The 136258-nt window shown below is 43.0% G+C and overlaps 1 protein-coding gene and 4 long non-coding RNA genes across 8 annotated transcripts, besides 13 other annotated features; 3 read left to right on the forward strand and 2 right to left on the reverse strand.

Moving 5' to 3' along the window:
• Positions 2513 to 2562: an enhancer, noted in NCBI's record as "active region_2699". NCBI's record gives its function as "activates an Ori minimal core promoter by ATAC-STARR-seq in GM12878 lymphoblastoid cells {active_cell/tissue: GM12878}" and the evidence as "EXISTENCE:reporter gene assay evidence [ECO:0000049][PMID:35858748]".
• Positions 13480 to 13979: an enhancer, noted in NCBI's record as "H3K27ac hESC enhancer chr1:229333469-229333968 (GRCh37/hg19 assembly coordinates)". NCBI's record gives its function as "activates a minimal SCP1, AML or CMV promoter by ChIP-STARR-seq in naive H9 embryonic stem cells {active_cell/tissue: H9 hESC(naive)}" and the evidence as "EXISTENCE:reporter gene assay evidence [ECO:0000049][PMID:30033119]".
• Positions 18946 to 19583: an enhancer, noted in NCBI's record as "OCT4-NANOG-H3K27ac-H3K4me1 hESC enhancer chr1:229338935-229339572 (GRCh37/hg19 assembly coordinates)". NCBI's record gives its function as "activates a minimal SCP1, AML or CMV promoter by ChIP-STARR-seq in primed H9 embryonic stem cells {active_cell/tissue: H9 hESC(primed)}" and the evidence as "EXISTENCE:reporter gene assay evidence [ECO:0000049][PMID:30033119]".
• Positions 21386 to 21993: an enhancer, noted in NCBI's record as "H3K27ac-H3K4me1 hESC enhancer chr1:229341375-229341982 (GRCh37/hg19 assembly coordinates)". NCBI's record gives its function as "activates a minimal SCP1, AML or CMV promoter by ChIP-STARR-seq in primed H9 embryonic stem cells {active_cell/tissue: H9 hESC(primed)}" and the evidence as "EXISTENCE:reporter gene assay evidence [ECO:0000049][PMID:30033119]".
• Positions 36698 to 37199: an enhancer, noted in NCBI's record as "H3K4me1 hESC enhancer chr1:229356687-229357188 (GRCh37/hg19 assembly coordinates)". NCBI's record gives its function as "activates a minimal SCP1, AML or CMV promoter by ChIP-STARR-seq in naive and primed H9 embryonic stem cells {active_cell/tissue: H9 hESC(naive and primed)}" and the evidence as "EXISTENCE:reporter gene assay evidence [ECO:0000049][PMID:30033119]".
• Positions 37200 to 37699: an enhancer, noted in NCBI's record as "H3K4me1 hESC enhancer chr1:229357189-229357688 (GRCh37/hg19 assembly coordinates)". NCBI's record gives its function as "activates a minimal SCP1, AML or CMV promoter by ChIP-STARR-seq in naive and primed H9 embryonic stem cells {active_cell/tissue: H9 hESC(naive and primed)}" and the evidence as "EXISTENCE:reporter gene assay evidence [ECO:0000049][PMID:30033119]".
• Positions 40648 to 41221: an enhancer, noted in NCBI's record as "H3K4me1 hESC enhancer chr1:229360637-229361210 (GRCh37/hg19 assembly coordinates)". NCBI's record gives its function as "activates a minimal SCP1, AML or CMV promoter by ChIP-STARR-seq in primed H9 embryonic stem cells {active_cell/tissue: H9 hESC(primed)}" and the evidence as "EXISTENCE:reporter gene assay evidence [ECO:0000049][PMID:30033119]".
• Positions 43812 to 44537: an enhancer, noted in NCBI's record as "H3K27ac hESC enhancer chr1:229363801-229364526 (GRCh37/hg19 assembly coordinates)". NCBI's record gives its function as "activates a minimal SCP1, AML or CMV promoter by ChIP-STARR-seq in primed H9 embryonic stem cells {active_cell/tissue: H9 hESC(primed)}" and the evidence as "EXISTENCE:reporter gene assay evidence [ECO:0000049][PMID:30033119]".
• Positions 56440 to 56734: a silencer, noted in NCBI's record as "tiled region #11146; K562 Repressive non-DNase unmatched - State 22:ReprW". NCBI's record gives its function as "represses a minimal TATA promoter and a strong SV40 promoter by Sharpr-MPRA in K562 cells {active_cell/tissue: K562}" and the evidence as "EXISTENCE:reporter gene assay evidence [ECO:0000049][PMID:27701403]".
• LOC102723935 (uncharacterized) lies at positions 58448 to 72456 on the reverse strand. The gene is made up of 3 exons (XR_426935.4): positions 72045 to 72456; positions 59282 to 59350; positions 58448 to 58783 (listed from the first exon to the last, which is right to left on the reverse strand). It is a non-coding gene; the product is annotated as an uncharacterized LOC102723935 (long non-coding RNA).
• Positions 65394 to 67568, forward strand: TMEM78 (transmembrane protein 78). The gene has a single exon (NR_172940.1). It is a non-coding gene; the product is annotated as a transmembrane protein 78 (long non-coding RNA).
• Positions 68656 to 69530: an enhancer, noted in NCBI's record as "NANOG-H3K27ac-H3K4me1 hESC enhancer chr1:229388645-229389519 (GRCh37/hg19 assembly coordinates)". NCBI's record gives its function as "activates a minimal SCP1, AML or CMV promoter by ChIP-STARR-seq in primed H9 embryonic stem cells {active_cell/tissue: H9 hESC(primed)}" and the evidence as "EXISTENCE:reporter gene assay evidence [ECO:0000049][PMID:30033119]".
• Positions 69108 to 74038, forward strand: LOC124904540 (uncharacterized). Its single transcript, XR_007066924.1, has 2 exons — positions 69108 to 69240; positions 73837 to 74038. It is a non-coding gene; the product is annotated as an uncharacterized LOC124904540 (long non-coding RNA).
• Positions 69531 to 70404: an enhancer, noted in NCBI's record as "NANOG-H3K27ac hESC enhancer chr1:229389520-229390393 (GRCh37/hg19 assembly coordinates)". NCBI's record gives its function as "activates a minimal SCP1, AML or CMV promoter by ChIP-STARR-seq in primed H9 embryonic stem cells {active_cell/tissue: H9 hESC(primed)}" and the evidence as "EXISTENCE:reporter gene assay evidence [ECO:0000049][PMID:30033119]".
• On the reverse strand, positions 72650 to 86912 carry RAB4A-AS1 (RAB4A antisense RNA 1). Of its 2 annotated transcripts, NR_149312.1 has the most exons (3): positions 86734 to 86912; positions 83712 to 85385; positions 72650 to 74878 (listed from the first exon to the last, which is right to left on the reverse strand). It is a non-coding gene; the product is annotated as an RAB4A antisense RNA 1 (long non-coding RNA). The 2 variants fall into 2 exon arrangements; NR_149313.1 differs by lacking the exon at positions 83712 to 85385.
• Positions 86681 to 87210: a silencer, noted in NCBI's record as "silent region_1925". NCBI's record gives its function as "represses an Ori minimal core promoter by ATAC-STARR-seq in GM12878 lymphoblastoid cells {active_cell/tissue: GM12878}" and the evidence as "EXISTENCE:reporter gene assay evidence [ECO:0000049][PMID:35858748]".
• Positions 86869 to 121652, forward strand: RAB4A (RAB4A, member RAS oncogene family). 3 transcript variants are annotated; one of them, NR_073545.2, is made up of 8 exons: positions 86869 to 87128; positions 102244 to 102324; positions 104487 to 104601; positions 111606 to 111668; positions 113278 to 113394; positions 114735 to 114830; positions 118620 to 118747; positions 119564 to 121652. NR_073545.2 is itself a non-coding variant. In NM_004578.4 (8 exons), the coding sequence occupies exons 1-7, from the start codon at positions 87098 to 87100 to the stop codon at positions 118733 to 118735; spliced, it is 657 nt and encodes a 218-aa protein (NP_004569.2). In that variant the 5' UTR covers positions 86869 to 87097; the 3' UTR covers positions 118736 to 118747; positions 119564 to 121652. The 3 variants fall into 3 exon arrangements, 2 of the variants coding, with proteins under 2 accessions (NP_004569.2, NP_001258927.1); NM_004578.4 differs by having other exon boundaries at positions 113240 to 113394; NM_001271998.2 differs by lacking the exons at positions 102244 to 102324; positions 104487 to 104601.
• Positions 87251 to 87410: a silencer, noted in NCBI's record as "silent region_1926". NCBI's record gives its function as "represses an Ori minimal core promoter by ATAC-STARR-seq in GM12878 lymphoblastoid cells {active_cell/tissue: GM12878}" and the evidence as "EXISTENCE:reporter gene assay evidence [ECO:0000049][PMID:35858748]".
• Positions 121653 to 136258: the final 14606 nt, after the last annotated feature.

Raw genomic sequence — 136258 nt, forward strand, 5'->3', positions numbered from 1 at the left:
TGCTAGAGCCCGGTGCCTTCCTGTCTGCAGCCTGGAGGCGGCTTTGACTGGCTCACTGAGTCTCCCAGCCCTTGGCACAGAACAGGCCCTTCGTCAACAATGAACCTTCTCATTGACTCTTAAGAAGCTGTGACTTTATTCTGTAGGTAATGGAAATTCAGTGGACACTTCTAAGAAGATTAACCCTGGGAGCTAAGTGATGAGAACTTATGAACACAAAGAAGGAAACAAAAGTCACTGGGGTCTACAGGGTGGAGGGTGGAAGGTGGGAGGAAGGAGAGGAGAAGACAAGATAACTGTTGGGTACTGGGCTTGATACCTGGGTGATGAAATAATATGGACAACAAACCCCTGTGACACATCTCTACCTATGTGACATGTCTTTACCTATGTTACCTATTTAACAAATAAAAGTTAAAAAAAAAGAAAATTACAGAACACTGCTGGAAGAAATATTTAAATATTTAAAAAGATTAACACAATCAAATCTGTGTCATAGGAAAAACAAGTTTGGCAGTGGGGGTGGGAGGGGCTAGATTCAAAGGGAGAAAAGCTAGAGGCAGGGAGACGGACAGTTATTACATTTCTGCATGGGTTCAGTTTGTCAGCGGGCTCATGAGCTGCTAGCTCCAGAAGATGCCTGAGACCCCACGTAGTCCAATTTCTTCACCTACAGCTGAGAAAACTGAGGTGGGGAGAAGAGAAGACACAGCACGTTCTAGCAAAAAGTCAACAAAGACATGTAGCAAAACCAGACCTTTGCTACCCAACCTCAAGGCACATACGCCACAGTGGAGGATCAAGGCAGAGACATAGGCAGCAGAAGAAAGATCCAGAACATAACAGGACCTAATTACTTCCAACATGAGTGACAAAGACCATAAACCCCAAAGGAATTGCAGCGAGGGAAGCATCAGCACAAGCTGAGAGACACGGAGTGGAATTTGTACTGGAAAATGCATGTCCAGGAATTGTGAGTAGGCGTTGGGGGACCCCTCAGGAGTCCACCCAACTGACGGAAGAGAGTTAACATGGGATACATGTGGTTGGACACATGGGATGCAGCAGGGGTAGCTCACGGAGGGCACTGAACCTCAAACTAATGAATCTGGACCAGACTTAATTGGCAAAATATAGTCAGTGCAACTGCACCGGACCAATCTGGCTCAACTTTTTTTTTTTTTTTTTTGAGACAGATTTTTGCTCTGTCGCCAGGATGGAGTGCAATGGCGCAATCTCGGCTCACTGCAACCTCCACCTCCTAGGTTCAAGCGATTCCCCTGCCTCGCCTCCCGAGTAGCTGGGATTACAGGCATGCGCCACCACGCCTAGCTAATTTTTGTATTTTTAGTAGAGATGGGGTTTCATCATGTTGGCCAGGCTGGTCTCAAACTCCTGACCTCAGGTGATCCACCCATCTCAGCCTCCCAAAGTGCTGGGATTACAGGCGTGAGCCACCACACCCCACCCAGCTCAACTTTTATGTAACAAAGTTATGACTTGTTTTTCAGTCATCATGGACTCCCAGGTTGAAGGTCACATGACCTGAGCCTGCCCAGGAGATCTAAGTGTGCAACCACAGTGGGGACCTACGTGCTGGGACGGAGGAGCAGGGACTGAGTTAAGAAGCAGACACTGGATGGTAGGATCCGGGATCCAATCAGATGGAGCTCCGGCATCATCCCATGGCAGGAAGCAGTCAAACCATGCCTCCCGGCATCACCTCATTGCAAGATCCATTTAGACCACACCTCATTACCCTGCGCTTATAAAACACAAACCAAACCCCAGCTTGGGGAGACAGACTTGAGCATTTCCTACTGTCTCTTTGCCAGTTGAGTCGCAATAAAGCTTTTTCTTTTCTCAAAAGCTGGCACAATGGTATTGGCCTCTATGCGCATTGGGCGTCAAGCCACTGATTGCTAGGTTACAAGTGTTCTTGAATATAAGAACAGCTGGATTAAATTTGTATCTTAGGAAGATTTCATCAGTCAGCCTTCAGTATGATTTAGAGAGGAGAGTAGAGTTGGAATGACAGTTTTGAAGCTCATGTAAAAAGTCAGTGTATCTATCATTGTGCATTGAATAATCCCATAACTTAGTGGCTTAAAACAATAATCAGTGACTTGTATCTCTCAAAGTTTCTGTGGATCAGGAAGTCAGGAATGGCTTGGCAAGGGTAGTCCTGGCTCAGTCATGAGCTGGAGGCTTCAAGCAAATGTCAGCCCCTGACCGCAAGTAACTTACCCGCCTCGGCCTCCCAAAGTGCTGGGGTTACAGGCATGAGCCACCACGCCCGGCCTCCCTGCTTTATTATCTCCATTTTGTAACTGACAGACACTAATCCAAAAACCTCAGAGCTGAGGAAGCACAACCTTCAGACCAACTCTCAGAAGCAGGGCGGAATGAGAAAGACACAGAACAGTACAATGTTTGAATCATGATGAAGCCTTTCAACAGCATCATCCAGGCTCATCCTTCACTAAACCTCCCTACCTGCCTCCTGCCCCATCCCTTCATTTAGAGCTGGGTTCCTGCTGTGGGCAAACATCTACTAGGGCCTGTATGGGAGTAAAGCAGACCTCAGTTAGGGAGGCCAGCAGCAGAAAAACTCGACTTTCACTTTGGGTTTCTGTTTGACTCTTGAAAGCCACATCACCAGGCCTCTTATGCAGCTAGGAGCTATGAAGGTGCAGGGAAAGAGCAAGATCAGGGAGGGCAGCTCACAGAAAGCCTGTGCCTACCCACGTAACTGAATTCTGCCACTTCATGGATACTGTGAAAGAACGCTCCACTTAAAGAGAGTCACTACACAGATACCCTAACCTGTAAAACACAATAACTGGGAACCAATCAGCAAAAAGGTTTTTGTATTTTTTATTGACGTATCACAGTTGTACATATTTATGGGGTGTATGTGATATTTTGATACCTGTATACAATGTGTAATGATCAAATCAGAGTAATTGGAATACCCCTCACCTCAAACATTTCTTTGTGTTGGGAACATTATATTTTTTTCTTCTAGTTTTTCTTTTGAAATATACAATAAGTTATATTGTTTTATTTTGTTTTTGTTTTTTGTTTTCATTTTTGTTTTTTGAAACAAGGTATCACTCTGTCACCCACGCTAGAGTGCAGTGGTACAATCAGGGTTCACTGCATCCTCAACCTCCTGGGCTCAAGCGATCCTCCCACTCCAGTCTCTCAAGTAGCTAGGACTATAGGCATGTGCCACCACACCCAGCTAGTTTTTCTGGAGACAAGTTTTCCCCATGTTGCCCAGGCTGGTCTTGAATTCCTTGCTTCAAGTAATTCACCCACCTCAGCGTCCCCAAGTGCTGGGATTACAGGCATGAGCCACCATGCTTGGCTTACAATAAACTACTGTTAAGTATAACTTCTCTGCTGTACTATTGAATACGAGAACTTATTTCTTCTATCCGACTGTATTTTTGTACCCCTTAACCTACTTCTCTTCATCCCTACAGCCCCCTTCTCTTCCCAGCCTCTGATAACCACCATTCCATTTCCAAAAAGTCTTTAAGGGGATGAAAATAAAAGGTGGGAAAAGATGAGCCCAAACTGGAAAACTGGGATAACAATCTCAACCTTTAACAAAATAGAATTCAAGTTAAAAAGAATCATAGGTTACTGGCAAAAAGAATCATACAGCCAAAAGATATAATCACCTAAATTCAAAACCATATATCCTCAAAATACATGAAGCAAGGGTAAATCAACAGTTGTGGGTGAAGACTTAGCACACCTTTCTCAAACACTAATGGCTTGAGCAGATAAAAATTATAAACAAAGATATAGAGTATGCTTGAACTATGAGTTATATACAGGACTCAATGTCTAACAAAGAGAAGATACACATTCTTTTCAGGCATACATAGGATGTTTCTAAAAACTGACTATGTACCTCAATGATCAATTCTAAAGAATCAATATTATATATATATATATCTCCCATGTATTCTCTGACCACATAACAATAAAATTAGAAATCAATATCAAAAAAGTATCTTTTTGAAATACCATATCCAACTAACCCTTAAATAACATGGGAGTTAGGAACATTGACCCCCCGCTCAGTCAAAAATTCACATACAACTTTTGACTCCCTCCAAAAGCTTTACTAATAGCCTACAGTTGACAGGAACATCACCGATAACACAAATAGTTGATTAACACATACTGTGTATGTTATATGTATTATATACATTATTCTTACAATAAAGAAAGCTAGAGCAAAGCAAATATTATTAAGAAAATTCTAAGAAAGAGAAAATACATTTTCTATTGATTAAGTGGAAGCAGATCATCATCAAAGTCTTCATCCTCATCGTCTTCACATTGAGTAGCTGGGGAGGAGGAGGAAGAGGAAGAGTTGGTCTTGCTGTCTCAGGGGTGGCAGAGGCAGAAGAAACCTCCAGTAGAAGTGGACCCGTGCAATTCAAATCTTTGTTGTTTAAGGGTCAACTATGTCTGGAAACCAATTAACATGCTAACAAATATATTTACATTAAAATAAACTAATAGGAAAATTATAAAATAAATAACAATGAAAACACTGCCAAGCAAAACCTGGGGTGCCAGGCCCAGATGGTTACCTAGGTAATCTCTACCAAAATTTCAAAGAATAAATAATATGCTACATAATCTTACTGACTCTAATAGCGTATTAAGAAAAATTACAACCAATTAGTATTCAGCTCAGGAAGGCAAGAATGGTTCCATGGAAAACATTTGTCAATGTAGTTAACATTGCTAGAATAAGGGAGAACAATTCTATGATTATCTCAATTTCTACAGAAGAGACACTCGGTAAAGTTTAATAACTATGTATTAAGGTGGGGGAAATCTCTTAACAAATTGAAGAAACCAAAGATAGAAAGGGAATGCCTTAACTTAGAAAAGGTTATACATCAGAAAACTTACAGCAAATACTCTGCTAAGGGAGAAGCTTGACCCTCACTCCCTTTAATTGTGAAAGCAAGACCATGCTCTTCCGTCCAGGACTGCCCTTTAACATAGTCCTGAAGGGCTCAGCCAACAGTGCAAGAAATAAAAAGGAAAGAGCAGAAGAGTGGGAGGGGAAAAGATAAAAATATCATAATTTGCAGACTGTAGGATCATCTATAATAAAAAAACAAATGGAGTTTATAAAGATCATTGAAGACCAGAAAAACTTAAAAAAAATCATTTGTAGCATTTCCCTTTACCATCAAAAGTCAATAAGAGAATGATAATAAGATGGTGACTCACAATAGTGACAAAAATTATCTTGTATCCAGGAATTTAATTATGGAATACTTAAGACCTAGGCGGGGTGTGGTGGCTCATGCCTGTAATCCCAGCACTTTGGGAGGCTGAGGTGGGCAGATCATTTGTGGCCAGGATTTCAAAACTATCCTGGCCAACATGGTGAAACCCCATCTCTACTAAAAGTACAAAATTAGCCAGGCATGGTGATGTATGCCTGTAGTCCCAGCTACTCAGGAGGCTGAGGCAGGAGAATCGCTTGAACCTGGGAGGCAGAGGTTGCAGTGAGCTGAGATTGCGCCACTGCATTGCAGCCTGGGTGACAGAGCGAAACTCCATCTCAAAAAAACAAAAACAAAGAAAACTTAAGGCCTGTATGGAGAACAAATTTAAACTCTTTTAAAGGACATTGTTTTAAAGATCTGAATAGAGGAACATTTCACACTCTCAGCTGGGTTAGTGTAATAGTATAAAGATATCTATTCTTCCTCAAACTGATGTATAAATTTAATGCTGCACCAATCAAAATTAATGCCAAACTTCTTGAGGAATTTGATAAGCTCACTCTAAAATGTATATGGAAGAATAATGTCCATATATAGCTATCTATTTTGAAAAAGAAGAGCAGAGAGAGGCTTGACCTACTAGATATTACCACTTTCCCTAAAACCACACTAATTAATAGCATGACAATGGCTCTGCAGCAACAGCCACAGTACTGAGCTCAGACACAGGCCCAGGTGTGATTGGGGCTATGATAAAAGCAGCTCCACAATCACTGAGGGAAGAACAGACTATCTAGGATGGGGTTGGGAAAACTCACTTGCTACGTGGCAAAAAATAAAAGCAGATGTCTAAAGCCATGTATAACAGTGGAATCCAGATGGGATCCCACCCAAATGTGGAAGGCTGGATTACAAGTTTAATAGAAGATGATGTAAGAGAATAACTTTGTGACTTAGGAGTGAAGAGGAACAACTTAAAAAGAATCCCCAAAACAGAATGAAACAGAAATTAAATACTGATTAATAACATTGGAATTTAGCAGTTCTTTTCAACCAAGAACCCCAGGACAGAGTTAATATTTTGTACTTATTTAACAAACATTCATATATACTATGCATCAAGCTTTACTATGTGTTCCTGGGTGCTTTAAAATATCAACCGATTCAATATTCTTAGCAACCCCATGAGGTGGGTACCATAAGGTGCTGAGATGCACAGAGGTTAATCTGCCTAGGGTCCCATAGGTAACAGGCACAGCCAGAATTCAAACTCAGGTCTTTAGAGCCAAGTTCTGAACCACTGACCTACAGGGCCATGCCACAGAGTGGTGACAGATTGGGACAAGATATGTGCTATATCCAAAACAAAGAAGGACACAAATTTAGAATGTACAAAGAACTTCTGTAAATCAACAGCGTAAAACAGAGAAGCCCAATAGAAAAAAAAGGGTGCCAAGTGTATGAACAGGCAATTTACAGGAGAGGAGATACAAAGGACTGCTGACAAGCCTTCAGAAGAGAAATTTAAACTCATTATTATCAGAAAAATAAAAATAAAACAACAAAACATCACATTACACCTACGAGATTGGCAACAAGTCAAAAGCTGGGCATGAGGCTCCAGGAGGCTAATTGCATTGCTGGGGCAGGGATGGAGTGGACGGGTGCAGCCACTCTGGGGAGCAACTTGGTGGTTGTTATTCCATCTGGGTATACTCATACTTCATGACTCAGCAATCCAGCTCATTCATATGTATATTTATGTATGCAGGTATTCAGGAGCTGGATATATATGTAAATCTTCCAGGGAAGTTCTCACAGATGTCCTAGAGGGGAATGAATGTGTGAATGTTCTCATCCCAGTTTGGTCCTGGTACTGGGGAGTTGAGGGGGACCTAGATACCTGTTTCTAGGTGAAGCAACGTATACCATGTGGTGGGTACTCACTGTGGAATCCTATGCAGTGGTGTGAAACCACACACTGGGTGTACACACAAAAACACAGACAGAGAAACATTGTGCTGAGTAAAAAAGGAAACAGAATTACATCTATAGCACATTACTATTTATGTAAATTGAAAAGCACACACACAAAATCACAGTATGTGTTTTATAAAATATATTTATTGTCTTTTTTTTTTTTTTTGAGCTAGGGTCTTGCTCCGTCTCCCAGGCTAAAGTACAATCATGGTTCACTGCAGCCTTGACTTCCTGGGCTAAAGTGATCCTCCCACCTCAACCTCCCCAAGTACTTGGAACTACAGCCACATGCCACCATGCCTGGCTAATTTTTAAAAGATTTTTTTAGAGATAGTATCTTGCTGTGTTGCCCAGGCTGGTCTCAAACTCCTGGCTTCAAGCGATCCTCCCTCCTCAGCTTCTCCAAGTACTGAGATTACAGGTGTGAGCCACCGATCCTGGCCTATAAACTATATCAATATTTGTACTGATGTAAAGTTTATGCATAAACTATATTGTTTTTAAACTAAATGTTTGTTTACAAATGAAAAGATGGATACAGACATAGATCCAACATGAGGAATGGTTGCCCATGAAGGAAAGAAAATGAGAGTGGAAACACCTCTAAAAAGGAATGAATAAATTAAAATTAGAAACCAGGGTGGAATCTTGTGCAGAACAATGATGATTAATGTGCCCTGAGCCAAGAAGTATGATTAACTCAGCCCTCCATGTCATGTCTGAGTCAAAAAAAGTGTCCACAATTATGAAACACAATGATTAGGAAATGATCTTTTTTTTTTTTTTTACACAATGGTGTCATCTATCATAGCGTCTCTTTAAACCACAATGTTTCCTTATCTCTTTAGACTATTTTGTTTTTTAAAAAGTAAGTTTCCAATTAAACTATTAAATAATGCATCTGTCATACAGGGCTACACCCATATGCCTTTAATATATATATAATATATATACATAAATCAGACATGTTTTCTATCTTTGTCCTAAACAGGTACTTTGGTCTAATTTTTAGAGGAATTGGTCTCCAAACAAGTCCCTCAGAACTAGTCATGACAATCTACTGGAGATGGAAAGAGATCTTAGAAATTCAATCCTACCTAGTGAAGAAATTAAGTTCTAGCTGTTTCCTGTGTGACTGCTGCTGCTCTTCCTTTCTCTACACATCAGCTGTGCATGGCCCCCAGGTTGGGCGCCATGCACAGCTATCCTGGGGGTCTGGATGGTGGTGGCCTGTGGCTCTCATTTTTTCACTCCTTCACTCCTTCCACTGCTGCTGTGTGAGGCAGTTACCTGTGTCCATTTAGACTGTCTAGTTTTAACCAGATTCATGCTTACAAAACAGGCATAAAAGATTCCTGCAAAGAAACTGCAGAGGGAAAATAAAGTTAACCAAGAAAGCCAGCTGATCCAGCAGAAAGGAGCAATGGTGGCCTTTTCCCTACTCCTGACACAAGCTCTTCAACAGCCATGATAACAGATAAAACAATGGCAATCGAATCAGACCAGGCGAACATTCAGCCACAAACACTGAAACCATCAAGAAGATGTAAAGACTGGATTTATAGCCACTATCAATCTCTCTTATGTGTGTGTTGTGCCGTGACAGTGGCTAATGATAGCATAAACCATCCAGACATTGACAGGCTAAACGAGAACATGCATAAAAGGACAGACCTTTACAGGTTCTTCAGCAATGGTTAAAGTGAGGAAATGTTTAATTAATCCACCACTTTGAAAGCTCACTGCACTTAACAACAAATTTAAAAACTTCTTTCACATCTTCTCACTTCATAACAGTAGACTAAAAACATCACTTAACATTTGGGAAATGCACAATTTTTTCCCTACTAGGGAATTAGATTTCCTTGCTAGAGAAAAAAAAAATGGCTGAAATAAAATACGAAAAACAACTTAGCAACAGACTAAAATGTAATCCTTTGTTAATAGCTACTATTGAAAGACACATGTTCAAATGTTGGTGAGCATTTGAAGAAGCAAGCATTAGAATACGTTGTGTAGCCAGAGAGGTTTATTATACAAGAGGAAAGTAAGGATGTCCCCAACAGGTCTAGGCTTATAGCATTTGTTAGGTTCTGTATGGATGGTGAAATATAGCTTTTTCGTTCTGCATTTTTAGTAGAGATGGGGTTTCACCATGTTGGCCAGGCTGGTCTTGAACTCCTGACCTCAAGTGATCCACCCGCTTCGGCCTCCCAAAGTGCTGGGATTACAGGCATGAGCCACTGCGCCCGGCCGATGGTGAAATATATCTTTTTTTTTTTTTTTTGAGACGGAGTCTCGCTTTGTTCCTCAGGCTGGAGTGCAGTGGCGCAATCTCGGCTCACTGCAAGCTCTGCCTCCCGGGTTCACGCCATTCTCCTGCCTCAGCCTCCCAAGTAGCTGGGACTACAGGCGTCCGCCACCACGCCCAGCTAATTTTTTGTAGCTTTAGTAGAGACGGGGTTTCACCATTTTAGCCAGGATGGTCTCGATCCCCTGACCTCGTGATCTGCCCGCCTTGGCCTCCCAAAGTGCTGGGATTACAGGCGGGAGCCACCGCGCCCGGCAGAAATATATCTTAAAATCTCCTTTTTTGTGAACCACTAAAAGATGCCCCGGAGAAGATGCACTCAACATTAAATAACAATTTGAATAAAAATAGTGCCTCACAAGAAGACTGCAAGGTGCAGCCACAGAGGGAGTTGCTGCTTTCACTCGAACTTTCTTCTTTAAGTACAAGAAATTATGGGATTAGGTTTACAAATAAACTCCTCCCTTGAAATTCATTTGCAGAAAAGTTACTGTGGCATACAAGTTGACCACAATGCAACAAGTGCTGCCGAATGTCACCAATGTGGTTAGTTTTATTTAAAAAAAAAAAAAAAAAAAAAAAAAAGATCTCGGCCGGGCACTGGGACTCATGCCTGTAATCCCAACACTTTGGGAGGCCGAGGCGGGCGGATCACGAGATCAGGAGATGGAGACCATCTGGCTAACGCGGTGAAACCCCGTCTCTACTAAAAAAAAAAAATACAAAACATTAGCTGGGCGTGGTGGCAGGCGCCTGTGGTCCCAGCTACTCGGGAGGCTGAGGCAGGAGAATGGCATGAACCCGGGAGGCCGAGCTTGCAGTGAGCCGAGAAGGCGCCACTGCACTCCAGCCTGGGAGACAGAGCGAGACTCCGTCTCAAAAAATAAATAAATAAATAAATAAATAAATAAATAATCTCTAAACTTTCATTCCAGATAGTCATGAAATTTTTATAGCACAAGGGTTGCCTCGTGGCCAAATACTTAAAAACCTCATCAAAACCAATCATTTCTATTGTACAAGATGTTCCAAGTTGGCTGATAACGTTTCATGATGACACGTGGCATTCAACAATCTGCTTCCCAGCGGATATTATTAAGACATCTCAATAAATTTTTACAACATTCACAGTCTTCAAGGTAAAGGTAAAGTTTTAACAGGAGTGAGAGAATAAGCCTTTTAGAAAGAAAGGTGTGTACTGGAGAAGGCATTTTTAAAACATGTGTTTAAAAATGTTTCCATCATTATATAACTTCATTCCTAAAAACCGTTAAGTGTGACACCAACAATAACCCTCATTTCTACAGGCTTTAAAAACTTAGTAGCACCAGGAAAATAAAAAGACAACCCAAAGAATGGGAAAAATATCTGTAAATCATTTATTTGATAAGGGACTTGTATCTAGAAAATACTAAGAACTCTTACAACCCAATAATTAAAAAGATGAACAATCCAATTAAATATGGGCAAAGGATTTAAATAGATATTTTTCCACAGAATATATAAATGACCAATAAGGTCATGAAAACATGTTCAACATCATTATTCATTAGGAAATGCAAATCAAAACCACGATGATATAACACACACCTACTAGGATGACTATAATAAAAAAAAACAAGTATTGAAGAAGTGAAAAAACTGGGAGGCTCATACATTGCTAGCAGGAAAGTAAAATGATACAGCCACTTTGAAAAAGTCTGGTGGTTCCTCAAAAGAATAAACATAGAGTTTCCATACAACCCAGCAATTCCACTCATAGGTATATGTACAAAGAAATGAAAACATACAACCATGTAAAAGATTGCACATGAAGGTTTATAGCAGCATTATTCATAATGGCCCAAAGTGGAAACACTCCAAATGCCCATCAGCTGATAATGGATAAATAAAACATAGTATATCCATACAATGAAATATGAATTGGCCCTACAGATGAAGAGAGTACTCACATATGATACAACACAGATGAACCTTGAAAACATTATGCTAATGAAAGAAGCCAGTCACAAAAGACCACATGTTATTCCATTTATATGAAATATCTGGAATAGGTAAGTCCATAGAGACAGAAAGTGCATTAGTGGTTGTTTAGGGGAGCTGGGGACAGGGGGAATGTGAGACGTAAATGCTAAGGGTGAGGGTTTCTTTCTGGGGTGATGAAATGTTTTAAAACTGATTATAGTGATGGTCACAAAACTCAGTAAATATACTAAAAGCCACTGAATTGTACATTTTAAATGGGTGAATTGTATCATTTGTGAACTATATCTCGAAAAGCTTCTACCAAAAAAATCCTTAAAAACAGAACTTTCCAACCTGTTTTTAAAATTTCCAAACAATGTATACATAAAGACAATTCAATTAATTTGTAAGAACTTCACTGATGAATGCAAAGAAGGTAGAGACTTAGTTACTGAGTCTCACCAAAGATCCTAGCACCATTAGTAGATACAACTGAAAAATGAGGCCGAGTGAGGTGGCTCACATCTGTAATTCCAGTGCTCTGAGAGGCAGAGGTGGGAGGATTGCTTGTCACCAGAAGTTTGAGACCAGCCTGGGCAACATAGTTACCCCATCTCTACAAAAAATACAAAAACTAGCCAAGCATGGTGGCACACACCTGTAGTCCCAACTATTCCATAGGCTGAGCAGGAGGACCCCTTGAGCCCAGGAGATCCAAGCTGCAGTGAGCCATGTTGTGCTACTGCACTCCAGCCTGGGCGACCAAGGAGACCTTGACTTGAAAAAGACAAAACAGGCTGGGCACCGTGGCTCATACCTGTAATCTCAGCACTTTGAGAGGCTGAGGCAGGAGGATCGCTTGAGCCCAGGAGTTCAAGATCAGCCAGGGCAACATAGCAAGACCCTGTCTCTACAAAGAAAATACAAAAATTAGCCAGGTACAGTGATATGGGCGTGTAGTTCCAGCTATTCAGGAGGCTGAGGTGGGAGAATTGTGTGAGCCTGGGAGGTCAAGGCTGCAGTGAGCTGTGATGCCACTGTGCTCTAGCAAGACTGTCTCAAATTAAAAAAGAAAAGAAAAAGAAAAAAGAAAAATTAGTAATGAGGCTTAGTGAAGGCTTAGTACATCCCATCAACCATGTGTGGCTTCTACTTGGATCCAGTGTATCTTCTTTAAGGGTGGCAACCGTTAAACCCAAATATTCAAATAACTAGACTTAATCCAGGCCTTTGAATCACCACATTACCCAGAGTTGAGTCAGGATTTTAGAAGAAAATAAAAGCTATCCAAACACACTTCTTCACTGAGAGGAAACAATTTCTGGACTCTTTCATAAATAAATTATATTTTAAAATATTGTTTATTGCATCATTTTAATTTCTGTTTTGTGTATATTTTATCATAGAAAATATACTAACACGGTTGTGTATAAACACAATAAATCATACATCTCCTTTGGGGATGCATGTCCCAAACCTTTTTGCTGATACAATCCGAGGCTGTGGAGACCTAGGTTTAGAGGAAGAAGCTGAAGTTGGGAAGTTGGGAACTTCCATCTTTTCCCTTACTTCCTGTATGATTCAGAGTAATGGGTGCAAATGTGAGGGGGCTGAGCCACACTCAGGCCACCCTGAGAAGGAGTTTGCAGTGAGGATTGAGGGAGCCCGGGCCTGGAATACAAGCAGTGGCTGGGGCAGACTGGACTCAGGCCTCACTCTTATGGCCCTCGCAGCTCCATGCCTGCTGTCTGTCATGGTCTGCTTAGGGATGCAGAGAGCTGGACGGCTGGTGTAGCTGACGGCCTGTCATCTCTTGAGCAGAACCTGTTAGGCCGTCCAGCCTGCAGTGGGGCACACCTCTGGTTCAGGTATAGCCACCCCTGTATACAAACACACATACACACGCACACACACACATACTACCTGGAGCTGCTTCCTTCACAGAGCGGGGAGTGAGCTGGAAGCTGGGGTCAGGCGGTGTCAGTTGGAGAAGGTGGCTCCCACAGCAGGCATTGTGCTTGACAGGTTTCCTACAATAGACAAAAACCATCTGAGGGCTGGCAGGGACCCTGAAACAGGCCATGTTCTCCATCTCTGATTTCTACAATTTGGGGATATCACTGCCCACCCTTTCTGGAGCCGTGTGGTCCCATGAGCTTGAGGCAGAAGGCCTGGAGTCTCGTGCCAGCTCCACTCAAGGAGCTCGGGCTCTCAGCACCTGCAGCTCCTCATGAGCAGAGCACATGGACGCGTCACCAGTCATTACGACGATTAAGGGAAAGAGTCATTAAGTGGATCTGAATATTCCTGATATTGCAATACAGACCAGTAGAGCCAATAAACTCCACGGCCTGTGTTCTTCCTAACAAGCCCCTTTTGTTCAGGATTCAGGGCCTCAATGGAAAAGCATCCAGAAATATCCCATGCCTCCTCAGATCGGTGATACCTCAAATGTTACCTTAAAAACTACGTGACAGGTATTCCTGACACCCGAAGGACAGGTACGGCATAGAACTTCAGATTCTCAGAGCTCAAAGGACGCTTGGCCTAATCCTAACTCTCCATTTTATGTATAAGGAAATTGGGGTCCCTGGGGAGAAGCAACTTGCCCAAGGACACTTACAGCTGCATGGACATGAAAGATAGTCCTCGTGATACAAGCCAGTGTTCCCAAAGTGCCCTGCCATTAAACATTATTGGAAAATAACGAAAGAAAACAGCCCTTGCCACATACCACACATTATCTAAAGCAATGTTTCCAAACTGCAAGTCATAACATTTTCTTGAGAAATCACTTTTGTAGATTGAAACTAGGATTTTATTAACAAAAATATAACATGGAATAGAAAACACCAAAGTGAGTACAGTCAGTCCTCCACATCTGCAGGTCACACGTCCGTGGATTCAACCAAATAGAGGTCAAAAGTATTGGGAGAATAAACTGTGTCTATACTGAACATGTACAGATGTTTTTTCTTGTCATTATTCCCTAAACAATACAGTATAACAATGATTTCCACAGCATTTACATTACATTAGGTATCATAAGTAATCTGGAGGCAATTCAAAGCATACAGATGGATGCTCATAGGTTACATGCTTCTACTACACCATTTTATAACAGGGACTTGAGCATCCATGGATTTTGGTATCCTCAAGGGATCCTAGAACCAAATCCCCATGGATACCAAGGAACAACGATACATCATTGAGGATAAGTATTTTTTCCAGAAACTTTTGTTTTGCTTTTACATGCACATATACATACAAATGGCATGTACACACACACACACACACACACACACACAGACACACATACACAGGCACGGATATGCCTATCAATACTGGGTATATATGTATTGATTTACACTGTAAGATCCATTTCTTACTATCGTAGTCTTCAAAAAAGCATGCAAGCTTTCTTAAATTTAGTCCCCAGTTATCTTGGGACTAAATCTGCAATAAGCGTCATCAATGGAAAGAGAGGTTCTTTATGCATACACAAAAGGGGTGCTGTCCAGGTGCCGACCTGGGGGTGGAAGCAGACACTGGAATTACCTGGGCAATTTCTGCCACAGGTGAGTTTATCAGAAACTAACGTGGAAGACTACAGGTACCTGCAAAACCAGACGGTCCACTTTTTAGCCTCAGGCCACCATTGCTGCCTCACCTGAGGACATAGCAGTAGTGCCAAGCAAGGACTGGTCCAGCCAGGACCATCCCAGCTCAGGTCCCCTTGGCCTGGCATCCTCTCCTGGGGACTCAGCCTCCCAAGGATCACGAGGATATTAGGTCCTAGGTTCCCTGCACCTGCCAATGGTAGGAAGATTCCTGGGCGTTCGTCAGGGGGCCCACTTTCTCCATGTGATAGAGGACAGGTTCATGGTGTTAGGTTTCAGTTCCTGGAAACAGGATATCCTCCCTTCCCTTCTCTGGCCTGCCTGGGTGCAGTGGGCTGTGGACAACAAGGATGGTCAGCAATTTTGTGGGTCTTACACACCTCAAGGGAGCTTCTGCAAAGGGATTTGGTAGAAATATTTCTTGAAGTAAACGGGCCGCTGGCAAGGGCTTGACAGTTAACCTGGGAATTTATGCACCGATGTTACAATCCCAGAGTACAAACCTGGGAGAGCCTGGCTAGACCCTCTCAGCCACAAGTCAGCAAACGTGTCTGTAAAGGGTCAGAGAGTAAATGTGGAGGCTTTGCAGGCTATATGATCCCTGTCACAACTATTCAACTCTGCTACTGTAAAGCGAAAACAACATAAACAGGAAGTAAGCACACAGGCAGCAGTGTGCCGATCAAACCGCACCCACAGCCACAGGCAGTGGGCCAGAGGTGACCCACTAGCCACAGCCGGCCGACCCTGCTCCAGTACAATCCCTTCTTTTTATAGCTTCAGAAGTTGAGACCAAGGAGAGGAAAAGGCAGTCAAGCCCCCCAAGTACTCACTGCTGGGCACGAGTTTCTGTTACACGGAGCCTCAGGCAAGAGAACCCTTTTGCTAAGTAATTTTGTGCTTCCTGAGAAATGGAATTCCTGGCCCCCTCTTGCCCTGGGCAGCAACTCAAAGTGAAGTTAAATTGCCGGGACCTGGAGTTTGTCACCCTGAGTTCAGATTCTGGCTTTGTCACAAGTCGCCTAACATTTCTAAACTTCAGTTTCCTTTTCTGTAGAAAATGAACAATAAAAACGACTTCAGCCGTGATTGTACTCAAGTATGGAGCAGTAAAGAAAAGCAAGGTCAAGTATGGAAAGCCAAGCATATAGTAAGTGAATGTCAGTCATTGTTTTCTTTCTTTTTTTGAAACAGAGTCTTGCTCTATCACCCAGGCTGGAGTGCAGCGGCGCGATCTCAGCTCACTGCAACCTCCATTTCCCAGGTTCAAGCAATTCTCCTGCCTCAGTCTCCCGAGTAGCTGGGATTACAGGTGCCCGCCACCACTCCCAGTTAATTTTTGTATTTTTAGTAGAGATGGGGTTTCACCATGTTGGCCAGGCTGGTCTTGAACTCCTGACCTCAAAAGATCCACCCGTCTCAGTCTCCCAAAGTGCTGGGATTACAGGAGTGAGCCACCGAGCCCGGCCCAGTCATTGTCTTCAATACCTCAAAGTTAAATGCTCATGCCTGTTTTCAAGCACCCCAATAATCTACCCCACCCTACCAACACTTCAAAAGAGTCAAAGCTAACACATGTGAACTTACTTTGAAAACTGTAAAACACCATGTGAGACAGCATCATGTCCTAATCTTTAATACACTCTTTCTGTTCAGATGTCTCCTTCCATGAATATACCACACCCATTCCCTCCTACATTCATTTGTCATGCATTTAGTGAGCACTTTGGAGCCAGAAACCTCTAGGCAGGTTGGAGTGTGCAGGATCTAGTCATATTGCTCCGCTCACCACTTGCAAAGACATTATCAATTCCCTTACATACTCAAGTCCTATCTCTCCTCCAGATTCAAGCATTAGTTTTTCCAGGCTGCTGCATTTTGCCTTCTACTGTCTATTGCTATTCTTACCCTTCTGATATTTTCTGTATTACGAGGGCTGGTACCCTGAAACTTGCATGTCTTATACTTTTTCTTTTTTTTTTTTTTTTTTTTTTTTTTTTTCTTATTTTTAGTAGAGACCGGGTCTTGCCATGTTCCCCAGGCTGGTCTTGAACTCCTGGCCTTCAGCAATTGCATGTCTTTTACTTTCTTTACAGGAAGGTTCTAGTCTAGCTTCTGCCATTGAGAGGCACTGGCAGGTAGCTGATATTTGGAAGATGAAAGCAAAGGATAAAGCATTATTCTTCTCTAACAGCAGTGGTTAGGTGTGTGATCAGATGGCAGACACAGGGTTTGTAGTGTCTAGGAGAGCTCCAGTGAGTTACCTGCCTTAATTCAGCAGATAGCCGACTTCCTAGAGGTAGCATCCTACAATTCTAGCACTTTCTAATTTCCTCAAATCCAACAGCTATTCTTGACTTTTGTTCCTCCAACATTTCCAACAATTTTGTAATTGCATCATTCTTTATATTAAACCTTTTTTCTACTAAAATAAAGAGTGGTTATACTATTAATAATTATGAGTGCCCTTTTTTTTCAGGAATAAAACTTGCTATAAGCAAACAACTGCCTTTATGATTCTATTCCATTAGTGTCAGGCTTCTTAGCTCCCAAATTACGTTGTAAAGTCACTGAGCCCAGGGACGGTGTCTTATATTCCACGTCCACAGCATCAAGTCTAGGGCTGGGCATGTAGCTGATTAAATAACATGAGGCATCCAGGTGCCCAAGTCTGTCACCTGTCATTCAAAAAATATTCAGTGATCTCTTTCTTAGGTCAGGCTCCCAGGAAACAGACACTCAGGATGGAGGTTTGCCTGCAGAAAGCTGACTGAGGATCAACACCAGCGGAGGACGAGAAGGAAGCAAGGGTGGGCAGAGGAAGGAGTTCAGCTTTGATGCAGCCACAACAAAAGCCACAAATGTCCCCACAAGAAGACCTGGAACTAAGATGGCCATTTAGAGGTGTCCCTTCCCACTTATTGGCAAGGTGATATTTATCCCCCGTCGACCAGCCATTGAATGTGGGCTGCCCCCAGGAAGGAGAGAGGGCCTTAAGTGAGGCTCTTGACCACTAAGGGCAACTCCTAGAAAGAGCTTCAGTTAAAAGCCTTGAGCCAGAGCTGTCAGCTACACAGAGTTCCATTAGCTGTGGGAATCAATGTTCAGTCCTAAAGGAGGGTGCTGCATGGCATACCGCAGAATCCACTAGAATCCCATCTAGGCATCAGGCACTATATAATAACTAGTAGGTTGAATTATACGAAATTGCTCGTGTTCAACTGGTTTTACCTCCAAAATAGGCAATCGTATATGATTTGATCTAATAACATTACTAAAGTCTGCTATATCTTACAAAATACTTTCATACAAATGGCTGTACTTGATCCTCATGTCAACCATGTAGGATGGGTGTTCTTATCAACAGTTTGTTATATCTGAGAAACCTAAGGCCCAAAGAGGCCTGGGGCCTTGCCCAGTCATACATCTGGTAACTTTGGAGCTTGTTTTAGACACAAATTCTGACTTCAAATCCAGCAGCCTTTTTCTCACATAATACATGGAGGAAAAAACGTCTGTGGCCTTGAATTTCTTTCTCTCATAAGTCTTACTGCCACATGACCTCAAAATGAACCAACCATGCATCATATCTCCCTTTTTCGTAGTTCTAACCAGACCCTCTCAGCCAAAGAAGATTCCATTCCCAGCTGGAAATGCTGTCTCGGAGCAGGAATGAAGAGCCTCTCTCATTGGAATTGCCCATGAGGACAAATGCACCCCCCACTTCCGCTATCTGTAGAATCTACAGTGCTCTTTGCACCTCTGTTATGCCCAGGGGAGGCCCATTTCCCTGAGGAGGAGAAGAGACTTCAAACTGCAAAAGCCTGGATCACAGCTGCTTTGAGAGGTGAATATATACATAACTTCCCATCACTAAGCAAATGAGCAATCTGCTTCTGGTCCTGGTCTTTCTCAGCTCCTGCTCCAACAGACTATGTCCTGCAGCGACACTAGAAAAACCACAACAGGTGGAGCAGGATTCTTGGGGAAACCCAACTGCAAAATGCATGAGCTGCATTGTTCATCTCAGGTGTTGTCAACTGCCCCAGGGTGGAATACACACAACCCCCATCTGGGTAGAGCAGAAAGCACACAAGGGTCTTTGGAAGCAGTTGGTTGCTAGAGGCCGGATAAAGCATTGTTCTGGAGTGCACTGTCTCCTCCAGGCCAATGAGAAGCAGTTTTTACACATGCCAGTAGCTTGGGGTTGGGTCTCAGAGGCCAACAACGAATAAGCCTTTACCTCCATGATGTCATTGCTTCCAATGTGGAATCTCATTGGCTGAAGGGCTTGTCACTCACTCACCAATGCTTTACAGGGATGGAATTCTGTGGAGTCCAAGGTTTTCTCACATAATGGGAGGCTCCCTTAATCCCTGGTTGAATTTGGCTGCTGTTTTTCTCTCCTACAGCTCAGTTCTGAATTATACACACAGCTTGTGGGTATCTTGGGGTTTTGTGCATTTTACTTTTACCAGCATATAAAAGCCCCTCAATTAGTAGTCTTGCCAAAACAGTAAATATTTTCTGGACATTAATGCTGCATAACTTTCAGAGATTCCTGCTGTTGTTTTTATTACCCCCATTTTGTCCGTGAGAAAGGACAGCCTGGAGCAGAAAAACTTCCCAGTCGCATTGATTCTAGGGTGAGAACTGTGAGCCTCAGGATACAGATTTTAAAAGCAGAAAGCAAAAAAAGGAGGCACACAGGTCTAAGCTGTGGCTCTTCCAGTATTTTCTGGGCTGCTGATCCAACGACTCCCACTTCACGTTGTGCATTAACTCTGCGGCCTGCTGCCCCACCCAGGCCTGTGCCCCCGACAGGGGCCTGTGTGCAGGACAGTATTGCAGGAGAAGCGTGTTTTAGGGCCAGTTGCATGATCTGGAGCAAGTTAGCATGCCTGTGTGAACTCCAGCTTCCACACTGTAAAATGAGCCTAACAGGGTCTCCCTGACAAAGCGGTTGCCAGGACTAGAGGAGGTCACTTGCCTGAGTCCCAAGCACAAAGTTGGTGCTCAATAAACAGCAACTGGCTTCAGGGTGGTGTCTGTCCCAGACAAATGCTCTTCAGGGGTGCTGAGGGTTCCTCCAGTCCATAACAGGACAGCAGAGAGTGCCTGCAGGAGACTGTGGCGAGGTGGCTTCCTGGTGCTGGCCTCGGGCAGAGCGGAGGACCACTTATCCAAGAACACAGACTCAGAATTGCCCATGTGAACGTCATAAGTTTCTCCAGGACAGTGGGGCCCCACCAGCGTGGGGGTCACACTTCTTACAAAGGTTGTATGTGGAACACACTGTTTTCCATCCAAGCAATGTGCCAGCCAGAACTTCACTGAGTCAGCGGCCTGGGGAACTGGAGACATTTCTCTTCTCTGGCACATATGGGGGCTCCCTACACTTGAGAGAAGTGGGAAAGGAGTAAAGAAAAAAATTCCTGGACTTTTATAACCAAAAAATATACTTCTGTTTAGTGTGGCATTAGGTCTGGACACCAGAAAACCCACCAGGGATATGTGTGCTGGATGTGTACCTTTCATTTAACTTGAGGACAAAACGAGGCAACGTCATTCCAGAGAAGCAGTGCAGAGATAAGCCCCAGCCAGGGCCTTTTGGGAGAGGAAGGAGTGGGTGGAGGGGGGGCACTGCCTGGTGGGTGACGAAGGGGCTCCATGATCAAACACTGCAGTTCTCCCACTCTCTCTGCCTTTCCCCTCCCTCTGAGCCCCTTACCCAGTCACCAGTACAACTCCCCTGCCAGCCCCCCACCAGCTTATGCCACTCAAAGGAACAAAACAATGCTCACAGAGTCAGCTCAGATCACACAGTCAGCTCGGAAACAGGAAAGCCTGCTAGCTTTTTGCCCAGGGTGAAGGAGAAACGAAGTAGAGAGTGCAGCCTGGGCCCCACTGCTCCATATTCACCACCCGTCAGTGCTCAGGGGGCTGAAATGTGCAAATACAGCACCTCTCAGGCCGGGCGGGTACAAACCATAAGGACAAAGTGACGGCATGTCGCACTCAGCCTCTGAAACTCAGCTGAAAATTCTAGAATGCTCTCTTTAACACAATCATCTGAATGCTACGAAGGAGCTTTGGTAAGGTTCCCAAGTCCTATAATTAGTCATGCTTTGCTGCAAGGCTGTTTTCAATTTACAGCGCTGCTCACACTCAAGCATGCCCTCACATTTGGCACGTGTATATCTGAGTACCTTCTGCCTCTATAAATGTGTCTCTTAGAGGCTTACTACTTGAGAAGCTTAACTCCTTGCTCAGTGGAGACACAGAAATGCTGGCAGCCGGCTTAGGGGCTCTCCTCCACCGTAAGAGCCCCGTTTACTCCCCACTGTCCTGAGCACACAGGCTCTGTCATAGCCGTCACCCAAGCAATGAAGTAGTGCCTCTTTTTTTTCCCACAGATGAGGATTCTGATAGCTGGAGAAGAACTTTCAAGACAACACAAATGCTCAGTGCTGGAATTGCGATTTCAGCTTGGGCCTGTCTGGCTTCTTTTCTGCTACATTACCTCAAATCCAGAGATGGAGCAACGGTTGCTCCTTAACGCTCTATCACCCAGCCTCCCTGGGGAGCACAAATCCTGTTTCCAAGCCAGGCTGGGACTGGATGGAGAGCCACTCAGGGCTCTCCCACTTTGCAGCAATTATGGGTAAACCATGACTTGCGAACAGCTCCCCTTCCACACTTCTGTCACTGTTGCTGACATGTGAGTGGCGGCCATGCACCAACCAGAGGGCCAGCTGGGCGAGCTGCAGTCGCTGGTGCGTCCCCTGGCCTCTGCATCAGCAGCAGGAGAGAGCCCTTTAGATGGTCTGAACCAAGTGTCCCCTTCCCTCCTCCTTATCGTCTTTGGCTGAATTTCCCCAAGGTCTTCACTCACCTCAACCCCCAACCCTAAGCATCCCCTCCTGGCACACTCCTGCAGTGGCCAATATGCTCAGACCCTTCGCCAAGTCTTGAGCCTGGCTCTGAATTCCATAACTCAAAAGGTAGGTGGACAGCCCTCCTCAGCATTCTGTGGTTGACATAAGTGCCCACCAGGCCCTCCACCTTGATGAGCTGAAGAAGGAAGCCAGTGAGATGCTTCCTACACCAAGAGATGGGGCATGAGAGGCTCTCACAGTGCAGGCCTGGCAGCAGTGCAGATTTCTTACAGGGCATCTGCCCCTCTTCTCTCTGGACCCTGAGCAGCTCTCACTGGAACCATTGCCAGGAACAGCCAGGGTTTATCATTTCAAACAACCAACCTTCACCCCTTCACTGAGCATCAATCACAGACTCAATGCTGCATAGGAGGTACACTGACCCTCAGCTGGCCTGTTAACCTGAATTTAAGAGAACATGTAGGCCAAGGCAGGAGAATTGCGTGAGGCCAGGAGTTCGAAACCAGCCTGGGCAACATAGCAAGACTCTCATCTCTACAAAAAATCTAGAAAATCGGCCAGGCGTGGTGGCATATGCCTGTAGTGTCAGCTACTCAGAAGGCTGAGGCAGTAGAATCACTTGAATCCAGGAGTTCAAGATGACAGAGAGCTATGATTGTACCACTACACTCCGGCCTGGGTGATGGAGCAAGACTCTGTCTCTAAAAGAGTGAGAGCGAGAGAAAGAGAGAGAGAGAGAGGGAGGATGCAAATCACTAAGCGCATGTGGACAGGAGCTCTGCAGCCCACCAGGTGAACTTCCAAGGTAGACTGGCTGAATGAGCAGCAAGTCTCCTCAGACACTCAGCTGTGGCCCTGCTCCTCCCTCTAGGCAGACATTAGTTTCTGCTGCAGAGAATAACAACACACAGTGCAAGATCACCACGTTACAGCTTTTCCCAGGGCAGAATGTTGCATGCTGGGTGCCACAGAAGAACAGCCTTTCCCTCCCATCTATCAGAGCATGAATATCAAACATTGATCTTGTCCTCTCCTTGACCAGGATAATTCAATTCTGTTCTCAATGTTGGCTCCACTTCAGCCTCTGGAAGGAACTTCATCATGGACTGTCGGATCCAGCCAGCAGGCACTGGAAGTGCCAAGGATCTAGGTCATGATGTTTTTTCTATGGAGATGCTGCAGCAATTAATTCCTGGTCAGACCCCTACTAAAACCACAGGAAATCACTGCCATCTTCAGTGTACTGGACTGTGAATGGCACTCATGTAAAGGTATTTTGCTGAATTCTATATGGTTCTACACATAATAATTCTAATTTATTACACTCTCAATTCCCCAGCAGCAGAGGTGGCACACACTTGCCGAGTGTCAATGCAATGCTGATGGTTGCCCAGTGACAATGCAAATTAAGGATGAACTCCAGCCTTCTAAAGATTCTACCATGTCATCTACAAGTCCTTCCTAAAGAGTTTTCCTTAAATGAGCAAGACTCTTCAACCACTTTCCAAGTCTCTTGATTGTGGCCAAAAGACAAATTCCAGGAAGCCAAGGTGGGAAGATTGCTTGACGTCAGGAGTTTGAGGCTGCAGTGAGCTATAATTGTGCCACTGCACTCCAGCCTGGGCAACAGAGAAAGACCCCATCTCGAAAAAATGAAAAGAAAAGAAAATAAAATTAAGTGAAGAAAGGAGCTCTGGCTTCCATTCTCACCTCTAATTGGAAACAACGAAGAGAGTTTCCATAATGAGTCTGGGTCATTTCCCCTCCTTGTGGCGCATAGGTCTAGCAAGGAACCAGTTGGGCAGGATAGCTTATCAGACCTAACTCCCTTGTCCCCAGCTCTCTTACCTGACTGGAGCACCCTGCCTGCAGTTGGACATAGTGAAGTCACCAAGTCTAGGAATTATCTAGACACAGGGAGTTCTAAGTAATTTATTTATTTAACAAACATTTACCTAACACTTACTAAGTTCCAGGTCTCATCTAAGCACTTTACATGTGCTAGTTCCTTGAGCCTCAAAAGAGTCTTATTAGGTAGAGCCTATCATAGTCTTCATTTTAAAAATAATGGATCTCCTGTCACCACTCCTTTTCAATATCATACTGGAAGTCCTAGTTAATGCAACAAGAAAAAAAAGGAAATAAAAAGTATAAGAATAAGAAGAAAGAAATAAAACTGGTTTTGCTTGCAGATGACGTGATGTCTGTGTAGAAAATCTGAAAGAACAGAAACAACAAAAATCTGAAACTAAAACCCAACTATAGCAAGGTTGCAAGATACAAGATTAATATACAAAAGTCAATTGCTTTCCTATGACTCAGCAATAAACAAGTGGAATTTGATATTAAAAACATAATACTGTTTATAGTACTGTGAAGCAAGTTTACTGTGCAATGATTATTTGCCCAAGTCCAGTGAGACAGAACACTCATGCATGCAAGTTACACAAAACAGGTTTATTACTCACAGATAGGCAGTAAGGGACAACAGAAGCCTAGGATTCATGACAAGCCAGTCCCCCAAAGCTCAGAAAAGCTGCCCAGGGTAGATGAAGACTCGACTGCACGTGACCCCACTTGCACCACAGCCAAGGAACCCCAGAAAGCAGCCTACCTTGGGTTTTATCCTCCCCAAGGGAACACAACATGCTAGACTAAGGCACTGAAGGACATCCTGCTCTTAGGGGGAACAGGAACGAAGCCTGACTGTTCCAACCAGCTCCTCCTCATCTTGGCATGTTGTACTCCCAGCATAAGAACTCCCAGCATTGAGAACTCCAAACAAGAAAGGGGGAAGAACTGGGTCAGTCTGAGGCCATGTGAAAAACTTCCCAGCAATTAGCACCCTCCAAAATGTAACACTTAGGTACAAATCTAACAAAATATGTGCAAGATCTATCTGAGGAAAACTACAAAAAAAAAAAATGGAAAAGTGAGGCCAAGCTCGGTGGCTCATGCGTGTAATCCCAGCACTTTGGGAGACCAAGGCAGGCAGATCATGAGGTCAGAGGATCAAGACCATCCTGGCTAACATGGTGAAACCCCATCTCTACTAAAAATACAAAAATACTAGCTGGGCGTGGTGGCGGGCACCTGTAGTCCCAGATACTCAGAAGGCTGAGGCAGGAGAACAGCATGAACCCAGGAGGTGGAGCTTGCAGTGAGCCAAGATAGCGCCACTGCACTCCAGCCTGAGCAACACAGCGAGACTCCTTCTCAAGAAAAAAAAATGGAAAAATAAGGCAACGAGAGGTTGAGTCACTTGCCTAAGTTCACACAGCTTCTATCAGGGAAGGGGTGGGTGGGTAGGATATGAAACTACAGAGCCTGACTCTGACATCCGTGGTTATAACCCCATACCATGCTGCCTTGCTGGTGAGGTTTATAGGTATTTATGCTGTCCATGAAACAAAAAAGTCAAGCTTTTAAAGAATTAGTTTTATTATATTGAGAGGTATTGCTGAGAACAACAGACCAAGGCCTGTCAGACTGGCCCATCAGACTGCTCCGGTACAGTATTTCGGCCCACTGCTTATATACAGGTCCTGGGGGTTCAGGACATGCAAAATTGCATCAGATTTGCTCAGAAGTTACATTGAAGCAAAATCACATCAAAGTCTGGGTGTAAAAGTACATCTGGTTACAAATTACAGAAGCGTAACCACTAGCCTCGTCACTCCTTATCTTATGTGGAGGAAAAGGCAAGGACTAGGGTCATTTATCTTTTAAGGAATGTAGTGATTCAGGCAAGAGGGGTGGGGGACTGTGTGCTCTATCCTGTTTTGTCTTTAAAGAATCTTTCCAGAGAACTGAACCTCGTCACAGAGCCAGGGGCTTTGAGAAATTCTGCTGGCAAGCAGAAACTAGCAAACATGGCTTCTTACGCTTGCTACTTTGTCTCACCATGCCCAAGGCACCAAGGACTTAGACTCTACCCTGCTCTCCAGTGATTCTAAGCCATCAGGTATGAGAGCTGGGAAGGATGGCTGGATTGGTTCATCAAGCTCAGCATTCGCATTTAATTGATGAGGAAGCTGAGGCCTTCAGAAAGGAACTTCCCCGAGGTCACTACATAGCCACAGATCCAGTTTAGATCCTAGAAAGAGCACATATGCTTGCAGAACACCTGCAATGCTGATGAAACCCTTGTACTGGTGAGGTGGGCTTGGCTATAGTGCACTGACCACCAGTTCTGGAACCTCAATGGCTTAACACAACAAGAGTCTACTTCTTGGGTCAGGCACAGTGGCTCACGCCTGTAATCCCAGCACTTTGGGCAGCCAAGGTGAGCAGATCACCTGAGGTCAGGAGTTCAAGACCAGCCTGGTCAACATGGTGAAACCCCATCTCTACTAAAAATACAATAATTAGCAGGGTGTGGTGATGGGCACCTGTAATCCCAGCTATTTGGGAGGCTGAGGCAGGAGAATCGCTTGAACCCAGGAGGTGGAGGTTGCAGTGAGCCGAGGTAGTGCCATTGCACTCCAGCCTGGGTGACAGAGCAAGACTCTGTCTCAAAAAATAAATAAATAAATAAATAAATAAATATTTTTTGATCGAGTATAATCCAAGTCCAAATGTAGGCAGAGTGCAGAGAAGAGCTCCTCCACACACGGCACAGCCTGGGTTCCTCTGCCCTCCACCATCTCAACACATGGTCCCTGTTGCTCCAGATGAAGGAATGGAGCCTGGGAATGGGTTCAACCCTGTGGATTCTCTGCCCACATCCAACTGGCCAGAGCCCAGTCACATGGTCTCACCTTACTGCAAGGGAGGCTGGGAAATGTAGGCTAGGAAGAGTAAACTGAAATGAGAATTGGCAAACACTTAACAGTCTGCCCTTTATATACATTATCTCATTAAACCTTTGTAGCACTGTAGGGGAGCATTATCCCCACTTGTATAGTTGAGAAAACTGAAGCTCAGGGTGATTAAATAAACTGCCCCATCTTCACCATATTAGTGGATAGTGGAGTCACAATTAAAATTGAAGTCTTGGGACTGGGTGTGGTGGCTCATACCTGTAATTCCAGCACTTTGGGAGGCCGAGGCAAGTGGATCACTTGAGACCAGGAGTTCCAGTCCAGCCTGGCCAACATGGCGAAACCTTATCTCTACTGAAAATACAAAAATTAGCCAGGCACAGTGGCAGGCACCTATAATCCCAGATACTCAGGAGGCTGAGGTAGGAGAATCACTTGAACCCAGGAGGTTCAAGTTCAGAACCTCTGAACCCAGGAGGCAGAGGTTGCAATAAGCCAAGATCACACCACTGCACTCCGGCCTGGGTGACAGAACCAGACTCCGTCTCAATACATACATACATACATACATACATACATTTGAAGTATTTAGGTCTCCACAACTCTCTGTTCTTCGTACCACACCAAATGTGCTCTACATGAATTTCTTGACTCCTATCTTAGTATTCTTTTCACTACTCCATTCTACTATGTGAGAGTAAAGATAGACAGATGTATCCTCCCCAGCTTGTAGCCAAGGATGTTGCTATTCTCTCAAATGCTATAAGTGAGGGTATAAATTAGCAAAATGTCTTTAGAGAGAAGCTTGTTAATATCTATGAAAATTATAAATGTGCATATTTTTGAACTAGCAATTATATTTCCAGGAAATTCTCCTACAGATAAATTTTCAAAAGTGTAAAATGACATTTTGCATAAAAATATTGATTGAAGTATTGTCTGTAACAGCAAAAGAACTGAAAAAAAAAAGTCTGAAAAGAGGAGACTCCTAAAATAAATGCTGAAACATCCATTTAGTAAAATACAACAAAAACAATGCCCCCTTAAAAATAATGTGAGATGGCCAGGGACAGTGGCTCATGCCTGTAATCCCAGCACTTTGGGAGGCCGAGGCGGTCAAATCACAAGGTCAGGAGATCAAGACCATCCTGGCTGACATGGTGAAACCCCATCTCTACTAAAAAAAATTTTAAAAATAGTGGGGCATGGTGGCAGGCACCTGTAGTCCCAGCTACTCAGGAGGCTGAGGCAGGAGAATGGTGTGAACCCAGGAGGTGGAGCTTGCAGTGAGCCAAGATCAGGCCACTGCACTCCAGCCTGAGTGACAGAGCGAGACTCCGTCTCGAAAAATAATAATAATAATAATAATGTGAGCTGTCTCTACATGCCAACAGGGAAAATGTATGCTGCATGTGGATAAGTGGAAAAAAGCAATTATATATGACATTATTTCATTTGTGCAAAAAAAAGGAAGTATATGCATATATATGCATACAAAGTATTTGAAAGCATTCCCAAGAAAGCATTAAAAAGTAGACAATTCTGAAGAGTAGGATCAGGAGAAATTCTTACTTAATAACTTTTTTTTTTTTGAGACAGGGTCTTGCTTTGTCACTCAGGCTGGAGTGTAGCAGCGTGATCATGGCTCACTGCAGCCTCGACCTCAGGGGCTCAAGTGATTCTCCTGCCTCAGCTTCCCAAGTAGCTAAGACCACAGGTGCATGTCACCATGCCCAGTTAACTTTTTTTTTTTTAAGTAAAGATGAAGTCTCACTATCTTGCCCAGGCTGCTCTTGAACTCCTGAGCCCAAGCAGTCTTCCCACTTCGGCCTCCCAAAGTGCTGGGATTATGGGTGTGAGCCACTGCACCCAACCACTTAATAACTTTTGACTATTAATGTTTATGATAAGCACAAATTACTTCTATAAATGAAAGCACTATTTTAAAAATATGCTATTGTTGCCAGCTCTGTAACTGCATGCAATGTTCTGATTCAACCTGATATCTGACAATGTCTTGCAGGTATAATCTGAATATATATAAATTAAATATATAATTTAAATACATATATTTAAATTCACTCTGCTGATTGCCAAATGCAGAAGTGCCTAAGTCTCCTCCTTTGGTGAGTCTGGAATGGCTGTAAAGGACAGGCCTTGGTGGAGGTGAATTAACACATTTCCACATCAGCTACGTAGGAGCTCACCCAACTGCTCTGCAGATTAGCTGCCGCTGGCTCACACTTTCTCCTTGGACATCTTCAGGACAGCCCCAAAGCTACCAGAAACACTCGGAACTTGACTTAAAAAGAGCCTTGAAGCCCACGTCAGCTTCACAACGGCCCAAACCTATGCCAGAGCTTTCTGGAGCAATAACTACATTAAAGGGGATTGATGTATATACACTCACACACATATCTGCATGTATTCATGTGCTATATGCTGGGCACTACACTAAGACATTTAACTACAGTATTGAGGAATTATAGACAGGTTAGCATTGCCTAATTATAGAGAGATCTGGAAACTAGCTGGTGAGCCCTGTTTTGATGACAGTGGAAGCCTATGGCTAGGGAAGTGATATGGTGTGATGAGAGTACCCTTTGGGGAAGCTTGATTCTGGCTGTGGCCTGCAGTGAGCTGTGGGCAAGGAGGAAAGAAGGAATCTATTGGTTCTGACAATGAGAAACTGATCCCATGGTTTAAGAAAGTCATCAAATGTGTTCTCCTCTGCCAAGGCCCCAGGCCAACAGGCATATAAAAAGTATAATAATTCAGACTATACGAAATGCAATAATTCATTAAATAGGAAGAAATAGATCTCTAATATAAGTAACGGACTATAATGAATAGGTTCTTGTGTTATTTTATAATTCAACTGGTAAAAAAAGAATGCATCACTGAACTCACTGGAAAAATATTTAAATTTTGTGCTGATTTGACACAAAATAATGGCATTGATGAAAATAACATAAAACTCCTAACACATCATACAACTAGAGAGATATCCATGACAAATTGGTTAATAAGTTCTGCCAAAATAAAAAGTACTCAACATTAGCCACTGCACAAGAAAACTCAAACTGACCAGTATAAAGAATTTACTGTATGAATAAATATTAAAACAGAAAAAATTAATTTCTAATGATTCAAATGCTCACTCAGTGTGCTTATTTCACAAATAAGAAATTCAGTAAGGTGACTGCTTTTAAAATTAATATGGAGAAATAATTAATTCAATATCCTTCAATGAATGCAAATCGCAACCAGTTAGAAGATAAAGAGTAATTCACAATTTAAAAAAAGAAGGAAAAAATACTTAGAAATAAACTCAACAAGAAAATATTAAGATCTATATGAAATAAAAACTTTAAAATGTTACTATTGGGGCCACGTGCAGTGGCTCACGCCTGTAATCCCAGCACTTTGAGAGGCCGAGGCAGGCGGATCACCTGAGGTCAGGAGTTCAGGACCAGCCTGGCCAACATGGTGAAACCCCGTCTCTACTAAAAATACAAAAATTAGCCTGGCATGATTGTGGGTGCCTGTAATCCCAGCTACTTGGGAGGCTGAGGCAGAAGAATCGCTTGAACCTGGGAGGTGGAGGTTGTAGTGAGCCAAGATTGTGCCATTGCACTCCAGTCTGGGTGACAGACGGAGACTCTGTCTCAAAATAAATAAATAAATAAATATAAAAAGTTACTACTGGACACATAAAAAAAATCCTGAGCAAATAATAAGACATATCATATTCATAGAGTGGAAAACACCATAAATGTCATTTCTCCCTAACTTACTCCATAAGTTAATAGCCCATAAATAAACTATCCCTATAAAATAATGAGATTTTTTAACTAGATAAGCTGATACTAAAAATCATATGTAGAAATAAACAAGCAAAGTAGTCAGGAAATTTCTGAAAAAGAAGAGTAATAATGGGTCATCCCGGACAAACATTGACATTATACAACTGATCATTGAAATGGTATTCATGAGAAACACACAGGCAGATAAATGGAACAGAATAAAAAGCCCATAAATAAACACAAGCATAAGAGATAATTTAGTATATGAAAAGGGTAGCACTTCAAATCAGTGCATAAAAGATGGTGTTAGAACAATTGGATAACCATTGAGGGGTAAAAATGAAGTTGAATTCACACCTCACATCTTACACCAGGATAAATTTAATACGGATTTAAATTTTTAATATAAAAAATTAAATCAGAAGTGTTAGAAGACTTGATGGGATATTTTTAAAATAATCTTGCTATAAAAAAAATCTAAGTGCAAAACACAACAGAAGCCACAAAAAAAAGACTGATCCAATCAACTATATACATTTTTTTTTAAGTTTGTAGGGCAAACCAACATAAGTAAATCTAAAAGACAAATGACAAACTAGAAAATACATTTGCATTCACGTCATTAACAGAGAGCTAATTTGGCCTAATACATAAAAAGTAAAGTAAACAAAAAGAAAAAAAAAAAAAAAAACTAGAACCCAATAGAACAAATAGGAATGGATATGGGGGAAAAACAGTTCCTTCAAAAGAAAATGAAAATAGATTTTAAACATAAGAAAGAATGTTGAAATCCACTTGTAATAAGAGGAATGAAAGTTAAAATTTCAATGGGACTCCTCTTTTTTTACCTGCAAGATTGCAAACATAAAAAATGATTATTATGGTGGCAAGGGTTTGTAAAATGTGAACACATAGATTGTTGATGGACGTGTCAGTTAGTACCTCCATGGTGGACAATCTGGCAATATTCATCAAAACTACCAAGCTCCCCCTGTAATCTCAGCACTTTGGGGGGCCGAGACAGGTGGATCACCTGAGGTCAGGAGTTCGAGACCAGCCTGACCAACGTGGTGAAACCCCGTCTCTACCAAATCTACAAAAATTAGCTGGGAGTGATGGTGAGCCCCTGTAATCTCAGCTACTCAGGAGGCTGAGGCAGGAGAACCACTTGAACCCAGGAAGCAGAGGTTACAGTGAGCTGAGATGGTGCCACTACATTCCAGCCTGGGTGACAGAGCGAGACTGTGTCTCAAAAAAAAAAAGACCAAAGCTCATATCCTCCTGCACCCAATAGTTCTACTTCTAGGAATGTAACCTGCAGTTATACTCGTATGTACGTTACAAAGGGAAAAGTTTGGAAATGACCTAAATGACCATTAATCAATTAACTAAATTATAGCTGTATATACACCATGGATACCATGCAGTCACAGAAGAACAAGATCCCTCATGATAGGGAATGATCTCCAAGAGATATTTTTAAATTGATGAAAGAAGCAAAGTACTAAACGGTATCTAAAATACACTAGAATCTTTTTTAAAAAAATGAAGAAAAATATATGCCTTAATAGAGACTATCTCTGGAAAGACACAGAAGAAATGAGAAGCATTGGTTGCCTCTGGGAGAAGTCATGACTGGGAGGCAGGAATGGCAGGCGCACTATTCCTTGGGTCCTCTTGGATAACATTGATTTTTCTTTTTTTTTTTTTTTTTTTGAGATGGAGTATCACTCTGTCGCCCAGGCGGGAGTGCAGCGGCACGATCTTGGCTCACTGCAGCCTCCGCCTCCCAGGTTCAAGTGATTCTTCTGCCTCAGCCTCCCGAGTAGGTGGGACTACAGGCATGTGCCACCATGCCTGGCTAATTTTTGTACTTTTAGAAGAGATGGGGTTTCACCATATTGGCCAGGCTGGTCTCGAACTCCTGACCTCAGGTGAGCCGCCCGCCTCGGCCTCCCAACGTGCTGGGATTACAGGTATGAGCCACCGACCCCAGCCTGATTTTTCAACTATACAAGTGCATTATCTACCCAACAAGTAAGTGTTAGAGAAAAATAAACAAATAAGAAAGAAGTAAATGCAGTCCCTTCTGGAGAAGAGAGGAGGAAGAATTGAGACTTTGCATGGAGCCAGAAGAGGAAGCCTGGAGGTGACAGTGAAGAGGCGTCCCCCACCCAGCCACAGACAGTGACCACCAGGGAACAAAAAGAGGAAGGCTGTAGCTGTTCTGGAAACCTGATGATTCCAAAGGTGAGATGGGAGGGACCTGAGAGTGGATTTCCAACTATTTCTCTCGTGAGGCCTTGAGATAAAAGCTTTGAGTTATTTTATTAGTAGTACTATTATTACTATTATTATTGGGACCCACAGTTTGATTTTTATCTGCAGAAAAATACATTCTCTGATAGTCAGGAATTCCCTCCCCAACCTCGCCATCTGGAGCCAAACTTTCTAAACGCTATTTCCCATTCACTTCTTCCCTTCAAGAAGGCTTTATGACAAGTCAAGGCTCTGTTTCCCATTCTCCTAGTCAACTGTGAGATCCAGACCTGGGCTGAGCTCCATAAAACAAGGGGGGCTCTATCTGTTCTTGTACTTAATCTTATTCTCCATGCCCTGCAAAGTGCCTGGTACACACATGGCATTCATAAAATGCTGGTTGAACAAACAGAAGAATAACTTCAAATACCTTGCGTGCTCCTCTCTCCCACCTCATTCCCATCTTTCCCTTTACTTCGTACTCTTTATGTGAATGCCCTGATTCCTGGGTCTTTCCTTGCCAAACACATCATTTAGGGATGGTTATACCAGGTCGGCAGCAGCAGCGGCATCACCATCGTCACCTCCACCACCTCTGGATCACTCCCTTGTTGTCAGTAACATTACTTTGGATTCCTGGGAAGATCGAATGACTACCAGACCATCTCTGAGGACACCATGCCTGCTGTGTCAGTGAAGAGACCCAGGGAAGAGCAGGGGACTTTAGCAAACATGGGACTGTCACTGGGTCTAAGTAGGTGACTTAATCCTAAACCGGACTCAGTTCCTGCCTCAGCAGGGTTGACTCAGCATCGAGTCTGCACGGGACAAGCATGACCAAGACCAGCCAGGAACAACTGTCATCCTACCACTCGCCGAGACTGTGTACAAACAGTCCACTGCCTGGAGGAGGCAGTGGAGATGCTACTTCCTGAAGTCACATCTACCGACCATCTGACTCAGAATTCCCTGAGGCGCTTGTGGAAAATGCAGATCCTCAGGCTTCACCCCATACCTCCTGGAGCGGACTGCCACAGTGGAACCCCTGTGTCTGTGTTTTAAACTCCCGGGAAATTCTAACACAGACAGCTGGGAAATACACCCCAAGAAACATGTCCCTAAGAAGTCCATATCTTTTGTCATTTTTTATTTTGAGATAATTTTAAACTTTAGAGAAGAGATTCAGGAATAGTACAAAGGACTCCCGTATCCCCTTCACTCACCAATTATTGACATTTTGCCGAATTTGCTTCCTCTCTCTCCAAATACATATACATATTATTATATATATATAGTCTTATATATATATATTATATATATATAGTCAACATGAAATAATCAAAGGGATCAGAATCCAGTTTTAAAGAGTTTATTCAAGCGCAAAGCTGAGAATGGCCATTCAGGTAACTGAACAAAACAGAAATAGACCCCACAGAAACGGGGTGAGCTCTCTGAAGTTAAAAGCTGTCTTGCTTATATAGGCAAAACAAAGTTTAGTAGGACTATGACATTTTCCATACAAGGCTGGATTTATGAGTTACAACAATTTAATTAGTTACAGTTTGTTTTCTTTTCTGTATAGCTTGTTTTCCTTTCCAATTTAAAAGAGCATATAGCATCCTGTCTTTGACAATGTAACAGCATACAGTCTTTGTATGAGAGAGGAGAGGGAGAAGTTAATCTATAATGAAGATTAACAGTTAAGTTACTTCTACAGAAAGAGAAGCAGCACCCGAAACAGCAAGGTCAACTATCATTTACTGAGCCAGGCACTAAGTTTGTTAAGTGTTTTCTTTCTTTCTCCTTCCTTCATTAGTTCCTTCCTTCATCCTTTCTTCCTTCCTTCTCTCTCTCTCTTTCTTTCTACTTTTTTTTTTCTACTTTCTTTCTTTTTTTTAACTTTTTTGAGACAGGGTCTTACTCTGTTATGCAGGCTGGAGTGCAGTGGCTCCATCTGAGCTCATTGCAACCTCTGCCTCCCAGGCTCAAGCGATCCTCCCACCTCAGCCTCACGAGTAGCTGGGACTACAGGCTAAGTGTTTTCTGTACATTCTGTCATCTAGCCTTCAAAACCAAAATCACAGAGGCTATTATAAATAAATTTTTTAAAGCCCCAGACAATAACAAGTGTCGACAAAGGTGTGGAGAAAACTGGAAACCTTGTGTGTTGTTAGTGAAAATATAAAATAGTGCAGTCACTGTAGAAAACAGTATGTTAGTTCTTTAAAAAATTAAACATAGAATTACTCCATCAAGTTTGGATATCCTGAGTAGACATCCAAAGGAATTGAAAACAGGGACTTGAACACGTATTTGTACACTCATGTTTATAGCAGCATTATTCACAACAACCAAAAGGGGAAACAACCACATGTCCATCAGCAGATAAATGGATAAATAAAATTGTTATGTCCATACAATGGAATATTATTCAGCCTTTAAAAAGGACATTCTGATACATGCTACAACCTGGGTGAGTGTTAAAAACGTTATGTTAAGTGAAATAAGCTAGTCACAAAATAATAAATACTGTAAGATTCCACTTACATGAGGTACCTAGAGTAGTCAAATTCATAGAGATTCAAAGTAGAATGGTGGTTGTCAGGGACTGGGGAGAGTGGGAAATGAGGTGTTACCATTTAATGGGTACAGAGTTTCAGTTTTGGAAGACGAAGAGTTCTGTGGATGGATGATGATGATGGTTTACAATAATGTGAATGTACTTAATCCTACCGAACGGTGCACTTAGTGTGAAAATAGAAAATTTTGTGTTATAAAAATTTTGCCTTAACAAAACAAATCCCACAAGTGAGGTGCTATTATTTTGCAGCTGTAGCAACCAAGGCACAAAGATTGTGGTGCAAGTGAGAAGCAGAAAAAGCATTCTCACTGGGCAGCTGGACTTTAAAATCTGGGCCCTATCTATTATCATATACCTTATGCTATCAATCATCAGCCGTCTACCATCCACCATCTACCATTCACTGTATTCCATATGCCATTCATCATATACCACATATACCACCTGCCATATGCCATATACCATCTGCCATCCATTATCTACCATTCATCATATACCATATATCATCTCCCATCTACCATCCACCATCCATCATACACCACCCACCATATGCCATCTGTCATCTACCATCCACTATTATCCACCATATTCCATATACCATTCATCATATATCATCTACCATCTACCATCCACCATCCACCATCTACCATTCACCATGTACTATCTACCATCCACCATCTACCATATTCCATATGCCATTCATCATATACCACCTATCATCCACCATCTACCATCTGCCATCTACCATCCACCATCCTCCACCATTTACCATGCACCATCTACCATATTCCATATACCATTTACCACATACCATGTATCATCCATCATCTACCATCTACCATCTACCATCCACCATCCACCATCATGCACCATTTACGATGCACCATCTGCCATCTACCACATACCACTGCCATCTGCCATCCACCATCCATCACATACCACCCACCATCTACCATCTACCATCAATTGTCTATCATCAACCATCTATCATGTACTATCCACCATTCTTCATCTACCATCTGTCATATGCCATTCACCATCCACCATCTACCATATACCATGTACCATCCAGCATATACCATCTACTCTCTGTCATCCACCATCTACCATATACTATCAACCATCTAATATCTACCATCCACTATCTACCATATACCATCTACCATCTGCTACATACCATATGCCATCTGCTTGGTAGAAACTTCCCCTTCGGGCACTGATGAAAGCTAAGTGACCTAAAAGAGTTGGCGTGGCCTTTCCAAGGTAGCTGGTTACAATCAGAGACTAACCCTCTACCCTAATCAGTTGTAATATGGCCACAAATTAGTAGTTGTCTAACTCTATCTACAATATGAAAGGGAATTTGAACCCAGAACTTACAAAACCAAAGTAAAGTCTAAGAGTTCTTCAATTGATTCGATTCTCTGATTTCCCAGATTTCAGTGAGGAGGCAGCTGCCAGCCCTGTCATTTCCAAATTGGTTTTCCCATTGGATACATCCACCCAAGGCCCATCTGGTAGTTACTGAAATGTGTCACAGGGGCAAACAACCAAAGGAAAATAATCATCAGAAAGCAACAGAAACACAAGTGTTTCAACCCTGATGAAATAGTCTTCCCAAGGCTATTTATACTGCGTCATCTTCAAAAGGTCACCAGGCACTGGATGACTTCATCTATTTACCTTGATTGAGCACAAAGTCCATGTCCTGCTTGTGGCAGTGGCTGCCGTCCCTGCCCCACACTCACCCCCACGACAGCCATGTTCCTGCTCATGCCCACCCTCCTCCACCCCACACTCACCTAGAGGAGGAAGGGGCCAGGGAAGCCTGCCACATCTGTCAAGACAACCTCCCATGCAGGGTCACAGCAGCAGGTAGCTAGTTTAAATTGTGGTATTTACAACCAAATGAAAGAGGTAAGGAGTCAAGTGGAGATCACTGGAAAGTAAACACTGCAAAACCTCCAAAACCAGAAGCCCAGAGGCACATTTTCTTTGGCAATAGGCCAACTATTTGTTCCTTTGGCAAGTGTGGGGTTTATTTAACTAGAAAAAGAGAGCCTGATTTAATTGTGTGCATGCATGTGTGTGTACATACACACACGGAAGGGGGGTGGTAACGGGGCTCCTCCAGCTAGTCAGAGTTTCTGCTCTCTTATGTCAGAAAACAGGCCAACACTCTGAAGTCAAAGTCAATTACTGAACATGGGTGTGCTCTTCCTCTTTATTTGCATTTCTGGAAAGGAAGGGGAGAAGGGGTATAAGTAATCATTGTTAAATGTCTGCTCTGACTGGATAGACGCTAGGCCAGTGGATGTTTACAGCAACAGCCCTCTGTTAGAAACACATTTCTATTGCAGCCCCGTACACACATACACACACACACATGCATACACACACATTTACACATATAGTTCATGAAAATGATATTAACTATTACTACATGTGAGGCACTCTGCTATTTTCTATTCTATTTCTTATGTCTTTTTTTTTTTTTTTTCATTTTTTAGAGACAGGTTTTTGCTCCATCTCCCAGACTAGTGTGCAATGGTGTGATCATAGCTCACTGCAAACTCAAACTCCCGGGCTCAAGCGATCCTCCTGTCTCAGCCTCCCAAATAGGTAGGACTACATGTGTGCACTATGCACCACTACACTCAATTAATTTTTTTATTTTTTATCTTTTTTTTTTTTTGTAGCTACAGAGTCTCGCTATGTTATCCAGGCTGGTCTCAAACTCCTGGCCTCAAGAGATCTTCCCACCTCAGCCTCCCAAAGTGCTGGTGTTGCAGGTGTGCACCACTACATCCAGCCTATATCTATTTTTTTTAATTGAGATGAAGTCTCACTCTGTCACATAGACTGGAGTACAGTGGCACAATCTCAGCTCACTGCAATCTCTGCCTCCTGGGTTCAAGCAATTCTCCCAGTCAGCCTCTCAAGTAGCTGGGATTACAGGCACGTACCACCACGCCTGGCTAATTTTTTGTGTTTTTAGCAGAGACAGGGTTTCACCATGTTGGCCAGGCTACTCTCCCAACTCCTGACCTCAAGGGATCTGCCCCCTCGGCTTCCCAAAGTGCTGGGATTACAGGTGTGAGCCACCACGCCCAGCCAAATTTTTTAATTGAAGTCTAACATATATACTAAAGTTCATGAATCCCAAGTGTAGAGGTTGATGGATTTTTAAGGGCATTTTATTGTATAACCAACTTTATTAAGATATGATTTATAGGCCAGGCGCAGTGGCTCATGCCTGTAATCCTAGCACTTTGGGAGGCCAAGGTGGGCGGATCACAAGGTCAAGAGATCGAGATCATCCTGGCCTACATGGTGAAACCCCGTCTCTACTAAAAATACAAAAAATTAGCCAGGCATGGTGGCACATGCCTGTAATCCCAGCTACTTGGGAGGCTGAGGCAGAATTGCTTGAACCCAGGAGGCAGAGGTTGCAGTACGCAGAGATTGTGCCACTGCACTACAGAGTGGTGACAGAGCGAGACTCTGTCTCAAAAATATGTATATGTGATTTATATACCACAAAATTCACCCACTTAAAGTGTACACAGCTCAGTAGATTTTCGTACGTTTCCAGAGTTGTACAATTATTATCACAATCTAATTTAGAACATTTACCTCACCCCATAAAGAAACTTTATACCCAATATCTATTCTAATTTTTTTAATGTCAGTCATAATGAAATGAAATCTATTTCATTCATGGGTCAGAATTGAGAATTGTAAAATCAATGTAGCTGTTTCAATAAAATGTCTCATTTATTCCTCACAAGACCTCAAAAGCAGGTGTTAACTATGCCCAGGTCACAGAACCGAGAGGCAGAGAGACGCACAACATGTCCAAGGTCACACACTCGTAAGCAACAGAACTGAAAGTCCAAGCTGGTCCTCCAGGCACCCTTTGGAGTTCTTCCAGTGGCATTGAGACAGCAAGAGCCGCTGTCTGTCCCCTGAAGGGTGAATGCTGCAGTCACAAAAGCAGGCCGGCCCCACACATATCTTTGCAGTGCTGGGAGCCACCGCTCGTGGTCAGCAAGGTGATCTCACTGCACAAAACTGATTACAATCAGAAATGCTGCCAGACAACCTGGGCTCAGAGCTCAGCAATGAAATTCATAACTGGGCTGAGCTGGGGTGATGCTTAGCACAGCAGGATTCGGAAGATGACTTTGAGAAGCAAACTAATAACAAAAGGCCTTCAGGAAGAATGCTGCCTCGAATTCTTTTAACCTGGAACAGATGACCATATTTCAGAAGCTGCAAACCATCACATGCATATATGGATATTTTTATAGCATTAAACTATTGTTGTCAAGTGAAAATTAGAGCAATTTCAGTGACATGCATCAAAAAATCCTACAGAACAATTAATTGTACAGCATGTTATAATGAAGTGCAGATGAAAAGTTCATGTTTTCTCTCATATCCCAACCCCTCAACGGGTGGAAAGGGGTGTGTGTGTGTGCGCGCGCATGTCTGTGTGTGTTTGTGTGTAGTGTGTTTGCATATATGTATGTTTATGTATATATGGGCATGTTTGTGTGTGAGTGTGTGTAGTGTGTGTTTATGTATATGTGTTTGGTTTGTAGGTATAAGTATGTATATGCATATATTTGTATGTATGTATTTGTATGTTTTGTGTATATGTTGTATGTGTCTTTGTGCATATGCGTGTTTGTGTATATTTGTGTGCATGCTTGTATTGTGTTTGTGTATGTTTGTCTGTGTAGTATGTGTTTGTGTGTGTTTGAGTATATGAGTGTGTTTATGTTTATATGTGTGTTTGAGTGTGTGTGAGATTCTGTGTGTGTGTGTGTGTGTGCTGCAACAGCAGCCGGGGAAAGGGTTAGGATGCATGGAATGGTGAAGGTGCTGGCCAGCCTTCCACTGCACATGCTATTTAATAAGCATATCTGACTCATCCACCACTTGGCTTGTTGGGTGGTAGAGGAGAGTGGAGGTCATTAGGAGAGGAAAGTATATTAGAAATGAGTGTTTTCCTTTCCAATCTAGCCCTATCCTGTTTCTAGATACCTCTAAGTTATTAAAGCAGGTTCCCTTTAGAGATCTGTTTCCTATTCTATAAGTAGAATTTATGTATTTGTTCAACAAGCATTGCCTGAGCACCTTCAGCTGGGACAGACAGCACAAAACTGTTTCATTTTCTCCCAGAAACTCCCTATTGGTTGGCGTCTAGGATCCTGTCTGAGATGTTCATGAACATACATTACCAACTTGGATGCTGGGGAAGAACGGAGTTTGGTCCATGCCCAAGAGCCATGCCAAAGAACCAGAAGCCCTACTCCCAATCTGAACACGCCTGTGCTTTGGGCTCAGATAAACTGACATCGCTCTAACTCCCAATCAAAGCCAGGGTTGGGGCCCCATGGAATAGCAGGGGCGGTGGGTGCAGAGCAGTGGAGCGAGCATCTGATGGGGCAGGGTGCGCACCTCGCCAAAGCTGGGTGTGGCTTTGTCACCCACCATTCTAGGTTAGGCTTGACGTTTCATGGACAATTCACAGCAATGGGGGCTCGCTCTGTAAGATGCAGTGCAGGGTTAAGGGGTGCGGATTGATCCCAAAAGAGAACAGAGCTGGTCTTGATAGAGGTTGGACCGCCTTAGAGCACAGGATGCTGGCACTGAAAAGCAGTGACAGGGCTGGGGTGCAGTTCAGGGCAGCTGGGCCCGGCCAGCAGCAGCTCATGGCTGGCGTCCTCAGCAGCCTCTGATCCCAGTGATGGCGTGACCAGGTCTCCCCTAGGAAATGGGTTCTTTTGAACTTTTCAGAGGTATGAAGGAAAGCCTCCCTTTTTATGAGTTCTGCTGCAGGCAGAGGAAGTGGCTGTGTGCAGAGGAGAGCAATTAGAGGCAAAGGTCGGCAAACTGCTCACCAGGCAGGGCATGCTGCAGCCTGTCGGGGATGGATGGGGTGTGGGCCAAGGCTCTAGTGCCCTCCTGCTGTGGGATCTGGGTGCGGGGAGGAGCTCCTGGACAAAGGCAGGAAGCCACTTCAAGGTATCCCCATTTGGGATGAATCCACTTTGACCCCACTTGCCACAGTACTCTGGAAGACAGTGGCTTGGTCCAGCTCCCCATTCATCCAGTGTTGTTAGGAATGTCTAAGCAGGCCAGGCACGGTGGCTGACGCCTATAATCCCAGCACTTTGGGAGGTCAAGGTGGGCAGATCACCTGAGGTCAGGAGTTCGAGACCAGCCTGACCAACATGGAGAAACCCCAACTCTACTAAAAATACAAAAAATTAGCCAGGCATGGTGGCACATGCCTGTAATCCCAGCTACTCGGGAGGCTGAGGCAGGAGAATTGCTTGAACCCGGGAGGCAGAGGTTGCGGTGAGCTGAGATGACGCCATTGCACTCCAGTCTGGGCAACCAGAGCAAAACTCTGCACCAAAAAAAAAAAAAGAAAAAAGAAAAGAAAAAGAAAAGAAAAGAAAGAAACTTCTAAGTAGCCCATATCTAATCTGGTGGTGGGAGATAGTTAGTTCTTTTTTTCCCCAGCAATTCTGCGTCCCAAAGTGCCCTATCACATCCTAGAGCCACACAGCTCTCCTGCGGGGATCTAGACCAAGATTAACACATGACGTGCTGCATCCCACAAGGTGGACACCCCTTCCAGTGTGCCCAGGATTGAGTGGCTTCCTGGGATGCAGGACTTTCAGGGCTAAAGCCAGAACAAACTGGTCCCCTACCCACATGACCCTTATCCCTCCAGAAAGAGACCCAGGCCTTCAAAGGAAACAAACTAAGCTACCCCTGTGGACAGAAGGCACCTAGACCAGCCCCCCAGTTGGAAGACAGACCCAGCATCATTTGAAGATTAGAGGTGTGGAACCTTCCAGACTAGTCCCCAACCAAACCACTGGTGCCAATCCAGGCCTGAATGGTCCCCTAAGCCAGGCTGAGCCGAGCCTGGGCACTGAGCTGTACCCTCCTCTGAGCCAGCTGAGGTTGTGTCCCCATCCCACCCACCCACCCTCTCTGGGATCCCAGGTCCCTAGAGCAACTCTTGTCACATCTGACCAGGTAGGTGCCTGGGTATGGTGAGGATGCACACCATCCAGGGTGATGCCCACATGGCACTGCCAGTTCTGTGCATCGGGCTATGAAGAACACTCTCGTGGGGTTTATTTTTGCTGACATCTCTTAGCCCTGGTAGGGTGGAGTGGGGTTGGGGATGGGTGCAGTGTGAGCAAATTGTGGCTAATTTTGCTTCTGCTGACCAAGAGACTAGATGAGGTTTATAGAATGCACGTAAAAAGCTGAGGGAAGTGGAATGGGGTTTCCACTGGCCTTCTTTTCACCCTGTGGGTGGCTCAGCCTCCCCTCTGTATATCCCAGCCCTATGCCTACAGAGGCTCCCTTGTACCCACAGGCGTTGGTCTCAGGCCTGGATACAGGGAAATGAAGAGCATGGAGAAAAAGTGAGCAGGAAGGGAGAAGAAAAGGAGGTGGATGGGTAAGGAGAGAAAAGACAGGGCCCCAAACTTGCCTCAGTGCCCTGAGTAAAGATGCTTACCAATTCCTAAATACCGCAGTGGCTAAGAGCTCTACATCTATCAGCCACATGCTGACTCCTCCAACAACTCTAGAAGCCAGGCTGGCTTCTGTCCCATTTTTACATAAAAAGAAACTGCCTCAGAGAAGCTGAGCAATTTACCCACAGTAACACAGCAGTCAGTCTCATCACAGGGAGGCGTGACTGCAAAGCTCTCAGCAGCGATAATATACAGCTTTCTGTCTTTTAAACTTCTATTTGTAGAAGTACACGGTGAATCTCCATGCCAAGGAAGCTTTCTATCATCCTAACTGAAAGACCTACAGGCACCGAACTCATTAACAGAAGTACCTGGGGAGTCAGAACCCCTCGCCTGAGTGCTGGGAACGGCTGATGCGCGCCCCCTGCCGGCTGTTCCGAAAACAATCAAATAACGTGAGGCTGGCAGCCTGGACCGGGATGCTTCACAAAGAAACGAGAAAACGGCAGCCATGCTGAGACTGTTCTGGATTTGGAATATGCAATTCTGGAGACAAGAGAGAAAAGAGAGGAGTAATTCAAAACGGCTAGTTCCCTAGAGGAATGTTTGAGAGAGTGGTTGTAAAATGCAAATGGCCTTTCAGCTTGAAAATTTGCAGTGGCAGGTAGATTCACACAACCTGAATTCAGAATACAAAGAAAAGGCAAGAAATGAGATGTAATCCTTGACTAAAAATAAAAACAATCACAAAAGCCATACATAGATATATAGAAAATGTTGACAAAAACAATATTTGAGTGCTTACTATGAGCCAAGTACCATTCTAAGAGCTTTGCCTTTATTATCTCATCTAAGCTTCATAGCAATTCTATGAAATAATACTGATTTATCAGATGTGGAAAATAGGGCATACAGATGTAAAGCAACTTGTATAAGGCCAAACAGCTAGAAAGTAGCAGTACTTTACAGGGATAGATACAGTAAACAAAAGGCAGGTGGAAGAGGGATTACAGGTTGCTCTTATCCAGAGTGGTTGCAGCCAGGTGCAGTAGCATGTGCCTGTAACCCCAGCTACTTGAGAGGCTGAGACAGGAGGACCTTTTGAGCTCAGGAGTTTGAATCCAGCCTGGGCAATATAGCTAGACGCCCTCCCCCTTCCCACCCCCCCGCCGCCGCCATATCTAAAAAATAAAAAATGTCAGGCGTGGTGGCTCACACCTGTAATCCCTACACTTTGGAAGGCCGAGACTGGAGAATTACTTGAGCCCAAGAATTCAAGACCAGCCTGGGCAACATAGCAAGACCTCTCCCCACCCCTATATGTACAAAAAAATTTTTAAAAATTAGCCAGGCATGGTGGTGCTCCTGTAGCCCCAGCTTCAGGAGACTGAGGGGGGAGAATCACTTGAGACCAGGAGGTTGAGGCTGCAGTGATCACGCCACTGCATTCAGCCTTGGTGACAGAGTGAGACCCTGTCTCAAAAATAAATAAATAAATAAATAAATAAATAAATAAATAAAAATGCTTGAGACCAGAAATGTTTCCAATTCGGGAATTTTTTGGAATATATAAGATATATTCCAAAGTCAACATTTTTAAAAAGATATATAATGAGGTATCTTGAAGATGAACCCCAAATCTTAAGACAAAATTCATTTATGTTTTATATATAAACCCTTATAAACACAGCTTCCAAGTAATTTTATGCAATATTTTTAATAATGTTGTGCATGACAAAGTCTTGAATGTGTTTTGACTGTGATCTGTCACGTGAAGTTAAGTGTGGAATTTTCTACTTGTGGCATCATATTGCTGCTCAAAAAGCTTTGGATTTTAAAGCATTTTTGATTTTGGATTTTCGGATTAGGGATACTCCACCTGCCTAGACTGCGGGAACAAATATGCCGGCTTCCCACGCGTGGGAAGTGATAGTGTTTTCCAGGAGTGATGAGGTATTTGAGCTGCCTGTTGCTCCTTCCTTATTCCCATTCCCCTTGTAACCAAAACAAACAAACAAACCAGCTAGGCATGTGTAAGCCCGAAGGCTAAGGTTGCTCATGTCTGGCCACAGTAAAGAAGAAGCCCAACCAGCTCCCCCTCCCAGAACTGGAATTTCTGTCCCCTGTACCATGAAAACATCTCACCTCCTGAGCTGAGTAGCCACAGAGACAAAGAGGGTAAGGAAGGGAAAGAACCTTAGGCTTGGGGCTGTTTCCTATACCTGTGGTTTTTAAAAGGAATCTGGCATTCCTAGGCAGACAAGAATGCAAACTGGCCAAGGTACAGAGACACCTGAATCCTGTTCCTCAGACCCAGAGAGACGCTGGGAGGTCATATTTCCTGCTTTGTTTTCTGCTGTAAGATTCCGCTGTAACTCCTTGCCTAACAGAAGTGGGTGAGTGAAGGCAGCAACGTTTCCTACAGCGGACCTCCGTGTGACTCCAGCTCCTCCCTAAAACATAAAGCCTGCTAGAGCATGGGGCTGAAGAGAGTGAAGAGAAATCACTGCGTGGCTTTGGGTGTCAGTGGCAGGTGTTCTTACTGTATAGAGGGGAGCTGAAGACTCCCTGGACGCAAGTCTCCACCCCAGTTAGAGGGAGGAGTTGGTAAACTGGGGGAGGCGGCAGAGAAAAAGTTTCAACCTCAACACTGAAAAACAGCCTGGGGATCTTGGCAGGGTTTTAGCCCTCACATCTGCCTTCGAATGAGGGACTTCCAGCTGACCTCTGACAGTGTCCTCCAGTATTATGCAAGGGCAGAGTTAAGCTTTTGGCAGCAGGCAGGAGCACAGAAGTGCCAGGGACATTCTGTTAACAAAGCACAAAGGGTAGAAGGAAGGAACAAGCCATTCTTGTCCACTGTGCAGACTGAGCTCCATTGTGTTGATCCAACATGACAGAATTTGTTTCATTAAAGACTCCCTCCTCACCACCACTGTCAAAGCCAAATCCCTCCAAAAGCCAGAACCCAAGCCCCAATGTGCTGCAAGGATTCTGCAGCTCTGCAGTCAGTGGGTGAAGCCCAAAGCTCCAGCGAAAACCCAACTGCCCAGATCTGCAAGCTGTGGGGAGGGCAGGCCATTTGGCCGTAACCCACCCACTCAAGGGATCGCTCCTTTCCACTTGTCTGGGCAGAGTGGGAAGGAGAGCCTCCAGAAACCGGCGGGGAGGAAGTTTGCTGGGGCTCCACTGTGTCACTGATTTATGGAAGCCTTTCAGGGCCAGAATGACACCATCCGCCTACCTCCTGCTAATTCATATTCTCAGAGCTTTAAATCATGGTGACAGCCCCACCAGGCGCTCTGATCAGTTGAGGGCTTCCAGGGCCCTGCGGGCCAGAGCACCCCACAGCCGCACTGCAGGTTACACCCCCACCTGCCCCAAATACATCCCAACTCCTGCTGCTCTCGGGCCCTCTGCTCAATCCGATAATCCACGGAGAAATGACCTTCCTTTCACTGATGTAGAAGCTCTCTCAACTGAAAAAATTGCAGAAGTTAGAAAAAAATAATTGACATTATGACTCACCCCTACCTCCTACTATTGCTAAGCTTCGAAGTAAACACCTGCTACTGTAAACTGAATAAATGCTAAATCACTAAGATCTTTTGTTAAACAAATTCTGCCACACCACTGCTGTCTTGCTGGGCTGGAGGAATTTTCTGATCGCCCAAAGCATCTTGAGTGCTGTTATTTCCAACCTACCTTTAAATGTGAGACCAAACCTTTGAAGTATACTGCCTCTTGCAAAAAAATAAAAATAAAAACCACACACACTAAAAAGCCTGATTATTTCTGAGGAACACCACAGTAGTTCACTCTCTGTGTGGTAGCTATAGTCAAAAGCACAAAAAACAGAGCAGGTAGAAGCAGAAATTAGGCGGGAAATAAAGACCAAGCTGGCGAGAAATTGGAGAAAGGCTTTCCAAAGCAATGTGACAAGGAAAAGGGAAACTTGAGAAAGATATTTTTCTCTGAGATCAGAGCTGTGCTCCACAGCCAAAGTTAAGGTGAGCCCTGCAATTGTCAGCCAGTAAGCATCTATTATGCTCCCAGTACACACCTGGCCTTGTATTTGGAATTAGAGGTCACCTCCGAGTTTACCTAAGCTCTTCTAGAAAAACAGATCCACCATTATACATTTAAATTATCCAGTCTGCTATGTGGCTTTTCCTGTCCTGCTTCTTGTGACGTAAGGGATTCTGTCTTTGAAACAAGGGGGCCAGAGATGTACTGTGATCCATAAATTCAACTCGGGATCAAACAAGATACTCAGGACCCTGGGATCTTGGCCAGGACGTGCCCTAACTTGCTTCATGTACAATGGGCTGTCATGTCACTGTTCTCTCAAAAACTCCAGACGGGAAGTAAGGGTTGTGACTAATTTCAAAGGGCACAGCGGGGAGCCACACTGCCTGGAAAGCAGGCTGCAGGCATTGCCTCCCGGGGAGTTTGATTCTGAGTTTTATTCTAACATGATCAAAGCAGTAGTTGGGGTGGGGAGCATTCTGAAAAGGAGGCATCAGATTAGGACTATCTGAATTTAAATTCTATTTCTACTTGGGAAAATATGCATTTAAATCATTGACAGCTTCAAAATTCTAATGATTCTGTGAACTATTGGAATTAGTAAGAGACTCATCAAACCAAGAGTAATTAAATGACCAGCTGTGGGCAGTGTGGGACTTCAGACAAAGCAGAGAGAGGTCTGTGTGAGGAGGCACAAGCTTGGCCCTCTGTGGGGCGGGGTGGGTGGTGATTTTGGTCAGGAAAATACACCAGCAGCAAAGGCACCACTGCCAGTCCACACGTGGGCTCTTAGTCTTGAGCCCCTCCACATTGATTTCTTTCCCTTACTGTACCTATGTTAAGGCACGGAAGTTTTCACCATGGGCATGTTTAGGTGAAGCCCGCTGTCCACAATGACCTGGGCAGGTGGGAGGCTCTCCAGGGACCCTTCTCTATTTGCCTAGGCATTTGGCTCTCTCCTGCCTCTATCACAGGTAGACCGGCCTCTTAGACTAAGCCACTGGACAGCTTGGGGAAAATGGGGCCTCTCTGATGGCTTTTTTCTTTAGGATAAGTTTCAAGTGCTCTAACAGAGACTCACAAGAATCGTGGCTTAAACAAGATAGATGTCTATTGCTCTGTCTCCCAGTCGTCCAGGCAAATAGTAAGTCAAGGCTGGAATGGCAGCTGCACAGGATCTAAGACCCTGGTTCCTCTTTTCCAGTTGCTCTGCCATCTCTACGGTGCTGCCCTTGTTGGCATTCTCCAAACTGGCTTCCCCGTCCCCACAATGTTCTAGGCAACAGGATGGAGGATGGGATAGAAAAAGATCACACCCCTTCCTGTTAAGGATATGATCTAGAAGTTACATCCAATGATTTCACTCACAGTCTTTTGGCCAGAACTGAGTGTGTTACCACACCCAGAGACAGGGGCATCTAGGAAATAGAGTCTTGATCCTAGGCCACCCAAATGCAAATCCTATCACTATCAAAGGAGGAATGGATGGATATTGGGGCTCCACCAGGCAGTAACCACTACCCATAGCACCTCACTTAAAACAACACATCACATCATTTTCAAGCAGTGTACAAAGAATGGCCCAAGATAATGATAGTATTGAAAAACCACCTTTGCAAAAATTATAACAGTGAGAAAATTATGACAGTGAAAGAGATCTGATCTAACCAATCCCCATCTTGTCTTTAACCTCCAAACTGCCTTGGTCATTCCTGGGCTTGGGCCAAGCTAACTTGGGGAGTTACAAACTTTAGTTTACAGTTTAAATGATAATAGTCCTTCCCCAAAACTGAACTGCCTTTGTAAAATGAATAAAGGACCACCCGGTTAGGAGGATGAGAGAAGCCTGAATTCTGCTAAGATGTAGGTGTGAACAATTACCAGCCATTATTCTGTAGGTCACAAGATTTGCAACTTCCCCAGTTACTCCTGAGGATAACATCCCTCTTTTTTTTTTTTTTTTTTTTTTGAGACGGAGTCTTGCTCTGTCGCCCAGGCTGAAGTGCAGTGGCGGGATCTCGGCTCACTGCAAGCTCCGCCTCCCGGGTTCACGCCATTCTCCTGCCTCAGCCTCCCAAGTAGCTGGGACTACAGGCGCCCGCCACTACGCCCGGCTAATTTTTTGTATTTTTAGTAGAGACGGGGTTTCACCGTTTTAGCCGGGATGGTCTCGATCTCCTGACCTCGTGATCCGCCCACCTCGGCCTCCCAAAGTGCTGGGATTACAGGCGTGAGCCACCGCGCCCGGCACATCCCTCTTAAAGAACCTAAAATTGGTCTTTGGAGATGTCCTTTCAGGATTTTGCATTTCTCATGACCAGATGACCGGACCTTGACTCTTGGCCCAACCAGTCCTGCGGACCCACCCAGAAGCAGACTTAGTGCACAAGGACCATTTTCCACATCCCTATGATTGCATCCCCAACCAATCAGCCGCATCTGTTCCCCTCGCCCCCTGCCAGCCAAGTAACCCTTGAAAAACCTAGCCTCAGAATTTTCCGGGAGGTCGACTTGAGTAATATCTTCATCTCCCACATGGTGTGGCCAGCCTCATGTCAATTAAACTCTTTCTTTATTGCAATGCCATGGTGTCATTGAATTGGTTTTGTCTGTGCCGTCGGCAGGAAGAACCCATCAGGTGATTACAATATCATTATCAGAAACAAGAGGAATGGGGAGGGGAGCCAGCAACTGAAATTGGATGATTCATTTCAGAATGCTAAATGGACCTCTGAAGGGACATTGGCTTGGAGATCTGGCACTTTAGCTCAGGGGAGAAGTCAGATTTGGAAACCAAGGTGGCAGGCATGATGGGAGAGAGCAGGGATGCCCTCCAACAGTGAGAGGATGTGGCTTATCTGGGACTGTCACAGTACTGTGGCTATTATCTGAAACTGTCTCCCCAAAGACACTGTAAATCCTGCTCTCCAGTAGTATTCCATGTTCTGAATGGCACTAGTGTTTAACCTTGGGTGAAAACGTGTTCCTTTTTCCTATCAAGTCCGTATTTGAAGACTTGATTGGCAATGACTGCTCCTAACTAGGCAAGCTGGCACCTTCTTGATGTCAGTCCCTTTTAGCGAATGTGTACACACTGGTAGGGGGCAGAGGGGAAAAGACAGGAAAAAGAAAAGTGCTGAGAATTCCAGGTCACCCACTGCAGCACAAGCTGGCTACCTTTTCTCTGGCAGTTGTTGTTAAGAGCATTTTCCAGCACCCTGAAGTTTTCATCCCCCATTGTTCAGCCACCCATTTCTAAAGAGTTAGCATAATAAGTGGGATCAGGGGTTAGGTGGACTGGGCACCAGCACCTTAACCCTGGGGGTAGAGATAGATTTCTGGCTTTTAGGAGTGAAGTTGATTTTAGAGTATAAAATGCTGCCCCCACCCCATTCCAGGGCTGCTGGGTGTAAAAGGAAAAGAAATCTTGGGACCCCAAAATCACTAAGCCAAAGGGAAAAGTCAAGCTGGGAGCTGCTTAGGGCAAACCTGCCTCCCATTCTACTCCTGAAAATGATAGCTACTAAGATCTTTTTTAAAAGCTACAAACCTCCCTCACAAGGCATTTCCTTACGGACAAAGGACAGACAGAACTCGAAGTCATCCCTCTGCTCACTGAGATAAATGCATATCTGATTGCCTCCTTTGGAAAGGCTAATCAGAAACTCAAAAGAATGCAACCATTTTGTCTCTTATCTACCTATAACCTGGAAGCCCCCTCCTCACTTCGAGTTGTCCGGCCTTCCCGTACAGAACCAATGACGGAGTGGGAAGATGATCTTCCCCTGGAATTTGGACATCCAGTGGCCAAACTCCTCTTCGACTGCCCCGCAGCCGAATACCTCTCAGTGCTCAGACATTCTCCTCTTTCTCTGCCGTGCCTTTCTGCCATTCGTCTGCTTGTCTCCTTGTCTCCTTGTCTGCTTCTGGAGCCTGGGGTTTGGGGTTTATATGGGTACAGGATGGCCAAAAGGCAACCTTTTGGGTGTGAAAACAGGAATCCCTGTCCTCCTTTAGGGTCACGGGTATCTGGGCTTCAGGGTGGGGGCCTTTGCCGGAGAACCGCCCTCTTCTACCCAGTGTTTCCCTGTCTCCTGTCCGTATCACCAGCAGATGGTGCCTACTTTTTTAAAGCCATCATCTTATCTTCTAGCTGTACCTATTTTTTTAAATATATGTTTTATTTCAACAGCTTTTGGGATACAAGTGGTTTTTGGTTACATGGATGAATTGTCTAGTGGTGAAGTCTGAGATTTTGCTACACTCTTCACCCGAGTGACCCCAGTAGTGTACATTGTATCTAATATGTAGTTTTTTTATCCTTTATCCCCTCCCACCCTGTATCTATTTTTAATTGCTTTGTGAACTAAGGCAAATGTGATAAAGAGGCATCTGATGTACCTGCTTCTAGCATACAAGAAAACATATTTCTTGAGCATGCTGTTACATGCTTGACACTTTATATACACTATTTCATTTAACATCCCAACAATCCTAAAACCTGGGTTTTGTTATTGAAGAACCCAAGGCTCTGAGAGTTAACTAACTTGCCCAAGGTCACACAGTTAGCAAGTTGTGTGGGCAGGATATAAGCCCAGTCTGGCTGCAAAGCTATGTTCTTTACACTGTAACTTACTCCTGAAGGAAGGAGGCTTAAAAATAATCCATGCAGAATTTGTATCAGCTTGATATGTGTGCCTTATTATTATTATTATTATTATTATTTTGAGACGGAGTCTTACTCTGTTGCCCAGGCTGGAGTGCAGGGGCGTAATCTCGGCTCACTGCAACCTCCACCTCCTGGGTTCAAGCCATTCTCCTGTCTCAGCCTCCTGAGTAGCTGGGATTATGGGCGCCCACCACCATGCCTGGCTAATTTTTGTATTTTTAGTAGAGACAAGGTTTCACCGGGTTGGCCAGGCTGGTCTTGAACTCCTGACCTCAGGCGATCTGCCCACCTTGGCCTCCCAAAGTGCTGGGATTACAGGCATGAGCCACCACACCTGGATTGCCATATTATTTTAATAGAATAGGATAGGACAAAACTTAGAAGGTATTGGATACCATTTTCCCTGTTGAAGGAGTATTGGTAAGACACCGTCAAAGAGAAATGCACCGCGTACACACGAAGAGGAACCATTTGTAGGTGGTACATAAAAGGGTAAAAAATAGGCCGGGCGCGGTGGCTCACGCCTGTAATCCCAGCACTTTGGGAGGCCGAGGTGGGCAGATCACAAGGTCAGGAGTTTGAGACCAGCCTGGCCAACATGGTGAAACCCTGGCTCTACTACAAATACAAAAATTAGCTGGACGTGGTGGTGCATGCCTGTAGTTCCAGCTACTCAGGAGGCTAAGGCGGGAGAATCGCTTGAATTGGGGAGGCGGAGGTTGCAGTGAGCTGAGATCGCACCACTGCACTCCAGCTTGGAGGAAAGAGTGAGACTCCTTCTCAAAACAAAAAAAAAAAAAGGTTAAAAAATAATTATAAAAGGAATATACCCAGAGTTTTTTTATTAGAAAGTGTTGTATAAAATCTTGAAAGTAGAATAGTTCTATAAAATGTATTATCTATAGATCAGTAAGAGAAGATATAAAAAGACATATTTTTAAAACTAAACAAAATGAAAATGGAAAAGCAACATTAATATTATATGTGGTGTCAAATTAGCTTATTAAAAGAAATATAAAATCTAAAATCATATTAACTTATTAAAAGAAATATAAAACCTAACAGAAAAACTAAAATTAGAGGACAGAAATACCATATGTCAGTGGAGTTTAAAGCAACTGGAGCTGTGATACACCGCTGATTGGAGTGTAAATTTTTTTGTTGTTTCCTTGAGAAACTATTTGACGTTACCTACTCAAACTAAACATACACCTATACTCTGACCCAATAATCCCACCCCTAGGTAAATACTCAAAACAAAATGAATGCATGTGTCCACGGAAGGACACACACCTGCGCATTCACACCAAGTGTATTTACAATAGTCAAAAACCAAAATAAGTCAATTACCTGTTAACCATAGGTAGATATTTTCGGTCTCTTGGCTTTTAAAGCCTTCCATGATTTCCTATTGTTTTCTGACCAATTTTATTTCTTGTTCCTATTACCTAAAAGCTCACAGTTCCAAACAGGTGAGATTCCTTGGTCCCCACTGGATGTGACAAGGAAATATGTTAGGGACTCTGCACATTCGGGCAGCTGGGTCAAAGGATGGACAAACCTTGAGGGTTAGAGAATTAATTGCCCTGGGAAGGTCTCTGCAGGTTTATCTGCCTGGAGCGAGGTGTTTACCTTTCAAAGAGTAATAAAACCTGGATCCATTCACTTTGGTTTTGAATGGCCAAAACAATCCAGGGATTGTTAAGTGCTGTGACTTAAGAAAGGAAGCAGCCAATTCACAAAAGAGTGAATAAACATATACAAATGTCCAAGCTCACCAATACAGAAAAAAAAAAAAAACACAGCTCAATAACATTTTTCATTTATCAGTCTGGCAAAGAGTTTCAAAATTTTTTAACAGCCAGTGGTGGAAAGGCGCAGGTGAGCCTTCTCACACACGGGGATGGAAGTTACTTTGGAAATAAGTTAAACGCTTTAACTCACACACACCCATTGTTCGTTTTTGGAATTATCCAAAGGAAATATAGTGGATCCATGCAAAGACAGCAATTTCAAGAGGCTCATCACAGGGTTATTTTTGATAGAAAAACCTAACAGTCCAACAATAGGATGCTGGTTAAATAAGGTATGATATACCCATCCATTCTGAAATGCTGTAAAAAAAAAAAAAAAAAAAGTATTTAATGGCATGAAAAATGTTCACAACCCATTGTTTAATGAAGAACAAATTATAAACAATATGCAAAGTGTGTGAATATATAGGTACTGTACATGTGCACACATATGTGTAATGTCAAAGACAGAATTACAACAAATTTTGTTATAGATCTCATTGACTTTTATTGGCGATGAATCAGGGCAGCCTCCATTCTACAAAATAGAATGAGAGCTTCCACCAGGCAATGGCAGAACCGTGGGTTTTGTAAGGTAGAAACAAGGAATAGAACAGTAGGAAAAAACTGATTAGTTAACATCAGGTTACTTCAGGTTGCTTTTGTAATAAGGGTTAAAGCAGAGGGGACTTCCTTATATACTGCTGACTCAGGAAGGCTGGAATCTCCTGTTTGCAGGAAAACTTGGTCTGTTTTGGAAATCTATCTGCTTCTTTAAAGTTTTAGTCTGATTATGTGGCATTTAGCATGAGCAACTTCATTTTGATTTGGTCTGGTCTATTGGAGCCTAGTGCAGGAACTCAGTCTAAGACAATGGCCTCTCATAATTTTTGTTTAATGATAGAAAAACACTGGAAGCCTATATTACCAAACTGGTGGGAATATGGGATATTTAAATTTTCTTCCTTCTGCTTATCTATGTTTTCTAAGTTTTCAAAAATGAATACTCATTACTGCTGGATTAAGAAAAAGAATAAACATTATTATATTTAATAACACAAAGGAGCAAACTGAGAACTGGATGCAGCTTGGTAGTTGCCCGGGCAGGACACTGTCCCAAGCTAAGCTCCTCCCCAACATCCCTCAGGCCCAGAGCCAGCCCTTCCTCCTCCCGAGCGCCCTGCCCTGGGATTCTCAGACCTTGAAAGCCACAAGTCTTGAAAGTCTCTGAAGGAAGAGACAGGGAGCAAATGGAGTTTCTGATGCTTCTCCCAGGCAGGTGGGATCATGATGCAGGATTTTTCTTGGCCCCTTTGTGGGACTCACAATGGTGGATCCCCATCTACTTGGCCCACTGTACTCAGCCCCTTGCAAGAGGGAGCACATGAGCAAGCAAGTGCAGGATCCAGCTGGCCGCTCCAGGCACTAGCAGGAGCAAGCTCCATGCAGGGCCCATGGCCAGACCAGGCATGAGTAAATGAGTGTGGGATCCAGCTGGCTGCTCTGGGTGCCAGCAGGAGCAAGCTCCATGTGGGGCCTGTGGCAGCGCCTAGGTGGGGGCACCCACAACCCCAAAACCCCAGAGGGAGTGTTACAGTGCTCTCTTAGTTCCCCCATCTGCAGACAGTTATGTGTTAGCAGCTCAGTTGGCCATTTGTCTTGCCACACGGGGCAGCTGCTCTTCACCAGCAAGGGCAAAGGGCCAGTGTGATGGACTTTCTGGGTACCCACACTTGGTGGGTCCCAAGCTCTTGTCTGGTGTCCAAGAAGAATGAGATCACATGGATGAACTGAAGGATGGTGAAGGCGGAGAATTTTATTAAGCAATGAAAACGACTCTCAGTGGAGAGGGGAGCTGGAAAAGGGATGGGAAGGGCAGGTCACCTTCCACAAAGTCAGATTGTCTCTTCCCAGAATTCAAGCCATCTCTCTCCAAAGTCAAGCCGTCTCTCTTGAAGTCTGGCCATCTCCCCCAAAGTTCAGCCATCTGTCTCTACCAACTGAGTCTGGAGTCTTTATAGGCACAGGATGGGAGTGGGGTGGGCCGTAGGTAGTTTTGGAAAAGGCAACATTCAACTGGTAAAAAGACATTATTCATAAAGAACCAATCAGGAGAGAGTGGGCAAATGAGAATAGTTCTCACTTTGGGCTGGGCACAGTGGCTTATGCCGATAATCCCAGCACTTTGGGAAACCAAAGTGGGTGGATCACCTGAGGTCAGCTGTTTGAGATGAGCCTGGCCAACATGGTGAAACCTCATCTCTACTAAAAATACAAAAATTAGCCAGGCTTGATGGGGCACACCTGTAGTCCCAGCTATTTAGGAGGCTGAGACAGGAGAATCGCTTGAACCCAGGAGGCAGAGGTTGCAGTGAGCGGAGGTGGTGCCATTGCACTCCAGCCTGGGAAACAGTACGAGACTGCCTCAAAAAAAAAAAAAAAAAAAAAAAAAGTTATCACTTTGGGCTGTGGGTTTCAGGCTACTTTGGCTTGAAGGTGGGGTTTCACCTGGGACCCATCCCTGTCTGCTTAGAATTTCTCTGCCTCCTGTTTCTATCAATGAGATCTTACCAATATCTCTGAACCCATGATGTTCCCTCCATATGCTCGTCAGGTGCTAACCTACAGTATTAATACTTCAGTCCACTGTGGGTTAAATAGGTATATGTGAGCTGGGTGAGACCTGACCGCAATTGTTTCTAGGAGAGTACATTCCAGGATCCAAACAGTTGGCTTAATTAGACACTTTCAGCACCTAACATACAGGTAATTGAGAATTGCCTTTACACAGCTTTCAGTACATTGAAATTGTTTAATCACAGCCAGCAATGAGGATTCCTCAAAGAAGAGCTGTTCTCAAAGTTTCCATTGTGAAGAGCCCCTTTTTGCTATTGTCCTGAAGTAGCAATCCCATGATGGAAACAGAGAGCCAAAAAAAAAGATCGTGGCTACATTATAATGGACTTGGTGAGCATGCACTGACCTTACTTGCTCTTTAGGGTGAGTGGACATAGGGGCCCATCAACCCTGCTCCAGCCAGCACCTGGTCAGAGTCACTAACTACAACAATGACACCATGGGGACCCCTGGGGCTGCTGTCTGTGGGGCTTTGTATCTTGGCCAGTAAAGCCATCCTAAGGTCAGGGCCAAAACCAGAAGCAGAGGGGGCCCGGCCTCAGCTAACAATACTGTGGGGAAGTTCAGCGAGGCTGTCAGCCCCCTCCAGCCCCCAGTCACTCTTGAAGGGTTGTGACAGTCACCCCCTGCTGCTGGCTCTGAAACTACCCTCCCACCCACCCCCCTCAACTGACTCCTTTAGGGACTGCTTACCCACATAAAAACAAAGAAATTTTTCTTTTTTCCCCAAAGTAGGTAAATATGGATGTGAAAAGTGGGCAGTGGTCCAAAAGGAAAAATGATGAACGACTAGAGGCCTGTGCTTAGAGCTGTCCACCCACTGCAAGTGTTTGGCAGGGCCCTGGAGTCTAGGCACTTCCATTTTGTTTCCCAAGTGACCATGATTGGTCAATACCTAGGATATCTTTTCTTTAAATGCTTGATAATGAACATACCTGTACCTACCCATCATCATCCTTAGAAAACACCACTTTACCAAAAGAGAGAAGGGGGTGATTATTCGTCCCCTAAAGAAGGAACTCCTGAAGCCCCCTTTAAGTATTAACTTGTCTCCTATACCTGGTTTTGAGTGGTTTATTGAGATAAGATCCCAGGCCAAATCAGGGCCCTGAACAGTCCCCTAGACTAGGGGGCCCAACAAACTATGGCCCAAGGGCCTTTTTATAAATAAAGTTTTATTGAAACGCAGACACTCCCATTTGTTAACTATTGTCTATGGCTGCTTTTGTGCCACAGTAGCAGATGCGAGGAGTTGTGAAAAAGGTCACATGACCTGCAAAGTTGATAAGGTTTGGCTCCATGTCCCCACCCACATCCCATCTCAAGTTGTGATCCTTAGTGTTGAAGGAGGGAGGTGACTGGACAATGGGAGCGGACTTCCCACTTGCTATTCTCGTGATAGCATTCTCATTAGACCTGGTGGTTTGAAAGTGTGCAGCACCTCCCACCCCCACCTCCTGCTCTGCCATGTGAAGATGTGCCTGCCTCCCCTTCGCCTTCCGCCGTGATTGTAAGCTTCCTGAGGCCTCCCTAGTCATGCCTTCTGTTCAGCCTGCAGAACTGTGACTCAAGTAAACCTCTTTCCTTCATTAATTACCCAGTCTCGGGTATGTCTTTATAACAGTGTGAGAACAGACTAATACAAAAGGTAAAAATATTTTCTGTCTTGCTCTTTACAGACAAAGGTCACCAATCCTTGCTCTAGACAGCGGCAGGCTGCTAGGGCCTATCTGTTGCCCTGATGTAGGCCCCAGTAGTTTCCCTAACATTCACATCACCAAAGCTGTCTGCTGCTTTTTGAGGAGAGGTATGGAGAGGTTAGGAATGTGGGAGAGGGGGACTTATTGGAGGAACAAGTGAGACAGAGATGAAGGCAATTTAAAGTCTTCAGAAAAAGAGAAGGGTAAGATGACAACAAGAATGAAAAGAAAAGAAAGAGAGAAAGCATCTCAAAAAATGCATAAATTTATAAGCATATATAATTAGATATAAAAAATTACGATTCTAACATAAAGTTTTAGCTAATGCTTAAATCAGAACACATCTGTTACAGGCCAACAGGCATATAAAAATTAGAATAACAATAGTAAGTCACCTTGGATTTCTATAGGTCTTTTCTTCCAGTAAGTTCAAAGCCTTTCCTTCTAATCTCTCATCTACTTATATAAAATTTATGAGAACTGTTCTCATTTAACAGATGAGAAAACAGGATAAACTACAACAAAATTGGATTTGAGGTTTCTTAACTTCAGATGACCATATGATTTTTCATCTAATAACCAGTGCTCCTTTTGTGAGCAAATAGGGGAGGGTGCAATTAATAATTACACTTGGACAACAGGTGGAAGCCAAAACTGTCCCAGGCACACATTAATTCTCACTTTAATAATCTGTGTTCCACAGAGAAAATAGAATTAGGAAAGTTCATTTGTATGATTTTCAGCAAGTCAAATATCCACAAACTTACTTCGTGGGAGTTTAGAATGTAAGAAACAGAGAAATGAGGTTGTTGTATAGAAATTTCACAAGCCTAGCCAGGCATGGTGGCATGCACCTGTAGTCCCAGCTATTTGGTAGACTGAGGCAAGAGAACTGCTTGAGTTAGGAATCTTGAGGCTGCAGTGAGCTATGATTGTGCCACTGCACTCCAGCGTGGATGACAGAGCAAGACCCCATCTCTAAAAAGAAAAAGAAAAAAAGAAACTTCACAAGCTCAGAATTCTAGGAAGCAGCTGAGCTGCCCACCTCTAGTCCTGGGGCCTCAAAGCTATTAGCTTATCAACTTGTCATTAGGGCCAAAGCAGGAAGAGTTCTGAGGAGGAAAGGGAAGGGAGGTGGGAAGCAATACCTATAGCCAAAGGTGCTCTGAAAGCCACAGAGAATCTGGCCTAAATGGGGAGACCAGGCCCAGATCTCAAAGCCTGTGTTCTTCCATGAAAAGGTGGAACAGTGGAAACTGATTATTCAAATACCTCTCATGCTTTGGCAGAGAGAGGAAGGAGGGAGACAGGAGGGGAGGGTTATCATTAGCCTTTGTTGGCTATTCATCTTTCTGTCATACAGGAGACAGCTTATAAATGTTGGATGAATGAATGATTGATTGAATGTATTTCCCTGCGCAAACTTAAATTGACTTATTAGCTTCAAATATTGGAATAGCATTTGTAGACACAAACCAAGATTTCAGACGGCTCCACTACTTGTACTGGATTCCTCCACTTCAGTCCAGATCCCTCTCCCAAGTCCTGTAAAATTAGAATAACATAATATGTGTATAATTATATTACAGTGTTGATGCGATGATTTAAAGAGTTAACATATATAGGGTGCGTAGGATAATACCTGCCCTACTGTAACCATCATATAGGTGGATATGATGATAATGGTGGTGGTAGTAAAGGTGGTGGTTAAGGCAGAGGGGAGGTGGTGATGGTGGTAATGAAGGTGGTGAAGGCGATGGTTGTAATTGTATTGGCAGTGGTAGTGGTGATAAAATCCAAGCACCATAAAACAATTTCAAAAAGTCTAACATACATGCAATTGGAGTCCCAGGAAGAATAAAAAACGAAGAATAGGTTGAAGCTCAGTAATTCCAGGGGGAGAAAAAAGAAATAGGACAGGAGAAATATCTGAGACATAGTACTCAAGAATTTTCTAACATTAGACAAAAACAACAAAACCATAGGTCCTAGTTCAGAAAACCCTAAGTAGGATCAACACAAAGAAAAATACACCCGAACATTAGAGTCAAAGTGCTGAGAACTCAAAGATAAAGAGAAATCTTCCAGGCAGCCAGAAAAAAATTACTTATATAGGATAAAAAGGGATAATAATTATAGTTGCCTTATTGGCAGAAATCATGGAAGCCAGTAGGCAATGGAGAGAGAGCTTTACAAGACTGTAAGAGAAAATCCTGTCAACCTAGAATTCTATACCAAGCAAAAATGTCTTTTAAAAATGAAGGCAAAATAAAGATTTTTTTCAAACAATCAAAAGCTGAGATAATGTATTGCTGTCATGCTCTACAGAAATGTTCAATTGTAGCAGGACGAGCCGCAGACAAAACCTGTCAGACACCAAGTTGTAGAAGGAAGGGCTTTATTCAGCTGGGAGCATTGGCAAGCTACTGCCTTAAAATCCGAGCTTCTCGAGTGCACAATTTCTGTCCCTTTTAAGGGCTCACAACACTAAAGATTTCACATGAAAGGGTCATGATTGATTGAGCAATCTAGGGGATACGTGACAGGGGTTTCATACACTGGTAGTCAGAGAGAAACAGAACAGAGCAGGGAGTTTCACAATGTTCTTTTATACAATACCTGAAATCTATGGGTAACATCGGGTTCTAAGTCATGAGTTGATTTTTAACTACTAGGTTTAGGCCAGGCAGGCCCAGGCCTGGTTTTGGGACTGGCGCTGGGCTGCCTGTCTTTGATTTCACTTCCTTGTTTTTTTTCTTTTTTCTTAAAACAGGTACTGAGTATAAAACAATATAAAACAATATGAGAGGGTCTCTCTCCTCCCTCACAATAAAGTTCTTCAGGGAGAAGAAAAATGATACCAAGTAGAATGTGGGATCTCAAAAAGAAGAAAAAAGGAAGAAAAAGAGTGCCCAATGTGATAAATACATAGGTAAATGAAAAAAAAAAAAAAGACAACATCGTGTTCTTCCAGATATAATTTTTTGTTACCTAAAGCAGGGATCATAAACTACAGCCCACAGGATAAATCCTGCCTGCTGCCTATTTTTGTAAATAAAAATATTTTGGAACACAGCCATGCTCACTTATTTCCGTCTTATCTATGGCTGCTTTTGTGCTATAAGAGTAAGGTTAAGTAGTTGCAATAGAGACTGTATAGAGTGAAAAATATTTACTATCTAGCTCAGAAAGTTTGCCAACCTCTGGTCTAAATGTATTGTGGGGGCTGAGTGCGGTGGCTCATGCCTGTAATGCCAACACTTTGGGAGGCCAAGGCGGGTGGATCACCTGAGGTCAGGAATTCGAGACCAGCCTGGCCAACATGGTGAAACCCCCTCTCTACTAAAAATACAAAAATTAGCCTGGCGTGGTGGCGCATGCCTGTAATCTCAGCTAATGAGGAGGCTGAGGCAGGAAAATTGATTGAACCCGGGAGGCAGAGGTTGCAGTGAGCTGAGATTGTACCACTGTACTCCAGCCTGTGCAACAGAGTAAGACTCCATCTCAAAAAAATAAAATAAAAAATCAATGTATTGTGGGATTTATGATGCATGTAGACATATGACAACAACAGCACAAAGAAGGAAAGCAGAAATGGAGGTGTACCCCTGCACAGTTCTTACGCTATACAGGAAGAAAGACTGGGGTAAGTTAAAGATGTATATGTAGACCCTAGAGTAACCAGTAAAAAATAGAAATAGAACAAAGAGGCATAGCTAATAAGCTAAGAGCTGAGATAAAGTATAATTAGAAAAAATACTCAATTATTCCAAAAGAAGGCACGAGAAAAGAAAGAAGATGGGACAAACATGGGGTTGGGGTACAAATGCAGGATAGTAGATGGAACCCAGTTGTATCAAGAATTACATCAAATAAATGGTCTAAACATTCCAATTAAAAAGCAACAATTAGGTTGGCACAGAGGCACGTACCTGTAGTCCCAAATACTCAGGAGGCTAAGGCAGGAGGAGCCACTGAGCCCAGGAGTTTGAGGCTGCAGTGAGCTATTACCACACCACTGCACTTCAGCCTGTGTGACAGAGTGAGACTCTGTCAAAAAAAAAAAATTAAAAATTAAAGTAAAAAGCAGAATTGTCAGGTTAGCGTCAAAAAACAAAAAAGCAAGACTCAGTCTATGCTGTCTATAAGAAACCCACTTTAAATATAAAGACATAAATAGTTTAAAAGTGAAAGGCTGGGAAAAGATATGCCATACACACACTAATTGAAAAAAGCTAAAGAGGCTGTATTTATAGCAGACAGAGTAGTATTCAGGACAGAGAATATTACCAGGGATAAAGATGAACATCCTATTATGACGAGCAGGTCAATTCTTCAAGAAGACATAGCAAGATTAAATGTGTGTGCCCCTTATAACAGAGCATTAAAACACAGGAAGGAAAAACTAGTAGAAAGAGAAAATAGACAAATTCAAAATTATAATGGGAGATTCCAACATCTCTCTCTTATTAATTGATGGAATAAGTACACAGAAAATCAGAAAGGATATAGAAGATTTCAATAACATTAGCAACCAACTTAACCTAATTGACATATATAGAACACTTCATCCAACAATGGCAAAATGCAAATTCTTTTCAGGTGCTCATGGGACATTCACCAAAACAGACTACATTCTGGCCTGTAAACTAGATCTCAATAAATTTAAAATGATTAAATTCATACAAAGTATATTTTCTGATCTCAATAGAATTACATTAAAAATTAATAGGCCAGACGTGGTGGTTCACTCCTGTAATCTCAGCGCTTTGGGAGGCTGAGGCGGGTGGATTGCATGAGGCCAAGAGTTTGACATGGCAAAACCCTGCCTCTCCTAAAAAAATAGAGAAATTAGCCAGCCATGATGGTACATGCCTGGCTAATTTTTGTATTTTTTTTTTTTTAGTAGAGATGTGCCTGGCTAATTTTTGTACTTTTTTTAGTAATCCCAGCTATTCAGGAGGCTGAGGCATGAGAATCACTTGAACCCAAGAGGCAGAGGTTACAGTGAGCTGAGAACGTGCCATTGCACTCCAGCATGGGCAACAGAGCAAGACTCTGTCTCAAAACCAAAGAAAATTAATAACAGAAAAAAAAACTGATACTAGCCAGGGTTATCTAGAGTTTGGAGAAACAGCATTGCTGACAGGAAAATTAGCATAAGCTTTCTGAAGGCTAATTTGGCTCTATGTACCAGGAATTTAAGATGCACATCCCTCTAATCCAGCTATTCTATGTCTAGACATTTATGCTAAGAAAATAGCCATGGATGTGGGTAAAGATTTCAGTACCAGATTGTTCAAGACAAACCTAGTGGTCGGGCATGGTGGCTCGTGCCTGTAATCCCAGCACTTTGGAAGGCTGAGGTGGGTGGATTGCTTGAGCCCAGTAGTTTGAGACCAGCCTGGGCAACATGGTGAAACCCCGTCTCTACTAAAATAATAATAATACAAAACTTAGTTGAGTGTGGCGGTGTGTGCCTGTAGTCCCTGCTACTCAGGAGGCTGAGGGGGGAGGATCACTTGAACCCCAGAAGTGGAGGTTGCAGTGAGCCAAAATCACACCACTGCACTCCAGCCTGGGTGACAGAGTGAGACCCTGTCTCAAGAAAAAAAAAAAAAAAGACAAATCTATTGCTAGTAGCAAAAAGAAAATTTTTTTTGAAATATCTTAAATGTCCAATAATAGTAGATTAAATGTTTTGATATGTTCAAATAGAATACTATGTCATGATTTAAAATATCTTTATGGAAAAAATATTAGCATGGAAAAACATTCACCATAAAGTGTTCATGTGAAAGAAGTAGATTATGAAACAATACATACACTATATCCCAATAATGTGTGTGTGTGTGTGTGTGTGTGTGTGTGTGTAGAAGGCTAAAAAGCATATATTTCTGTTTTAGTCTGTGCTGCTGTAACAAAATATCACAGACTGGGTAATTTATCAACAATAGAAGTGTATTTGTCACAGTTGTGGAGACTGGGAAGCCCAAGATCAAGGCACCAGCATGTCTGATGTCTGCTGAGGGCTGCTCTCTGCTTCTGTGATGGCACCCTGTTGCTGAGGGAGAAGACAAACCCTGAGTCTTCACTTGGTGGAAGAGAAGAAGGGGCTGAACTGGCTCCCTCAAGTCCTTTTATGAGGCATTAATCCAATCATGCGAGCAGAGTCCTCACGGTCTAATCACCTCCTAAAGACCTCACCTCTTTCTTAATACTGTTACATTGGGGATTATCTTTCAACTCGAATTTTGGTTTTGTTTGTTTGTTTGTGACAGAGTCTCGTTCTGTCACCCAGGCTGGAGTGCAGTGGTGCAATCTCAGCTCACTGCAACCTCCGCCTCCCAGGTTCAAACGATTCTTGTGCCTCAGCCTCCTGAGTAGCTGGGATTACAGGCATGCACCGCCACGCCTGGCTAATTTTTTGTATTTTTAGTAGAGTTGGGGTTTCACCATGTTGGCCAGGCTGGTCTAGAACTCCTGAGCTCAGGCAATCCACCTGCCTCAGCCTCACAAAGTGCTGGGATTACAGGGGTGAGCCACCGCGCCCGGCCTCAGCATGAATTTTGGAAAAGACACAAACATTCAAGCCAAAGCAATATCCTTATGTTAATTCCAGTTATCTCTGACCATGGAATAATGGATAACTATAATTTTATTCTTTGTGCTTCTCTGTACAATCCAATTTCTCTCTACAATAAATATGTATTGCTTTCAGAATCAATGAAAATAAGTTGCATTTAAGAAAAAATTTTTCTCTTCTTCCCAGTTTGAAATACATTTTCTTTAAATTCAAGTCTACTGCCACATTAGGCAGGTTTTGTTTCTTTTTTGTTTGTTTAAATGAAACAAGTAACTGTTCAGCAAGTGGCTAAGAATAACCTCTCCAGGCAGTGGTAAGAAGTAGGAAGTAGGGAAAGAGAGAAAAGAGCTACTCAGGGTCAAAAGAGGCACCGACAGGGTTGGGGGTGGAGTTCAGAATGCCAGGTTAGCTGCCAAGGTACAGAGAGAGAAAGACAGAAACAGAGAGAAAAGGAGGGAGAGAGAGAGACAGAGCAGAGAGGGAGGGAGAGAAGAGAGCACACGTGTGTGCTTTGACCAGCAGGCCAGGATGGGGCTGTTTTCCTCTCCTGTGTCTGCCCCCACCTTGCAGGATCATTTGGAGTCATTGCAGGGCTAGCTTAGCTCTGCCTGAGTCACCCCCAACAGGTAAACTTCTACCAGCAGAGTCTCTCCTTTCGGTTAAAGAGTTGCTTATAGATCTCGTGGTTTTTCAGTTAACATCCTCAGGATCCCCACTTCAGCTCCCACCTTCTTTCCCAGGTCTGGCCTCCCTAGTCCCAGTTTTGGCTCCATCATCCTATTTCCTTCACTCCTTTCCTCCAGCTTCTTCCCAGCTTCTTCCCTTCGTGCATCTGCACCTCAGCTTCCCAGTGCTCTGTGTTCACTTTGCTCATCGCTCGGGCTTCAGCATCTCCCACTATGTTGGTTGATAATTCCCCACCAGAGAGCCACACACCCCTGAGGAAGAAGGGAGAAGCCAGAGGTTTCTGGAAAATCCAGGAGGCGGAGCAGGCTGGAATGGAAGGTAGAGACAACCATGAAAGTTGAACACGTCATCTGTGCAGGACCGTTCATACTGACATGTGGCTTGACACCAGAAATCTGGGTATTGTAATATCATGTTGGAAAGGAGTTTGTGTGCCTCAAACAACTACTCTAGAGATGTTTTACAATGACAATGATAGAGTAGAGGAATCTTCTAATTCCTACCAAATCAGAAGGGAATTCCTCCTTCCTGCCTGCCTGCCTGCCTTCCTTTCTTTCTCTACTTCCTTTTCTTTCTTTCTTTCCTTCCTTCCTCTCTCTCTTTCTCTCTTTCTTCCTTTCTTTCCTTCTTTCTTTCTTTCTCTCTCTCTCTCCCCTTCCTTCCTTCCTTCCTTCCTGAGACAAGGTCTTGCTCTGTCTCCCAGGCTAGAATGCGATGGTGCAATCATGATTCACTGCAGCCTCAACATCCCAGGCTCAAGTGATCCTCCCACCTCAGCCTCCTGAGTAGCTGGGACTACAGGGGCTTGCCACCACGCCCAGCTAATTTGCGTGTGTGTGTGTGTGTGTGTGTGTATGTGGTAGAGATGGGGTCTCACTATGTTGCCCAGCTGGTCTCAAACTCCTGGTCATAAGCAATCCTCCACCTCGGCCTCCCAAAGTGTTGGGATTACACGTGTGAGCCACCATGCCCAGTCTCTATTTCTTAATAGTGTCAGCAACTGAAAGATATAGAAAAGGAAGTCTGTTTGGTGTGTCTGTTGCCTCCCCAAAATCTTCAGCCTTTGTAGGACAGTGCATCCCACTGGGCAAAACCAGAGAATATTCTTTTGTGAGCCCGTAAGTAATTGTCTGCAATAGACATGCAGGGGCCTCTACTGTCATCTCTTATGCAACTGAACTTCCTAAAAACTGTGGTGTTTATCTCTTCTGTTGCTCAGCACTGCTGGGACTGGGACTGCAAAAAACAAAAAAGCACCCAGGTTTACTGCCCTTAAAAAACTGACTGCTAGAGGAGATGAGCATATACATGACAGGATGTGATAAGATATTAAGCAGAATGTGATCAGAATCATAGGAAGTATATACAAAAGATGGGAACACTAATAGAGGTGACTACAACCACCTGCTTTGTAGAGGAGATGACATTCAAGCTGAGTTTTAAAGGATGAGTAGGAGTTGGCCAGAAATGGAGAGGGAGAATAAACCATGGGGAAGTAGTACACAGGCATGGCATGTTTAGAGCATTTTTGGAGCAGGGTAACCAGAATATACTGGAGGTTGCTAGTAGAGGAGATTGGAAAAGAAAGGGTCAGATTATTAATGGATTTACGTATTATGCAAAGAAGTTTATATTTGACCCTTTTTTTGACAATCTGGCATTTAGCCTTATCATAAAATAAAGATCTCTCAATGCTTCACATAGAAACTTCATCTGATCTCTTGAGGATCAAAAAATGGCTTTCTGGGTTTTTTTTCTTTCTCTCTCTCTTTTGTTTTTAATATCTCACATATACTTTAACCACCATAAATTCAAGTTTTCTCTTACTCAGACATGAGTTGCTTAACAATGGAATAATTCATTTCTTTATTTCTCAACATTGCCCTTTTGAAGGTTTTAGGTTTTAGGTTTTCTAAAACTCTGAATACTTTTGGCTATCATTATCCAGGGAAAGCCTGAAGACACTCCAAAGCACAAGGACAAAAGAGACCTTGTTAGATCTAATTAAGCGCTCCAGCACCAGGGGCACGGGGAGCAAGAGAAAAATACAGAGTCAGAAACTGAGCCGAGTTCTATGGTGGTACAGAGTGAGGCCTGCTTCACTGTGGGCTGGGGCTGGGGCAGGGAGGCCTTCATCTTGCTCTAAGCTGTGCAAAGTACCTCCCACGAGGCTAAGTATAGAGCTACTCAATAAAAATTATGCAATGTGGCTGGGCACGGTGGCTCACATCTGTAGTCCTAGCACTTTGGGAGGCTGAGGCAGGTGGATTGCCTGAGCTCAGGAGTTCGAGACCAGCTTGGGCAACACGGTGAAACCTCGTCTCTACTAAAATACAAAAAATTAGCTGTGCATGGCAGCATGTGCTTATAATCCCAGCTACTGGGGAGGCTGAGGCAGGAGAATCGCTTGAACCTGGGAGGCGGACGTTGCAGTGGGGCAAGATGGCGCCATTGCACTCCAGCCTGGGTGACAACGCGAGACTCCATCTCAAAAAAAAAAAATGCAATGCTTAATAAACTCTCTCTTATCCTGATCCTCCTTCCTCTCCTCCTCCTCCTCCCACCACCACGTCTCTCCTCATTCCAGGTGGCTTTAAATATCAACTGTATAATAAAGCCTCCAACGTGTATTTCCCCAACCTTGACCTCTCTTGACTCATACATCCATCTGCCAACTCAACATCCCTCTGTGATAGTTAACAAGCAGCTTATGCTCTACAAATCTTGATTTCTGCATCCTTCACGTGGCAGACGACATTGACCAAAGATGGGCACAATACCTCCTATCCCACATGTTCTTCTACAATGTGACATCGACACCCTCCCATCCAGGGCCAGGGTCCGTGTCTCCTTCCTTTGAACTCGGACCAATCTTCGTGACTCCTTCAAGCAATAAAGGACAGCAGAAATGAGACTATGGGAGTTCTGAGGCAAAGGCATGAAAATGTCACCTGCTTCATATCTTGTTTTCTTGGGAGGCCACTTTTGGAGCCCAGCCGCCATGCCATGAGGGAGTGAACCCCAACACGAGGAGGTGCAGGAGTTCTGGCTGACATCGCAGCTGACGGCCCAGCTGACAGCCAGCATCCACAGCCAGACGTGTGAGTAACAAGCCTCAGATGGCTCCAGCCAACCTTTGAGCTGCCCTAACTAATCTCACCTGCAGCCGTCCCCATCGAACCCTGCCCAGGCTGCAACTGGTGAGCAAATCAAATGATTGCTGATGTTTCATGCCACTAAGTGCAGGATGGTTGGTTTGTTTGTCACTCAGCAGTAGATAACTGAAACGCATCTGCCGAAAACCTTCTCTGATTATAGAGCCATTATCTACTCCACTGCTCAGGAAAAACCCCACTCTTCATCTCCCAGCAAATCCAGTGGATTCTGCCTTCAATTATATCCAGAATCCAGCCATTTCCTGTCACCTCCCTCCCCATCCCCCGCAAGCCTCTATCATCTTTCAGGATGGGCAACAGCCCCTAATGGCTCCCCACGTCTGGACTTTGTCCCTTACAGCCTAGTCTCCATGAGTCTTTAGCATCCTAGTGCCTCTTGTTAGTAACTGTCTTGTGCCCTATCCCTTAATCGCATCAGGTCTCACTCAGAATTTAAAAATAGAAAAATGCTTTCAGTGGCCTACAAGACCCCATATTCTGCCCTACACAGCCTGGTTCACTCCCCATTCCATTGATCTCCCTGCCCCGGCTGCTGTCCCTGCAGGCCCCATCAGTATGCTCCCATCTCAGGGTCTTTGTCTTCTGGAGGGCTCTTCCCCCAGATACCACAACCTTTGCTCCCTCCCTTCCCCTTCGGTCTGGGTACAAATGTCTCCTTATGGAAGAATCCTGCAGGCACCCTACTGAAAGCAGAACTATGGCTTCCCCCGCCCTCTCGCCCTCCAGGCAGGCCCAACCCCCCTCACCATTCGTTTTTTTCACTTACTTATCACCGCTGATGTGCTATATATTTACTTATTTGCCACATCTGTCTCCTCCCACATGCAAGTATTGCTCCATGAGGTCAGGAACTCTGCTTTCTTTACTGCTGCATCCCCGGGAACCCTAACAGCACCTGGAATTAATGAGCATGCAATGTGTACTTGCCGAGCAGATGTGAATGAATTACTTTGAAACTGACGCCAAAGGGCACCATCAACACAGAGGTGAGTGAGTCAGAATAGTCCCGCCTTTGTTCCCGCTCCCTTAGGATAGTTTCTCTTTACTTGACTTCTTTAAAAGAAAATCCATCAACAAGTTAATCACAAGGAAAATACTGACGGATTTTCCTCATTGCCAGACATTTAGAAAATATTCTGCATCTTTCTTCAGCCTCTAGGCTTCCTGACATTCCTTGAAGATGTTAGATCTAAACAAGCACCTGAGACAACTACTTCACTGAACTAAACACATGTAAATATAATCTTGATGACGCTGCCTTAGAGGTAGAATTATGTACCTCGAAGTCACTGAGACTTTCTGCTACTCTAGAAACCACTTCCTGTGTTAAGTGCAAAATAGGCATGATTTTATCTGTGTTCAGAAAGAAAAGTCAGAAAATTAAATTACAGTGATAGCTTATCTTATGCACAGGGCATTTTTCTTTTAACAACTAGAAGCTTTAAAAATCGAATATGTAATTTATATACCTTATAGAAAGATTTTAAAACATACATTAAAAAGTAAATAAAAATAATTTAAAATCCCAGAGGCTGGGTGCAGTGGCTCACGCCTATAATCCCAGCACTTTGGGAGGCCCAGGCAGGCACTTGGGGCCAGGAGTTCGAGACCAGCCTGGCCAACACGGTGAAACCCCCTCTCTACTAAACATACAAAAATTAACCAGGCGTGGTGGCACACGCCTGTCGTCCCAGCTACTTGGAAGGCTGAGGCAAGAGAATCTCTTGAACCCCAAAGGCGGAGATTGCAGTGAGCCAAGAATGTGCCACTGCACTCTAGCTTGGGTGACAGAGCAAGATGCCATCTCAAAATAAATACATAAATAAATACATAAATAAATAAATAAGTTTAATCTAATCCCAGAGATAACAGTTATTACTTGATGCATATTCTTTTACCACTTTGTCGATGTATCCATCTACATATTTATATTTTTTCTTATTAAAATGGAGCCATACCAAAACAACTGCTTGAAGTCTGTTTGAAGTCAGCTTTGCCCTTTAAGATTTCGAAGGTAGGCCAGGCGTGGTGGCTCACACTTGTAATCCCAGCACTTTGGGAGGCCGAGATGGGCGGATCACCTGAGGTCGTTAGTTCAAGACCAGCCTAGCCAACATGGTGAAACCCTGTCTCTACTAAAAATACAAAAATTAGCCAGGCGTGGTGGCATATGCCTGTAATCCCAGCTATTCGGGGAAACTGAGGCAGGAGAATGGCTTGAACCCAGGAGGTGGAAGTTGCAGTGAGCCAAGATAGTGCCACTGCACTCCAGCCTGGGCAACAGAGTGAGACTCCATCTTAAAAAAAAAAAAAAATTTCAAAGAGGTAGAACCTTTACAAGTCTTCAACATTGTCTGTAGGGAGAAGATCTCAACACGCAGCTCAGGACATCCAGCTCCTGGTCCCTATTCAGCACAACATTAAATGACAAGACCTTGGGTAGAAATACTTTCATTCTCAGAGTGTCAATTTCCCTGCCTGTTCAAATGAGACAGGTTAACTACAAAAGCTAGGCACAGATCAACTCTGTGGCTTCTCCCCTTGGGTGCCAAAATGTTAAAGCTTTGAAAATGGCAGAGTATTTTCAGGTGTGGCATCACACTGCCACCCCTAGGCTCATGAGAGATATCCTAAAAAGACTGAAGCCTCAAGAAGCCCTAGATCCTAGCTACATTTATTCAAAAGCTGGATAATTTACATGCTAGGGGGAATTCTTACAGAAAATGCCATTCATTCATTCATTCACTCACTCAACAAATATACAGTGAACACCTATCCTATGAAAAGCTAGATTTATAAAAAGGTTAGAAAGGCATGACTGATATTTGCCTTCAAGAAACAGTCTAGGGGTAGTAAGTATATAGGTGAGTACATGAGAAATTATGACACAGCCTGGTGGTTGCCGTGGAATATGTGAAGGAGCACTGGAAAGTCATAGTTCAGGAAAAGATCATGGAAGAAATGACACCCTGAGTCTTGAAGAAGGAATAGGATATCAGAGCACAATGATTAGAGAAGGTTGGAGGAGGAGGACAAGATGGGAAGAAAGGACCTTTAAGGTAGAAAAAGCTTCCTACACAAAACCCACAGCATGTCTGGAAATGATGAGTGGTTCTGAAGCAACAGAAAGGAGCGTGCCTGGCAGTAGACAAGAAGGGGCAGAAAGCGGGGTGGCCAGGCCTGGAGGGATGCCAGCTTCAGAGTCAGAAGAATCCGGGCTCCCCTAAACTCAACCATTCACTTGGGGGTGTGGGGGAGATGAGGCAGGTGCTGAATCGGCCAGATTTCAGCTCTGAGCTTCTCCTTATCTCTAAAATGGAATCATAAAATCCACTCCTTGCAGAGTTCTTCTAAGAATTAGGAAGAAAGTGTGAAAAGTGTCTGCCATGTAGAAGACATTCCATGTGATGATAAGGTTATTGTTATTAAAAGTAAGTTGGAGTCAGATCATGGTGTGCTAAAGAAGTTTTTTATCCTATGGACAGTGGGGGTCACAGAAGGATTCAAACAGGGAATTACACAATTTGATTCACGTTTGACAGAGCTCTCTGTGGATCCAATTGGTACTTAACCTTGGAGCCCCTTGAAATTCTATCTAGAATATTCTGTGTAAATGCATATGTGTACTTTACTCAGGAAGAGTCCCTAGTTTTCATTAGGCCACAGTGAGCCTGTGACTCCATACAGGTTGAGAATCACTGACAAGAGAAAAAATACATTGGGCATGGTGAGGTGGGCAGGAAGGGGAGGTGGAAAGAATGAGGAGATGCCATATTGTAAAAATACTCACCAGACCTGTGAAGACGACCACATGGAGAGGAACTGCAGCCTCCTGCCGACAGCCAGGTGGGTGAGCCATCTGGGAAGTGGGTCCTCCAGCCCCAGTCTAAACCTCAGGTGACTGTAGTCTCACAAGAGACTCCAAGTGAGAAGCACCCAATTAAGTTGCCCTTGACTCCTGATCCACGGAGACCGTGTGAAAGAATAAGCTAATCATTTGAAGCTACTAAGTTTTGGGGTTCATTATAGAGCAATAGACAACTGATACATTCCTTTAAGTGTTACCACAACTCCATTTCTGGGCATCACTGCCTTTGGCTCATTTGAGAGTCAAGTTTTCATGAGAAGCTTCTTTGTAACATTTCCACTCACAGACCCTGGCAAACTGACTTCAGAGTCTAGCTTTTTTTTTTTTTTTTTTGAGATGGAGTCTCGCTCTGTTGCCCAGGCTGGAGTGCAATGGCGCGATCTTGGCTCACTGCAATCTCTGCCTCCCAGGTTCAAGTGATTCTTCTGCTTCAGCCACCCAAGAAGCTAGGATTACAGGCACCCACCACCACACCTGGCTAATTTTTTTTTTTTTTTTTGTATTTCTAGTAGAGATGGGATTTCACCATGTTGGCCAGGTCAAACTCCTGACCTCAGGTGATCCACCCACCTCAGCCTCCCAAAGTGCTGAGATTACAGGCATGAGCCACTGTGCCCAGCCAGAGCCTAGCTTGTAATCACTCCGCTCTACTACCTCCCACCTTCCTTTCTTTGTGTAATAAGATTGCAGTACACAGTGCTGTACAATAAACAAAATATTTTTATACACATAGTCACACTTCATCCTCACAGGGATCCTGAGGCAGGAGAACAGTTACTTTTGTATTTCTCCATTTTGCAGTTTATAAAACTGAGGCTCAGAAAAATTGAACTTCTTTGCCCAAGGTCATTCAGGTACTAAGTGGTAGCTGGGACTCAAAGCAGTTCTTCCAACTCAAATCCCCATTTCTTTCTGTATTCGTCTGCTTGGGCTGCCATCACAAAGCAGCATAAACCGGGAGGCTTAAGCAACAAACATATCTCATCTCACAGTTCTGGACGCTGAAGTCCAAAATCAAGGCATCAGCAGGATTAGAACTTTCTGAGGGGTTGAGAGAGACTCTATTCCATGTCCCGCTCCTGGCTTCTGGGGGCTGCTGGCAATCCTTGCGCATTCCTCGGTCTGCAGGTGCATCAGTCCAGTGTCTGTCTCCATTGTCACATGGCATTCTCTCCTTGTGTGTCTCTCTCCTCCTCTTTTTTTGTTTTGTTTTGTTTTGTTTTTGTTTTGTTTTTTTGAGTCAGGGTCTCCCTTGTTGCCCAGACTGGAGTGCATTGATATGATCATAGCTCACTGCAGCCTCGGACTCCTGGGCTCAAGCCATCCTCCCACTAGCCTTCCAAGTAGGTGAGACTACAGCTGCGTGCCACCATGTCTGGCTAATTTTTAAATTTTTAGTAGAGATGGGGTCTCGATATGTTGCCCAGCAAATCCTGGGCTCAAGCGATCCTCCCGCCTCAGCCTCCCAAATCGCTGGGATTACAGGTGTGAGCCACTGCACCCAGCCTCTCCTCCTCTTATAAGAACACAGTCATACTGGATTAAGGGCTTGCCCTAATGACCTCACCTTAGTTTCATAGTTACATCTGCAAAGACCCTTTTTCCAAATAAGTCTGCATTCACAGGTATTGGGGCTTAGGACTTTAACGTATCTTTTGGTGGGGGATACAGTACAACCCACAGCATTTTCATAACTCATATTTTCCCTTAACAGACAATCTTTAGAGCATCGTTGGACTGTGCCTAAACTGCAAATTCTTGGAATCACCCTGCTGGTGCTGGCCTTGTCACAAAGCACAGCCTGGGAAAGGAGCATTCCAGAAGAGTATGTCAGTGAACCCACCAGGGGGCACTATGTGACCAGAAAATAACCCCAAAACACCAGCGGTTGCATTAAATTCCATTCTGTTAATGAATATTGTTTCTTAACTTTATTTCTTAAATCAGCAACTTCACATTTGATAAAGAGTCAAGGATTTCCTGATACTCGAATCACAGATTTCTGAGCAGCTTTAAAACTCATTGTTCCCCTATATGTAGCAGTGGATTGCTAGTAGCCCTACCAGGTCCTTGAATTGCTCTGGAATGCCAGGTGGAGCTAAATTGAGGGGTCAGGAACTCCTCATTGGATGTGAGATTCAAGTGAGACCATATATCTAAAAATAAGTTGAAGAGCAGGATAGCCAATCTCTGCAGGATTGGGGTCAATCTATCTCTGGGAAGTAATGTTCAACTCTAAGCAAAGCTGCACAAGAAGAGAAATCTGCATTCGGCACTGCTTCCTGGCTGGCCCCACTGCTCCTCCCTTCCTTCCTGTTCAGACACATGTCCCACAAACTTGCCCCCAAACCCCATTGCCTACCAGGTCCCAAAGAGGCCCCAAGTTCCAAAGCCACTTCCCCCACAAGCACAATTTCCAGTTTCCTTAAAGTCAGCAGTAAGGAAAGGCCTCTCCTTAACTGAAACAAAACGTGAAATTCTTTTGGGCAAATCAAGAAGGGATCTGGAAGGAAAACCCACAGGGCAGCCTCAGTATCAGCAGTCCCTGAGTCCCGCCCCTGGGTGGTGAATCTGTTCCTTGGGATTCTGGCATTTCGCCTTAACACAGAAGGCGCTCTTCTGGGCTGATTAAAAGGCTCGGCATATTCTCTCCATGGTTATCCTTACTGTGTGCTTATAGGTGGTGCCAGCACTCATTCATTCATTCCACAGATGTTTGTTGGGCACCTAAAATGTGCCTGACACTGGGACAGATGCTACAGGAGAAAAAAAAAAAAAGAAAGCTCAAGTCTCTCCCCTCAAAGATTTTACATTATCAGCTCAGAGAGCTCCAAACTCCTTGCCCAGCCAATACCCAACAATTCCTACAGAATGGGGGCAGGGGGAGTAAATTTTTAAAAGAAACTGAACAGATAATGTTTTAAGGAGGAAATCAACCATCTCAACAGAGAGGATCGAGGAAAAGTTCTGAGTCGAGCTCCTCCCTAAGAAAGGAGGGAGAGGGCCGGGTGCAGTGGCTCACGCCTGTAATCCCAGCACTTTGGGAGGCTGAGATGGGAGGATCGCCTGAGGTCAGGAGTTCGAGACCAGCCTGGCCAACGTGGTGAAACCCTGTCTCTACTAAAAATGCAAAAATTAGCTGGGCGTGGTGGTGGGTGCCTGTAATCCCAGCTACTCGGGAGGCTGAGGTAGGAGAATTGCTTGAAGCCAGGAGACAGAGGTTGCAGTGAGCCGAGATCGCACCACTGCACTCCAGCCTGGGCAACAGAGCAAGACTCCATCGCAAAAAAAAAAAAAAAAGAAAAGAAAGAAAGAAAGGAGAGAGAATGCAGGAGGGAGAGTGAGACTCGGGAAAGAACAGGGGAAGTTGACAACCACCCTTTTTCTACCAGCTCTCATTTAGCCCATAGTATGTTTCTAACCCATAGATATTTCTAACTGAGAAATATCTCCGAGCAACATGTCCTCACTGCTCAGACATAAGGATTTTCTCACTCACTGCATTTAATGCTGTATTCAATCTCTGCTGTTCTCTGTTCCATTTTCCACAAGTGGCAGTGCCTTTAGGAACAAAACCATTCCTCAACCCCCAGCAGGATTTCTCCAAATGTGGGACCACCTGCATTAGAAATACCTGGGGTCGGCCGGGCGCAGCACTCATGCCTGTAATCCCAGCACTTTGGGAGGCCGAGTTGGGTGGGGAGGGGGGGTGGTGGATCACCTGAGATCAGGAGTTCGAGACCAGCCTGGCCAACATGGTGAAACCCCACATCTACTAAAAATACAAAAATTAGCCTGGCATGGTGGTACGCTCCTGTAATCCCAGCTACTCAGGAGGCTGAGGCGGGAGAATCACTTAAACCCGGGAGACGGAGATCACAGTGAGCTGAGATCGTGCCACTGCACTCCAGCTTGGGTAACAGAGCAAGACTCCATTTCAAAAAAGAGAAATAATTAAAACAAAAAATGAAAGCAGAGATAGGAGCAACACTTGCTGGGAACACCAAAAATGGCCAGTAAGGCACCAGAAGCCAGGAGACAGGCCTGGAACAGAATTTCCCTCAGCATTCAGAGGGTAGCAACCCTGCTGACACCTTGACCTTGGACTTCCGGCCTCCAGAACTGTGAGACAATAAATTTCTGTTGTCCAAGCCACTTGGTCTGTGGTACTTTGTTACAGCGGCCCCAGTCATCTAATCCAGGAAGGTGACATGGTGCGACACCAGAGTTTGATTGCATGCCTGCTGACCTGGCTGCTAGTCCACACAATTTCAGGGAAAGGAAGAGAAAGTCTAATGACTCTGACCTAAATCTCTCTCTCTCCTGTAAAGTCACAGGGAACATCAATAAAGCCAGGAAGCTTTTTCTATTAGGCCTCATTAGTCTTCCATTAAAGGGCACATTTCACCAAGCTGATAGATGGAAATGGTATTGGCTACTGTCTGGTGGAACACAAATGAAGATGTTTGAAAGGGCAAGAAAGACAGGCTGCTGAGAGGTCTAGAGGTGGAGCGTATGGTGGGTGGTCTGTGCAGTGGGGAAACCCCCACCTTAGTTTCCTGGAGTAGGTTACATCTTCCCATGTGAAAGCCAATAATCCGTTACCAAAACGTCTCAAAATGAGTCCACAAAGGGCTGGAAAAAGGCATAAAGGAACTCTTGGGGGTGACAGAAAAGTTCCATACTGGGACGAGGTTGAAGTTGTCGCATGACCGTGTACATTTGTCAAAACTCATTGTACACTTAAAATTGGTGAATTTTGTTGTATGTAAAATTATACCCCAGTAAAGCTGATTAAAATGTTAAAATTAACCATAAAAGAAAATTTCAGTTGGTGGTGTTCAGGGATTATTTTATTTTATTTTATTTTATTTTTGAGACGGTGTCTCACTCTGTTCCTCAGGCTGGAGTGCAGTGGCGCAATCTTGGCTCATCGCAACCTCTGCCTCCTGGGTTCAAGCAATTCCCCTGCCTCAGCCTCCCAAGTAGCTGGGATCATAGGCATCTGCCACCATGCCCAGCTAATTTTTGTAGTTTTAGTAGAGACGGGGTTTCACTATGTTAGCCAGGCTGGTCTCGAACTCCTGACCTCGTGATCTGCCTGCCTCGGCCTCTCAAAGTGCTGGGATTACAGGCGTGAGCCACGGAGAATTTTTTTTTAAGCAGTTCTTGTGAAAACTATCTTTTAAATAAGAAACCAGGCTGAAAACAGGCCATTTAATTTGAAACACAGTATCGAAAATAAATAAGTAAATAAAAGATAATTCTATGGTACTTTTATCAGAATATGGAGGAAACACATAAATATAATTAAAAAGAAAAGAGGAACCAGAAAATCCTCTTTTTCTGAATACAAAACAAGAATTTAAATGACTCGAATGAATAATCCCTGGGTATCAATGCTGTTAAATGCAGAAATAAGCAGAGATGCATCACATTAGAACTGATGGAAGATTTGCTGGTAACTTTCAAATGAGAAGATGAAGGTAGGAAATTATCGTATCACTGAACTCAAGAACTCTATCCACAACTCTAGCCTTGGCTTAATGTTGTAGACTGTTATTTGCAGCATATTCCTGTTAGATAAACAAAATCTCTGTGCTTTGGAGGATGACAGACTCAAAGATTTGAGTTTCATATTAGAGAACTGGATGATAACTTCAGGACTATTTTCTATCTTAAAGCTAACCTGAGCTTATGCTGAATTTATAGAAGTGCTCTGGGAATGTTTTCTACCACAAACCCTTTCTCATCTGTGTCTCCATACTTATTTGGCATCACAGTGCAATAAAGAGCCCTGGTTTGGATGTCACCCTTGACTATAATATAAAGATAAGAAGAGCAACCTTGTCAGGTGGTGTAAGGATCAAGGGAAGTGACATAAAGCACCCAGAACAGGGCCTGGCTCAACAGAGCGCTGTTTTCCTTAGGCATTAAATAATTCAATGCCTTTTGAAATCATAGCTCTGTGTTTTGGGCTTTTTATATTGCATTTTTAAAAGGAGAGGTGTCAGTTTGGTTTGGTTTGAGATAGCAATTCCAACATTGATACATACTAGCTGTGGAAACTGGACAAAATATGTAATCCATTTGGGCCTTTGTTTCTTCATCTGTAAAATGGGATAATACCTCCCTTATAAACCTGTTGTAAGAATTAGGTTTTCTAATACATGTAAAGCACTTAGCACTATACCTAGTGTTTATCAAGTACTCAATAAATTATACTAGTATTAGACGATACTTTAGTTTTATTATAGCCTTCCCACAATCACTTGGTAGCATATAAGAGATCCACTATTTTTTTTTTTTTTTTGAGATGGAATCTCTCTCTGTCACCCAGGCTGGAGTACAGTGGTGTGGTCTTGGCTCACTGCAGCCTCTACCTCCGGGGTCAAAAGATTCTCCTGCCTCAGCCTCCCAAATAGCTGGGATTGCAGGCATGCACCACCACATCCAGCTAATTTTTGTAGTTTTAATAGAGACAGGGTTTTACTATGTTGACCAGGCTGGTCTCAAATTCCTGACCTCAAGTGATCCGCCTGCCTCGGCCTCCCAAAGTGCTGGGATTATAGGTCTGAGCACAGAGCCCGGCCAGAGACCCCCACTTTTAAATTTCCCATAAATCAACATATTTACAATTAAGTTCATTACATTAAATCCATAGAGAGCTGCTGAGTTTTGTTCCATTCATTCACTCATTCAACATCTTCCGAGTGATTGAGGGTTTACTATGTGCCAAATACTATTTTAGGCATGGGGATGGAGCAGGGAACAAGGCCAAAGCATTTCCTGCCCTTATAGAACTTATAATCTAGAGAGGGAGCACACAATAAACTAATAAAGGATATGTATTTTAAGTGATGTTAAATGCTATGGAGTGGGGCATAGAACAAAATAGGGGGCAAATGAAGTGCTGGGGGGATGAAATGGAGAGGGGTTGCTATTTCATATAAGAAAAGAAAAGCCCTCCTCATGAGGTGCCCTGTGAGCAGAACACATGTGGGCTGTGAGGGCCATGTAGACATCTGGGACAAGAGCATTCCAGGAAGAGGAAAAAAGCACATGCAAAGGCCCTGAGGCCAAAGGCTGCTTGATGTGTATAAGAACCAGCAAGAAGGCCTGTAGGATCAGAGTCAAGAGAATGAGGGGTTGGGGGAGCAGACCATGGATGACTTTATAGGCCATTGTGAGTGAGATGAGGCTTTGAGCAGAGGGTGGCCTGATGGGACCTATAGTCCCCTCCTCCCCCCAACACTGGCTGTTTTTTTGTTGCTGTTTTGTTTTGTTTTGTTTGAGATAGAGTCTCGCTCTGTCGCACAGGCTGGAGTGCAGTGACATGATCTCGGGTCCCTGCAAACTCTGTCTCCCGGGTTCAAGCGATTCTCCTGCCTTAGCCTCCCAGGTAGCTGGAACTACAGGCGCCCCCACCACGCCCGGCTAATTTTTGTATTTTTAGTAGAGGTTGGGGGGTTACACCATGTTGGCCAGGCTGGTCTCGAACTCCTGACCTCAAATGATCCACCCACCTTGGCCTCCCAAAGTCCTAGGATTACAGGCAACACTGGCTGTTTTAAAGGAGAATTGTCATTTATTTTTGGTTTTGTTTGTTTACATTTTAATAGGATTGCTCTAGCAGCTGTGTTGAGAAAAGACAACACAGGGAGACAAGCATAGAAGCAGGAAGGGGAGGTAGCTGCAAAAGGCAGGAGAGAGGTGAGGCGGGCTGGTCCAGGAGGTGGCCAGGATTCGGGGGTGAGGCAGTGGGAGTAGCAAAAGCAGATTCTGGATGCTCTTGACAGTAGAGCCTGTAGGACTTGCTGATGGATCAAATGTGGGTGTGAGAAGTCAGGCAGGACTCCCAAGGTTTGGCCCTGGTGTGATGTTTAATATTAAGTGTCAACTTGATTGAAGGATTCACAGTATTGTTCCTAGGTGTGTCGTGAGGGTGTTCCCAAAGGAGATTAACATTTGAGTCAGTGGACCGGAAGAGGCTGACCCACCCTCAATCTGGGTGGGCCCCATCTAATCGGCTACCAGAGCGGCTAGAATAAAGCAGACTTGCTGAGTCTTCTGGCCTTCATCTTTCTGCCGTACTGGATGCTTCCTGCCCTTGAACATCAGCCTCCCAGTTCTTCAGCTTTCGGACTCTTAGACTTACACCAGTGGTTTGCCAGGGCCTCTTGGGCCTTTGCCCACAGATGGAAGGCTACACTGTCGGCTTCCCTATTTTTGAGGTTTTGGGACTTGGACTGATCCACCACTGGCTTCCTTGCACCTCAGCTTGCAGACAGCCAATCATGGGACTTTAGCTTGTGATCGTGTGAGTCAATTCTCCTCAATAAACTCCCTTTCATATATACATGTATCCTATTAGTTCTGTCCCTCTAGAGAACCCCGACCCTGACTAATACACCTGGCAAACTGCCATTTACTGAGATACAAAAGATTGCAGAAGGCACTGGTTTGGTCAAGAAATCTGGATGTTTGGTTTGTTTGTTTGTTTGTTTATTTTGAGACGGAATCTGCTCTGTCGCCCGGGCTGGAGTGCAGTGGCATGATCTCGGCTCACTGCAACCTCTGCCTCCCAGGTTCCAGCGATTCTCCTGCCTCGGCCTCCTGAGTAGATGAGACTACATGTGCGCGCCACCATGCCTGGCTAATTTTTTGTATTTTTTAGTAGAGACAGGGTTTCACCATATTGTCCAGCCTGGTCTTGAACTCCTGATCTTGTGATTCACCCGCCTTGGCCTCCCAAAGTGCTGGGATTACAGCCGTGAGCCACCGTGCCCGGCCTTGGTTTTTATTTCGTTAGTATTAAGAAACCTAATAGGCATTCATTCAAGTGGACGTATCAAGTAAGCAATTGTACATAGAAGCCTAGGCAAGCTAGAAATTAAGGAATCATCAGCTTTAGATCATATTGAAAGCCTTAAGACCAGATGAAATGAATGAGCAAGTAAGTGACTGCAGAGAAAGACTGCCACAGACTGAGCTCTGGAGTCAGACAGGAGGAAGAAGCAGCACTCCCTGAGCTGGGGGTTGTGCAGAGCTGTACAGAGAGAGAGAGAGTGCCAGAGGTTTGCAGAGGGTTCCCTTCAAGTCTTTACTGAGCAGTGCAGGCAAGTGAAGAAATACCTGCATTTCAAATTCCTACTGTGGTAGGCACTCCTACCCCATGCCAGATAAAGAATCACCAGCGAATATTAGAGAAAACAATCCCCAGCACTCACGCACGGCCCAGAGGAACTCCGAATTCCGCCAATCATGGTGAAAACCTTCACAACTCAAGGATTTGTTGAGTAGAATGCTGCTCAGGGCCCACCCCCTAAAAAAAGTGTAAAAACATGACCTGAAGCATCAAGCTCTTTCCAAGGAACTTACCTGCACCCCAGAACAAAGCTCAAAAATATTCATAAAAATAAACATTATATGTATCTCAAAGTAAACTTCTCAATGTCTGGCATTCAATAAAAAATTATCTGGCTTGTAAAGTAGGAAAATATTACCTACAATGAAGAGAAAAGCCAATCAATATAAACAATCTCAGAAATTACTTAGGTGATAAAGTTAGTAGAAATGACACATGTTCCATATGCTTGAGCACTAAACACGGAAACCAGAGGACCCAGATGCAGGTCCAGACACCGAGTGAAACTTCTGCAGGTGAAATGGCAATGCCTGAGACGAAAAATACGCTGGATGGAATTGACAGCAGATTAGATACTATAGGAAAGATGAGTGAATTTAAAGACACAGCAATGGAAATTACACGAAAATGAAAAACAGAAAGAAAAAAGACTGACAAAAAATGAACAAAGCCTGAGTTAGCTGTGAAACAAATTCAAGTGATCTAATATTTGTGTAGTAGAATCGCCAAAGGAAAGGAGAGGCAGGGGCAGAAAAAAATATTTGAAGAAATAATGGCTGAAAAAACTCCAAATCTGATAGCAACTATAAACTCAAAGACCAGAGAAGTTCAGTGAAACTCAAGGACAAGAACTTTAAAGAAAATCAACACCAAGGCACATCATAATCAAATTGCTTCAGACTAGTGATACAGATGAAATCTTAAAACCAAGCAGAGATAAAAGACACGTTGCATAAAAGAAATAAAGATAAGAATGGCAGTTCACTCCTTATCGGAAACAAAATGAGCCAGAAAACACTGAAACAGTATCTTCATGTTAGAAAAAAAAAATTGAAAACCCTAAAAATCGAAATTGAGCAAAAATAGCTTCAAACACAGAAGTGAAATAAAGACTTTTTTGGACATATAAAAGCTGAAAGAATTAGTCACCAGGAGATCTACACTTCAAGATCTGTCAAGGAAAGCCCTTCAGACAAAAGGGAAATGAGACCATGGAAATCTAATCTATACAAGAGAATAAGGAGTCTTAGATATGGTAACTATGTGAGTAAATATAAAACACTTTTTTCTTATTGTTTAAATCTATTGAAAAGAATTGGCTGAAAATGCAGTATATATGTACAAAGTATTGAATAGTATTCAGTCTTAAACAGGAAGGAAATTCTGACACATTCTACAATGTTACAGATGAATCTTGAGGACATTATGCTAAGTGAAATACGACAGTGAGGAAAAGACAAATACTGTATGACTCCATTTATATGAGGTACTGTACCTAGAGAAGCCAATTCCTAGACAGGAAGTAAAATGGTGGTTGCCAGGCACTGTGGGGAGAAGTGAATGGGGAGTTGTTGTTAAACAGGTACAGAGTTTCAGGTTTGCAACATGAAGCGTTCTAGAGATGGATGGTGGTGATGGTTGCACAACAATGGGAATATATTTAATGCCACTGTACATTTCAAGATGGCTGAGTTGCTACATTTTATGTCTATTTTACCACAATTAAAAGGAAAAGAGAGACAGAGAATTAGTAGCTTATTAAGTAAAAACAATAACAATGTATGTGGGTGTACAACATATGTAGAAGTACAACATCCCCAGCACAGATGCTGGGGGAGGATGGAAGCAAATGGTTGTCAGTTTCTTATACTCTGTATAAAGTAGTGTATTATCACTTGGAGGTGGACTGTGATGAAGACCTATACTATCAACCCCAAAACCACCACTAAACCTCACAAGAAGTTATTCTTCCTAAGTGACAAATGAGATAAAACAATCACAAAAATGCCTCTGTCCACTGAAAAGGCCTAGAAATAGCGGTCCCCTGGAGCAGCAAGCACAAGCGTACATATATATTAAAAATTGTCAAAATGTACACTTTAAATATGTGCAGGCCAGGTGCGGTGGCTCACGCCTGTAATCCCAGCACTTTGGGAGGCTGCCCAGCACTTTGGGAGGCTGAGGCAGGCGGATTACCTGAGGTCAGGAGTTTGAGACCAGCACAGCCAACAAGGCGAAACCCCGTCTCTACTAAAAATACAAAAATTAGCCAGGTGTGGTGGCGCGTGGCTGTAATCCCAGCTACTCAGAAGTCTGAGGCAGGAGAATCACTTGAACCCGGGAGGCAGAGGTCATAGTGAGCTGAGATCACGCCACTGCATTCCAGCCTGTGCAACAAAGCAAGACTACATCTCAAAAAATAAAATAAAATAAATACATACGTATGTGCAGTTATGCCTATACTTCAATAAAATTGTTTCAAATAAAAGCACGATGAGCTGCCTGGACAGGTGAAAATTCCAGTGGTAGTCATAATGTCTTTCCATAGACTTTCTCTTCTCCTTTCTTTCAGGGACATAACAATATTGCATTTCCTGTCCTCTTTGAAATTAAGTGTTGCCACATGACTTGCTTTGGCCCATGAAATGTAAATAGAAGTTCTTATAGCAATTCCTGGTAAGTGCTTCTCTAACTAATGCACAATCAGTCCTAATGCATAGCCACTCCTACCTGAGTGATTGTGGAGATGCATTTAGATAAAACACACTCGGTCAGCCTGGGTCTAGGAGGGCCCATGAGCAAGTCTCTGCTCGTGGGAGTGGACAGGTAGTCTGAGCGAGGAACTTTGCTGCGTAAGTCATAAATGGGTTGAGAGATCTGCATTACTGCAGTTAATCTAGCCCATTCTGACTGAATATTCCCTAGCAACAGAGGTATCTGATCATGGACATAGTTTTGACAGTGGAAGGTAAAGTGGCCCAGTGACCTCTGAGGTGTCTACTTTCTTGAAGATGTGAGTTATATGTCATAGTCTCCACCAGCCTGGGTGTGGAATTGAGCTTCCATTTTCAAGTCTCCACTTGTATGTCTGGAATTTGGCTCCTTCTCAAGGTAACACCCAGGGATTGCTGAGTTCCCAAGTGCTCAGACACAAGTCCACTCATTTTCTTCAATTCCAGTTACCAAAGAAAGTCACCATTCCACCGAGGCTGTGACCAGTGCCCTCCACCAGGCCTAGCTCCAAGAATCTCATGCATCAAGCCCCAGGGCTCCTCACGTTGGGCATTAAATGTAAGGTCATGCCACATTCTTTAACATTGTCAGGAAGCAGGAAGGAAAGTACCAGATACTTGAAGGACCCACTGACCTGGAAAAAAGTGGGATCTAGTTTCAGCTTGAAAAAATCCTTCTTCATAATTACATTTCCCTTAGGCAAATCTCTAACATGCCTAGGCTTTTGTATATCTGTTTTTACTGCGTCACAAACCTCCCCCAAAGAGAAGGGAGACGATAACTGGAGAAAACCACAAATTAATCTTCCAATATTTTTTTCTTCCATATAATCAGCAGTGCCTCAGAATCAAAGCAGTCTCTAAAAATATTTTGAAGAAATTTATTTTCTTGGATCTTCAAAGATCCAAAGTTACTGAGATGCAAAGAATCTTCCACAGTATCATCCAAGGATACTGAAGGGCTCCTTCAAACCTCGCCCTTGTATATTTCTTCTTCCAGTTGTGATACTGCAGTTACATTTGCAAACCAAATGATCCCTTTGGGTGGTTTTTCCAAAACAAATCGTCTTTCCCAAAGGCCTACCTAAGTCTTCATTTTCCACAAAGTAGAAAACTGCCCACAGCTTTGAAATGGCAGCATAATTTGTATTTCTACCACCTTGTCCAGGTTTCAGGGATCTCTGGTCCAGTTTCAGTCAATAATGCTAACTATCACTGCAGCTCACTGACTTCTTTCTTGTACATAGCAGTTTTTCGCAGGAAGAAAACAAATCTAACGAATAGGAATAACTTCAGGTGATGCTGTTTTCTTCCCGCTTCCTGGGATCACTGTCTTTCCTCTGAAATGGTTTTAATCAGAACCAATCTGTTATACTCAGGAGCCTAAATCAAACACGACATGCAGAGAGACAAACAAGAAAGCAACAAATGATCTGAGCCACTGAACAAGAAATATATATAAAACAGTTTTAGGAATTACAGCTGTCACAACTTTTCACCATGGGGCCTTCTCTGTGATTTAGAAAAAACTGCATTTATTTGTTATTAGGATCGGAGACAAGAGAAAAATACCGACCCAAATAGCCACTGGGGAAGAGGGAAGCTCTGATGCCAATTTATGTGGAGGATGGAGCCAAACTGACTCACACACACACACACAAAAGTATGTACTGGCATTTTCCACACAGTCCAGGTCACTTGGGAGCTTAGCCAAGGATATTTTGAGCATTCGACTACCTATTGTGAACAAGGTTGGGAACTATGAGGCGCTATGTGGCCCTGATCAAGCTCAGATGGGCCAAATCCTCAACCAAAATTCTCTTTCCCATAAATGTTTATCTCTACATTTCCCACAGAAGGGGATTCTAACTCAGTTTTGCTTCTGAAACCAAACTATCCAAGGCCAGGTGAGATGACTCATGCCTGTAATCCCAGCAATTTGGGAGGCCAAGGAGGGAGGATGCTTGAACTCAGGAGTTCAAGACCAGCCTGGGCAACATAACAAGACCCCATCTCTACAAAAAATTTAAAAATTGGCGCGGTGTGGTCGTGTGAGCCCCTAGCCCCAGCTACTCAGGAGGCTGAGGCAGGAGAATCGGTTGGGCTGGGCTGACAGTGCCAGACCCTGTTAAAAAATAAAAATTAAAAAAACTCCTAAATTTGGAAACACATCCCCAGCTGAGGGCCGGGAGATACTTCTCAACCGTAATCCAGAACCCTCTAAAATGGGATGTGGAGAGGCTGCAGCCTGTAGTCTTGCGATGACCTTTTAGCACCTGGGCATCTTGCGCTTCTGTCATTCCGCCCACACCCGCTCAGCTCCATCCAAGAGGGCCCGGCAGTTTGGAGTGAAAGCTTAGCTTCCCAACGGGTAAATGAACCTGCCTCCCATTCACAGGGCGGCCTCTGGCTGGACACCTGGGGCCTACTGCCTCCTTGTTACACATTAACCAAGTTCTGGCCTCCATCGTAACAGCGTCAGGGAAGTTTTTTCCTGGCTGACAGCCGCAGATGATGACCGAAGACAACGTCTTAACTGAGACGGGCCAATTTGGCAAATGGACTGCTTTCCTCCCCAGTGCGGGCACCTTCCTCCTCTGTCCGGCAACTGGACCCCACTGTCCCCAGCCCTCTGTCACCCCCAAACCTGCCCACCGCCCGCCTCTACCCGACCCTCCCTCAGGGAAATCGGGACTCAGCCCCCAACGCCCCCACCTGCCGCTCTGCCCACCTCAGCGCACACCGCCAGAGCGCCCAGCCCGCGCACGTGCTTCCGGCGCGCGCCGAAGTCCTCACGCGCCCCGCCCCGGCCTCCCCGTGCGCACGCGCGAACGCGGGGTGGGCCGGGCCTCGCGTAGCCCATCTCCTCTTCCTCCTCGCGGTCGCGGCCGGACGGAGGGTGGAGGGCCCTGCGCCTGCGCGGAGCTGGAGTCCGGCTGGGCCGCAGCCGCTGGGAGACCGGCGGTTGCCGTGGGGACCGGTCGGGCCCCTCCCTCCTCCGGTCCCCCGCCCCAGGTCCTTCCCCACCGAGACGCGCCGGCGGACCGCGGGCGAGTGCAGCCGGTGACCCGGCGAGAGGCGGCGCCGCTCCCAAGATGTCGCAGACGGCCATGTCCGAAACCTACGGTACGAGGCCCGGGCTGGCGGGGCGCGCGGGTCGGGCCGCGGGGGGCGTCGGTGGCGCGGGGCCGGGCCTGGGCTGCGGGGGTCTTGAGGGTGGCGGTGGCGCCGGCCGGAGCCGGGGGACGGATCTCGGAGGTGTCTGGGCTTGGGACCGGGATGGGGGACGCGGGCCGCTGGGGGCTCGGGTGGGGTAGCGGGTGCGCGGGGCGCGGGGGCGCTGTGCACAGCGCATTGGCGTGATCCGCCTTTTCAAGTTTCCTCTTGCTCTTTCTCTGCTCTTGCACTCTTAGCGCTTTTCCCCTCTCAGTCTAATGTAAATAACTGAAGGTTTGAAAAGCCAGCTTGATGTTCGGTTTCAGCTGCGATATTATCCCCAGCGAGCCTGTGAAGGGCTTAGGGCGACGCCTGTGTTCCTCAAATACTTCAGTTTGACCTTTCCTGGTTTGGAATTCCTTGCTTTACATTGGGATTACAGTGAGGAGTTATTAATAGGCTAATTCATTCATCTCTTCCTCCGGAGACCTCTTGCTTCGTTTATTTCTCCCTCCCTCTCAGTGTTTTTTAGCCTTTTCTGGGTTGCATTTTGGCTATTTATAAACATGTCTTGTCTCCTTCTTAAGACCGTAAGCACCTTGGAAGCAAAGCCCTGGCTGTTTAATCTTTGTTTCCCCTGCAGCACCCAGACCTGGAGGTGCTTGACAAATACTGTTTTGAATAAGCGAAAGCTTTCCCAGTGCATATGCTGTGTGCTTTTTTTTTTTTCTCCCCTTTTTTGGCCTTGCGTGGTAAGAATAAACAACTTGTACTTTGTATCAGAGTTGAATATTAATAGATGTTTACCAGTCCCTAATCACTCTTTCAGATGTATGTATTCTCAGATTAAGACTTTGATTTGGAGTTTTACAGTCCCAGAGAGAGGCTCAAGTTCAAAATTACATACCTCAAGCCAAATTAGTCCTGTCTCCATCTGTCCTGGCATGCTGCTTCCTTCTCTGCAACAAATACTGTGGAATGGCATTAGGGAAGCGAGCACCGTGCTGGGAGGGCTGTACATCCTGCAGAAACACAGCAGACACGGCTCTGGTCTCATGGAGCGTAGTCTATTGAGGGAATGCAGTATTAATCCAATTGTGATACTAATGAGTGAATAATTAAAAACCAGGCAAGAGTTCTGAAGGAGTGTGGTCCGTGAAAGTGTGTTAGAAAGAAAGATGACCCAGACAGGGGTGTCAGGGAGGCATTAACCAGGCAGCACGCAGAACATCTCAGGCCTGTGGGAAGGGTAACTCAAGAAGGGTGTGTTTTGAGTACCACGCTGGAGAGGTGGATGAGGAGGCAGAGAGGAGAGGGTCTTGAGGAAGGCGTCAGTTTGTCTTGTAAGAAAAAATGGGAACTTTTGGAAGGGCTTCCATGCTGGGGTCACAGTGCATTTGGTCCACCTTCAGTGAGTGACTCCTGTGACTGGTACTGCCCTGTTCTTGGTGACAAAGGGGCATGACATCTGTTCCTAGAAGGCGTAGGAAATCCTCCAGTAAGTCGATGCCTTCATCAGGACAAGTGTTTGCAAATGTTTCTGCAAATGGCAGTGGTCTGGTTCTTCCTGTAGAGAACCACAGTCAGAAATGTTGTAAGGAAAACATGGTCTTTAGCAATTTTTGGTTACATCTTTGCACTTCTTTATTTTCAAGTGCTCTTTAGCCCAGGCTTAGTTTCTTTAACCTGAGTAAGGAGCACGGAGCACTAGGGGAAGGGTGGAATGTCCAAATAAGAAAAGCAAGTGGGGGTCATGAATCAGTAAGAAAGGATTGGAAGAGTTCAGGAGATAGAGCTTTTATGTTTCATTTTTCGTATACGCATGATAACAACTGATAAAATAGAGCTTATCTTTGGCATCTCCACTTCAGACACAGTTAACTGAACTTTTGAGCTTCACAGATTGATTACATTCTGATCATAAGGCTTTGACCATTAGTATTCTTATTTCATGGTAACTTCCAAGTATGTTTTTACTTTGCAACTCTGAATTGAATCTTTTCTTCTAATAGAGGAAATTAATCGAAAACTAGTAGAAACTAATAAATAGAAAATGAGGCCAGAGGTGATGGCTCACGCCTGTAATCCCAGCACTTTGGAAGGCCGAGTTGGGCGGATCACTTGAGCTCAGGAGTTCAATACCAGCCTGGCCAACATGGCGAAACCCCAGCCCTATTAAAAATACAAAAAATTACCTGGGCATGGTGGTACGCTTGTAGTCCCGGCTACTTGGGAGGCTGAGGCATGAGAATTGCTTGAACCCAGGAGGTGAAGTTTACAGTGAGCCAAGATTGTGCCACTGCACTCCATCCTGGGCAACAGAGTGAGACTCTGTCTCAAAAAAAGAAAATGAGTTTTAGAAGGAGCAAGCAGGACAGTTGAAGTTTGCCAAGCTGAAGTAAAAGTCACCTAGAACCAAGTCCTAGGCTGTCACTTTGACGTATCAGTGGCCATATTTATACAGCATTGTTCCTTAAAAGTGAAACAGTCAGGCTCTCTTCTGGACATTTGCCTCTGAGCTGGTGAAGGAATGTTTGCCTAACCTTTAAACTCCTTTGTACTCTGTGCTTATTTGCTCTTCTGTAAAAGGAGGCTCTGTGTAGCTTGACAGAGAGATGAGGAATGAAATGTACTGGGTTTTTGTTTCCCTTTTTTTTTTTTTTTTTTTTTGAGACAGGACCTCGCTCTGTCACCCATGCTGGAGTGCAGTGACACAATCACGGCTCACTGCCACCTCCATCTCCCCATCTCAAGTGATCCTCCCACTTCAGCCTCCTGAGTAGCTGGGACCACAGGTGCATGCCACCACACCTGGCTAATTTTTTTTTTTTTTTTAATTTTTTTTGTAGAGACGAGGTCTCTGTCTGTTGCTCAGTCTCATCCCGAACTCCTGGGCTCAAGTGATCCTCGTGCCTCCACCTCCCAAAATGTTGAGATCACAGGCATGAGCCACTGTGCCCTGCTGAAATGTACTGTTTATGAGCTACCTCTCATTAATGTGTTCATTTAATATGCTTTTTAACATATTAAAACAGTATTTCACCTTCCATAGACTGAGTAGTGTTGAACATTTTTGTTGCTTTGAAGTCACCACATGAATACTGTACTTTATGTAATATCGTGAAACAAATTGAAATCTTAGGTTTTGGATGAAACCCTTAGTCTGAATATGAAACAGTTCTACCAAATGCCATTAGATACACTACATTCTTAAAGCCCTGGCCAGTTAGTATGGCTTGGGACTTCCCAAGGAACTCTGCTTCAGCCATCTGAGACCTGGGAGATTACAAATTGGCTGAAAGTAATTTTGATGCTAAGCAGCGATGTTCAGAAAGGAGCTGAAAAGTATATGTAGTGGGAAAATGCCAGGAATTTCTTTTGAAATTAAGTGCTGGGGCAGTTCGAGAGTGAGGAAAAATCTAATACAAAATCTCTACATATATTAGAGTTTATGCCGTCTACAATGGGAATAACAAATGAAACAGAAGAATACAATTCAAATTGCTGGTTCTATGCTCATTTTTATTAAAATATACTCTTAATGTTTTTATTTTGTGCTTCATTTTGAAAACAGCACAGTATTACAGTATTTGCCATATAATTTTGAGAATTATCAGAATATTTTCCTTAAAAATGTATCATTTTAGGCTGTTCAGGTTGAATTGTGTTCCCCAAAATATCTGTTTAAGTCCTAACCCCTAGTACCTGTGAATGTGACCGCATTTGGAAATAAGGTCTTTGCAGATGTAATCAAGTTAAGATGAGGTCATCGTACTGAATTATGGTGAGCCCTAATTCAGTGACTGGTGTCATTATAAGATGAGGGAAACTTAGACACAAATGCATTCAGAGAGAAAGAGATGTGAGGATGGAGGCCAAGATTGGAGGGATGCATCTACCAGCCAAGGAGTGCCAAGGGGTGGCTGGCAACCACCAGAAGCTAGAGAGAGGCAAGGAGGGATCCTTCCCTTGAGCCTTCAGAGAGACCTTGACCCTGTCAGCACTCTGAATTTGAATGCCCGGCCTCCAGAACTGTGAGACAATAAACTTCTGTTGTTTTAAGCTTCCCAGTTTGTGGTTCTTTGTGATGGCAGCCCTAAGAAACTAAAATATAGGCTTTGCTCATCAAAATACGATTCATGAGAAATTTAGGATGACAAGGCAAGATGAAGTGAAGAAGATATCCTTGGTAAAGGAAATAGCATTTCTTTTCCTTTTTTTTTTTTTTTTTTTTCTTTGAGATAGAGTCTCTCACTGTTGCCCAGGCTGGAGTGCAGTGGCACAATCTCGGCTCACTGCAACCTCCACCTCCCGGGTTCAAGCGATTCTCCTGCCTCAGCCTCCCAAGTAACTGGGACTACAGGCGCCCGCCACCACACCTAGCTAATTTTTTTTTTGTATTTTTAGTAGAGGCGGGGTTTCACTATGTTGGTCAGGCTGGCCTCCAAACTCCTGACCTCATGATCCCGCCCTTCTCAGCCTCCCAGAGTGCTGGGTTTACAGGCGTGAGCCACCGTGCCCGTGTATAAATAGCATTTCAAAGTCACCTGGTTCCAATAAAGTATGAAATAACTTGCTCTTAGGGAAATCACCCCAATTGCCCTTTACCTTAATTTCATGAAAGATGGAACAGGTAAACATGTCAACAAAGGAATCCTGTAACACCAAAACAAAGGACATTTCTTCAAGTTGAATAAATATATGATTATACATGTTTGTCATTTTCTTTTTCTCATTCACTGAAAGCTGGTGAACATTTCAAGTACCAAAGTTTGGGAAACATTGCACCAGTGGCTTATCAAACTAATGTGCACACGAGTCCCCTGGTGTATTAAAATGTAGATCCTGACTTGGAGGGTGAGGGAGATCGGCATCTGACCAGCTCCCGGGCCGTGCAGGTGCTGTTGGTCCAGGGAGGCATGTAATGACTCCATGCTCGAGAACTTTGAAAGCATGGTTTTTTGAAAAAACAAAATATTCTTTCTCATGGTCATTTGAACTGTAAAGTATTCCAATCCATGCCTGTGACTTTACTGCTGATGCTCTGATGACTGTAACATCTATATTTCTAGTCACATCCTTCACTCAAACTACAGATCTTTTTTTCAGCTACCTAACTACACCTGGGTGGCCTACAGGCATCTGAATGCAGTACGTCCCAAACCCAACAAATTATTCACGCCTATGCCCCATCTTCTATTTTTCCTGTGTTTGCCTAGAAGATAAAGTTAGAGTCCATTTTTAATTCTTCCCCATCCTTACCTCCTGGATCTATTGGGTTTCAGAGTCTTTTGAGCTGACTTCTTAACATGGTTTAAGTTACTGTTTACCCTGAAAGATGCAAAGGAAAGTTAAATTAGGGCCAGTTTACATGATTAAAAGGTAAGCAAATTGGGTTTCATTCCAAAGTTCTTCGTCGTAGTGACTTGAGCAGCTGTGCTGACTATCTTACAGCTTGCCACACAGCATCTGCACCACTGTCCCTAGGCAGCTTCCACAGCACCTGGAACCTGGGTTCATGAGGATACAAGAGCCTCCTGGGCCAGGATGGGAGTAGTTTTCCACTTTAGAAGAACTATATATCTATATATAATATAGATATATATAATATATATAGTTTATATATAAATTATTTACAATTTATATATAATTATTTATAATTTATATATAATTATTTATATTTATATAAATTATTATTATATCAGTGGAAAGTAACAAAGAGTTGGCCTGCTAAGTAACTGCCTTCCTCAAATCAGCCTCCTCAGTGTGTGTGATCCCAACGAATGGGTCAGGAAAATCAAAGACCCAATCACGAACCTGGAGCAATTGTTGGGAGTCTGTGCTGCAAATGTTAAATTTACAAGCGTCAGGATTCCGCTGTGCCGACAACGTTTAATTCAGGCTTAGGTAAACCGCGGCTCCTACAGGCACACTGCAGAGTCCCATGATTAGCTTTTGCTGCCTGTTCCACCTCCTTTACTTCTTATTCTTCCCGCTCCTCTACAGGTCGTGTGCTCTTCTGCTGCCCAAACCTTCCACCTCTCCTAACCAGCATTTCATCAAGGTTCCCACTGTTCAATTCCTCCCTGACCATTGTACCAAAACTTTTTGTCCTTTAAAGTACATGTCATCTTATATTCTGTCCTCTGCCAGCTCCTCGTTGCTGTTATCTGATGACCCTGGGGATAGTCCTTTTTCAACAAGGTCATCTATCATATGGTCTTGCTCTTTGCTCTAACTCCTGACTGATCCTAGGTCACTGCATTGTCCTTGCAGAGGTCAATCAACAACTCCGCTCCACAGTTCCTTGACTTTAGTCAAGATGAAGTCAGGTCTCTTCTACCACCTCTTCAGGTACTCACTTCCCTGACTGCTCCCTGGACTTTGTCACCTATCCCATTCTGACCACTCCAACTCCATCCAGTCTTCACTGTAAGAGCTTCAGGCTGCTGGTCCATCTCCTCCCTTTCTTCTTTTTTTCTGAGACAGAGTCTCACTCTGTTGCCCAGTCTGGAGTGCAGTGGCATTATCTCAGCTCACTGCAACCTCCACCTCCTAGGTTCAAGTGATTCTCGTGCCTCAGCCTCCTGAGTCGCTGGGATTACAAGTGTGCGCCACCACGCCTGGCTCATTTTTGTATTTTTAGTAGAGACGGGGTTTCACCATGTTGGCCAGGCTGGTCTCGATCTCCTAACCTCAAGTGATCCACCCACCTTGGCCTCCCAAAATGCTGGGATTACAGGCATGATCCACCATGCCTGGCCCCTTTCTTCTTTTCAGGCAATGAGCTGCTCTCTCTTCAGATAAGACTCATGGCTTTTCCTTCCACCTCGTCCTTCTTTTTCTTTCAACTACACACACTTTGCACAGCTCCAGCCCTGGCTACCCAGCCATCTGCCTTGCCTGCTGTGCAGACAGAGCTCCTTTTAGATTGAGATCATTGCAGATGTATGGTCTCTGCTTCCAGCTGGGTACTCAGTAATACTTAGCAATCATTTTTCTTATCCTGGCCACCTCTCTCTCCACATCAGCTATTTTAAACCTTCACACATCTCCTCAAGCCCATTCTCTCACTCCTAGTAGATGACCACCAGTAGATGTAAGGAAAAGATGCCATGTCTGCAAACTTGCTTACCTCATCCTTAACCCTTTCCATGTTGTCTCAGAAGGTCTCTGTTGTTTAAAACTAACCCCAGCCTTCTACTTTGGACCCCATCTCTAAAGCTTCAAGTCCCCACTTCACCCATCATGTCTGTTCCCCTCCTTTTCCCTTTCCACTGGTAGCTTCCTGACTTTGCGCCTTCCTCCTTTAACCACCTCTGTCTCTCCTTTCCCTCACAGCTAAACTGCTTATAAGAGCTGTCAGTACTTTTTGTCAACAGTTTTACTTCCTTCATTCTTCAACTGACTGTAATTAGGATTTTGCCCCCACCTGAAATGATGTTGGTTTCACCAGAGATGCTGATGATCAGTCAGTGGACACTTGGCAGCCTTTATCTTACTTAGCTTCTCTTTTCATATTCGGCCCTTATAAGAACTGCTTCCCCAAATCTCCACTGTGTTGGCTTACAGGTATTTTCAACTTAATCTCTGAATTGGCAACTTATTATTTTACCTTAAAGCCTATTCCTTCTCAGAACCTTCAGCATCTCTTATCTCAGTTTTCGTAATCACAGACCCTAAGCCTTTAATTCCTAAAGAAGGAAACCTTCTTTAAATGACTCCATTCTACCCAAATTCTAGTGCTATACCACAGCACTTAGCCTTTTCTGCCAGGAAGTAGGACACATGAAATGCATCATACAGTCAGAGGCCATACATCCGTGCTTCCTTTCTGACATTTGGAAATCTTGAAAGCAAGACGATTGCTTGGGGAAAAAACTAGGAAGGCAGAGGTCATCGTGTCTGCTGAATATGGCTTAATTTTCTTGAACACTCAAGGTCATCATTGACTATTGACTGCTGCACAGAATGTGCTGTGCTATTACGGCCACTTTCTAGCTCATCCCCTGCTGTCCCCATCTGCCTTTGTGCCTGTAGTTCACAGTCCTACTTTAGTATATACCTTTGATCTACTGCAGTTTGGGGCATTAGGTAATAGAGGCTGCTTGAAGTGAATGTAAAACAAGTCAGTCAATTCCAAATGAGGTGTCTCCTGTAGAGTTAATCTTTTTTGGCTTTATGTTTGCTATTTCAGTGGCTAGGAGACCTTTTTTTCCTGGTCTTTATTTTGTCTGTGTTCCTGAATGGCTGACATTTGCTCAAGATTGAATTCTAATTATTTGATACCTTTCCTATTATCTCATTTGACTTTTCTCATACGGAAAGTTAAAAGTACATTAGTAGGATGTATCTGTTTTAGATTTTCTGTTTTGGGGTGTGGTCTTTCCCTTCAATCTTAATTCATTCTGGAGAAAACCCTTATCAGGTGAATATAATTATAAACTGAGTGAGAAAAATTTATTGTGAATTTGAGCCCTCAAGTTAACGTTCACTATAATAAACACCGAATCTAATTTAAGTGGGCACAATTATTTAACCAGTTGACACTTAGTTATATAACCTACATAGGCATTTTGCCTTCATTAATTACTCTGTAATATGGCTATTCACCTGTTCCTGTTAAGCCTTTCTGTAGTTGTTAAGCACTATACACTTAACATATAAAACATACACATGGTATGCTATATATATGTCATCCACTGTTAAGCAAGGAAAAAGAAAAAACCACAGATTAAAAATACAAAATAAACCCATAAAACTAGTACAGATTCTGCCATATTCTGATATGGAGTCATGATGAGTGAGATCATCATTGCTGCAAACCAGCAAACATTGAACACTCTGAGAGAACATGATGCATTCCTGCCAGAATGATTTCTGTGAGATCCAGGTAATTCAGCACTAACTGAAACTCCTCATGAAGTTGGATTCTCATCATCTACCAAGGAATAATTCATTATCTCCTTATAGTTTTATCTGCGTTATCTAAATACATGTATCACCACACAGAAAAAGAATTGATGGACAGCTCAGCTGCTTATCTGCTGCTCCTTCCTTGTGGTATTGTTTCCTTCTTGAATCCTTTGCTAGTTCTTCCAGTTTGGGGACTGTGCATAGTAAACGTACAGAGTCATTGTCTGATAATATCACGTATTTTTTTTTCCGTTAAGCTTTCTATTTTGAGATCATTGCAGATTCATATAGTTTTAAGAAAAAATACGGAGTTCTCATGCACCTTTTTCCTAGTTTTCTCCAATGGGAAAAACTTACAAAACTGTTGCAGAATATCACAACTAGGATATTGATGTTGACACAGATACAGGACACTTCCGTCACCACAAGATCTCTCCTGTTGCCCTTTTATAGGCACAGACTTCCTTCCTATCACCACATTTTCCTTAGCCTTTGGCAACCACTATTCTCCATTTCTATGATTTTGTCATTTTAAGAATATTATATAAATGGAATCTTGCAGTTGCAATTTTTTCGGATTGACTTTTTCACTCAGTATAATTCTCTGGAGATACATTCCAGGTTATTGCATGTATTGACAGTTTAATCCTTGTTATTTCCGAGTAGCATTTCTTGTTATGAGTGTACCAAAGATTGTCTAACAATTTACCTGTTAAAGAACATCTGGGTTGTTTCCAATTTTGGGCTATACCAATACAACTGCCATAAACATTCATATACAGGGTTTTATATGACTCAAAGTCTTCATTTCTCCGAGATGAATGTCTAGGAGTGCAGTTTCTGAGTCATATGGTAGTTAAATGTTTAGTTTTATAAGAAACTGCCAACCATACTGTTAACATTTTACTTAATGTTAAAATCTCGAGCTGTAATGGTGAGTTTGTCTGTTTGGCCTTTTAATTCTGTTAGTTTTTGCTTGACATATTTTACAGCTGTTTGGCATATACACGTTCAAGATACCTATATCTTATTGGTGGGTTTACCCTTATGTATTAATAGTTATGTAATGACCCTTTCTGTCTCTGGTTATTTTCTTTGTTCTGAAGTCTATTTTATCTGATATTAATACAGCCAGCCCTGTTTTTCTTTGATTAATGTTTGTATGATACATCCTTTTCCATTCTTTCAGCAGTCCATATCATTATAACTGAAGTGAGTTTCTTGTAGACGGTGTATGATTAGGTCATGCTTTTTAAGTCAGTCTTCCAATCTTTGTCATTTAATTGATGTATTTATTCCATTTACATTATTGTAATTATTGATATTGTATGACTCAGGTTTGCCATTTTATTTCTCAGTTTTCTTTTCCAGCCTGCCTTGACTGGCCATTTTAAAGAATTCTGTTTGATTTACCAAGAGTGCTGTGGAATGTATCTCTGCTCATAGCTTTTTCAGTGGTCACTCTGTGTATTACTTCATATATACATAACTTATCATAGTTATATATATATATATATATATATATATATATCATAGTTTACTGTTGTCATCTTTTTATCCTGTCTTGTTTTAATTGTCTTAAATATTTCCTTTACATATTTTAGAATCATATAGATAATACTATTTTTCTTAAACAGTTAAACATAATGAAGAAAACTCAAGATAAGAAGGAAAGCCTATTGTATTTGCCCATGTTTTTGCTTTCCATGTTCTTTCTTCCACTCAGATGTTCCAAGATTCCTTCCTTTATCATTTTCTTCCTGTTTAGAGAAATTCCTATAGCTATTCTTTTGCAGGCAGATGTCCTGGTGATAAATTCTGTTAATTTTTTTTTAAATCAGAGAATGTCTTCATTTACCCTTTATTCCAGAAAAATAGTTTCACAGGACATAGGGCTCTGGGTTGAAAGGTTTTCTTTCTTTGAGCACTTGAAAAATACAGTCACTCTCTTATGGCCTCCCTGGCTTCAGATGAGAAATCTGCTGTTATTCGAATTGTATTTCCCTTGTAGATATGGTATCATTTTTCTCTGGCTACCTTTAAGACTTTTTATTTGTCTTCAGTTTTCAGAAGTTTAATTATGATGTATCTTGTCATGGACTTCTTTGAGTTTATCCTGTTTGAGTTCATTCAGCTTTTCAAATCTGTAGATTTATGTCTCTCACCAAATTTAAGTTTTCAGTGCTGTTTCTTAGAGTGCTTTTTTCAACCACTTTCTCTTTGTCCTCTCCTTCCAGGACTCCAGTGACATGAATGTTAGATCTTTTTCATTGTCTGCAGGTCCTTGAGGCTCTGTTTATTTATTTCAACCTTTTATTCTTTGTTGTTCAGATTGGATACTTTATCATTTTGTCATCTAGTTCACTGATTCTTTCCTGTCACTTCCATTCTGCTGTCAAGCCCATCCACTGAACTTTTATTTTGGTAGTTTTATTTTTCAGTTTTAAAATTTCTATTTGGTTCTTCTGTGTATCTTCTAGTTCTTTGCTGAGACTTCTAGTTCTTTGCTGATGATTTCTAATTTTTTCATTTGTTTCAAGCATGCTTGTGTTACTTGTTGGATATGATGACTGCTTTAAAATCTTTGTCAGATAATTCTAACATTTGTCATCTTGACATAGGAATATGTCTGTTACCTTTTTTCGTTCAGTTTGAGGTCTTCCTGGTTCTTGGTATGATGAGGAGTTTTCAACTGAAACGTGGATATTTTTATATTATGTTATAGGACCTTAGATCTTTATTTAAATCTTTTAATTGTTTTCCTCTCTTGGACACTACCTTATCACTGCCATCATGTCTAGATTCTGGAATCTAGAAGTTCAGATTCCCCACTTGCTTCCATTGACACATGAGAGGAATTCATCTTGTTACTGCTGCTGGGTAAGGATTAGAATGTTCTCGTCCCTCTTTCCCTGGTGACCTCCACTGACACTGTGCCAGGGGCACACAAGAGCTCATTACACAGCCAGCAGAGATGAAAGCCCTAGCTCCCTACTTGGTCTTCTCTGACACCATCTTTGTGGGGATATTGATATGCCCGGTTGTAGCCTTGCAAGGGTGGAAGTTTAGGCTCCCCATTCGGCCTTTGCTGGCATGGGTACAGGTTGGACCATAGTTTTTGCTGTGGTGCTTGGCTAGAATAGAGTCATTATTGTGTAAGAGTTTTCCTCTCTCTTGCTTGGCTGCCCCTTTTTTGGTCCCATGGCTACAGAGAGCAGGCTTTTGCTAGGACTTTTTTTGTCTGCATCCATTGGCATTTCTGGGTTGCCAGCTTGTTCTGCTCCAAGCCTAGGATACAAGAGGCAAAAAGAACCCAGGGAACTTCCTTCCAAATCATTCCTTGGGCCCTGAAATCCCGGGTACACTGAAATCTCTGGTACACTGGCCTTCTTTTGCTCCACTCTTTCAGAGTCTTTTTTTTTTTTTTGAGACGGAGTTTCATTCTTGCTGCCCAGGCTGGAATGCAGTGGCACAATCTTGCTTCACTGCAACCTCTGCCTCCCAGGTTCAAGCAATTCTCCTGCCTCAGCCTCCCAAGTAGCTGGGATTACAGGTGCTCACTACCACGCCTGGCTAATTTTTTTATTATTATTATTTTTAATAGAGACATGGTTTCATCATGTTGGCCAAGCTGGTCTCAAACTCCTGACCTCAAGATGATCCACCTACCTTGGCCTCCCAAAGTGCAGGAATTACAGGCATGAGCCACTGCGCCCGGCCTCAGAGTCTTTGATATTTCTTTTCTAGGGTGGTTTTTTTTGTTGTTGGTGTTGTTTGGTTTTTTTTTTTTTTTTTTTTTTTTGGACTGAGTTTTGTTCTGTCGCCCAGGCTGGAGTGCAGTGGTGCAATCTTGGCCCATTGCAACCTCCACCTCCCAGGTTCCAGCAATTCTCCTGCCTCAGCCTCCTGAGTAGCTGGGATTACAGGCACCCACCACCACGCCTGGCTCATTGTTGTATTTTTAGTAGAGACGGGGGTTTCGCTGTTGGCCGGGCTGGTCTCGAACTCCTGACTGAGGTGATCCATCCGCCTCAGTCTCCCAAAGTGCTGGGATTTACAGGCATGAGCCACCACACCCATCCTTTTCTAGGGTTTTTAGTTGTTCTTAGTGAGAAAAATAGGAAAAAGTTCTTCTACTCCATTGTCTTGGAAGTGGAAGTCCACCTGGGCTTTAAGGGTAATTTTTTTGCACATCAAATGCAACAATGATGGGTTGTTGTTGCCCCTCTTCTCAGCCCTGTGAAGATAGTACCCCGTTGCTTTCGGACCTTTGGAATCAAGACACCTAGTTTCTTTACAAGCCTTCTTTCCTTTCTTTCTTATTGCTTTTACAGTCTTCATGTGTATTCTGCAGTTTCACAATTATGTATTTATGTGTAGATTTATCCTTATTTATTCTTCTCATGGTTCAGAGTTATTTTTTATTTGAACAATCCTTTAATTTTAATTCTATAAAATTCTCAGCCATTATTTATTTTAACATGGGCTCTCTACCCTCATTCTCTTATTTTTTTAATTTCAAAATTCCTGTTAGATCCATGTTAGATCGTTTCCTTCAATCCTCCATGTCTCTTGAGTTCTTTTATATGTTCTGTCCTCAGCTCTCAGTACTGCCTACTGGTAATCTCCAGGTTTTATTCTGATTCACTAATTCTCTCCTCAGTTTTGTCCATTTTACTCTTTAACCTATCCATTGAATAATTAGTTTACAGACAGAGTGCTCTGTCACCCAAGCTGGGGTGTGGTGGCACGATTCTAACTCACTGCAGCCTTGAACCCCTGGACTCAGGTGATACACCCTCCTCAGTGTCGCAAGTGGCTGGGACTACAGGTGTGTGCCACCATACCCGGCTAAGTTTTTATTTTTATTTTTTTTAGGAACAGAATTTTCATATGTTGCCCAGGCTGGTCTTGAACTCCTGGGCTCAAACAATCCTCCCTCCTTAACCTCCCAAAGTGCTCATATTACAGTTGTGAGCCAACGCGCTCAGCCTGGAACTTTTTAATGCTAACAAAATTCTAATAGCATTATTTTTAGTTTGATTGCCTGTAACCATGTGAATATTATGAGAGGTTGAATAGGCTTCATCTCTCAGTGGTGATTAACATAGTTCTTAAGAAACGTGACAGAGCTAGGCCAAGCATCAGTAAAGGAACACACTCTTGGAGCTTAATTGAGGAGGGAGTGCTTGATCTGATCTGGAAAAGAGTGTGGAGGTGACACTTTCAAAGCTACAAACAGGGGAGCCAGGAATACAGAGCAGAGCCTTTGAGGCCACAGAAGGAGTCAGGCAGCAGTGGGGATTAGCAGTGGTGGGTCAGGAGCAAGGGTAAGGAGTGGACTTAGCAGCTGAGTCAAACGGGGAGGAGGGAGTTGGTGTTCTGGTACTCCCGAGCTCCTAAGCTCCTAAGCTATGCAGAATTACAGTTCTTTGGTAACAGAAAAAACAAAGTGAATTAACATGGGTAATATGAAGTTACTGATACTACATCATGCTAATTAAAAATTTCCATTTGGAAATCCTTTATTTCCATTTTATAAAAAATAATATCCCAAATTAAATATATTACTATGTGTAAAGAAGAAGTTATTCAGTTTGTCATTGAATCAGACAAATTTCGCACTTGAAGTGCTGACCTAAACTTGGCTTATGCCGTTATACAAATTACAGATGAGGGAAAAGAAGCAAGACCACGTAAATCTGCAAGTGCAGACAAAACTTATTTTTTTCCTTTTCCCTTTTCCCCTGCTTTTTAAGAAGAAGAAAGAGGTAGACTCTTCAAAGTCTACCAGGTTTATTCTTTTGTACAGAAAACACTTGAAATTTTCTAAACTAACTTTGCTGCCAACTGAATATGCATATTTCTTTGAATAGTGGCTAGCAAAGGGACAAGTTTTATTCATTCCAAGAGTAGTTTTCAGACTTTAACCTTGCAAAGTAATTATTCAAAGAGCACAGTTTGGAAAACCACTGAATTAACATGTCAGCCAAATATCTTAAATGTGAAAAGGTAAGTCAACATATGTATTGTCATTTCACAAGATACTCAGTTACCTCTTTTTCCTGTTATATTAACAACTAAGATACTAAATTTGATGATCGTGATCTAAGAAGAAATTCACAGCACTATTTTGAAGTTATTTTCACAGTCTCTTTTTATCTTTCAGATTTTTTGTTTAAGTTCTTGGTTATTGGAAATGCAGGAACTGGCAAATCTTGCTTACTTCATCAGTTTATTGAAAAAAAATGTAAGTGTCATGAAATTAGTCATTCTTCCGTGCATGTCTTCTGAGAGCCCTCTCACTCAGATTTGTTTACAGTAAACTTAATTTTTTCAGAGGAAAAAAGTAATAGTTTGAAAGTATTTTGAAGGGTTATGTTATTGAACTTTGGGTGATGTGATTTTTTATTAAGTTAGCATTTCTATTTAACAATGGTTCAGTATATGGTTACTTCTACTGTACATTTTGCAGATGCTGAGAGACCATATAGTGATGTTGAAGATAGCAGAGGGGTTCTGTGGCAGGAATCCTGTTTCCTGACAGAGCAGCCAGAGAAGCTCTAGGCATACATTTTGGATAAAATAACAACATTTGGTCCTCATAGTGGGCTTGTGTTGTAGTTAAGGCAGTTGCTGTCATCAATTCTGTTTTATAGGCCAGAAACAGACCTCTTGACCACACAGCCCATCTTTTACCATTGACTTTCACTGTTTTGGTAAAGGAGGTTGAATTTTTTATTTCAAACTATGTGAGACCTTGGAAGGCTGTAGAAGACTGTAGGTTTGAAAGGCCCTTAAAACAAAAAATGCTTTTTAATAATGGAAAGAATCGTGGAGAAAGACCTGTCTAGTTAGTGGCAGGTGGGTGAAGGGTCAAAAACAGAGTGTCTTATTTAATTAAGTTTATCTTAAGAAAGTATATGTGAGGCATGGTAGGTGGTGGGTAAAAAGGAGAAAGAACCAGTTTGGGGTGTTTTGGCAGAAAGCTTTGAAGAATAATAAAATCCTAGAAATTTACTCTGCTTCTTCCATTTTCATCACCCAAGAGCTTGTTGGAGCCTGTTTGTTTAGTGACATGGACCCAGTGTGGCTTAGTCACAGAACTGGTCCTTACTGAATTTAACAAGTATTCATTCACTGGATAGTTTATTTACAAGTTGCCAAGACTTTGTGTGGTACAGTCTTAGAAAAGAATACCCAGAGGGTACTGGGCCAAGTACCCAGCTTATGTAATCATTCTGTCCTCCTCAGAGAACTCCCCTGCATGGTCCTCTCTGCAACTCCTCACAACAGTAATGAACGGAAGGTCTCTCTTTGTAACCAGGATGCCCCTGGCCTTTAGTTACTATTTTTTTTAAGGATCTTACCCTGCATTTTTCCTGGTAGTTTACTCCTAATGGAATTTCCATACTAGTTCTATACTGTCTGGGCATGAAACAGACTAGCATAGTCACTGTAACCATTTATCTACCCTCTGCCCTGTAAATAATAAATCCAGTTGCCAGTGGCATCCCTGATCTCTGAAACAATTAAATTTTGTTCTGCAGTTACAAAATATAAACTAGCCAATGGACTGTATAGCTGCGATATTCAATTTCAGCTTATCTGTTTATCATCACAGAAATGTTCTTTCATAGGCAGTGTATTCCCGCTGGGTTTAGCAAAATACTTATTTTGCCTGTCTCCTGCCCATTCAAATAGTACTAATTTCTCCAACAAATTCATCCCAAATCATTTCCATAGAACACTACGATTAATGAAATCTCAAACACCTGTAGCTTGCATAGGGTTTTGTTTTGGGGTTTATTGGAGGGTGTATTGTTTTGGGGTTTGTTGGAGGGTGTTTTATTTTGGGGTTTTTTGGAGGGTGCTTTGTTTTGGGGTTTTTTGGAGGGTGTTTTTTCTTTGGTTCAATTTTTTTCCTCCTTTTCCCTTTTCCTCTGCTTTTCCTTCCACTCACTGTTATTTCTTTAAAATATTTAACCATTCAAATACAGTAGTTGAAACTGTCTCCACCTCATTACTTACTGAGTTCCACACCTGTCACTGGGCGTTATGCCCTTCAGAATGGTACGCTGGTATGTCAGCAGTCACCATCTGTGAGCATCTTAACAGTGCACAGTTGGATGTGGTTCGGATATGGCAGGGCTACTTTCAGGCATAGGTTTTTAAATGTATCATTTGTTTGGGGGTTTTGAGAAAAATCTTTATGTCTCTTTGAGAATAGGGGCTGTGTGTATTATCTTTAAAACTAAATGCATCTTCTCAATGGAATGTTGGAGAAATGAATGGCTAGAGTAATGTCCATTCCCCATTGATGTAACTCTTGGTTTTAGTGTCACTTGTTTAAATCTATAAGCCTGTTAATGTTCTAAAATTAAATATGCTGTTCTTGTTTTTCTTTTTTAGTCAAAGATGACTCAAATCATACAATAGGAGTGGAATTTGGTTCAAAGATAATAAATGTTGGTGGTAAATATGTAAAGTTACAAATATGGGATACAGCAGGACAAGAACGATTCAGGTAGCTTTTCTCTAACTTAATAAAAATATTTGAAAATTTGATTTAAAATAATTGATGATATTCTCTCAATATATAAGGTCTCACTCCCTCCCCAACACACCCCTTCCTTGTCCTAATCTCAGAAACTTCATTTTTGGAAACTTTGATTGACAAGACAGCTAAAATTTAGGTTAGCTCTCTGCAGCATGGATTACTAAAGAATACAGGAGGATCTCCGCGCAACTGCATTATAATTCGGAGGCTGACCCATTCTCAGGAGGATGTGGCACTGTGTATTGTACAGTATGTTTCTAGATTCAAATCAAAGCACAAGCTTGTTTTTCTGTGTTCCTTTTTTAAAGAAGAACTTTTTAAAACCTTGTGAGGGTTTGTTTTGTTTTACATTAACTAGAGCATGTTCTGATGTTTGATACACACTCCACAAAATATTCTCTCCACACTTTAATTACAATAGGGTCATAACTGAGGCTCAGAATGACTTCAGTCACTGCAAATGAGGTTACATGTTTAGTATTCTGTAACTACTAAAGCAAGAAAATAGATTAATATTTTAGTTGTGGTTTTTGCACAGATGCACAAAGTCAGAACTGATATTCATAGTTTTATAATTCAGTGAAATAAAATCCACCCCATTTGTAAACATTTCACTTGAAGTTGAGTACATGTCGTATATTAAATAATTGAAGTTTGGCTGGGCACAATGGCGCATGCCTGTAATCCCAGCACTTTGGGAGGCCGAGGCAGACCTCCTCACCTGAGGTCAGGAGTTCAAGACCAGCCTGGCCAACATGGTGTAACCCCTTCTCTACTAAAAATAAAAAAATTAGCCGGGCGTGGTGGCAGGTGCCTGTAATCCCAGCTACTCTGGAGGCTGAGGCAGGAAAATCGCTTGAACCCGGGAGGTGGAGGTTGCAGTGAGCTGAGATCACGCCATTGTACTCCAGCCTGGGCAACAAGAGCAAAACTCCATCTCAAAAATTAATTAAGTAATTGAAGTTCAATAATTGCTTCAAAAATACCATAACCACCTTTAATCACCATCATTTTTCTGGAAGCATTGATTAAACATGGTGGATTCAATTAGACATTTATGTCTTCCCTCTCAGAACCCCACTGAAATGTCTGTTAAGTAACTGAAATTGAAGTAACTCAAAAAGGCCAAGATTGAGTGAGTGCACAATTATGATTGAGAGATTTCCAAAAAAATCTTAAAGATAGGAAGTAGATGGTGCTCTGACAGCAGAAGGAGCTCCACCTTAAGTACTGTAATGGGGGAAGCCATTTCTTCCTCTGGAGTCCCAGAAAAGGTCAGGATTTGGAAGCATCAGGTTCTACAGGAGGTAGAGGTTACAGAGGTTCATGTTTACACACGAAATAAGAGGTTCAGTCTTTTACGTTGAAATGGAGTCTAGACTCAAGGTCATAAGGCCCACCTGAGGGCATGGGGTCAGGCCTGAAAAGAGGGAAATTAAGTGAAAATGAAAGCCTCTGGCCCCCAACCCACCTCCCCTACCTCTTCCCTGGTCGCTGGCAGCCAGGTGTGTATGTCCCACATAGGAGAAAGGAGCCTTCTCTGCAGAAAAATGAATAGTCAGAAAGGAAAGGCTTGAAGGTAGTGACATTTTGCTTTCCCAGTCAAACAGCCCAGTCTCTATCCAGTCATCTGAAAGTGAAACCCTCCAAGCCCACCTGCTCCACCCACACATAAAGAGCTTCTTTTAGACTTTTTCATTCCTTGCTCTTAATGATCAGGCAGAATTTTGAAGAAAGTTTCTATAGCAAAAGAGAGAGCTCAAAGTAAAGAAGCTGGAACTTTGAGGGAGTAAGAAAAACACACTAAAACCACAGTATCCTTAGGAAGAAGAGCAGAGATTGCATTGGAGTATGTAATAGAAACAAAGTCATACTTAAAAAGAGCAATCAGAATAATATGTTAAATAAACTCATGGTGAAAAATGGGAGAGATGACATAAAGAATCCTCCAGAATTAATCCAGAAGATGCAATGACTATTAGGAGTTCCAGAAGAGAGAAGAGCAGAGAGAATAATAGAAGAAAATGTTTCACTGAAGGAATGAGATTCCAGATTAATTGGCCCACCTAAAATCAAACATAGTAAGGAAAAAGTCCAGACCAGAGCGTGCCATGTGAAATTTCAGAACACCACAGATGAAGTAAGGAAGACCAGAAAGGTTCCAAGAGGGAAAAAGCAGCCACATATAAAGTGTGAAAAATGGAATTGCTTTGCACCCTTCCACAGCAACATTGGAAGCTAAAAGAAATGGAAGCATTGCCTTCAAAACTCAGGGTGAAATAATTCTTCAACCTAAAATTCTAAACTTAGCCAAACTGTAAGTGTGCAAGTAAAGGCTGAATACCAACAGATGTGCAAGAAAGAGGAGGAAGCCAAGATTATCTTTCTCAGAGACTTCTTAGAAATGTACTTTCTTAGAAAGTTTAGGAGGATATACTTCACCAGGACAAGGGCATGATCCCAGAAAGAGGAAAATGAAGCCAGCAGGAAGATCCAGCTCAGAATGGCACAGGTCTAGAGGGACAGTGAGGGAAGACTAAGACAGCAGTCAGTATGTGATGGCACTGCCCTTCCAGGAGGACCAGGGGAACAAGTGAGGGGCTCTGTAAGAGCTCACGACTCTGTCAGAGCGGGGAAGAAACAGCTCTGAAATTCAGTTTCCTAAACCTTTTGTAGAAATGAGAAGAAAGAAACTGTAAGATCCATGAGTGTAAGGGTTTTTGAGTTTTCTGTTTGTTTCCCCTGTGCCCAGAATAGTGTCTAGCACACAGGGGCGCAGTATGTGCTCTTTTAATGACTTAATTAAAGGAAACCCAGTTACCAGAAAGAGAGAACTCACCTCGCTTGTGGAGAGTAGGGCTCCCAGAGAGGAGTGAGGCAGGAGATGGCTGTGTTTAATTTAGAGACTTTTCGTGACATTTCACTTTAAAACTATCCACATGTATTATATTGGTTAAATTACTTTTGTAAGAAAATGTGGCACATATACACCATGGAATACTATGCAGCCATAAAAAATGATGAGTTCGTGTCCTTTGTAGGGACATGGATGAAATTGGAAATCATCATTCTCAGTAAACTATCGCAAGAACAAAAAACCAAACACTGCATATTCTCACTCATAGGTGGGAATTGAATAATGAGAACACATGGACACAGGAAGGGGAACATCACACTCTGGGGACTGTTGTGGGGTGGGGGGAGGGGGGAGGGATAGCAATGGGAGATATACCTAATGCTAGATGACGAGTTAGCGGTTGCAGCACACCAGCATGGCACATGTATACATACATATGTAACCTGCACATTGTGCACAGGTACCCTAAAACTTAAAGTATAATAATAATAAATAAATAAAAGGAAAAAAAAAAGAAAATTTAACACCTCAAAGTAGTATTCTTAAATGTGTATATTTGTATACTGGAGTAATTTGTATAAGAAACTATTTGTCAAGACAGTGTTGTAAAATAAATTTGAAAGTAAAATTTTAAGAAGTAGATGTGATACAGCTTATCTTGAAGAGAACTCGTAGTTCCCTCTTCCTCTAGAAGCTAGGTGCCTGCTGAGCAAGAATAGAAAGGCGCTGCCTCTTAATAGATGTGAACAAGCGAGGCCTTTCCCCCTGCCTTAGGAGGCTGTGGGGTGAAGAGCAAACAGTCCACTCTGCACCTCTACCTGCCACCAGTCCTTAAAGCGTGTGCCTCTTGCTAACAGTCTCAAGGCAGAGAGGAAAAGCTTCAAGCTACATGAAGACCTTGAAGCTTCCTGACTAAGAGCTAAAAAGTACATTTAAAAGTAGCTCTTCTTTGCCAAGCAGCAAAGTAATAATTAGTAATTTTGTTTGTTTGTTTGTTGCAAGCTGCACGGGTTTCTTTGTTCTCCAAGGATAGTTCATTCCTCTGGTGTCTTTTTTTTTCTGACATCAAGTCTATGGGGTTTTTCTTCACACCAGCCAGTCGGATTCTCTGACACCAGCTGGGTGTCCAACACTTCAATTCACTTTTGACACTACCCAGAGTTAAAGGGGACCCTCCAGGCTAAGGAGACCTAGACTGCCACCCCCGCTTCAGACACCAGTCACAACTGGAGTGCCCAGGCTTCCTGCACTTCTTGGCCAAATACAGATCTGGCAGTTCCCACACCCTCCATCCCTCACATCCCCATCAGGTTGGAGAATTTGTTAGAATGATTCACACAACTCAGGAAAAACATTTTTCCTGGCATTTACTGGTTTGTTAGATAGGTGTCAATTCAGGCACAGCCTGGTGGAGGAGATGCTTAGGAGACGAGGTATGGGGATGGGCCACCTCCCAGCACCTCCATGCCACCACCAGCCCAGGAGCTCTCTGACCCCCATCCTTTTGGTTTTTTTGTGGAGGTTTTATTACAAAGGCACGATTGATTAAAACATTATCCATTGATGATTGACTCAATCTCCAGCTCCTCTTTCCTCCCCAGAGGGCTGAGGTGAGGCTATAAGTTCCAGCACTCTCCTCACTCGGTGAGGGCTCCCACGGCCACAGCCCCGATCCCAAGGCTCTCTAGCCTGCTACTCTTCCCACAGTTATCTCCTTGGCTTACAAAAGACACCTTTATCACTAAGGAAATCACAGGGGTTTGGGCCTCTGTGCCAGGAACCTGGGACGAAGACCAAATATATATTTTTTAATTTAATTAGGCCACAGTTAAGTTCTGGGAATGTCTAGCTAGCAGTGGTCCAGGCCCTGTGCTAGGCACTGGGATCCTCTGGTGAGTGAGACAGCAGAGCCCTGCCCCATGGAGGGGAGGCAGGCAGCCAACACAGAGACAGAGACAGAAAGAGCATCCCACCAAGTGGGATGGTGCCACCCAGGAGACAGCACGCTGAGATAGAGGGGGTCCACTGGATGGGGATGCTTGGGGAACGTTGCTGAGGAGATAGAGTTAATGAGACCCAAGGGACAAGGAAAGCCAGCGGTGTGACGAGCCCAGACGGGAGTGGCAGGGGCTGGGAGCAGGGAAGAGAATGGGGCCAAAGGGACAGGTACAGTGACGGAGATGTCCTGTCCTGGGCCTTGATGAGTTGGGCTGCTCTGAAGAATGGACTGTGGGCCACACATGGCAGCAGGGACAGCAGCGTGGGCAGACACAGGATTTGTGTAGTGTAGGAGACTGCACTAGGCTGGCGGAGTGAATGTGGAGGTGCACAGGAATTGAGGATGAATGTGGAGCTGATTTGCTTTAGAAACAGGGTGCGTGGTGATGCCTCTTCCTAGGCCAGGACGGGCCTGGAGGGTGGGACCAAAAAGAGTCCTGCTGTGCAGATGTTAAGTTTGACATGTTTATCAGGCAGTCTCATGGAGATATGGAGGCAGCACTTGGATCTGAGCTGGAGACAAAATTTGAGTCGAATGTTAAGAGAGCCCAGGACCCAGCTCTGGGGAATCGCAATCCCAGCAGGGCAGATTCAGAAGAATGACCAGAGCCAGAGAAGTGGCTGGTGAGCGGGAGGAAGACTAGCAGAGTGCAGGGCGCAGAGGCTGCGCGAGTGAGTGAGGACAGAAATGCCCACTCCAGCTTCGGTTGCAGAGAGGGTGGGGACCTTGACAGGCTTTTGGGGAGTAGCAGAGATGGACACTAGGTTGGCGGTGAAGAAGAGGAAGCTGCAGGTAAAGACAGCTCTTTCAGAAAGTTGGATGTGGGGCCACGCGTGGTGGCTCACGCCTGTAATCCCAGCACTTTGGGAGGCCGAGGCGGGTGGATCATCCGAGGTCAAGAGTTCGAGACCAGCCTGGCTAACATGGGGAAACCCCGTCTGTACTAAAAATACAAAAATTAGCCAGGCGTGGTGGCGGGTGCAGCTACTCAGGAGGCTGAGGCAGGAGAATTGCTTGAACCTGGGAGGCAGAGGTTGCAGAGAGCTGAGATCGCGCCATTGCACTCTAGCCTGGGTAACGAGCGAAACTCTGTCTCAAAAAAGACAGTTGGATGTGGAGAAGAGCAGACAGTGGGACAGTAACTGAAAAGATGGTGCAGCATATTTCTGTTTTGTGTTTTAAGATGGGCGGTACCAGAGCCAATTTATTTTTATTTTGCTAATAGGAAAAATCCTGAACTCCTGGCTTTTTTTTTTTTTTCTTTCTGTTGCCTGGGCTGGAGTGCAGTGGCATGATCGCTCACCGTCACCTCAAATTCCTGGGATCAAACAGTCCTTCTGTCTCAGCCTCCTGAGTAGCTGGGATTACAGGTGTGTACTGCCATACCTGGCTAATTTTTTGTAGAGACAGGGTCTCTCTCTCTTACCCAGGCTGGTCTCAAACTCCTGGCCTCAAGCAGTCCTCCCTCCTGGGCCTCCTAAAGTGCTGGGATTATAGGTGTCCGGCCACTAATGGGAAAAATCTCACAAAGAGGGTGAGATTGACAATGTAGGGGAAAACATGTATGACCAAAAGACGCCTTCTTGAATGTGAGAGTGGATATGACATACTGGGACACTCAGTTTTCCCGTAGTAATAGGGCAGGGATGCAGGTGGGTGTAGGGCCGTGGTGACTATGGATTCCTGTGGTGACTATGGATTCCACCGCGCCGAGAGGTGGCGAGAACTGGAAGAGATGGAGAAAATTGTGCCAGGGAGTGGGGTAGATGAGGAGCTCGCAGAGAAGTGAGTGGATTGCTGAGCCCCTTAGTGTCCATCTAGGGGGTGGTGCTGGCTTCCGCAGACAGCTCACCCTGCTAGGAGTTCTCAAAGGAGACATCCATCAGAGAGCTGCATCCGCTGTGAAGGAATCTCCTACTTGCCACAGTGATGTGATTTCAGGCAGAATAACCCCTCACATGTATGTTCAAATATCTTTGAATCATTTCTCTTTTAAACCAGTGTCTGTCCCTGTGTTGTGGTTTACAAAGCAAGCATGGGTGTTTTTTCATGGGAAAGTGGGATACAGTAAAGGGTCTCAATTGGTTGAAAGTAAAACCAGTATAATTCTTCCAGGTCCGTGACGAGAAGTTATTACCGAGGCGCGGCCGGGGCTCTCCTCGTCTATGATATCACCAGGTAATGCCAGCTCCCCCTGGTGAAGGAGGGTGCTCAGTGCCCTGCAGCCCAAAGGCTGGTCTTGGCGAGGTGCCCTCCGTGCAGTGTGTGCTTTGTGTGTCCAGGGACGGTGGTGTGGCTGGCATCCAGGAAGCCCCTTAGCCCTTCCATCTGGGGTCTCAGAGGTCTTTGAACGAGCCCCTACCACTGCTTTCCCCTGCAGAGAAATGTGTTTGTAAGGTTTTAGGTGGATAAAGCAATCCATGCTATTACATTACATTTCTTGACATGATGCTTGGACACTTTCCTTAAGGTTCACAAAGCTTTATGTATGGAAAGTTATTAGAAGTGAGTTGAGAGAGGGTGAGGACACAGACTCTGGGCTGAGATTGCTGGGTTCAAATCCCAGTTGCAGTCACTAGCTGATTGACCCTCTCAGGCCAGGTGCTTCAGCTGCCTGGGCCTTAGTTTCCTTGTCTGTAAGATGGAGATAGTAATAATCACATGATCCTCAGGAGGTTATTGGGAGGTTTAAATTAGTTAATGTGAAGCAGTTAGTAGCTGTTTGTGACATATGGCAATTTAACTGAAATAAAAAATTCTGTTCCTCGATTGCACTGGCCACATTTCAGGTCCTCAGTAGCTACATGTGGCTGGTGACTACCATATCAGGACAGATTATAGAACATTCCTATCCATGAGGAAATCACATTCAGCAGTGCTGATCTCAGTAGCACTGTCTTAGAAATGTGTCATCTAAATGGCATCATCTGGGGGCCCTTTCTGGGTAGGAACCTGTCCAGTGAGAGGATGTCACTCAGCAGCCGCTTCCCTCTTCCAATCTGTGTCCCGGGAGCCAGGCGTTCTGAGAGGAGGAAGGCAGTTTCTGGCCCAGCCCTTCCTGCACTTGCCCAGGCAGTGAAAGGCTCAGCCTGCTAAAGTGTGAAGTCATCAATCAGGCTAGCAAAGTGCCATGAGAAGAACTCAATCCTTAGACACATGAGGGCCAAAAATAGTAAGTCTGAGAGTTGGTCCTGGAGTCAGACAGAGCTGGTCAAGTCCTGACTTTGCCACTGGCTGCTGTATGACCTAGGGCAACGTAATTAATCTCTCTGGGCCTTGGATTTCTCAGAGAAAAGGGGAATAATGGCAGTCTGTGTCATGGAATCTTTATAAAGAATCAATGTGATAAAGTCCTGTAAAACAAAGTGCTGGCACATTGCAAGGATTCATTAAGTGGCAGCAATTAGCTATGAAATCTTGCCTACCAGAGTCTAGTGCCTTGCGCATGCTAAGAGCTCAATAGATATTTGTCAATTGAATGAAGGAACATCTCTTTCCTTTTGCCCCATGACTGGGCAAACGAAAAATAACAAAATATCTCACTTGCTGTCTCATTTTACCAGAAACAAAATGGAACAAACTGTGGGTATGGTATATACTTGGTGCATTCACGTTGTCTGAGTTATCTTAAAGGTGTTGGTGCCATTACCCTGAAATGTTGAAAAGCGGTATGAGTAGTGAGAATGACTGGAAAGAGTTGCTAGTTTTATAAAATACATGTATTATTTTCACAATCTTATATTACGCAGCCGAGAAACCTACAATGCGCTTACTAATTGGTTAACAGATGCCCGAATGCTAGCGAGCCAGAACATTGTGATCATCCTTTGTGGAAACAAGAAGGACCTGGATGCAGATCGTGAAGTTACCTTCTTAGAAGCCTCCAGATTTGCTCAAGAAAATGGCAAGTGACCTTTTACTTCTTACTATTTTTCAAATCGCATATTTGAGGATAATAGCATTTCTTTGAATTTAAAACATATATTGGAATTTCAAGATTAAACTAGATTTAGGAAATGTGGAATTTCCAATTGTTTTTTTCTATAAATTAGACCTATTAAGCATATTTTTAGTATATTGCATTCTGCCTGCAGAAGTTACTATAATGATAAAAGCAAATGTAGTAACATTATGTAATGACTTTTCAGTCTAGGGTCTTTGAATATTAGAGATCTTGGGCTAAAGTGAAATTAATAATATTTAAAGACTCTAACCAAATGATGTCATTATTTTTTAATGTATTTTGAAGGAAATTTGGTGAAATATTAACCCAAATAGAAAGGGAAGCGGAAGAAGAAATACTTGGCTTTTTGGCTTCATTTTAAGTCATTTGGTTATAGACAACTTTGAAACTTTTTTGAATTTCCATATAGAATACATGAAAATGCCACATAAAATTAATGGTTGCTTAATTAATGGATAAGAGAATGATTTTTTAAAACTTCAGACATTTTAAATAACTTTAATTTTTAGAACCAAAAACTAGAATCCTAATATCAATATTTGGACTCTAAGATTCCAAATTATATTGTAACTTGACTAGTTTCTTGCTAAGAAAATAAACATGAGAGAAATCCATATGCCATCATGACAGTTTTTAAAAAGCTGTTTAGAAATCAGAAGTTTAGAATGTTAACAAAGATGAAAAGGAATTTAGATGTCATCTAAACTCATTTTTACAAGTGAGGATACAAGAGGCTAGAGAGGCCATGGTTTGCTGAGAGAGCAAGCAGAACAGGCCTTTCTGCTGAGATGAACAGCCACTCTGGTGGGTAGAAAGAGTATTAATTCCTATACTGTCTCTTCATGGGCTGTATGACAGATTGCAATATAGTCCCCTAAAAAGTGTAAACACTTGTAGGTCATATTTGTGGTGACACTCAGATTGTTTGAAGAAGGACATTGCAACTTTCCCTGAAATCAATGGCAGGGCCATTTTGGCAAGCCAGCTCCTTTCTGATGGGCTGTCATTTGGCTGGGGAAGCCTGGTTGCTTGCTCAGCCCCTTCACCAGGTTAAGTGCTAGCACAAGATAGCAGTTACTTTTCAGAAAAGGCTAAAATTCTTTTAACATTTAAAAAACACATAATGACATATATTGATTTTATATTTACAGAAATATATGGTTTTAGGTCATAAATTATATTTCGTCTGCTTTTCTAAGAGAATGCTACACAGGCTTTTGTAAGTGAAAATTATGATCATCTTCTAAACATGACTTTATTTTGTTTGATGTCCATTTTAGAGCTGATGTTTTTGGAAACAAGTGCGCTCACAGGGGAGAATGTAGAAGAGGCTTTTGTACAGTGTGCAAGAAAAATACTTAACAAAATCGAATCAGGTAAAAGCCTTTCCATTAAGCAACTTTTCTTCTGCATATTTTACACTGTAGCTCAGTAGATCACCTTTTAATTAATAGTTTCAGGGTGATTTAGTAAAGAATGTTCTCTCTCTACCTGCCAACCTAAAATCATCACATATGGGTTCAAAGGTCCTGTTCTTATCAGGATGAAAGCCCCATCCTTATCAGGATGGTTTCCATGGTGATGAAAGTGGATGGGCACACCAGCTCAGCTGTGGAAAGGTAGTCAAGGTTTCAGGGAGTGTTTGCATTTAGAACCATAGTCTTTCTTTGGTCCTTCACTAAACGGAGGAAGAATAGGCCTTTGTCCACTCTGTCAACAGCACGCTAATTCTGTTGGGCCAGTGGTCATGTGTAAGGGAGTTATAGGTACATGGTATAGTGTTGATTGTTGCAGATCGGGCATCATGGAACTATGGAGTCCAGAGTAATTTTATTTCTGAAGCTTACTGAGCATGCCTCAATTATAAAATGCCTCATTTTTGTATTTGCTTATTAAAATAATTTAAAATAATCCTAATGTAGGCAGCTGACGAAATACTGTGTAGTTGTCATTTACTAAAGTAACTATATATGGGCATCACCTTTTAATTGATTCATTCAAACATCTGAGTGCCTATTTGTCAGATGCTGGGATACAAAAATGAATAAATCACACCCCTTGCCCCCCAAGAAACTGTCTTTCATGGGAGACAGTCAGAGGATAATTATAATATCACAAGGCTGATGTAGTAGCTGAGAGATGCACAGGCTCAGGGTAACGTGAAGAAGGGGACCTGCCCCAGCCAGAGGATAGAGGAGGTGTCAGGGAGGGCTTTCAGGGGAGGTCTTAGATGAGCTCAGTCTTTCAGAATATAAGGAAGAGTGAGCCAGCAAAGGGAGTGAGGAAGAGGGAATAGCAGGAGAAAAGGTTGAAGAAAGGCAGGAGCCAGCCAGTCCTCATCAAGGATCTAGAACTTTATCTTGTAGATTACCAATTGTCAACCCTGGATGAGCACTAGAGACACTGAGATGCATTAAAAGTTCTAATCCCAGGCTCTGCCTCTGGAGACGCTGAACTAATTGGGCTGAAGTATGGTCGAGGCACCAGTGTTTTTAAATGTTTACTCATGCTGTTCTAATGTTCATCCAAGATTGAGAACCACTGCTGTAGGTGGTGGGTTGTCAGCAGGTGGGTGATGTGATTGGGTTGTGACTTGAGATAAGTCATGTATGTAGGAGGTTATGTTGAAAACAAACTGAAGGGAGGACAGGCCTGGAGGCCAGGATACCAATTATAAGGCATTTTTGAGTAATCCTAGTAAGAGATGACTGATTAATGCTTTAACAAGGATATGGAAGCAGAGATGGAGAGAGAGATGGATCTAAGATATATTTAGGCAGTAGCATCTTATGACTCATATGCCCAATAGTGGGACAGGACAACTGACTCTTAGGTGGGACAAGGTGAGGAGGAAGGGCCAGCAGGGGAGGAGGAACCAAGGATGACTCGCAGCTGTCACACTGGTGTCTCTAGACAGAGATGGGGTGGAGCCAGAGGAGAAGCAGGGAATGTGAGGGAGTAAAGATGGCTCTGTTGCAAATGTGCGGCCTTTGCGGTAACGCTGAGACATGAACATGGAGTTATCTAGTAAGCTTGGGGAAGAGTTCCTGGCTGGCAGTATAAGTTTGGGAACCATCAATATATAGGAACAGCTAAAACTGTGGAAGCAATGTGATCGTCCGGAGAACAGTGTTTAAGGAGAGCAGTGATCAACAGAACCCTGGAGTTGGAGGATGAGCAGAGGAAGAGGAATCTACAAAAAAGATGAAAAAGGAAATGGTCGGAAATGTGTGAAGAAAATCAAGGGAATGTGGGTGTCACTTAAGCCCTAATTATAAGCAAATCAAAGGAGTGTTCATTATGTAATGTAATAGTAACAGAGGGAAGCCTCATAAGCTAAGACTGAGCTGAAAAACACACATTGGGATGGGGAATAGAAAGTCAGTGATCATTTTGATCAAGAACAATTTCAGCAGAATTATGAAGGTAGAAGATGGCTGGCCGTCCGTTAGGAAGAAGTAGGAGGTGAGCAAGCAGAGTGTCCACTCCTCTCCTGAGGAAGCACAGGCTGGCACTGTAGGGTGCAAAGGGTTAATTTAAAGCTGGGGTTGTGGGTGATGGGAGAAATTCCAGCATGTTTAAATGCTGAGGGGGAAGGAGAGAAGAATGGGCAAGGAGAGGGCAGGGAAGAAGGAGGGTGCTAGGTGAAGTAGGAGGGAGGAGAGTCGGGCCCAGGTAGAAGGGCTGGGTTTCAACAGAAGTGGACATGTCATCTTTTTGTATTTTTTTTTATCAGAAAGAAAAAAAAATTACTAAGCTTGGTACAAAAACCAAGACACTGTTACATAAATCCTTACAGTTGGCTTACTGTTGAGTATTATTAAGCTCAGCATGAGGTTGTATTTACATGACCTTGCTATTTTAATATTGTATCCCTGAATGCATCAGATAGAACAACTCATATGCAGTCTTCCAAGATGTGTTTTTTTCTGAGATCATCAAAATCATAAGTACCTCTAGGTGAAAAAAATATAAGAGTATAAATTAGGATTCTTCAGCAGTACTTTTTATTTTTTTAATGGGTAATACATTCAGAAACCATTGTTTTCTTCCCTTTTTTTATATAAAATGTATCATATGATAGACTACCACGCCTTGCTTTTTTACTTACTATTGTATAACCTACAAATCATTACAAATCAGCTTATAGTTTCCGTATATACATATAATACATAAGGTACATATATATAACATAATGTCATACATAATGTGTGTGTGTAATGTGTAATATGGGTTGAGTATCCCTAATCCAAAATGTTCCAAAATCTGAAACTTTTTAATTGCCAACATTGCCACTGAAAGGAAATGCTCATTGGAGCACTTCAAATTTCAGATTTTCAGATTAGGGATGCTGAACTGGTAAGTATAATGGAAATATTTCAAAATCTGAAAAAATCCAAAATACTTCTGGTTTCAAGTATTTTGGATAAGGACTGCTCAACCTATATTTGGATAAGGACCGCTCAACCTATGTGTTACCATAATTCATGAGCCAGTCTACTTTGGACATTTGGGTTGTTGCCAGTATTTTGCTATTATAAGTAATGTTACAGTAAATAATTATATATATATATATATATATATATATATATATATATATATATATATATATATTTTTTTTTTTTTTTTACATGTGCATGAGTCTGTGTGTCAGACAAATGCCCAGAAGTGGAATTGCTGGGTCAGAGAACATAAGCATTTGGGATCTTGGTGTAGAGGCTGTCACATTTTCTCCTAGTGATGGGCTTATTTCACTAAAGCCATGTCCACAGCATGTAGTATCATCATACTTGGACTTTTGGCCCATCTAATAAGTGAAAAATTATATCTTTGTAATTTAATTTTAAATTATTTTATATAAATAATGTATTCACATAATTTGAAATTCAAGAAGTATAAAAGAGTATGCAATGAAAAGTCCCCCTGTTACCACCCCCTCCTGTCCTCAGCCATCTAGAACTCCTCCGAATCAGCCGTTCCTTATGTATCCTGCTAGAGATGTTTTGTGCCGGTGCAAGCAAACATATATATAGTTTTTTCCCTTTATTCAGAATGGTGGGATATATACACAGTGTTCTGTACTTTGCTTTTTTTTTTTTTAATCTATTTTTGGAATCAAAGAAACATAAAAGCCTTTTTTAAAAGAAGACTTGCTTGGTCCTTAGGTGAGCTGGACCCAGAAAGAATGGGCTCAGGTATTCAGTACGGAGATGCTGCCTTGAGACAGCTGAGGTCACCGCGGCGCGCACAGGCCCCGAACGCTCAGGAGTGTGGTTGTTAGGAGAGCACACAGGTGGGTTTGGACACCTCCCTGCCCTGAGTTCCTGGCAAGCTCAAGTGCAGAGGCCTGTTAAAGCTTTGGGAAGCTGCAGTATGAAAAAGAGGGGATCCCAGCCGGGTGCAGTGGCTCTAATTCCAGCACTTTGGGAGGCTGAGGTGGGCCAGTTGCTTTAGTTCAGGAGTTCGAGACCAGCCTAGGCATCATGGTGAAACATCATCTCTACAAAATACAAAAAATTAGCCAGGCGTGGTGGCGTGCACCTGTAGTCCCAGCTACTCATGAAACTTAGGAGAATTGCTTGAGCCTGGGAGGCGGAGGTTGCAGTAAGCCAAGATCATACCACTGCACTCCAGCCTGGGCGATAAAGTGAGAACTGTCTCAGAAAAAAAAAAAAGAGAAGGAGAAGAACCCATAAGTTAAAGTTGGATGTTCTAACTGAAAGAATTTATACTCTATAGGAAATTCTTATGCTCTTGTTCAGAAAGAAAGGAAGGGCAGGTGGTGGTTGATGGGAAGGGTGAGATATCCTGATTCCTTATGTCAGTGAGGAGCCCTTCCTGGATTGATTGAGGTCTAAATGAATGTGCCTTTTGCTAAAACAGGAGGCCTATTTATAAAATTGACAAATGTCTCCCTTTAACTTTTTAAAGCTTCTTCTTTTTTCCCATTTACCACAGTGGACGTTTTATTTATAGTCGACATCATGTAGTAGGCACAGGCAAGTGTTAAAAGACAAGATATTCACGAATTCTCTTTTAGGCTTTAAGCTGTATTTACTTTTGCATTTATAGTTATGCAGATTTTGAAATTGTTCTTAATATTTTTTAGGTGTTCATACAGTGGCATTTGGGACACAATCGTTGGAACCTGAAGAATCTGAAGTTTTTTTTACCACCATCTTTTTCTACTCTGTATGGAAGTAGATCTTTATGGGGAAAAGAGAATTTGGGGTGTTCTGCAAGCCAGTCAAAGTGGCACAGCAAATCATATAAATCGAATTAAATGGACAACACCGTTAGATGTGTATGTAAAAATTTTCTGTTTCATATTTTTCCTTTCACTTTCGGTTTAAAACATGCTATATGTACTGTATGTCCTGTAGCCCAGTGCGGCTCCACAGCATGGAATCTGATGTATGATATGATAGAATGTGGCACTAAATGCAGTTTCAGATTTTATTTTTTTTAATCATATGAACTAAAATTGTCAATTGTGAGGTGTGCTTTTCTCATCATGTTGGTTATATTGCACAATTGGTTATATTTATGACCTGATATTCAAAGACTCTGGCATTGATAGCCAGTGTGTTTTCTTATTTAACTCCGTTTACTACATTCTACATGGTGTTTACGTGATCCACACTTGAAATACTAGATCAGTAGACATTCACTAATATACCAAAATAAAATGAAAAATTGAGTTTTTCCGTGAACTTTATACTGTCCAGCTCTGTTGATTTTAAAGCCTCTTCATCCAGGTCAGTTCAGGAAGTATATCTGGAGTACCTGCTCTGTTTTTGGCTGTGAGACTAGCACTAAGGATTCTGGTACCTTTACCCAAACCTACTGGGCTACTAATACTTCTCTCAGCAGTTGATCAAATACAATAGACCATGTAAGCTGGGGCCGCTCATCCACTTCCAGTTTGCTGGTCTCCCTGCTAGAAAACACATTGTACTGTGCTTTTTCTGGAATTCAGTATAATGGCATCACTGCCTGTTTTTCACATCTTTTGTTTCCTGTTCATTTTAAGGAAACCTACTAAATCCAGTTAATATTAAATGGACACCACTCATTAAGAAATTTCTTTATGGCTTCTGCTGAATACTTAAATGCCTTACTACAGTTATCCAGTTGACATGTTTTTAATTCATATAAGGTATATTGGGTATATTGAAGTATATATTGTATTACAAAGACTTGTTCTTGTATTTTAAAATGTCAGTGCAAAAAATATATGGTGGAACCTTTCTTTAAAGTTGAAATGCAGTATTATTTAAATCTGAAAGGTTAAAAAGCTTTCTTCACCTTATATATGTTCTTCCACTGTGACTTTTTAGTTGAAGACTAGTAAATTAACTTTTAGTTAGAAGATGCCTACTGCTTTTGTTGTTTATTTTAATCAGCAGAGCACAGAGACACATAAAAACTCTGGGAAATGACTAGGATAAAAATATCAGTATGTATCTGTTTTAGATATTTTGAGTTTTGCTTTTTTTATGCCTTGAATATTTTATTTCAAAAAGTATCTGAAGCAAATTCTCAGACTGAACTACTTCTTAGACCTCACTGTAAGAATATTTTATTCAATGTCTCATTTATGATAGATTTGCAAGCTGCTCATTTTTGAACAGCTTTTTGCATGGGATAGGAGCATGTCTATTCTAACACATCAGCTTATTCAAAAGCAAGAATTTTAAAAATAAGATAAATGTAAAGTTGTTTTATAAACGATCCTGTTAATTAAACCACAGACACCATATATCCTTCTGCATCCTTTGGCCAATAAAAGTTGCTGGAGAACCAAACCATGGTGGTTCTTAATCAGGCTTTGCCTTTAGGGAGAATGAGGAGGAGAGATAATTGGGTATTGTTCAGGCTAGTAATAAATGTCATGTTTCTATTTCCCGCAACTCATTAAGTTTTCAGGAAGCTCTTAATTTAGATTTCTAGGAAAGTAATTATTCAGTCTTCCTAGAAAAAGATTATAAAGACCATTTAAACTGGAGATTGTAATTTATTCTTTTACAGTCCAGCATTTAAGTGAAAATGAGAACATCACAATTTGGGAATCTGTAATGGTTTTGTTGAAAACATTACTTGTGGCTTGTATAAGAGTGGCTGAATTCAAGAACATTGATTCTTAGCAGATCAATAATAGTATTTAAAGAATCTGATGCTAAAATTAGAAACCTAAATGATTTGTAATTTGTACTGTGACACAGCAGATGATGTTTCCTTATTTTCTGACATCTTTTTATGTTTTTGGAGAGGCACATTAGAGGTGCTTTAAAAAAAACCTGTGAATTTTTAATATTTTGTGGTGCCATTTGTGAAGCACCTCTTTCCTGATCCATCTAACTACTCCTGTACGTACAGTCTGAGTTTGTCCCACTTGTTGACTTGGTTACTTCCCTATTGTATTTATTTCTTTAAAGGGTTGTTTTAGAATTTTAGAGGAATTTATCTGAGAACACAAGATCTACCACTTTCAGTAGGACAAGTGACCCAAGTTGTTGGTCACCAGCCTCAAAGTTTAGAAAACACTACCTACTACCTACTGATAGAAAATAATGTGGTTAGGGAATCTGTTTTTTTCTTTTAAAAGAGCATTTATGTACTTTTTTCCTTCATATATCCCCCTCATTTTTTTTCTTTTTCTTTCTTTTTTTTTTAATTTTATTTTTTGTAGAGACAGGGAGGGTCTCACTGTGTTACCCAGGCTGGTCTCAAACTCCTGGCCTCAAGGGATCTTCCCACCTCAGCCTCCCAAAGTGCTGGGATTACAGGCATGAGCCACCATGCCTGGCCCCCCCCAGGTATAATATAATATAAATATAAATTTATATTATGAATTATATAGATTCTCCCTTTATATACTTATAAATTTTTTATAACAGATTTTCAAATGTAGAGAAAAATAGCCTAATGAACCACTATATCAGCCAGCTTTAACAATTGCCTACATTTTGCGATCTTGTTTTCTTTATCTTTACCCAGCGTTTTCATACTATGGTACTTGAAAACATCCGAGGCATCTGTCATTTCACCCAAAAATACTCAGGGCCGGGCGCGGTGGCTCACGCCTCTAATCCCAGCACTTTGGGAGGCTGAGGTGGGTGGATCACGAGGTCAGGAGTTCGAGACCAGCCTGGCCAACATGGTATAACCCCGTCTCTACTAAAAACACAAAAATTAGCCAGGCGTGGTGGTGGGCGCCTGTAGTCCCAGCTACTTGGGAGGCTGAGGTGGGAGAATTGCTTGAACCCAGGAGGCAGAGGTTGTAGTGAGCCAAGATCATGCCACTGTTCTCCAGCCTGGGCAACAGAGAAAGACTCCATCTAAAAAAAAATAAAAATAAAAAATAAAAAAAAAAAATTGGTCAGTATGCATCTTTGACAATAGCATTTTCTAAAAATTTTATGAAATTTCCATACCATTGGGAACTTAACAAAGCCAAGGCTATTTATGTTTTTCATATCTTGCAATCATATAAAGTTGGTTTTCTGATATGTGCTAAAACAGCAAAATGTGTCTTTCGTGAAGCATTGGAGACAGTGACTTCCCAGCATGTGTCCAGTTGTACAGAAGTGCTATTCCCTGGCCCAGGGGCAGTTGTACCTTTAGCAGGGATACCAGGACCATCAGCCTGCTATACATAGCCAGCATGGCTTTGGAGGGCTGGTACCCCTTGTTGCACTGGTTTTAAAACACTCCTGCCAATGTAGTAACATGAGGCATATTTACTTTAAATCATCTCTACAAATTTGAAGATATCATCTTCAAACTACTCTATTTGAAGAATGTATTTTACTGTAAAGGCAACATTTAACTTTGATGCATGCTTGTCCGGACCATATGTAACTGTATACAAGGGGGGTTGAGCCATTCCTTTTTTTGTTTGTTGTTGTTGTTGTTTGTTTGTTTTAATTTTCAGAGACACAGTCTTGCTGTCACCCAGGCTGGAGTGCAGTGGCACAATCATAGCTCACCACAGCCTCAACCTCCTAGGCTCAAGCAATTCTGCCTCAGCCTCCTGAGTAGCTGGGACTACAGGCATGCACCACTGCACCTGGCTAATTTTTTTTTATGTCTTGCCTCTGTGTTTCCTAGGCTGGTCTCAAACTTCTGGCCTAAAGCATTCCTCCCACCTTGGCCTCCCAAAGCCTTGGGATTATAGGCGTGAGCCACCACACCTGGCCCTCCATTTCTTAAACTTGCAATAATCTGGTGTGCTCCTTCATGCTGAAGGGCACTGTCGTGAAACTTCTGTGGAAAACTCCATGGAAATTGGATAAGCCTGTGCTCTCAAAACTCTCTTAACTTCTTGATGCAATGTGTAAACTTCATTTTAAAGAAAACTAGAGTGAAGAAAACAAACTTGCTTAATTTCTGAGTATTTTACATTCTAAGATGTCATGAAAATAATTATGTTTACTAAATATTGAAGGACCAAGTAATGATGCATGATGGTAAAAATGCTAATTTCTGTATGTTTGGATGTGAGCCCTCAAATAATTTTAAATTGAATAGGAAATTTTATAATATGATTGATTTTAGGTAAATCTACCACATTGTTAGCTTTTACAGAAAAGTCATCATATTGGTTTGCGTGGCCATAAAGGTACCTACCATGCCCTTATACTATTCTCACTTCCAGCAGAAAATGCTGCTTTTATAGGACACTCGTGAACCTCTCTGAACGCCTCTGGCTTTCTCACAGTCTCTGTGGGGACTCAAGTTCCTCACCTGGAATGCTCCTCAGCCAGCCCTCTAAGTCAGTCGAGCGGAAGGCCTGCTGCTCTTTGGGGTGCAGTGTGCAAAACTTCTCTGCTGCGGCGCTTTCTCTGACCTCAGCATATGCAGACACCCAACTCCCATGATTCTCTGTCTGGACCTCCTTTCTTGCTATTGATCTCATTGATTGTACCTTGTCCTTGTTTGTCTTCTCTCCTGGGCTAAGAGCTCCCTGGGACAGGGCTGCTTTGGTGTGCCTGATGCCTGACACATAGGAGGGACCCCAGGGCTTGTGGGAAAAAATGATCACAGAGCCAACTGTGTCCCTAAGTCTTTCAAGGGTATCTGCATATCACTGGTGCAGCCTTTCCACTGCAAGATCCCACTTTGCAAAATTTCCAAACAGGCAGTTAAAACCCTTCCTTCCTGCAGTAGGTCGCTTTGTTTTTGAATATTGATGACCTTCCGGGATTGATAGCTCACAATATGTAGGTCTCATGTTTTGTTGTCAGGTAAACAACAACATGTTGGGGATTCTGTCTGTGCACTCCTACTTGACTCCTGGCACATCTCACAGCACAGCCTGTGAACAAGCAGTTATGCCTGCTGTGTTCTCCATCTTAGCAGAATTCGATATTGTAGGAATAGGGAGCTTTACCTCGAGGGTTGTCAGATGCAATTGAGGATATAATTGTCAATAAACCTCTGATCTAAAGCCTAGCCATGATCAGCTGTTATAGTATTTTATGATGCCTCATAAATGATTAGGGGTGAAATGTGTTGAATCTCTCACTTCTGTTAATTACACACTCTAAGTTACAGTTGACAAGTCCCCATGTTGAAGCAGAGGCCAGAACTATAATTAGATCTTGGAAACTTAGTAACTCTGCTGCCTTTTCAAAGGAAAAGAGGAATGACAAATAGTTTTCCTACCCTAATTTTAAGACTCACTCTTTTCACCTGACACTTAAATTCTGAATTCTATTTAAGTTCTTTATGTGTGTTTCTATCTGATTTTCCAACTTCAGCCCTATCTGAGCTGTGAGAACTTGACTCCTGCACTTGGAGAGAGCCCACTGTGAGGATCTGCGGTTGCCGAGGGCTCCTTTTGCTGTTCACTGCATCTCCCGTCCCTTGTCGAAGTATAGGACTCAATGCCCACCTTTCTTTTCTTCCTTAAAAACCATAGTGTGCCAGAGAAACGCTAGATAATATTTAGTTTAACAAGAACCTATTTCTAATACTATCCATTGAAATGTCTATAATAGTAAAACCTTGAAGGGGCATAGCATATTTTACAACTTAAGGGTATTCTCACATTTAGAATTTAATTTAACCTTCAGAACAACCCATTGCAGTGGTCATAGCAGGTATTAGGCCCATCTTACAAATGAGGGGCCCGAGCCGCCCAGGCAAGGGGCTGGCCAAAGGCCAAACCCAGGGAGCAGGCAGCAGCCTTGGTTGCAGGTCCCTCTGCACAGCACAGTGGATGAGGAACTGGGATTTCTGTTGACTGGAATCTTTTTTTCCCCAACATTGTATTATGAAAATTTCAAATATTATGAAAATTTGTTTTAAGAACTACAAGCAGTTCTGATTTTAATTGGTATAGGAGTATTTTCCATTTAAAAAAAAATTTTTTTTTTTGAGACAGGGGCTCAGTGTGTCACCCTGGCAGGAGCACAGTGGTGCAATCATAGCTCACTGCAACCTCGAACTCCTGACCTCAAGCTGTCCTCCCACCTCAGCCTCTCAAGTAGCTGGGACTACAGGAGCACACCACCATGCCCAGTTAATTATTTTTATTTATTTATTTATTTATTTTGAGACAGAGTCTCACTCTGTCACCCAGGCTGGAGTGCAGTGGTGTGATCTCGGCTCACTGCAACCTCTGCCTCCCAGGTCCAAGCGATTTTCCTGCCTTAGCCTCCTGAGTAGCTGGGATTACAGGCATGCGCCACCATGCCCGGCTAATTTTTGTATTTTTAGTAGAGACAGGGTTTCACCATATTGGTCAGGCTGGTCTCGAACTCTTGACTTCATGATCTGCCCACCTCGGCCTCCCAAAGTGCTGGGATTACAGGCGTGAGCCACCACACCTGGCCACTAATTATTTTTTTTTAGAGATGGGCTCTCACTATTTTGCTCAGGCTTGTCTCAAACTCCTGGGCTCAAGTGATCCTCCTGCCTCAGCCTCCCAAAGTGCTGGAATTACAGGCATGCTCCACGGCACCCAGCTAGTACTAAATTATCTGGAGTGAGGGGTAAGCTTCTATCATCATTGTGAAACCATGTTTTGATTTTTTTTTTTTAAATCTTGCAAGTTTGGTAGCTTGCTTTTTTTGACTCTGCCTCCAGCAAATTGAATTCAGTAAATTAAAAGTATTACAGGTTGGAAGTACATGAGTGAAAATGCATGTCAATTGGCTTTCAGAATGCCCGTCACCGTCTACTTCTCAGCGGTTAAGGCAGTCTGGTACTGACATGTTGGTTAGATCTTTCTCTCGTTAAGGTGAGAAGGTGCCTGTGAGGCCTTCATGGGGAGGCTGTTCTCCACACTATGTGATTGGATCTGCCTTTCTAGCTGCAGCAGTTAGTGTATTCATTCTGGCGGCATTCCTGTGCTGTCTGCCAATAAACTATTGACCCACGCTAGCCCTCAGCTGTGCTACTCATCTCTACTTAGTCTTTGAGCAACAGTAGAAGAAAAATTTCATTATTCACTCATGAATTTTTCTTTAATCTGTAACTATGCAATTATTCTACTACTGGCTATCCTCTTTTCCTCTTTTTTATTTCCAGGAATAATTTTGGCTTTAAATGCTAGCCTGTTGCTCCAGACTTCTACCATATGTAGTTACATTTTAGGAAACGTCTAGTGGCCTGAAGTTTAGGCACAGAGTCTGGTGTTTGTTCACAGGGATCTTCTGTGGGGATGATACTTTACTCTGGTTTGTTCCATGGCTGGGTGACATTATACAGGTTTGTTCCATGGCTGGGTGACACTACACGGCAAAGGAATACTTGAGCTGGGCTTCAAGGAAACATTTAGCTATGTGGTCATTGTAGAAAGCACAGATGACAAACGGGGGCTGAGTGTAAGTATCCACAAGTGATCACGGGTCAAGGCCTGAGGGCAACGCAGGGGCAGGCTGGGTTGCCATGCATTGTCCATGGGGCAGCATGAGAGGCTGTCCTAGGAGGCTGTTGCCAGGAAGTATGTGCTTGGTCCAGACTTCCCAGGTTCTCGTCAAAGACCAGACAGCAACCTGGACACAGAGGAACTCCTCAGTTCTTCTGAAATCCTGAAGCTCTAAAACAATGAAACAGAAATGGATGCAGCAGCTGTCATAGGTATTAGTCAATACCTAAGTGTTAAGAACAGTAAAACATTAACTAATAGCGATGTTAATTTTCACAAAATAGTCATCTTTTTTTTTTTTTTTTTTTTTGGGAGATGGAGTTTTGCTCTTGTTGCATAGGCTGGAGTGCAGTGGTGTGATCTTGGCTCACTGCCACCTCCGCCTCCTGGGTTCAAGTGATTTTCCTGCCTCAGCCTCCTGAGTACAGGTGCCTGCCACTACGCCCGGCCAATTTTTGTATTTTTAGTAGAGACAGGGTTTCACCATGTTGGCCAGGCTGGTCTCGAACTCCTGACCTCAAGTGATCCACCTCGGCCTCTCAAAGTGCTGGGATTACAGGTGTGAGCCACCCGACATGACCAAAATAGTCATCCTTAACTGGTTTGGACCATCTTTCATTAGTAAAATCAAAAGCATATGTGCACAGTAAAATTCCTAGCTGCAGACGCAGGCTCACCTCCCACAGCCAACCCCTTAGCCCCTTGAACTGCTCGCATGAGGACCTCAGACACACTTCTCTAAACACCCCTTTTCATATGAAAATACTGGAGGCAGAGTGTCCTTCCATTTGTGGGTTTCTATTTTTATTTTTGAGACAGGATCTCAGTCTGTCACCCAGCCTGGAGTGCAGTGGTGCGATCACAGCTCACTGCAGCCTCAACCTCCGGGGCTCAAGCAATCCTCTTACCTCAAGCCTCCCAAGTAGCTGGGACCGCAGTTGTGCACTGCCATGTCTGGCTAATGTTTTGTTTTGTAGAGATGGAATTTCGCTATGCTTCCCAGGCCAGTCTTGAATTCCTGGGCTCTAGCAATCCTCCCGCCTCGGCCTCCCAAAGTATTGGGATTATAGGCGTGAACCACGACACCTGACCCATTTGTGTTCTTAGCATGCTTTGAGACTGTTCCACGCTTTCCTTTTTTGAATTTCCCCCCTGCCAAGGTCCAGCTTATGACTAGAGGCAGGCAGTGTGGATGTGACACAGTCTGATCCGTGTCCTGCACCATGTGAACACCTTTGTTGAGTGTATCTGCACATATGGATGTATCAGAAAACTTTTAGGAGCAAAATTGCTAAATCAAAGGCATACTCTTTAAATATCAATAAAGGTACATTGCCCTCTGAAGAACTTGACCAATTTACACTCCCACTTACAGAGCAGGAAGCCCAACCATTTAAAATGCACAACTTTTTAAAAGAGATTTATGGTTTATATTTTTATTGTAATATTGGCCATCAATTTTATGGTAGCCATGAAGACTGTGTCCTTTTATTCTACAAGTAGCAGTCACACAGGCTTCTGGAGCGTCGCATTATGACGTACACGTCATGGGAATCCCCGGTGACAGTCCCTGCTGTGGAAGAAAGTGGAGCAGAACCTGGGTCCAGAACAAGGGCAAGATGAAGTCAGACCTAGGGCTTTTGGAAATGCTGGATGAGCATCAGCAGCAGTCTGAAGATGCTGTACTGTGTATTTTATTGTGGGTTAACAGAATCATGTCAAAATTCTGTTCCTAGAAAAAGTTCATTGTTTTGGTGAAAATCCAGGATTTATACCTTATCATCCAAAAATTGCATGCAGAGTTTTAAATATTGTAATGTGCCAGAGCCCCATTCCAGACCAGCAGGCAGTGGAGGGGCCCCGCGCTGTTCTCCTCTCCGCTGCCAGACAGTGGCCTCCTGAGTGGGAAGCTCCGAGCAAGAGCCCAAAGAACATTCACTTACAGGACCTCCCAGGTGGCTCAGTTATTAGTCTAGCTTAAGAATCACACAGCTGAGAATCTTCAGTGGGAGGGCATATCTTTGAAGAGTGGGTGTTTGTATCTGTTTCTCTTTTGTTTTCTCTAGGATTATTTTTTAATGGCTAATGCATTCTTAATGGTTTAAAAATCAAAGCCGCATGAGAAGGTGAACACTGAAGGCTCCCTGCCCATCCCATCACTCCATTTCTTCCTCTAGCCCTGCAGGTAACCACTAGTTAGTTTGTGAATCCTCCCAGAGGTTCTTAATGTAGATACAGATATTTTTATTAGCCTTCCCTTTCTTAAAAGATAACATGTTACATACACCATCTTTTGTACACCTAAACTCTATCTTGGAGCTTTTCCACTTCTCAGTACATTGAGAGCTTTCTCATTAAAGGCTGCATAGGGTTCCATTTTGTGGAAATAATGTTTTCTTTAGCCAGTTTCTTATTGATGAACTGGGTCATTTCCAATTGGGTCATTTCTAGTTCTCTTTTGAGGTAATTGCAAAATAATTTAGTTAAACAGCATCCTTAATTTTTGTTTTCACTGATATGCTCCTCTCATTTATCAGAAAAGGTAATAATTTTCCTTCCAATTTAGGCCTTTCCCTATACATTGGCAGGAACCATTTAGAAAATTTGATGGAAGTAGGGAGCAAATCCAACAAGAGGTGTGCAAGACTTTTTATTCATGAAAACTTTAAATCCTGCTGAAATAAATATAGGAAGACCGACCTAAATGGAGACATACTATATTTGGGGATAAAAAGACTCAATATTAGAAAGCTGTTAATCTTCCAAAATTAGTAAATTCAGTGCAGTTTAATGAAACTGCCAAATGGAATTAAAAATAGAATTTGACATGCTCATTTTAAAGTTCATATTTAGAAAATAACCAAGAAAAGAGAACAAGGTGGGCATGTGGAGACTTGGCCTCCCAGATATAAAATAAACTGCAAAACTTATTTTGCAGTTTAAAAGAATATAGTGAGCTCAGGTTTGTCCAAACTGATCCACAGAAGAGCAGCATCTAGAAACCTTCCCATGTATCTAAGAAACCTTCCCAAGAATTTTTTTTTTAAATGATGTAACACTTTATATCAGTAAGGACTGTTCACAGATGGTGTTAAACCCATCTGCTACCCATTTGATTAAAAAAGGAAGGTTGGGCCAGGCAGGGTGGCTCACGCCTGTAATCTCAGTAGTTTGGGAGGCTGAGGCCAGCAGATGGCTTGAGCCCAGGAATTCGAGACCAGCCTGGGCAACATGGCAAAACCCCATCTCTACAAAAAATGCAAAAATTAGCCAGGCGTGGTAGTTCATGCTTGTAGTTCCAGTGATGGGGAGGCTGAGGTGGGAGGATCACATGAGCCCAGGGAGGTCGAGGCTGCAGTGAGCTGTGATCACACCACTCCACTCCAGCCTGGGCAACAGAGTGAGACTTAGTCTCAAAAAAAAGGGAAGGTTGAATTTTTACTTCATATTCAAAAAAATTAACTTCAGTTGGATTAAAGAGCTAAAACTAGAAGCAAAGTTTTTCTTCTAAAACATTGGAAGACAATATTGCATTTTTTATAATCAAAGGGTCTTTCTGAAAGTGACACAAAGTCCCCCATCTGTAAGGGAAAAGTTTGAGATTTGAGTATGCAAATTGGTATTTTCCATAAGACAAAAGAAAGCATAAAGGAAAGCAATGAGCTGTATAAAATATTCACAAAATATCTATCCGAAGATGTATATCAGATATATAGAGAGACCCTAACAAGATCAGTAAGACAGAAAGAAACTCACTTAAAAAAAGTCAGTGCGCTTTTCTACATTTTTTTCCAAAATAAAGGATTGGCAAAGCACATAAGCAGACCATTCATCAAAGAAGTAAAGATGACTGATTAATAAGAAAAAGATGGTAACATCACTAATAATCAGTAAGGCCAGGCACAGTTCATGCCTGACTTTGGGATCCCTTGAACCCAGGAGTTCGAGACCATCCTGGGCAAAATGGCGAAACCCCATCTCTACAAAAAATACAAAAATTAGCTGGGCGTGATGGCACGTGCCTGTAGTCCCAGCCGCTTGGGGGGCTGAGGTGAGAGGATCACTTGAGCCCAGGAGTTCAAGGCTGCAGTGAGCCGTGTTTGCGCCACTGCCCTCTAGCCTGAGTGACAAAGTGAGACCCTATTAAAAAAAAAATCAGTAAAATGTAAATCCTTGCATTCCTGATGTTGATACGCATGGCTTCTTTTTTAAAAACGTTCAGTCTTACTAGAGGTTTCTCAATAATTTTTTCGAAGCAACAGCTCCCGGCTTCATTCATATTCCATTTTTGTTTTCAATTTCATTGATGTCTGCTTTTTGTCTTCCTTTGTTCTGCTAGTTGTGGGTTCATTTTACTTATCGTTTTCTGTTACTGTGGATGCTCAGATTATTGATCTGAAACCTTCTTTCATAATAAAAGCACTCAATGCAATAAATTTCCCTCTAAGCACTGCATTATCTGTGCCCACGTATTTTAATATGCTATAATTTCACTTTTCTTCCCTTTAAAATATGTTCTGATTTCTCTTGAGAATTCCTCTTTGGTGATTTATTTATGACTATGTTGTTTAACTTCCAGGCAATTTCAGATTCTCCTGTTATCCTTCTATTACTGAATTTTAGTTCAATTCCATTATGGTCAGAAACATACTTTGTATGATTTCAGTTATTTTACATTCATTAAAGTTTATTTTATAAACCAGGATATGGTCTTAGAGATATGTTCCACGTGGCCTTGGAAGAATATATGTATTACGCTGTTGTTGGGTGGAGTGCTATAAATGTCAGTTACAGCCACTTGATTAATGATACTCAGTTCTTCCATCTTGGCTAGTTTTCTATTAGTTCTATTACTGTTAGGAGTATTGAAGTCTTCAACTGTAATGGTGAATTTGTCTAGTTCTCCTTTCAGTTGTCAGATTTCCTTCACATATTTTGCCTCAGCACAATCTTCTTTGTCATGTTAGCCTTTTTCCAGTAATTCACCTGTCCACCATAGCCATCTGCTTCCTGTCATAACCCTGCTTTCCCTGGGCGTATGGAGAATCCTATGTTCTATTGTTCCATACTGTCTCACTTTTTAGGGATTATGCTTGCCTCACTTACAGTAAGTCCAGCAGGTTTTAGAGAGTGTCGCTATGCTTGTGCACTGTGGACACAGAAGCTCATACACGGTGAAGTTCTGCTGCCAGGTGCGTACACCTTTAAACATGCTGCGTCTTCTTGGTGAATTGACCCTTTTATATAAAAACCCTCTTTATCTCTGGTAATTTCCTTTGCTCTGAAATCAACTTTGCTATTGCTTTCTTTTTTGATTAGCGTTTTTATGGTCCTTTTTCATTATTTTTATTTTTTTTGAGACAGAGTCGCCCAGGCTGGAGTGCAGTGGCGCGATCTCAGCTCACTGCAACCTCCACCTCCCAGGTTCAACCAATTCTCATGCCTCAGCCTCCTGAGTAGCTGGGATTACAGGCATGTGCCACCACACCAGGCTAATTTTTGTATTTGTTTTTGTTGTTGTAGAGACAGGGTTTCACTATATTGACCAGGCTGGTCTTGAACACCTGGCCTCAAGTGATCGACCCTCCTCAGCCTCCCAAAGTGCTGGGATTATAGGCGTGAGCCACCATGCCCGGCCTGGTCCATCTTTTTCTGTCCTTTACTATTAACCTACTCATATGGTTGCATTTAAAATGAATTTGTTGTAGACATCATATAGCTGAATCATGTTACTGTCTTTTAATTGGTGTGTTTACACTATTTACATTTAATGTAGTTACTAATGTGTGTGGTTTCTGTTTGTTCTCTGTTTTTTGTTCTTTGGTTCCCCCTTCTGTTTTCTTCTGGGTTATTTGAACTTTTTGTTGTTGTGGTGGTGGTGGTGGTGGTTGTTGTTGAGATGGAGTCTCGCCCTGTCGCCCAGGCCGGAGTGCAGTGGTGCGATCTTGGCTCACTGCAACTACCGCCTTCTGGGTTCTGGGTTCAAGTGATTCTCCTGCCTCAGCCTCCTGAGTAGCTGAGACTACAGGCACCTGCCACCATACCCGGCTAGTTTTGTATTTTTAGTAGAGACAGGGTTTCACCACGTTGGCCAGGCTGGTCTTGAACTCCTCACCTCAGATGATCCACCTGCCTGGGCCTCCCAAAGTCTTGGGATTAACAGGCGTGAGCCACTGCACCCGGCGCATTTGAACATGTTTAGTATTCCATTTTATCTGTTATGATTTTGACTATATCTTTGTATAAAGTTTTGAAAGGAAAACAGCCTATTTAGAACCGTTTTTGTCACTTAAATATGCTTGGAATACAGAAACCTTCCCACCATGTGGGTCCCTTTACTCGCCCCTCTTTCTGTTACAGTTGTCTTATATATTGCATCTACATAGGTTGGAAACCCTATCAGATGATGTTATATTTTTTGCTTTCAACAATCAAACATGTTATAAAAACTCAAGAGGAGACTAGTCTATTCTATTTTACCCAGATAGTTGCCATTTTGGTTGCTTTTCTTCATTCCTGATGTTGCAGGTTTCCTTTTGGTGCTGTTTGTCTCTGAAGGACCAGCTGCCTGTGCAGTTCCTTTGAGCGGGTCAGCTGCTGCCATTCCTCTCTGTTTTCATGCATCTGACAATGTCTTTATTTCACTTTCATTCCTGAGGGATACCTCATTGGCTAGGAATTCTGAATTGACAGTTATTTTCTTTCAGCACTTTAAAAAATGGGCCACTTCCTTCTGACCTCCTCGGTTTCTGATGAAAATTCCGACGTCACTCAAATTGTTGTTTCCCTACAGGTAATGTGTCATTTTTCTCTGGCTGTTTTCAAGATGTCTTTTAGTTTTCAGCAGTTTATGATGTGTCTGGGCATTGACTTCTTTGAATTTATCCTGTTTAGGATTTACTCAGCTTCTTGAATCTGTAAGATTTCACCCATCTTGGGAATTTTTCAGCCATTAATTATACAGATGGTTGTAAAGCACTGCATTTTTTTTTTTTTTTTTTTTTTGAGACGGAGTCTCGCTCTGTCACCCAGGCTGGAGTGCAATGGCACAATCTTGGCTTACTGCAATCTCCACCTCCCGGGTTCAAACGATTCTCCTGTCTCAGCCTCCCGCATAGCTGGGATTACAGGTGCCCACCACCATGCCCAGCTAATTTTTGTATTTTTAGTAGAGACAGGGTTTGGCATGTTGGCCAGGCTGGTCTTGAACTCCTGACCTCATGATCCACCCGCCTCGGCCTCCCAAAGTGCTGAGATTACAGGCATGAGCCACCACACCCGGCCAGCACTGCACTCTCTTTTATCCATCTGTGACATGACTGTGAGACCTGTCAGTATCATCCCACAGGTCCCTGAAAGTCTGTTCATTTTTCAGTGACTTTTCTATTCATATTGGATGATTTTATCAATCTGTCTTTCTCTTGTCATCTCCATTCCATTGAGTCTATCCAGTGAATTTTTAAAATGTTATAGTATTTTTCAGTTCTAATATTTTCCTTTGGTTCTGCTTTATATCATCTATTTCTTTACTGATAATTTCTATTTTAATATGTTTCAGGAGTGATTGCTTCTCTGAGCTTTTTATTATTAACTACTTTAAAGTCTATAATGGCTTCTGTTGTCTTTTCCCATTAGAATTATTTTCATGGTTCTTTATATGCTGAATAATTCGGGATTGTATTCTAGATATTTGAATGTTACATGAGGAGACGCGGCTTTTAAGTAAGTCCTATAGAAAATGTTGATACTATTGTTTTATTATAGCAGGAAATTGATCTGGTGAGGCTCAGGCCGAAAACTCCAACCTTCTGTGAGTTTTGGTCCCAATGTCACTTCAGTTTTCAAAGCTTTTGCAGTGCTATTTGGATTCATCCCATATGGGCCCCATCTTGTGGTCTGAGGCCTGACAGGGCTCACCTGCAAGCTCGGTTCTCTGCTGTCTTTGATATGGACTTAGGATCAGCTCTACCCATAAGCACTGTGAACATGTGAGTAGGTGGGGAAGGGCTAGTGTTCATAAAAAACTTTGTGGAGTCACTTTCTTAAGCTCTTCTCTCTCTGCTCTCTCCCTAGCACTTTCTAGTTCCCTGGGGCTCCCCTTTTTTGGTCCTGTGGCCCAAAATTGCCCACTTCTGCAATTAAGCCATATCCTTCAGAGAGGAAAAAAAGCGCATCAGCTCAGCCCCGCGCTCTTGGTGATGCAGCTGTACTTGGTGGAGATGTGCGAGGCTGTCCCTCAGGCTTCCGACTCCTGCAGGCTCCCACTGGCAGCCAGGGGGTGACCTGGGAGCTTCAGCACGAAAAAATGGGGAAAAGGAGAGGTAAGAGGGGCATTTCCCCCACTCTCTGAGCTTCAGCTCTTCCTTCCCCTCCTGTCCCTCGAGCCAGGCTGCTTCTGGATCTCCGCACCACGGTACTTACTTCTGTGTTTTGGCCTGTGTTAAGGCTGGATGATACATGAAGAAGAAAAAAGGAAGACTCACCACCACTTTAGTGGTCCTTAGAAGTCTAGTGTACCCAATCTGTGCGTTGCTATTTACTTTTCAGAGTCCTCAAATAGCTGTGTGACACAGTCCGTCCATATTTTATAGATGTGTTCAGTAAGAACAAAGTGGGGGAAATGGGTGCTTCCTCCATCTTCCTGGAACTAGAATCTTCCCTAAGATATTAAGGGAAAAAAAAGTGGAGAATGTCTATTGCATTATCCAATATTTGTGCAAAAACAAATGTGTGCATGTATCTCCATAGATAAATGCTTAGAAAAAAGGTCTGCAAGTTTACACACAAAACTTAAAAATGGTTTATTCTAAGAAGAGGAGTAGAATTTCGATGAGCAGGGAACTTTCACTTTTAACTCTATACCTTTTTTTTTTTTTTTTTTTTTTGAGACGGAGTTTTGCTCTGTCGCCCAGGCTGGAGTGCAAT

The sequence above is a fragment of the Homo sapiens genome, chromosome 1 (assembly GCF_000001405.40).
Source record: "Homo sapiens chromosome 1, GRCh38.p14 Primary Assembly".
Taxonomy (NCBI): domain Eukaryota; kingdom Metazoa; phylum Chordata; class Mammalia; order Primates; family Hominidae; genus Homo; species Homo sapiens.

Excerpts from the sequence above, each read along its gene's own strand:
- RAB4A (NM_004578.4), top strand. The coding sequence starts at position 87,098 with ATGTCGCAGACGGCCATGTCCGAAACCTACG. Across the intron at positions 102,325-104,486 it reads TCAGTTTATTGAAAAAAAAT|TCAAAGATGACTCAAATCAT; the intron begins GTAAGTGTCATG and ends TTTCTTTTTTAG. Across the intron at positions 111,669-113,239 it reads CTCGTCTATGATATCACCAG|CCGAGAAACCTACAATGCGC; the intron begins GTAATGCCAGCT and ends TATATTACGCAG.